The sequence below is a fragment of the Ailuropoda melanoleuca genome, chromosome 13 (assembly GCF_002007445.2).
Source record: "Ailuropoda melanoleuca isolate Jingjing chromosome 13, ASM200744v2, whole genome shotgun sequence".
In the NCBI taxonomy this organism is placed as follows: Eukaryota; Metazoa; Chordata; class Mammalia; order Carnivora; family Ursidae; genus Ailuropoda; species Ailuropoda melanoleuca.
The window spans coordinates 32,405,508-32,546,378 of NC_048230.1; the positions used below are offsets into that span (position 1 = coordinate 32,405,508).

At 51.8% G+C, this 140,871-nt stretch overlaps 3 protein-coding genes and 2 long non-coding RNA genes across 13 annotated transcripts in view; 3 read left to right on the forward strand and 2 right to left on the reverse strand.

Moving 5' to 3' along the window:
* HELZ (helicase with zinc finger) overlaps window positions 1-13,621 on the forward strand; it is a 155,961-nt gene extending 142,340 nt beyond the window's left edge. For all 9 annotated transcript variants that reach the window (XM_034641000.1, XM_034640999.1, XM_034640997.1 and 6 more), the window contains 2 exons: window positions 6,693-6,945; window positions 12,212-13,621. In XM_034641000.1, coding sequence (XP_034496891.1) covers window positions 6,693-6,945; window positions 12,212-12,546 — 588 coding nt within the window. In that variant the 3' untranslated portion in view covers window positions 12,547-13,621. The remainder of the gene's footprint in view (window positions 1-6,692; window positions 6,946-12,211) is intronic.
* A 9,037-nt stretch (window positions 13,622-22,658) lies between these two features.
* On the forward strand, window positions 22,659-29,508 carry LOC109490463. Its single transcript, XR_002143789.2, has 5 exons — window positions 22,659-22,835; window positions 25,780-26,210; window positions 28,424-28,688; window positions 28,803-28,942; window positions 29,295-29,508. It is a non-coding gene; the product is annotated as an uncharacterized LOC109490463 (long non-coding RNA).
* Window positions 29,509-30,537: 1,029 nt separating this feature from the next.
* Window positions 30,538-42,035, reverse strand: CACNG1 (calcium voltage-gated channel auxiliary subunit gamma 1). The gene is made up of 4 exons (XM_034641371.1): window positions 41,700-42,035; window positions 32,690-32,764; window positions 31,596-31,733; window positions 30,538-31,297 (listed from the first exon to the last, which is right to left on the reverse strand). The coding sequence occupies exons 1-4, from the start codon at window positions 41,932-41,934 to the stop codon at window positions 31,071-31,073; spliced, it is 675 nt and encodes a 224-aa protein (XP_034497262.1). The 5' UTR covers window positions 41,935-42,035; the 3' UTR covers window positions 30,538-31,070.
* Window positions 42,036-53,684: 11,649 nt separating this feature from the next.
* On the reverse strand, window positions 53,685-113,238 carry CACNG4 (calcium voltage-gated channel auxiliary subunit gamma 4). Its single transcript, XM_002924622.4, has 4 exons — window positions 113,054-113,238; window positions 66,253-66,336; window positions 60,833-60,973; window positions 53,685-56,679 (listed from the first exon to the last, which is right to left on the reverse strand). The coding sequence occupies exons 1-4, from the start codon at window positions 113,202-113,204 to the stop codon at window positions 56,141-56,143; spliced, it is 915 nt and encodes a 304-aa protein (XP_002924668.2). The 5' UTR covers window positions 113,205-113,238; the 3' UTR covers window positions 53,685-56,140.
* A 1,062-nt stretch (window positions 113,239-114,300) lies between these two features.
* On the forward strand, window positions 114,301-115,702 carry LOC117795684. Its single transcript, XR_004619791.1, has 3 exons — window positions 114,301-114,422; window positions 115,016-115,321; window positions 115,462-115,702. It is a non-coding gene; the product is annotated as an uncharacterized LOC117795684 (long non-coding RNA).
* Window positions 115,703-140,871: the final 25,169 nt, after the last annotated feature.

Consider the following 140,871-nt stretch of genomic DNA (forward strand, 5'->3'; position numbering starts at 1 on the left):
AGGAGGGAGAGGGACAAGCGGACTCTGCACTGAGTGCAGAGCCTGACATGGGGCTTGATCCCATGACCCTGAGATCACGACCTGAGCTGAAATCCAGAGTTGAATGCTTAACTGACTGAGCCACCCATGTGTCCCCATTTCTCAATGTTCTTTAAATATAAAACAAAAATTCTCTGGCATTGCCTTGTTTTTTAAAGCTGGGAAATTTATTTAATTATGATAATTATGATTCTTCAGAGAAAATGCAAATAGTTACGAGTTGAAGGCAAACTTCTGGGTAATACTTATTTCCTACCCTAACTGACATTTTCTCATGGTAAGAGGCGTTGTCGTCTATAATGGATAACTTGACTGTTTCATATTCAAGAAGAGTAAACAAGAGCCAGATAGATTCAAGGTAGCTCAAAATGTCACAACAGCGAATCTGACATTTCTCTCTCAGATGTAATATTGCATTCATTCTAATATCTCCTCCATTGCCTTGTGTTTGGATGTAGGAAAACAGTATTGCTCGGTGGGAAGATACTATTTACAAATTGTAAGCACCCTTGCCTGTGAGCTGCTTCAGATGGTATTTTTCTTTATTTAGGACTAAATTGATTTTAATGCACTTTGCTACTAAGTCACATTCATTTCAGTATACCTTTCTTTTAAGAAAAACAGTAACAAAACCCAGAGATAAATGTACCACAGTTTTAGAAATTAAGATAAATTTTGCTTCTGTTGTTATGATTGAATCTTATGAACCTAACGTTGACATTCAAGTTGTTTTTAAAGTTCTGCTAAGATAATGCATTTTATTTTTAAAATAATTCCTTTAAAATGGTATAAAAAATAGTGGAGAGTGTCATAGTTTTCTGGACAAGAGAACAATGGTGGCTTGGACTATGATGTAGCAGTGGAAATGGTGAGACGTAAATAAAGTCAAGATCTATTTGTAGTTAAAACCTACAGGAGTTCCTGATGGGTTAGATATTATTTAAGATGAAATGAAATAAAATAATCCGTTTCTTATTTCCACTAGCCACATTTCAATTGTTCAGTAGCCACATGTGGCTAGGGGTCACCTCATTGAACAGCGAAGCTACAGAACTTATCCATCACAGAAAGTTCTTTCAGACAGCATTGCTCTAGAGAAAGATTCATCCCCTTCAGCTCTTTGAAACTGTCTTACATTATTTTTTTGATAATGTTCTACCATCTCTTTTCTCTGTTTCTCTCTCTTTCTAAAGCTTTTGTTAGACCTCCTGGATTCTCCATATCTTTTTTTGGTCCTGTCATTTTGATATCTTTGTATTTTTTGCTACTTTCTGAAAGGTTTTTTAAAAATTTTATCTGCAAACACTTCTATTGCATTTTATATTCGAGCCCACAGATGTTTTAATTTCCAGGAGTTCTTTATTCTCAATTTTTTCCTTTTTCATAACATCTTACTTTTGTTTTGTAAATGTAATGCCTTTTTCGAGGAAACCAGTTGAGCGTTTGTTGTTGTCTTGTTTTAGAATTTTAGTAAGAACTAAAATAATATTTAAAAAACATTTTTAAAACATTGTCACTTTTTTTTCCTGGGCCTCCCTTTTCTTCTGTTTGTTTATCTTTGACCATCTTTTATGCTGGAAACTCCCCTTAAATGTCTAGTAACCTTCAATTGTTTATGTCACTAAAGAGCAAGTTGGGAGTTTCGTATATGTCTCAGGACTTATGCCTAGGAGGCTTTTTCCCTGGGGATCTTTTAATGATTGAATTCCTCTGGTTGTTGGGGAGAATGCAGAGTGAGACCAACTGTTCCCTGCAGAGACTTTCATTTAACCCCCCAGTTTTATCCCCTCACTTGTCATGGTAGATGGTGTTTCTGAGGCTTGAGCCTCTTGGAATTCTGCAGGGTGGATTGGTTCCCATCTTAGTTTGTGGCCCTAATGTCATCCTTCTTTCACAGGCACTATTCCTCCATTGAGTCTCCGTATATTCCAGAAACGTGGTCATAGGTTTTGATTGTTGTGGATCTTTTATGTTTATTTATTATTATTTTAGTGGAGTTCTTGGGCCAGTCTTCACCACTAATTGGGAATTATGCTTTTTTAAAAAAATACTGTTTTATAATTTATCAAGTACTTTTCAGTAGATTATATCACATGAACCCATAGACATTATTGTTGCAAACTGTAGTTTATCCATCACATTTGCCTAGCTTGCTAATATTGATTGTTTTTAATGTAACAGGGATACTCCTCTCTTCCCTCCTTTCTAGTTTCTTTCTCTCTCAGTTACTCTGTATCTCTCTACGAAATTACAGCACATTGCTTTAAACATAATACGATAACCTTATGAGCAGCTAAATTGAAATAAGTTAGTAGAGTCCAAGAATGCTTTATAGTCACAAATTTCTTTGTCAGATCTTGAGAAAATTAAATAGAAAATATTGTATCCAACCTTCAACATTTTAATTCTTTTGTTAAATATTCATTGACTGTCAAAGAAACTGAGTTTGTAGTTTAAAAACCTTCCCAAGAAGAAATCTTCAGGCCCGAGTAGTTCGCTACTGAATTCCTCCAAACATGTTAAAAAAGAAATACCACCAATTTACACAATCTCTTCCAGAAAATGGAAGAGAGGGGAACACTTTTCAGCTTATTGTATATGGCCAGCATTACTTTGATACCAAAACTAGACAAAGACAGTACAAAAAGGGGAAAACTGTAGGCTGATATTTATGACCATTAATGTAAATATCCTCAACAGAACTTTAGCAAATTGAATTCAGCAATATATAAAAAAGAATGATACACTATGACTACGTCAGGTCTTATTCCAGCTCTGGGCCAGTTGGCATGTGGCACCTACTGAACAGGCACACCAGTTGCCAGTGAGGGAGTGTGGAGGCCACAGAATGCAAAGCTGGTTTGGTATTTGAAAATAAAACACTGTAATCTACCATACTGTCTAAAGAGAAAAATCACAAGATTGTATCAAGAGATATACCCCCCAAAAAAACCCCACAAAGCCGCATACATCTGATATAATACAATATGTGTGACGTATAAAAGCTCCTAGCAAGCTAGAAATAAAAAGGAAATTCCTCAGCCTGTTAAAGAGCACCTATAAAAATCCCATAGCTACCATCATATTTAATGGCAGAGACTGAATGCTTTCTTTCTAAGACTAGGAACAAGGTAAAATATCCACTCTCAACACTCCTTTTCAACATTGTACTGGCAATCTTAGCCAAAGCAGTATGAAAAGAAAAAGAAATTGAAGGCGTAGGGATTGGAAAGGAAGACATAAAACTCTCCCTAATCGAAGATGACATGATTATCAATGTAGGAAAGCCCAAAGAATCTATCCAGAAAACAAACCAACAAAAACCCTATGACTAATAAGAATATAGCAAGGTTTCAGGATATAAGGTCAACACCTACAAATCAATCTCATTTCTTTTTTTTTTTTTTTAAGATTTTATTTATTTATTCGACAGAGATAGAGACAGCCAGAGAGAGGGAACACAAGCAGGGGGAGTGGGAGAGGAAGAAGCAGGCTCATAGCGGAAGAGCCTGATGTGGGGCTCGATCCCACCATGCTGGGACCACGCCCTGAGCTGAAGGCAGACGCCTAACTGCTGTGCCACCCAGGCGCCCCCCTCAATCTCATTTCTATATACCAGCAATGTATTATTGGAAACCAAAATGTACAAGTCAATACCATTTCCAATAGCTCGAAGAAAAATGAAATAGAGGTATAAATCGAGCAAAAACTGTACAGATCTGTATGCCGAAATAGAATTGCTATAGAATTGCTAATACTATAGAATTGCTAAAATGTACTTTGTTTGGTATATAAACCATTTTTTTCAGCTGTCATTAAGATTTCTCTGCCTTTACTTAAATTCCTTTGAGGACAGATTCCAAAGTAGCAAATCATACTTTCATGGATTACCTTCATCTATGTTGTATGAAATAGATTTACCAGTAGACTTTTTAAAAACAATTTCAAGTTTTGGTTCCTTTTCTGACATAAAGGATCAATCATATTTATGATGTGGTTTGAAATTGAATTTCATATTTCATCTGCACATTCATGTTTGTCAATAGCTGCTTAGGAACTATTGTAATAAATATGTTACACAGTACTTCCACAGTTCCTGCTATGCATGTCAACTGTGTGATTTTTTTGGATTTCAGATGAATGATGAAAATGATATTCATTTTCTAAAAAGCTTAATTGAATCTCGTGTCCTTTCATATCAGCTTTCCGTCACTTTCCGATTTTTAGTTTCCCTCATTTAAACTTTGTGGTTTAGATATCTCTTCATTGTAAAAAGGTATTTGTTTATACTACCAGCATACGTATGCTTAGTATTTAATGAAAAAAGGCTTACAAAGCTAACGCCTGAAATTTATGTGAGTATATATAGTGTTCTGTATCACCAGGGGATTTGCTTATCATAACCGTTCTTTCTGAAGCCTTAACAGATGTTAGTTTTGTATTTTCATATTCACATGTAAAGACTTTAGAATGTGATTCCCTCACAGATTGTGGCTGGGCTTATTACTAAATACTCAGGCATGATAATAAAAAGAAACACTTCATTTTGATTCTGGGAGCTGATGATCTTCATAACAAACCTTGATAAAAAAAGACACACTGCACAAGCTATGGTCATCAGTCATTCAGGGGTTGCCTAGCCCTAGAGAACATGAAGCAGTTTAGGAGGGGTGGTTATTCTACTGAACACCATAATTCAATGACCTTGACAAAGAATTTTCAAATGTGCTGATTAAATTCACAGTTGACAGTTATATTCTAGAAAACCAGAATCAAATTCAGAATGATTTTGATCATTGAAAACATTCTTTTAAAGCAGAGCAAAATTAAAGGTGAATTTCGATATTATACTTAGAGACAGAAGAGCAATAAAAATATATGACAAAAAGAACTAGCCTGATGGAAGCATTATCTCTTGCCTTCTTCATCCAGTAACTAAAGTTTGGAAATGAAGAAATGACTGGGACACTCATTATTTAATAGAAAATTGCTTGCCTCCTGTCCTTTCCTGCCTTTCTGAGCAAGGGCATGCAGTCCAGACCCATTCCCTCCCCTGCTTTACATCCTAGTGGTTCATCTGGGATGACTTTATCCTCACAGTGCTTATATCCACAGTTTCTTCTGTTCAGTTGGCCTGAGAATATCGGTTTGTGCTGTTTTATATTCCCAGCCAACATCCTGCTATTACTGTGCTAATTCATCTCTCTCTCTTCTTTGTAATCTGATCTCCAGTTCTTGATTTCCAATTATTGCTAACAGCGATGGTAAAAGAAAGCTTCCTCAGAATCCTAATGATCACAAACTGAAGAGTCAACGTATTACTATTGGGGAGGAGGGGAGGGGTGCCATAAAAAGTCCATCTCATTCCATCGTTCAAGATCTACATGGAATCTTATCTTTGTATTTTGTATTAAAACACTTGTATGACAACAAACCCTTCCTCTGTGCCAGGAAGAGTTCTGAAGGTTGTACATGCTGAACTCATTTAATTCTTGCCACAGTCCTAAGAGGCAGGTCCTGTGGGTGATGAAGCTGCATTTAGAGATGAAGCTTCCAGGAGGTTATTAGGTCAGTTGCCCAGGTGACACTGCTGGCTGGTAAAGACAGCCTGAAGTTTAACCCGGATAGTCTGGCTCTAGACTGAGGCTGCATACCCAACTGCTATGCGTACTGCGTTGCCACCAAAAGGGAGACTGAGTATTGGTCACAGCGGTCAGGCAGGAAGAAATGGAGAGTATGTGGGGAACAGTAGAAAATCTTGAAATAGCTGGTTGATGGCCCTTGTTGTGAGGGTTAAAGGGATCTGGGGTGTGTAGTTTAGGGAGGAGAAAATACAAGGAGTAAATTAGTTGGGTTTCAAATGTATAAAGGATGGTTTTTTTTGAGAGAGAGACAGAGAGAGCATAAGAGCACAAGTGGGGGACGAGAGAAAGAGATTCTCTCCCCCAGTGCGGGGCTCAATCTCACAGCCCTGAGATTATGACCTGAGCCGAAACCAAGAGTCAGATGTTTAATTGACTGAGCCACCCAGGCACCCTAAAGGATTTGTTTTTAAAGATTATATTTATTCATTTGAGAGAGAGAGAGAACACACATGAGCAGAGGAGAGGGGCAGAGGGAGAGGGAGAAGCAGACTCCCCACTGAGCAAGTCATGTCTTGCCATCAAGTCTAAGGAATAATAAATAAGGAGGCTGTGAAGATTCGGCACAAGAGAGAAGTCTAGAATGGGTTACTGTTCAAGGCGGCTGTGGTTCAATTGGCTGTGACTGTAATTTCCTCCATTTAATTTTGAGTGGATACGTTTCTTCATTCTTAATCTAATATTACCTAAGATGGCAATAGAGTGTTAGAACCAAAGACAGGTAGTTCAGCTCCATATCTTACAGACAAGAAAACAGAATCAGAAATTAGATGTGTGTTGTCATAGGACTGCCTGCTAAGGGCCAGAACTGAGTTTTGAACCCAGCTCTGCTGAACACTGTGTCCAGAGCTCAGGCTGCTTTTTGGGGCCAGGTGGTGGGGAGGGGTCATGGTTACAGAGGAGAGTATTTTGAGAATTGCTGTTTAATACAGTGAGATTGCTCTGTACCAAAGGGTGGGGGAGGGGATGTAAGTTTCATTGATTGATGAAATGTCCTTTTTCTTTGTGTAGTATGAACCCAGAGGACCTGGTCGGCCCTTGTACCAAAGAAGAATCTCATCTAGCTCAGTCCAGCCTTGTTCTGAAGAAGTAAGCACTCCTCAAGACAGTCTTGCTCAGTGTAAAGAGCTTCAGGACCATAATAACCAATCTTCTTTCAACTTTTCATCCCCGGAGTCCTGGGTAAACACCACCTCATCTACCCCTTATCAGAACATTCCGTGTAATGGATCCAGCAGGACAGCTCAGCCCAGAGAGTTGATAGGTAAGACAGAGTTGGTGGGTTGTTAAAATTGCAATTTTAACGACTCAGCTCCTGGATATTAAAGTTTTTCTTCTACTCCCCTGGCCCCCGTTTACATTATTGTCTTGGAATAATATTTAATGCTCATAGCTCGTAGGTGTGTCTCAGGCATACAGTGTTAATTTAGGACTATATTGAGTCCATATTTATGGTCTGGAAGGGAAGTAGATATGTCTGTCTCTGGGAGCTCATCAATTTGATCATTTTGACCTGTGAATGAATGAGAGAAGTAGGGGAATTTGAAGTGTATTTCTAATTAGAATCGCCTTTGCTTGGGAAAAGTGTTTTCTGGCTTTTGATTCCCCCCACCCCCCAGGATTAGGGGTGGGAGGACTTGGTTGGGTCAGCATCAGTTTTCAAGGATTTATTGTCAATAAAGTCGTTGACAGTTGGCTACACAATAGAGTTTGGCCGGGAGAGAAACTAATAATAAAGTCCAACATTTTGAGATTTAAAAATCCTGTATTTATTCCTTATATTCTAATGAACTCAGAAATCTAAGGCTAAAGAGGAAAAAAAAAAAAGGCACAGGAAGGCATTAGAATGGACAAGGCCCTATACTGTATTGTTAAAGGAAGTCTAAAATCTTTAGCATTCAACGCAAATAAATGCACCTTTATCTTGCCTCTGTTCCCTCTTTTTATATATATATATATATTAAATGTAAGGAAACAAATGATACTATTTGAGTTCTCCAACCTGTAGCTTTTTCTTTGTAGGCTGTAGACTTTGATCTTTGTCAACAAGCCTGTGATCTTTGTTGGATGAATTTCTGCCCTAGTGACATCAACCTTTGTATTTGGATTTAATTTTGTTCATCTTTAGAATGTGAATCTATTGTTTCTATAACTGGCCCATTTTTGAATATGTGCCAGGTAAGCGTATTTTTAGAACAATAGAGGTAGTAGGACAAAAGCATTAAAAATATTTTGCTTTTATTTCCTGGCAAGAGACATTGTCATTTTAATTTTTAAACATCCTTAATATCTACGGTGTGTAAGCTGCTGCATTTTTCCTGGGGTTGCTTTGTCATTTTAAAGGTCTGACATACATACACTTATATCGTCTTACCTGAATTTCTTGAGAAACATCTCAATTACAAATCAGTGATAAGGATTTGTTAATTTTTGGTTGTTTTGTTTATTATAATTTTATTTTTAATTACAATTCATCTTTTATTTTTTAATTTATTTTTATTTAAAAAATTTTAAATTTAAATTCAATTTAGTTAACATCTACTGTATTATTAGTTTCAGGGATAGAATTCAGTGATTCATCAGTGGCATAGAACACCCAGTGCTCATTACATCACATGCCCTCCCTAATGCCCATCACCCAGTTACCCCATCCTCCCCCCCAGCAACCCTCAGTTTGTTTCCTAGAGGTAAGAGTCTCTTATGGTTTACCTCCCTCTCTGTTTTTCTCTTATTTTATTTTTCCTTCCCTTCCCCTATGATCATCTGTTTTGTTTCTTAAATTCCATATATGAGTGAAATCATATGGTATTTGTCTTTCTCTGACTGACTTATTTCGCTTACCATAATACCCTCTAGTTCTATCCATGTCGTTGTAAATGGCAAGAATTCAATCTTTTTGATGGCTGAGTAATTATTATAATTTATTTTAAAGACAACATCCTTTCTCTCTTTTTTTTTCCCACCTTAAATTTTAGGATAACTTTTGGCCCAAATCAGTAAAAACCTGACTTGAGCTGATAAGGCAGAAAGTTTCTAAATAACTGTCCAAAGCACATGTCATTTTATGGTATCTTTTCCACAAATACACAGTTATTATTTTGTCATTACTAGCAGACAAATTGTAGTATTCTTTAGTTGAAAGTAACAGTTAAGTGTTAAAAAAATGAACTCAAGACCACGAGTATCCTGAAGCACAACTTCCTGTCCATTAGTATGTATGTATGTATGTATGTATGTAGTCAGTTATAGAGGAGTGCAGCCATTGCCAGTGGGAATCAGAAGGAAAATAGTCACCACATGGGAAACTTCTTTCTGAAGTTTGAGGCTTCTTGAGTTGAAGAAAACTGTTTGTATCATACTGGTTTGGAATTTAAAAGTGGTCATTGTGTCTGATGTGGTCCTATTTTCTCTACAATTGAAAGCCTGAGAGCAGAGAATTGTGTCTTTTTGAACTTTGAATTTCCTGTTTTGTCACTGATCACACTTTAAGCTCTTGGGGAATGACTGCTGAGTAAGAAGATAATGCAGATAGGTCCCGTGTGCTTGAGGGGGCGGGTGGGCAGTCCGGTCACACTGCTCAGCCTGGTGATGACCACTGGTGACGACATGTACTTTATCAGACATTCTCCTGTAAGGTACGGATGAAAATTTAAGATTAGATAGAGATACACACTTTGAAAAAGATCACTGGGTGTCAAATTAGTAATAGTTTTAAAGGATAGTTTCTCTTATCTGGAGAGTATGTGGTAAGTTACATTAATAGAGATTTCGAATTTGTGGTTCAGTAAGAATGTAGGCATTAGGTTAAACTGCCTCTGGAGTTGTTTGTAGTATTGATTGTTTAGTTGAAAATATTTTAAACTCTGATTATATTGTCATGAAAATGAAAGCATGGTTAAATAATAAATCTTAGTAAAGTAAATAAAAGCAGTAAGTTTTTGAACAACCAATAAAATGTTTATGTCTTATATTGGGTAGTACAGGCCACTGTAACATATTGAAATGTTTGGGGTTTTTTTTTTTTATATTTCAGGTTTTTATTTAAATTCATTAGTTAACATACAGTGTAATACTCGTTTCAGGAGTAGAATTTAGTGATTCGTCACGAAATGTTTGTTAAACTAATGCTCTTAAAAGTAATTGTTTTGCAAAATCAGTGACATCTAGATGGACAGTGAGAAATGTTCTAAAAATATGTTAGGTGGTTTATACTAATTTTTTAAAAGATGTTATTTATTTATTTGGTGGGGAGAGGGCGAGAGAAAGCATGAGCGGTGGAAGGAGAGGGAGAAGCCGATTTCCCTGCTGAGCAGGGAGCCTTATGTGGGGCTCAGTCCCAGGACCCTGAGATCATGACCTGGGCCGAAGGCAGACGCTTAACTGACTGAGCCACCCAGGTGCCACTAAACTAATTTTGAACAATTTAATGAATTTTTTATAAAAGCTTTTATTTATTTTTAAAGAGAGAGAGAGAGCAAGCAAGCTTGTGAGCAGGGGAGGGGCAGAGGGAAAGGGAGAGAGAGAATCTCAAGCAGACTCGAACTGAGCACAGAGCCCAATGTGGGGCTCGATCCCACGACTCTGAGATCATGACCTGAGCTGAAATCAAGAGTCAGATGCTTAACCAGTTGAGCCACCCAGGCACACCTGAACAATTTTATGAATTGTTAAGGTTTTAAAATAGTATTATGAAGTTAGCATATTGAATCAATGAAATGCAAAGACTAAAAAACGAAATATTTGCATTTTAACATCCCAATGCACAAATAGATAATAAACATGGGAAAAAAGTCCATAAACACCAGTAATCAAAGACATGCAAATTGGAGCTACAGGATATTTGTTTATAAAGTAGGCTAAGGCTGGGGAAAAAAAAAAAAACCAGTGTTGTGATTGGGTAGGGAAATGGGCAAGCGTTTTGGCAGAGTGTATGTAGGTAGTATCTGTCCGCAGGGAAGTTTGGCTGTAGTTATGGAAAGCTTTAATTGTGTATCTGCCTTAGGACTCAGGCATTATACTTCTAGGCGTTTATTGTAAGGAAATAGTCGTGCATATTTAAACATATTTGTCTATAATAACATTTATCATAGTATTTAAAGGTGAAAAATTGATTATAATCCAAATTTCAAAAAATGAGAGGTTACTTAAATAACTTACGAAGTATCCGTGTTATATAATTTCTTTAGGAAGAAGCACACCAACAAGTTAATGTTGATCTCTGGTATATGAGAATGTGAATGACTTATTTTCCTCTTGGACCTTTTCTGTAATTTCCAAATTATTCTCAATGAATATATATTATGATTATATTCCAATAGAATGTTGGTGAAGGGGAGCAGAATTTGCCACCCTCAAATAGGCTTTTTTGCATAAAGATTATTTTAGGCTGATTATTTTTAAGAAGCTATAGACACAGAAGCTCTGAAAACTGGGTGAAAGTTACCCTTTTGTAAGAGAGATTTACATTTACAAGGGAAATCTCTGTAAGAGTATCTCCCTCTCTGTACCAGCAAGAGAAGGATGATTCCAAATTTCTGGAAACCATCCATGGAGAAGACAACAATTTGTCCTTAAGTTAACGTAACCCTGCATGACAACCTTACTCTTGTTCACTGTGCTTTTCCTGGTAACCTTGCATAACTGCCCTCACCCCCAACATCTTCTTTTGCCTTTAGCTGGAGATGTTATTTTAGTTGCTGGCTTGGGCCATTTCGGGGAGTTATCCAGGTTTCCTGGATCTCCCTCATGTATACAGAAGGTATACATGTTTGTTAAACTTTTGTTTGTTTTTCTCCTGTTAATTTGTCTTACTATAGGGAGTGTCTCAGCCAAGAACCTACAAGAGGAGAAGGAGAATTATTTTTCCTCCCCCCACTTTAGTTAAACATTTAAAAGGTTGGAAAACAGTGTTTGAAAACAAGTCATGGTTTAGTGGACAATAAAATTAGGAAGAGTGGAGTCGAATCTTAAAGGATCTTAAGAATCAGGCAAATTACATATAGGAAATGTGAAGCAAAATTTACAGCCGTTTTTCCTCCATCATATTCTGTGTTTACTTATATGTTACAAGAAAGGGGAGCATTTTTAAGAAGGAATCCAATGTTACTATTACTTAGGTTAATCAAAAGAGCTGTCTGATCAGAAGTTCGCATATAAAGCTCCTTTCTATTTAAGAGAGGACATGTAGGTTCCCATTTTCAAAGTTGAGCAGTTAATATAATAAATACCACAGTGTATACATGTAAAATTAGCTTTTTGAAGCAAACCTTAGGCTTTGACCTCTAGTTTTTCTATGTTAGCTGTTCCAGATTACATAGTTAATTCTTTTGCAAGTGTTATTAATGAGATTGAGATGTTTGATTAGATGTGTTGTGATTTCAACATTCTGTGGCAGAAGTGGTCCGTCCTCATGGCTATCCTGTCCCTGAGATCCTGGAGATGAGAACCAGTTGTGACACCGTGAGCTGATGAGATGCATGGATATTGCTGGGTGTGCCCTTAAATCTGTATTACTGTTCTCTGCTTTTTAGTTCCACCCAAGACCGTCAAACCCCCTGAGGATCAACTGAAGTCTGAGAACCTCGAGGTGTCCAGTTCCTTCAACTATAATGTGCTGCAGCATCTCGGCCAGTTCCCCCCTCTCATGCCCAACAAGCAGATCGTGGAGTCGGCCAACAGCAGTAGCCAGCAGAGCTCTGGGGGCAGTAAGCCCGCCATGTCCTATGCCAGCGCTTTGCGGGCCCCTCCCAAGCCCAGGCCCCAGCCTGAGCAGGCCAAGAAGAGTAGCGACCCTTTGTCTCTGTTCCAGGAACTGAGCCTGGGGAGCTCATCAGGCAGCAATGGCTTTTACTCCTATTTTAAATAATCACTTTTTTTTCCCCCTCAAGGGAGAATGTTTTAATTTCTGTTTGTATCAGTAGAATTAAGATAGTCGGACTTCATCTATAGATGCACAGTTCCCTTTGTTTTAATATTAAATATGTTCTCACTTAATTGCTTTGCTGCTAGACTTGCAACTAATTTTTTAAAAGTATATTCCATTATTTTGCATTTTTGACGTGAGTCTTTTGACAGCTTTTATGTAGAATAAAAAATATTTTTAAATTTGTGTATTGTTACATATGTTTGCATCAAGCTAGCAGCTAAGAGGTTAATTGTGCAACTATAAAAAAAAGAGAAAAAAACTTTGTCTAAAATGTATTTAAAAAGAAAAAAATTGTAAGTAGCATTTACATTTATTCAATAATATTACCATATGCTGGGTTTCTGTACCAGAAATGGCCAGTTGATGTACAAATGTATGTTATTTTTGCTTAAATTCATTTAAAATTTTTTAAAATAAAGGGGCAGCATCTTCTAAATACTTTAAGTTTTATCAGCTTTTTTTTTTTTTTGTGACAAGATGCTGCATTCTAAAACTTTTATAGTTTTAGACCATGTAAGATGTGCTGTTGTAATCTCCATCCACTGTAGGATAGAGTTAAAGGCATTCTTTGCAGGTGTATTTTGTATGCCACTGTTTTTTGTAACATGAAAAAACATTGGCATATTTAGTTATTTTTTGGACAAGCTATACTTCAAGCTTGTTTTTAACGTTAATTTGATAGTGTGTGTGTGTTTTTTTTTAAACAAATCATGAAGCTGAAAAATTTTTAGGATTGTTGGTGCTTAGTAGACTTGATAACTATTTTAAAAATGCGTGAATTTAGTAAAATCCTTTTTTTCTCACTATGCATGTGTAAATGTTTGTAATCTGGCTTCCCCCCCCTCCAGTGGTATAAAGAATTGTGCCGCTTTAAGGTTTGTTTTTTTCCCCCCTCCAGTAAAAATTTTGGTACCTTATTTGATGTTTACATTAAAATGTGACATTATATATGGCAATTCAAATATTTTGCTAACTGTTTTGTTTGAGGAACATCATTAAAAATGTTTGTCCAAGATATATCAAAATTCATCAAAACCTGGGGCAAAAAACTACCCTTGTTTTTCATGTCTTTTGATTCTTACAAAATAACCCCACTGAACTTGTATAAAAATATAAAATTTAAATAGCTATCTTAAAATATTCTACAGTCTAAAAATTGTTTTGAATGAACTTTGGTAAAATCCAAAGGAAAACATTTACCCTCTTAAAACTTGTGGTCTTGTAACACATTTGAAACAATGCATGTCCTTCTTGTTTTCCTGATTTGGTAGTACTACTTTTATGCTTCAGAGATACCTTGAAGCTACAATATAACTTTTTTTTTTTTTTTTAATAAGATAAGGTTGGAAAACATGGCTGATGAAACAGTGGATCCTGATGATCCATTCAAAAATAGTTTTTCGGAGGACTGCTTTTGAATAGGCCATTGTGTACTCACAGTACGTTTTTACAGTGGGGTTGAAAAGTAGCAGGGCTAAAGAAAGCTCCTTACAGCTCTTCTGTGACCCGAGTTTAGTTGCTGTTGGCCAGCTACGACCCCCACCACCCCCCCCATCATCCTCAGACAACTTAGAAGAGAATGCCTTTAGTTCAAGGTTAGCGAGCCTGCAGGACAAAGAAAGAGCACCTCTATTCTTCCATTCTGTCCTGCTCAGAATGGGTGCCTGTTGTTTGCCTGTGGCTTTCCGTTAGGGGCCGCGTGTCTGCATGTGAGGCCGCAGATGGAGACCTGTCGACTGCAGACACGCTAATGGTTAGTATAAATCACAGGTGGAAAACAGAGCCAGCAAGTTCCAGCACCACGTTTTCTCTGTATGATGTCAACCGCCACATTTAACTAGGTCAGATTTTGCTCAGCATAACTTTAGTCACAAGAAAAGAAGAAAATTTTTTGCTACATAGCTATGTATTTCCGACTCTGTGACGAAACTCAAGACAGAGCCCAAATGCAAGTTAGAGCTCCCTGATGTGAGGGTGTCTGTGAAAAATAGTTCCCCACAACACAAATGTTCAAGAGCATTTGAGAACAGGAAGGCAGACCTGGCCTGTCAGGGCTTTCAGTTAATCCCTTGTCGTGGAGTGATTGCCTAATTTTCTGTTTTCCGCACTTGAACCTTTAAAAAAATAGCAGTTTGAAATTATTTGTATTTATATTTAAAGAGGTCAAGTGCGCACCCCACCACTTTTTATATGAATATAACCAATGCTGGAAGCTTTGGATAAGGAAGCTGCTAAGTTGTTGTGACAGCCGTGTTCTTAGCAGTTATTTCCAAATAACTAGAAAAAATAGCTACTTATCAGTCCCCTGCTCTGCTGTGCCCACGTGTCCCTCATTTCCTTACCGTTCCTGCAGCTGGTCAAGGATTCGGACACGGTTTTCATCTACTACCTTTTTAGATTCTGCTTTGAATGCGTGTTCTAACACACTTACTCTTCCTCAGCATTACTTAATGCCGTCTTTCCAACCATAAATAATGGCTCTGAGCGAGTCTTACAGCAGGAATGACTGTACGTTTCTCTTGAAATGGGACATGGCGTCGGAGGACGTTCGTGCTGTCTGGGTATTACTCGGGTAGTATTAGCAAGTACCCACAAAGCGGACTTAGCAAACAATTTACATGCTGGGTTCAACCTTAGAGTTGAGGCGGAACTTTTTTTTTTTGTCCTTTTTTTTTTTTTTTCAAAGAAACCTTGATGTTAGCTCTTGGATGATACCAAGTATTACCAGCTTCCTTTTCTTCCAGAAAAGATTTCTTTTAAGTGAAGTTAATTGTTCACACGATGTCTTTCTACTTCTTTGTTCTTCGTATCACTCTGAGGTTTTTCCTTTTTCTTGCCAGAACTGTTTGTTTGTTTTTTTTTTTTTTAATTCATCTCACTTTTTCATTTCAGCGCTACTTGAGATTTTCTTTTTTTACCTTAAATTCTTCTGGATGATAGCATTTGTAGAGTATCTATGCTAAGGTTTTTCTCCTGATCTAAAAATGAATTCTTGTTAAGATTTGAAGAACCTCATTAGTGTAACGTGGAATATTTTCTGGTGTGTTTTTAAAAGGGGTTTTGGCTGCCCTTTTGGCACACACTTTGCCAAATTGTCATAACAGAGCTTTGTTTTTTATTAATCAGTAGTTAATTATTGACCATTTAAACTAACATGACCTTAATTTTCCTTTCCTCAGACAGGTGGGCTCTCTATCCAGGTCGTCTTGTATATGTGAAATAACAAGCAGCTTTGTGTGGTTTTTTTTCATGAGAGATTCTAGAATAAGTTCGGGTTCAGTGTAAACATCAATTGGTCTTCTCAGTTCAAAGAATTGCAGAATAAGTAAAACAAGCAGAATTCCCACTGAATAAGCATTACCTAATTAAACATAGCAATCTCCAAGACCTATTTGCGAAAATAGTCTCCTTGTTTATGGAGGCATTGAAATTGCGGAGAAAGCTAACTGAATTTCCTCACTTTGAGATCATTCATATATAGTATTATCTTGCTCTGCTGTAGTCACCTGACATGTTTAATATTTTTCATGTGTATGCATCTCAAGAGCAAAACTCTACACACAGAGGAATGTATCTCTAGCTGCCTTGGCTAGAGAGAGCCACCCTTGCCTAAGAGCCAGGGGTGTGAAAAAACAATTTCAAGTGAAATTTTAGGTTTCAGTTATTGTTATTAAGAACAGTAGATTTACTGAAATAGTCATTTAAGAAGAGACACCTGTTAGATAGCATTCTTTCATATTGGAGTTGTCTCTAAAAAGGGAATCCCAGAAAAAGTATAAAAATACAAGATTAAAACTTTAAATATATTGAAAGATACAGATTGCTGCCTTAAAGTGTAATTTAGGCTACCATCCGTTTTTGTTTTCTTCTTCTAGCTCCACAAAGGTAGTAATTTGTCCTTTATGATTTACGAGACATTATTTCTTGCGAGCCGTCCCCCCAACATCCAAATCCCTTAATTTCCACCACCACCCTATGTGTCTTCCTAAATCTCGGAAGTAAATGTGTCAATCTGATTTTGCTTTCCCCTCTTTGCCATCTGATCCACGAACTAGCCAGCAGTTAGAAATAATGGATAATGTTCTATGATTTCTTGTTCAAAATATCACGTACCGATGTCCGTCATAAAGATGCCGTCACGAAAGAGCAAGTGGCATGCTGGTGTTCAGAGTTCTCATTATATTAGGCGTCTCGCGTTTCCCTTCTACTTGAAGTTGGATATTTATTTGCTGAGATTTTACTGTAAAGCTGCTAAATTCACACTTACTACTTTCATACATCTGTTTAATTAGCAATTGCAAGACCATTGTTAAAAGGAGTGAATCTTACTAAAGTTTAACCTTCTTATAAGACACATTCAGAAAATGTATTGTTACTACTTTAAACTAGAATATCAAACATTAAAAATAAGACATTTTTAATGTAACATTTGAAATTTTTGAAATGATGGAAAATATCTACTTTGGAATAAACTTTAAGGAAACAGTCACAGGAGTTTCTAAATTTTTTTGAAGGGAGGTACCTGATAGGAGAATCTAGACTTAGTAATGTGAGCTGTGGTTAAGTCCTAAACCCAGTTATACAGTTGTCTAAAGCTTCTAGAACTGGAGCATGAAGGAAACCCAGAGACATTCATACACGTATAGTTTCAGTAATCAGTATTAGACCAGACTTTATTTGCAATTTGTTCAACAGAGAGATTTTATTTTGATACAGATATTAAGCATAAAGCATAGTAAGTTTTATATAATTCTATGAGTTCATTAATATGAAACTTTCATTATGTTCTTGGGGTGTCTTTTTAGCTGTTTCTACACCTCATATAGGGGGCCTCTTCTGTATTTTATTTTGCATACTAGCATGTGACTGCCTGCCTTAGAACTATGTCTATGAGGGGAAATCAATCTCACTTTTAAAAATATTTGGTTTTTTCAAATAAATTTTTTCATTAATAACTTTTTTGGTGTTTGAGAAGGGGAAGGGAGGGGTAGCAACTTACATATCTTCAACACAGAAGTCACCCAGTAGTATCTGTTTTAAAATCTGCCCCATTTTAAGATTTTAGAAGTTTGAGCATCAGGTTAGAGCAGTGGTTCTCAAACTTTAGCCAGCATCGGAATTACCTGGTGCTCTTGTTGAAACACAGACCGCTGGACCCCCGCCCTAAAGTTTCTGATCCCAGGCTGAAGCTTGACCATTTGCATTTTGCAACAAGTTCTCGGGTGATGCTGATGCTGCTGGTCCAGGAACCACACTTTGAGAACTGCTGGTCTAGAGAAAGTCCAAAGGTCTTTCCAACAGTTACGGAACATTCATGGAGAAAGATCTCTACGGAGTGATGAGAGCCTCCGGATTGGCTGCCGCCCAGCCCCATTGCCCACCCTGGTTAAGGTCTGTGTTACTCTCCCACCCTAGGGTACAGGAGCTCATTCATTTCTAGGACGAGGTCAGTTTTGTGTACGCTGCAGTCTGGGCTTTGTTCTGGAAGCTGTGCATTTGTTCGGTGTGCTTAGAGTTGGTCTTGGTCCCTACATGTGGAGATGAGAATTGGGAAAGGAAGCCATCGAATGTCACGAGAATGCACTTCGCATTAAGTACAGGAGGCCCAGTCCTAAGATGGCAGTGACACGGAGCTTTGAAAACAATAGGGAATCCCCAAATAACGTGTTCGTGGTTTTTACAGCTTTTTTGGGGGGTGGGGTGGGCGGTGGGGATGAAGGCAGAGGATTTGCTTTTCAAATGGTGCGTTTTTCAGGTTAACAAAGTTACGTTGGATTCTCTGCCATGCCGGCAAGTGTTAGGGGAGCCTGAGGTGTTGTATATGGCAGAAAATGGGTAATTGTCTCTGATTACTTCCTACTTAACTCTGTATATGTTTGCAGAAACAGTCCAGGGGATCCACCACCTACGCAGCATGAGTTATTCATAGACCATAGGTGCACATGTGTGAGCAAGGTATTTTTGAGAAGCAAACTGAGAAAGTCTTTGGATATTTTAAAATTTATATATTGCTGTCATTGTTGGTAATGTTTTCCCCAGACTGCAGCTTGAGGGGTATTGGGGTCTGCCTCTGGTTTTTAGTTTGGCTTTGAATTTACTGAGATATTAGAAAGAGAAAAAAATATTTTGCAGGCAATAGATTCTAGAATGACTTAGGTGTGGAAGCACCCATGGTAAGCATCAGAGAATGCACAGCTTTGGGATTCTTCAAACACAGCACTTCCTCCTTGAAAGGCTTGATTACCCTTCTGTGGGGATTGTCTCCAAGTTCAGCACGGGTTCCTCTGTCCATTGCCAACCCACGGGGAGCTTCGGTTAATTAACATTTGGCTTTGCACAATGCCTTGTATACAGAGACCTCTTGCTGTCTTTCAGTGCGCCAGGGGGCTCTGTTGTCCAGGTTGATGTCCCAACGTGTGGATTCCACCTGAGAATGTTTCTCAGTCCCCCCTCCCGTCCAGAGGAAGGGTCTTGGATTTCCATAGATCCAGACCATGCCTGCCTCCCGTCAGTCCATGTGTATGACACTGTACTGTATCTGCTTTTTCTGTGCCCACCATCTGCCCTGATTGTTCGGAACCCATGAAGGTACTGGTTATATGTAGTAGGTGTGTCCTAGGTAAATACGGTGATGAAAATACCTCTCCTCTAAATTATAAAGGTAATGGGTTTTGCATTTTGGAATGGGTCCTGTTATTAGTGACAGGTTTTTGTGAGTGTGTGTGTGTGTGTGTGTGGTTTTTGGTTGTTGTTTTTTTTTTAATGCTTCAGAAATACAGTTCTTATCTAAACTTGTTCAGCTAACTTCATACAATCAGTTACTTAGCAAATCCATACGGGGTCTCATTTTGGCAAGTCTTCCAAAGGGAGGCTTTGTAAAACTGAGATGGTCTGTCTCCACCTCTTCTGGACCAGTTGTGCAGCCATCTAAGAATCTTAATTTCTGGCAAAATTGTAACAATTACTTGTTTCTTTGCGGTGAACGATACCTCATCTGAGAGGTTCTGATACCTAAGGAGTTTATCCTTCAGAATAAAAATGACTTTGTACCGTAAAATAACCCCAAAGCCACTCTCCAGGGTCTTTATTTTCTTCCTTCTTGGGGGGTCATTTTCTTTTTTTAATCAGGTTTCGGAATTACTGTAGCTGCTTTGGTTCCTACGAACAGCTCTTCCATTGGCGGGGGGCAGGGTCTACAGTTCTGACATTGTGATCATTGTCTCAGTGAAGTTCTTTTGTCTTAAGAGATTCATGGTAACACAAAATGTATTTTACTGCTACAACTAAAATGTATTTATAATAAAATGCCTTTTTAATAATTTGGAGATTGGTTTATTATGTGTGAACCACAATTCTCTGCTTCCTTTTACTTTTATGATCCAAGGTCTGACAGAAGTTAGGCACGCACCTCGACTTTTATTCATGATACCAGCCGTGAAACTACCCAGAGTAACAACTCAGTGTTCATTTGTAAAATTCTAACTAGTTTCTGGAGATTTGTGACTCGACTTAAATCTCTGAACCTCAGCGGTAGCAAAGGCCTTTCTTTATGAAGGCTTAAGGTGGGACCTTTAAGTGGGCAGCGAGAAAATGTACCCATCTCAGAGAAGTTGCCATTCCACACAGACCTGAGGAATTGGGGAGAGTCACCAAAGTCACTTAATACTGGGTTTGTGCAGCCCAGGATTAATTTCAGAACTCCCAAACCTAGTTCATGTCAATATACCGTATGGGGGTATTAATAATACACAACACAGTGGTGTGACAAGCATTAATTCAACTATCCCCCGAACCCCAAAATGCTGGCTGTGCAGAAAATTACCGAGTCAGGGTCTTCTTTTTGTTGGGGGAATAATTCTTCGGATCTGCCATGATGCGATTTTGAGAAGCATTAGCAGGTCACAGAACGCTCTGTGTGCCGTAGCTATTTTATTTTTAACATCCTATTAGCTTGGCACCATAAATCTAACTTGAATACACTGTGCTTGAAGTTTGTAAACGTAAGTGGATAGGACCCTCAGCCTTTTCTAAGGACAATTAATAATCCTTACTCATTGCAGCAAATCAGTTTTTAAGCTAGGTCTCTTGCTTTCTTTGAGTTGAACTGATGTGATATGACATTAATCATCTCTGGATTTGGGAAAGAGAAACCCTTCTTTACATATAAATCAAATGGATCTGGAGAACTCCCTGAGCGGCTGTCTGCCCAGATGAAGAAAGCCGGGCCCCATCTTCAGAGGGAAAATGCAAAGAAGACGCTCAGGTGTTAATCCCCGTGTCACTTCCGTGCTCTTTGGAGCATTTTTCTGAGAATGACATTAGTGTGAAAGTTAGCGGGAAAAGACAGTTTCATCGAAACGGCAAGGTGGGAGCGTGGCGTATGGAGAGCAGGTCAAGCACAAAGACGGAAGCGAGGTTGGGCAGGTGGAGGCTCGGCGCTGGAATGGAGAGTAGTTTGCACTTAACCTGGTTGAACTGCAGCATCCAAACCCCCGCGTGGGTGCTTTTAAGCAGCCGAGGGTCCCCCCAGTCCGAAATGGCCTTTGCTACTCGCCTCACACAGTGTTGTCCAAACAAACCAACTCCCTGGTGGGAGGAAGTCCTTTTCTTCCGGCTTGAAGAACCCCTTCCCGACCGCACGGCCCCAGTGCATCCTGCCAACCGCGGCCAGAGTTACTTTTCTGAAACAGATCTATCCGTGCCCCTCTTTTTCTGAGAAACCCCCGGCGGTTTCCCTTCACATCCTGAATTTCTTAACTGGACTTTGGAGGCACCCCCCCCCGCCCCCATCCCGTCCCCAAGGTTTTGTTCCCAAGCATCGCATACAGCAGACTAAATCAGACCACTTGCCATCTCCCCCCCACCCCCCCCATGAGCCCCTGACTTTCCTGCCTCTTTACCTTGGAGATGCCTTCACCCCTCCTACCTCCAACCCCTTTGGGGAGCTCTACTTGGTGTTCAAGGCTCTGTAAACACCAGCAGTTGGAATTAGCCCCTTTTTCTCTCTGCATGCAATTGAGCCTTCTACCTCTGCTCTCATAGTTTGTGTTTTACAGGCAGGGGTTTGTGAGTTTGTGGGGGGCAGAGATCGTGTCCTATAACCTCTCGGCCTATAGGCCCTATGCCTTTTACACGGCAGGCCCTCAAACGCTCGCTGAGCTGGCCGGCTCACAGACTTAGATTCAAGAACTTCAAGACCCTGTCCCCTCCCTGCTGATGTCCTTTGCCAATGCAGCACGACCAGGTGACCGCTGGGCCGGAGGGATGGCCTGGGGTGCAGACGAGTGAGCTTTCTTGGGCACTGACGGCCCCACCCACTCCAGCTCCCTGAGCGGTGCCAGAGCGTTAGCATTCACCAGTCTGTGGCGTCTTACCAGCTACCCTGTTGGAACCCTCGGTTTGACAGCTTCACCATGCTTATGTCGACTTTGATCGATGCTGCCCACTTTTGCATGTCCCCGTCTGCAGGCATATACCTGCCATGTGAGTTTGGGGAAAGCGATGACATGCCCTTTTGTTGGAAGCCAGCTCTGGTTGACTGTAAAGCCCCAGAGGGAGGTAATTAAATTGAAGCTAAGCTGCAGCTTGCAAAGTCCGTGGTGTTATCCCACTCTTAGCTCATTAAAACGGTGCTCTGCACATTGGTTTGGACCCCTGTTTCGGGAGCCCGAGCTGCTAATCCCTGAGAAGAACGTGGCTCTGGTGAGGCGCTCAGAGGAGCCAGCAAAGGACTCTGGAAGGTGGGAGTAGCTGGCGGGCCCTGTGCTCCCCCGCAAAGGAGACCGGAGGAGAAGGTGGTGCGACGCGGTGGGTCTGCTCACTCATTGAACAGAAATGTAAATCTGAGGCATCTGGTGACGAGCCCTCTAGAAAGGAGCGGAGTGCCTGGCAGTCTGGAGACCTTGCAAGGGGAACTCGGCAATGTTCTAATTAGTCTCGAGGGTTTTGCCCCTTTATGGACAAAAGACACAAGGGAGCCACGGGGGGAGGGGCTGACGTCTGCGAGTGGGTGGCTCTGTGCCTGCGCTTCTGACCCACCTGCTGGTCAGCGCTTTCATCCGTTTGGAATCCAGACGTGTCCGTGTTTTTACAAAGCTGCACAGAAGTGGGTGCTCTCGGCTGAGGCTCTTCTAAGAGAAAGTTTTGAGGATTCAATCCTTTCAGCTTCCTGCCCAGGCTGAAAGCCGGTTACGTAACCGGAGACAAAAGGAACAAGGAACCAGTGGAAGGTGGGTAAGCCAACGGGCTTGATCCGAGGAATCAGACCTCCTCCCCCGGTTGACCCTGGAGCCTCTGAGGACCCACATCATTCCTACTTCTGCCAATAGGGTGGAAGAGAAAACTATTTTGAAAATAATGTGTGATCCAGCCTAATTAAAAGTAGTTTTGAGCCTTTCAGCAAAGCGCTTCTGGAAGCCTGTCCGTTCTCCCGGGCTGTCGGCCGGTGCGCTCTCGCCCCGACATGCGCTCAGCCCTGCGCTGGGGTGCGGCGGGCCAGGCTGCCTGGGTCTCATTAACCCCACTGGGGTGGAGCGCGGGGCCAGGCCGCTCTGGCTGCGGACCCCACGGCCAGGGAACCAGAGCTCCTTCAAGCCCCTGTCTCACCTTGAGAGCCCTTCTTACTGCACTCCCTGATTCGTCGCTGCCCGTCCTCCTGCACGGGCTTCCAGCTCACACTCTTGTTCACCAGCATGGCCTGAGGGCACCATCTGCGGCGGGTTGCGTGGAGGGTTTGGAAGAAGGACTGGTGTGGGGAAGGTTCTAGCTGCTGGGATCATTCTGAAGAAAATACAGCCCTGCCCTTCCAAGAGTTTCTAACCCGGCAAGGCATGCAGACATGACGAATTGCTCAGAATGGTGTAAGTAGTGGGATGGTGAGCACAGCGTCAAGGGCACAAGAAGGAGGGAAGCATGAATTTTGCATGAGGGGTTGGAGAACATGTCACCTTGTGATGTCTGAGCTGGGCCCTGCGGAATAAGTAGGCCGTTGGCAGGTTCAGAAAAGGGGCAGGCCCCGTGCCCCTCTGTGCTGCTGAGACCCGCCCAAACCCCATGGCACTTCAGTTTTAAATCCTCCAGCACAGAACCATCCGCTCCTGAATGACAGGACCCTAACCGATCCCTCGTTATGTCCTGCTTTAACACAGTGCCTGGGATGCAGTGTTGATATTCAGTGGTGTAGACGGGATCGTGGTCTCCCAAAGATGTCCACATCCGAGTCGTCACAACCTGTGACCCATGCCCACCTCCTGATCCCTGGACCTGTGACTTTTTGTAGAAAAAGGGGACTTTACCGATATGATTAAGTTAAGGATCTTGAAATGGGGAGATTAGCTTGGATTATCTGAACGGGCCCAGGGCAATCACGAAGGTCCTACTAAGAGGCAGGCAGGGGGCCCAAGTCAGAGGAGCAGCTGTGATGGCAGAAGCAGGGGTCAGAATGACACGCAAACCAGGGAAGGTAGGCGGCCTCTAGGAGCTGGAAGTTCCCACCTGGAGCCACCGGAAGGAGGCATCCCTGCCAGCAGCTTGATTTTAGCCGTGTAAGAATCATTTCAAACTTAGGACCCCCAGATCTGTAAGAGAATAAATTCATGTTATTTTTAGCCATGGAGTTTGTGTGATTTGTTACAGCATCAAAAGGAAATACACATACTCAGTAAGCACAGTCATTTAAAGTGAAGGACATCCCTTGTATGAGAGATGGGGACGGGCTTGGTGTGTCTGGAAAACTCTGTCTTGGTGGCCAGTGCTCAGGACACAGGGTCGCAGAGCCTGGCCTCGGCGGTGCAGGGGAGCAAGGCAAGGGTGTGGATTTGGGAGTTACTCAGAAGGAGCATCTGCAAAGTGTGGCTTAGTGAGCAAGTCCAGGTGGCCGTCCAAGGAACGGCAGCAGTTTGCGGCTTGGGCGAATGGGTAGGGAAGGTACCATCCCTGGAGGAACAAAAAAAGAAGGGTAGGTTTGGGTAAGACGTCAGAGGTTGGGTCTGGACGTATGTGTCTGGGGTGGTCTGAAGCATCTGGGGTGCAAGTGGGGACAGGGGTGGTGACTCAGATTGGGGTGGGCTCCCAGGGAGTGGAGAGCCTGGGAAAGAGGGATATTTCTCAGCAACAGTGACATGGGATGAGGAGGCCGAGGATGGGAGACTTGGAAACAGCCAAGCTTAAGGGGCAGGTGGGAAAAACAGGAACCCTGTAAAGAGAAAGAGGACAAAGAGAAAATGCAGGCATTTGTAGAAGGAACAGAGGCCCGAAGTTCAAAATGCGACTGAAAGGTCTATTAGAATATGGTTGGCAATGGCAAGGCCATCAGTGGCCTCCAGGGGAGCGGTTCTGGTGGCAGAGAGGGTCGAAGACAGACTGCGTAGCTGCAGAAGGGGGTGCAAAGTAAGTCGGGGTGGCGAAGAGTTATTCTGGGACACGTGTAAGCTGTTAGGATGCAGAAGGTGGGGTGGTAGATCCAGAAGGAGGGGTGCTTACTGTCCTAACGCTTTCTGGCTGCTCTCCCCACCTGCTGTCTCTGCCCCCCCCCCCAAGCTGCACCTCTTTTTGCCTTCATCGTAGCACTTCCTTCCTCAAAATCCTTCCCTTGGCCATTCATAAGAAAAGCAATGCAAACTTTATTTTAAGGAGAGCTCTCTTTCTTCCTCGAACTTTTCCTCGTCCCGAATGCAGGATTTGCTTCACCAAGTGTAGCTAGAAGGAATCTTAAAGATCATCTAATGAAGGTTTCCAAACATTTTATTTAATTTTTTAAAAGATTTTATCTATTTATTTGCGAGAGAGCATGTGTGAGAGGAGGGGTGGAAGGAGAGGGAGAAGCAGACTCCCTGCTGAGCAAGGAGCCGGATGCGAGACTTGATCCCAGGACCCTGAGATCATGACGCGAACCGAAGGCAGACGCCTAACTGACTGAGCCACCCGGGAACCCCAGGTTTCCAAACATTTTAAGCAACAGAATCCTTTTCTGTAACAGTCTCTACTACCAGAATTGAAATATATAGGGCCTAGATATATAATGTGTAAAATAGGTATTTTACTTTTATAAATTCGTTTAGTGAATATAATTTATAATGGCTCCTTTATGACATTCTGAAAAACACAAGGATTTGACATTAGATCTTATGGAAGATACAGTCTGATATCTCAGTACAACCCTATTTTATTTTTCAGTTGGACCACAGGAGCAACCATTGTGATTTATGAAGATAGACAGTGGTCTATATGCTTGTACCATTTGATGTGAGCAGACTTGCACAGGCCTGAGTTATACGAAGATGGAAGCAGAACAAATCCTAATCCCTGAAATGCAGACAAGAATTGAAGTGTATGCAGGGAACTATCTGAAGAAACTCGGTTTTAAGGTCTCCCTAGGAGAAAGTTACAGCCTAATTTTAACTCTTTGGAGTTAAAATGATGCACATAACATTGCATGTTGGTTTCTGTTCCAGTTGGAAAAACTGGAGTCCAATATGTCTGCACAGCTCATGAGAAAACTTCGAGAACCACTGGTCTCTCCAGAAACCCACCACCCAGCAAGATTGAACCCACATGACATGGCCAGACGCCCTGGTCTCCAGGGATCCTCTGTCTCTCTGAAGAAGGTGAGCAGGAGGAGAAGCTTCTTTCAGCCAGACTTAATGCGCCCTCCCGCAGCGGTAAATGTCACTTCTGTGAACCCCACACAATGGTGGCTCTTTGGAGTTCCTGGAGCCATTTCTTGGCAGCTAAGAGTTTGCTGTCTGAACTTGGGGGGCTGGCAGATGAGCCTCTCAGCTTCTGTCACAGCCACCGCCTCTTGTGACAACTGCTGGCTGTTCCTCCTGTCTCGCCTTCGGCTTCATTTATCATGGTTCCCGGTGGCCCCTCACTGAGGCGGGGCTGGCCTTGGTGGTTGTGTTTCCCTTTGCTTGCTCATTTTCCTCCCCATTAGAGAGGAGTACACATCGCCACCTCCCTGCCTCCTGGACATTTCTAGGAAGACCGCATTCTTGTGTTCATTAGCCTCATTAGGGCTTTGAGACAGATGCTTGGTGGCCCGAAAGGCCCTGGGAAATGCAGCGTTTATCATCCTGGTAGAGTGGGCTGGGAAGGGCGTCCACAGCGTAAAGCAGTGACTTGGGAATTGGTGTCTGAGCTCCCTAAGCTCAGAGCCCAGAACTCTCAGGTAGTGGTTGCAAATCCCCCTCCTCCATTTCTTCATGGGATTACCAGGACCACTCTGTGGGTGATGAGAGAGGCAAGCCTAGACCCAGGACAATTTCCAACAGGTCAAGTCTTTCGTGTTCCAGCAAAAGGAGAGAGCATCACCCCTTAATGGCAATGACCTCAATTAACTTTCTTCACCGTGCAGGAGCCATGCCTTGTATGGGGGTGAATTTATGGCCTCAGTGGCTGCAAACCACTGACACCATGAAATGTGGGTGAGAGGGAGCTGTGGGCAGCTGCATCCCAATTTGAACAGCAGCCATTGGTGTAATAGATATGTTCCGCCTCATGGGTTCATTAGTCCCTGTCTCTACTTCAGATCTTTTCTGAAAGTGGGCAGGGTATAAATTAGAAATGACTTTGTAAATAAAATATTTGATCAAAATGGGACAGGCCACATTGGCAGGGGAAATATTGCTGTAGGATGTGATTAAAATCTATCCTTATTGGGCAGCCAGGAAACATAGAGGTACACACAGGTCCTTGAAAGTTTTAGTCTCAAGGATGGATTAGTAAGAACCAAACTGCTTGGTCAGTACTTTCTATGTGTTAGCCAAAGAGAGGGTGAGATGTCTCTTTGGCCCCCCACCCCCCCACCCCCCAGTTACTGGACAGAGGTCAGGTGAGGACTGACTGGTAAAGGGCCCTGGTTAGACAATGGAAAAGCAGCAGCCTTGCTTCAGTTTTCTTCTGTGTCCATGGGGACGGTTGTGGCTACTTTCCACAGCCAGGCCAAGCCACAGGAGCATAACAATAGGAAAAATCAATAATCTAGATCCTGACTTCACGTAAAATCTTGATACCGTGTTCGTCATGGATGTTTTGCAATTGTTTTGATTTAAAAAATGTCACACTTCATAGATATCCAAAAGAATTGCAAACAGAGTCACAAAGACATACTTGAACACCCATGTTCATAACAGCATTATTCACAAGAGCCAGAAGGTGGCAGCCACCCAAGTGTCCATTAAGGGATGAATCCGGTGGTAGAGTCAGTCATACAATGGAATATTACTCAGCCTCCAAGAGGAAGGAGATTTTGACACAGGCTACCACACGGATGAACCTTGAGGACATTATTTATGCTAAGTGAGATGAACCAGACAAGAAAAAGATAAATACTGTATGATTCCACTTCCATGAGGTCCCTAGAGACAGAAAGGAGAATGGTGGTTGCCAAGGGCTTGGGCAGGGGTGGGGGGAGTTGCTTAGGGGGGTCAGAGTTTCACTTTGGGATGAGGAAGAGTTCTGGAGGTGGGTTGCATGACAATGTGAATGTACTTAACATTATTGACCTGCACATTGAAAGATGGTTAAGACGGGGGGACACCAGGGTGGCTCAGTTGGTTGAGCGTCTGACTCTTGACTTCAGCTCAGGTCATGATCTCAGGGGTGTGAGATGGAGCCCTGTGTCAGGCTCCTCGCTCAGCATGGAGTCTGCTTGAGATTCTCTCCCTCCTTCTGAGCCTCCCCACTACTCTCTCTCTCAAATAAATAAAAGAATCTTTAAAAAAAATGGTTAAGATGGTACATTTTAGGCTATGTATATTTTGCCACATTTTAAAAAAATCTCACACTCAAATATTTATCTTGATAACTGAATTGCTAGTCCCGGCTCCTCATGGAATCCAGTGAATTCTGAAGAGCTGAGGGAGTGAAGGTGTGTGAGACCTTGATCTGATGGCCGTGAAATTCACACACACCTGAGCGAGGGGTTGGAAGCCGTGCGTGGTTGCTTTGCTTTGGGGCCCTCAGAGCGTGGCCTGGCTGAATCCTGCGCTGAGGTCCAGTGGACACCCTGCATCCTGACCCAGACCCAACCCGAGCAAGATGGACCAACGGCCCCTTCTGGACATCCTTCCCGGCAAGCACAGGTCAATGGGCTGGGGAGAAAAGCATCTTTTCCTTCCTTGGTTTGGGAGATCTGTTTCTTTTTTGGCATCAGGCTCTGTTTTGCTTTATTGTGGCATTTTTTTTTTCCATGGCAGAAGCTGGAGCAGATGTGAAAATGCGTCGCTCCCTGGCAGCTACCCTCGGACGCGTTAGTGTGCAAAGCAATTTTGGGCGCACCTGGGACTCTCTCGACAGAGTTCAAGTTCTGGGAAACCACACGTATTCTATTCAGCTGGTAAGCCACTCAGAAGGGGTCGTTGGTGCTGAAAACATGGGCACCCGTGTAGGAATATAAAATACACACTGGTCTAATTCTGGTAAATTAGTCATAATAATAAAAATGATAACAGTGGCTTCCAAAACGGAGATTGTGGGACGAAGTCATCTGTCTTTCTTCCTATTCCTATACCGTGGCCCCAGCACCCTGGCTGGCCCAGACATTCCTTGTCCCATTCTCTTACCTGGAGAACGTTTGCTCTCGGGTTCTGTGTCTGCCTCTTTGGGACAGTGGCCCACTGGTGGCTGTAGCACCCCGTGGGGCTGTGTAGCCTCCTCCAGGACTCACCTGCCCCCTCCTTTCCCTGCAGCTCCCGGCTTCGGCTTCCTGACATTTCTGTCACCCTGCTCTCTGGGACCCTCCTGCTTTCACAATCATATGCCAGCCATTTGCACTGCCCCTGCCTGGAAAGCAGGCTGGGCTGTGCTCGCTGTCCCCCACACCCCTCAGCTACCCCTGCAAGCCCAGGCCAAATGCCTGAGATCACATCCGGACAAGCCCCACCATGACCCCCACCCAAATGCCCCCAGACTCATGCTTCTTCCTTTTAAATTGTTCTGAACAGAACGAATGCGTCTCTTTTCTCTCCCGTCCCCAATGGGAACAGCGACAGGTGAATTAGCGGACTGAAGATTGTATGGTTTCTCCAGAACAGGGGTCAGCAAGCTTTTTCCATTAAGGGCCGGAGCAAGCCAGACGGCCTGTCACAGTTTATACTGGATTTTTCCCTATGGCAAGAGTATATTACTGCTTACAATCTGCCCTTATCCCAAGAGTGACTGTTTTTCATTGACAGTTCCAATAAAACTTTATTTACAGACACTGAAATGGACATACGTTTCAAATATCATAAAATATTCTTCTTTCAATTTTTAAAAACCATTTAAAATTGTAAAAGCCATTCTTAGCTTGTGGACTGTATCACAGCTGGTGGTGGGCCAGGTTGGGCCTACGGGCTGTAGTTTGCAACCCGGGCTGTAGAGGAATGGGTGTTACCCAGGACTGCTGGCCCGTGTTCAGGGCAAGGAGCACGGGGATCCCCTCTGTCACCTGTGTCTGACTTACCATTTCTGAGGGCTGGGTGAGTAGGATGGGGTTTCAGAAGGTAGAAGGTGTATCTCACGACCCTCCGGGTGGCCCTACGTGTTGGACTGCTAAGCCCTGCTTCCTGGGGTTCCTTGCAACAAAAATCCAGCATCTGGAATCAGACCCGTGTGGCGTTGCTGCTTGAGTGCTGTGTTAGCACTCGGAGGCCAGCATGCGGGGCTCTGGAAATAACCCCTCCTTATTCTAACACTCTTGCCAGGCAGATGGTCTCTGGTTTCTCCCAAAGAAAATCCCAGGGCCGGCGATCCAAGCTGGAATTCAGAACCTCTAAGTCTTATTGGTAAGCAAGACCCCGTTATCCCCTCAGCACCCTCCCCCCCCCAAAGTCCTCAACACAAGCCAGGAGGATATGGTTTTCTTTCTCCTTCAGGGTCATGGGGCCCCTGGGCAGGGCGAAGTCAGGAATCCGAGCAATTTGTACGCAAGGTGTAAGGGAAAAGTACGTTTTTCAAAGAACTTTTATTTCAAACACAGATTCTACCCAGTTAAAAAATGCTCCTCAGGTGTCTTGGAAACCAAGGAGGGAACGTTCAGTTCACTGGAAAGGGTGTATCTTGTCCCAGAGAAGGAGGGAGGGGTTGGCTATTTACACAGGCAACACCCAGAACTGGTAAACGAGCACAGGCCGTCCCTGTAGGGCTCACAGAGGACACCTGGACCCAGCTTATCAAAGACACCTGGCTCAGCGAGGACCACTTGGAGCTCCCGCGGAGGGTCGGTGCTCCCCAGACGCCTGCGCACCTGCTGGCCCTGCCGTCCCCCTCCCACCCTGGGCAGCTGTGGATCGTGTCCACTCGCTGGATTCCCAGGGAAGCCTGTCACAGCCCAGAAAAGGGCTCAGAGAGGGAAGCAGCGGCGGCTGTCATGGGGTAGGTGGGATCGGGGACAGGTGAAGCTCCCGCCTCCTCTCTAGAACGTTCTGGGCCAGGCTCGGCTTCCTGAGGGGAAAGCCCCAAGGGGGGCTGGGGCTCCGGGAGGTCTAGTGCTCGGGCTCGGCGTCCATGCAGGACTCCCAGGGGTTCTGGGGCATTCGAGGCAGGGAGAAGAGCAGGAGAGCCAGGCCGCCGAGGAAGAGGAGGACGAAGGCGGCGCAGGCGCAGGCGAAGGACCAGGAGTAGTTGTACTCGATCCACACGGTGTGCTCGCTGTCGATCATGCGCTTCACCGACTGCCGCGTCACCTCCACCGACACGAAGATGCACAGGCCTGCGGGCCGAGCGGGACCTTCAGGGCCTCTCCGAGAGCCCCGGCCCTGCCCGCCGCCCGCCCCGCGCGCTAGCCGCGTCTCATGCCTCCCTCTCGGTGGGAGCGACCAGCCTGCCTCCCTGCGCCCCCGGATCCCCGCGCGAAATGCACAGCCTGCCCGGCTCTGCCCCGCCTCGCGTCCCCGTGGGGGCTGCGGCCCTGACCCGGCCGGCCCCCCATCCCCAGGTCGCGGCAGAGCGGGGTGCCGCGGTACCCCCTCCCCCCAGCCCCGCCGCACGGGCAGGAGCCCCCGCGCCACCTGCGAAGGCGTAGAACATGGACGCGGGCCTCAGCAGGTAGTCCCGCTTCTTCGGGAAGGACAGAAGCGCGCAGGTGGTCCCCATGATGATGAAGCCGAGGCTGAAGATGGCGATGGCGGCGGCCGAGATGCTGTACTCTGCGGGACAGGAGGGCGCCCGCGGCTCAGCGGCGGCCCCAGGGCCAGTGCCGCGCGTCCTTGTGCCCATGGCCCTGGGGAGCGCACTGAGGGTCCGAGATGAAGCCCCTCACTCACAGTCACGCAGCGGGGGGCGGGGGGGAGGATGGCAACAATATCCCCTCCCCACTCCCGGGGGCAGAGGCCTGGCAGCAGCCGCGAGCCACAACGTGGCTGCCGACCTTTCTGGAACAGAAAGCTTCCTGCGAGCCAGGGGGCCAAGGGCGGGCTCGGGCGGAGAGTGGTCTGTCCTGGGACGCCGAGCAGCCGCTACAACCGTGGTTTGTTTCAGGGCCCCGCGCGTGATCGTGTGTGTGCGCGCGCCCACGCCCCATACACGTAGCGACTGCCAGAGTGAGCGTGCTCGTGTGTGCACGGGCACGTGAGGTGCTCTCCGAGCGAGTGTGTGCGCGTGCACGCCCACACCCTGTACAGGGTCCGCATCCCGGCCCAGGTGCTTCCCGGAAGGCTCACCGGGGTACAGGTGCTCTCAGACCTCTGGGCGGCTCCCCTGGTTCCCCCCGCCCCCGGGGGGGCTGGGGTGACTGATAGGCGACGGAGGGAATCAGCTCCCCGCCCACTCTGACCCAGCAGCCCTGGAAACCACACAGGGGTTTGAGGACGGTTCCGTTTCCCCATCACTCCGGCCTCCCTTAGGTTCGGGAAGAAGAGGATTCCCTCTGCAGTTGCAGGGCCTGCCAGGAAACGGCTCGTTACAGGCTCTCCCAAGCGCCGATGGACCCTCAGGATGGCTGGCCACCCAGGGCTGTGGCCTCAGAGTGCAGGGCATGACGCCGGAGCTGCTTTTCATCGCAAGCAGGCAAGCCAGGGCTTTTGTGCCAAGTGATTTTCCGGCTCAGCAGCCTGGCCAGGAGGCACTCTTCCTCACCCTCCCCTGCTTTCCCCCACCGGCTCACCTTTCTGAGTAGTGACATGGAAGATCTCCGAGGTCTCGCCTGGGTTAAAATGCCTGAAGTAGGAACAGTTTTTCTCTGCAAAGGAGGGAGACAGCCTATGAGTTGAGCCAGAGGGCCCGCAGCCCCGTCAGAGGCTCCACCAAGACAGGGTGGGTGTGACAGCCCCCTGGACTGGCCCTCCTCGCCCTAAACCCCGAATCTGGGCTGAAACAAACATCTTTCTCTGACCCTTAGACCAAAATTTCAGTAGGATGAGGGGGTTTCCTAAGAGGCTAGGAGATCTTCAGGAGGCAAAGGCTGACTCAGTCAAGAGGGCACAGAGTACTGAGGGTACTGAGCCCATTAGGCAAATGGGGTAACTGAGGCTCAGCAACTCCTTTGGCAGGGGGAGCAGGGAACAATGTCCACAAAGGGCCAGATGGTGGTTCTCACCTGGGGCTTGATGGACAAGGTCTGGAGACATGTTTGGTGTCACAACTGGCAGGGTAACTGACGTCTAGTGGATAGAGGCCAGGAATCCCGCTAACCATCTACAACTACAGGACAGCCCCACACAACATAGAATTATCCGGCCCCAGTAGAGCAATAGGGCTGAGGTTGAGAAAGCCCGGTCACACCAAAATCTAGGGCTGTGTTTCCTATCAGTATCCGGGCCCATCCTGATGCACTGGGTGTGACTGGGAAGTAAGTGATGTGTTTCAAAAGCTTTTCAGATGATTCACCCAGTTTGGGAAGTCCTGCTCCAGGTCCCTTAAAATGCCGCCACAGAGAGCTTTTCTGAGTGGGCCAAATGCATGGATTTGGGTGCAGGGTAGAGAACTTCCATTCAAAGGCCAAATGTGAGTGACCATCATGTCATCTCATCAGACCCTTGACACCTGTGGCTAGAAAAAACCTGCCCTGGCCAGCTGCTTGTTCTATCAGATTGGTGTCAAAAAAGCCACAGAAGGTCTGGGAACAGGAGGACCAAAAATCTGGATTTGATGGGGCACAGAGGAAGGACTAAGAATAAAGAAATTCATGCTGATTTTAAACACAATTTCAGGCGTAATTCCCCTTCCATTTTTCTCCTTTAATTTCTCTTGTAACTTGACATACTTTAAAATCGAGGATAGTCTTACTGCTTATTGACTACGGTTTAATATACTTTACTCCATTTTTAGGAAGTAGGAGAATGGTTTTTAAAGAATATATATTATTTTATGTTTCTTTAAAAAAAATTAAATTGGGTTGCTTTTTATGTGTGTGAGGCCCTCCATGGCTTTCTTCTTCCTGTGAGTCCATGACCCTCAGTAGAAAACACCCCCACCCCTAGTTTAGATGGCATCTAGGTTGTGCATTCATTTCTTCACTTGCAGGCTGTATTTACATTATCATGATCATTGATGCCTGGCTTCCTTTGGAAAGGCACCGGCAGTGTTTCCCAAGTCCTAGCTTTCACTGGGTTGCTGGCTTTCTTCCATCTGACCTAAATCCTCTTATTGCCACTTCAGCCTGTGGCCTCCCACTCTTTTCCCCTCCCCCCATGTCAGGGTTGCTGCTGCTGGCATGATGGAGAAAGAAATGACCCCTGGAGCCGAGCCTGGTTGAGCAGCAGTAAATGTTCTGCGAGGTAAACAGCCTTCTCTTTGAGCTTCTATATTTAAATCACTTTCCTTTTGAGCAGAGTTACCTGGGGTGTCTGACTGCCGGGCGGTGATGTCAGAATTAATGCTGCTCTTTTCTCTCTCCCAGCTTCCGGTGCTATTTAAAAGCATCATGCCACCCTCTTCTGTTTGTTAGATTATTAGCTATACATTCTCTTGAGTCACTGCTTCCGAATGGCTCGTGCTATGTTGTAAGTGTCTGTGTGTGTCTCCCTCTGGACAAAGGAACATTTCTGTTTCATTCTTTAAGGGCCAATTTTGGTTGTCATTGAAAACGCTCTGAAAAGAATTGACTGGATTCAAGTATATTTCACGGTCAGCTGCCTCCCTGACGTCTCGCAAGCCGTGAGTTCAAAGCCTTCGGGGCAGAGGGCCGTGAGATAAAGGCCCGCAGAGCCTGGCCAGAGCACAGCGATTCGGCAGCTGAGCGGCTCTCACACAGGTCGTGTTTGTGTTGTCAGCCGGACCAGATCAGTGGCGGGCTCCATCCCGACAGACCGCTGCTTGCATCAAAACCGTCTTAGCTCAGACCGTAGTGGGATGCTGCCTGTCTGGGGAAGCCAGCCTGTGGATTTTCTGGGGGAGATTTTCCCTTTCGGTGACCCAGGGACACTGTCCTACTCCCTCTCCTCCCCTATTAAATGATGTTACCTTCTGTGGGATGGGGGTCACCCAGTGGGTGAGCTTCCCACACAGGGCATCTGGAAGCCTCAGCTTCTCTCTGATGTGGCTAGACCTGGGCCCTGAGAATAGATGGGCCAACTCCGTCCCCTCTCTTGAACTTGGCACATGAGCAAGGCCAGCATCTTTTGCCCTGAACCTGGGGGGTAACATCTGCTCTAGGGCCCCATGGCTGCCCATGGAAGACCACAAGCCCCTTTGTGGTCCCTGACGACCCCAGCAGGGGTGGGGGCACGTCAGACCCAGGCGTCATTCCGGACGTGTCCAGCACCAACAAGATGCTTATTCAGGAAAAATCAAGCCGGACGTCTGCCTGTGTCACTCAAGATCACCCAGGGTCCTGTTGAGGCGGGCAGACCCTGCTTCTGCCCCTTTGTCTGGGGGGTTCTGGGCACACCGAACATCAAGAGAAACCTAAAAAGGAAGGACACCAGGGATGGGCCCGGCATGGGCCACGTCGTCGCAGGTGAGGGGCTTGGGGGAGAGAGGCCGTGACAACTCTGTGACAACTGTGTAGACTCTGAGCCTTCCTGCCTCTGCCTTTCTGATGCCCTTCCATGCCTTTCCCTGGCTTCTGTCACAGCTGCACAAAGCTCAGGGCTTAGAGCTTGGTCTTGATGGGTTATAGCCCCTTCACTGGGCAGAAGAAGCAGGTGCTTCGGATCAAGTCAGTGGAGATACCAACGTCAGGGTGCCAACCGGGGACCAATCATCAGGAAGTTGGAAGTTCCTCCAGCCTCCCTTGTCTCTGCAAATGGCTCATGGTGAGTCTAATATTTGTTTTTCTGTTTTTTTTTGTATTTCAAAAATGTCTGTCATAAGCAGTCATAAGACTCAGTGGTCTGAAAACTTAAGTGGGTTATTTCTTAAAAAATATGATGAACTCGGGGCGCCTGGGGGGCTCAGTCAGTTGAGCATCCAACTCTCGTTTCAGCTCAGGTCATGATCTCGGGGTCGTGAGACTGAGCCCCACGTCTGGCTCGGCACTCACTGTGGAGTCTGCTTAAGGCTCTCCCTCTCCCTCTGCCCCTCCCCTCTGCTCTCTCTAATAAACAAAAATAAATCTTTAAAAGTAATATGGGGAACTCAGCCATTGAGCTTGACTGGAGTTGGGGTATTCTGGTTAACCAAGTATTCTGGTTAAGGGAATGACTGCACAGAACTATATCTAATTGTGCCAGTTTCAAAGAACTACAGCAGAAGGCATGTTTAAGTCCAACCTGAACTTGAGTTAATGCAGGTTTTCTCTGATAGTTGCTGTTCTATGGGGCAGGTGGGGGGGAGTCTAGTTATGGTGTGGGTCTCTAGCATGGGCTCATGTGGATGGGAAAGGGAGCCCCTGAAATTCTTGGGGTTCATAACATGATGTTCTTTCATATGGCTCCAGTTCCTGCACCAGGTACTGGAAGAGAGGACGGGCCATACGGGAAGTGGGTTACTGGGGCAGTCTGTTGCCTTAGCCTAGAGAGACAGAGCCTGAGAGAAACAACATTCTGCCCAACCCAAGGGCAGGGGATGCCCCCTCTGGGGTGACTCACTTGGGCTTTCAGACAGACAGCCTTTCCTGACAATGGGGGAAGACCCTACTCTTATTTGGAGGGCATTAGAATTGACCTCAGATGTTGATCTTCCAAAACTCTTTGGGTCGGTGCGAAAAACGAAATTAGACAATTTATGTCGTTAGAGCCTCCAGCGTTCTATGGCTGAGTGGAACCTTGAAAAGTCTCCTCTATTGAACCAGCTCCTGGTCGAGCTTCTTCTAAAACCACGTCATGTCAAAAGTTGGCCTCTTACGATTCTGCCTGGATCAGCAGCTTTTAGGAGTTGTGTTTGTATGTACAGTGGGGGGTATTGTATGGGAGTGGGTGGGAGAAAAAAGGGGCTCTGGATTTGAGACTTGGGTGTTGAACTTGTGAGAAGGTTAGCTTTCGGAAGGCCACTCTGAGCCCCAGTTTTCCCACATGTAGAATGAGAACCACCTAAGGACCGAGAGCCTCCTTACCGGCTTGTCGTAAAGGAGTATAACATAGTGACAAAGAAGGTAAATTTTAGGGGTATGAAATCTAGCTGTTTTGCTGTGGTCAAGTTACTCAACCTCTCTGTGCCTCATTTTGTTTATCTGTGAGATGGGATGATGATAATATTGTGGACCTCATAGAGGATTTTATGAGGATTAGATGAGTGTATATATATTTCTATTTGTCATCCCACTGCCTTCTGGCCTCTGTGGTTTCTGGAAAAATATCAGCTGTAAATCTTATGTTAGTAAGATCCCCTGTATGTGGTGAGTCATCTCCTGCTGCTTCCAAGATTCTGCGTCTTTATCTTTCAACAGTTTTGATCATGATGCATCTAGGTGTGGATTTATCCTACTAGAGTTCCTCAAGCTCCATGGAGTTGTAGATTAATATTTGTCATCAAATTTGGAAACTTTTCAGCCATTATTTTTCTGCTCTTCTTCTTCCTGCTCCTTTCTCTCTCCTGTCCTTCTGGGACCACCATTCTGTGTATTTTGTACATTTGATACTATCCCACAGGTCTCTGAGGCTCTGTTCATTTTTCTTCTTTTTTTTTTCCTGTCTATTCCTCACACTAGCTAATCTCAATTGTTCTGTCTTCAAGTTAACTTATTCTTTTTTGCATCTGCTCAGATCTGCTATTGAACCCTTCTAGTGAATTTTCCATTTCAATTATTGTAGTCCTCAATTCCAGAATTTCTATTAGGTACTTTTGTTTATTCTCTTGTGTGTGTGTGTGTGTGTGTTTTCTTTTTAAAGATTTATTTATTTATTTGAGAGAGAGAGAGAGAGAGAGAATGAGTGGGAGGGGCAGAGAGAGATGGAGAGAGAATCTCCAGCAGACTCTGTGCTGAGTATGGAGCTGGACATGGGGCTTGATCTCATGACCCGAGATCATGACCTGTGCCAAAACCAAGAGTTGGACACTTAACCAACTGTGCCACCCAGGCACCCCAAAGTTGTTTTTTTTTTAAAGTGGCTCCATGCCCAGCGCAGAGCTCAACACGGGGCTTGAACGCATGCTATTAGGTCCTTTTATAATAATTTCTATCTCTTTGTTGATAATCTGTATTTCATGAGACATCGTTCTCATATTTAGTTGGTTAGACTTTTTTTAATTCTTTGTATCTAAAATAGCTGATTTAAAGTCTGTAAGTCCAATAGCTGGGCCTTCTTAAGGATCTGTTGGTTGGTTTTATCCCCCTTATGTGTGGGCCATACTGTTTTACTTCTTTGCACGTCTTGTGATTTTTTTAACTTAAAATTTAAATTTAAAGTTGGAATATTTAAACAATATAGTGAGCAACTCTGGAAATCAGAGTCTCATCCTTCTCTAGGGTTTTTTTTTTTTTTAATCTAGGGTTTGATCTTGTTGCTCAAGTGACTTAATGAATTTTGTAAAGTCTTGTTTCCTTTGTCATGTGGGACCACCAGTCTCTGCTCAGTTTGGTAATCAGATCACATTTTGTAAAATNACATCGTTCTCATATTTAGTTGGTTAGACTTTTTTTAATTCTTTGTATCTAAAATAGCTGATTTAAAGTCTGTAAGTCCAATAGCTGGGCCTTCTTAAGGATCTGTTGGTTGGTTTTATCCCCCTTATGTGTGGGCCATACTGTTTTACTTCTTTGCACGTCTTGTGATTTTTTTAACTTAAAATTTAAATTTAAAGTTGGAATATTTAAACAATATAGTGAGCAACTCTGGAAATCAGAGTCTCATCCTTCTCTAGGGTTTTTTTTTTTTTTAATCTAGGGTTTGATCTTGTTGCTCAAGTGACTTAATGAATTTTGTAAAGTCTTGTTTCCTTTGTCATGTGGGACCACCAGTCTCTGCTCAGTTTGGTAATCAGATCACATTTTGTAAAATACTTGGAAAGAATACGTCTCCCAGTCTTTACTGAGGGCTCTGTGCTAAGCAGAGAACTAAGCACTCCACCTAGCCGCCTACATTTCTGCCTTAGCCTTCACTTTCTGCTTGCCCACGGCCTCAAGATCAGCCTAAGGTGAGAGCTTAGGGCCTTTTCAGGGCTTTCCTGTGTACCATACAGCGCTCTGTGTGCACAAAGCCTTCTAAATTCTCCAGAATGTGTTGGAGCTTTCCAAAGCCACCTATGGACATCTCATTCTCTAGCTTTTTTGGTTAGCCTATGGTTTCCCCTAACTGTTGCCTACAGCCTCTGGAAGCTATGCTATTAAACAGTTGTTTCTAATTGTTTTTCACAAATGCCCCCTGGGAAAAAGACTGTTTCCACTGAGTGAGCTGAGCGTCAGGTCAAATAAAGACAGCCTTGCAAGGGGGGACTTCCAGGGAACCACCAGACCAATCAAATAATGACAATTCTCTGGGAATGAGGCTTTGAAAGAGATCCGGCCCCATCTGTCCCCTTTGGGGCATGCCAGTCTGCTAAATTTTCACTGTTGCAGGCTGTTGGTTTTCAAGGCTATGACAGAGTTGGGGAGTGGGAAACAGGAATAGACCAAGTTCAAGCACCACAAAACTCACCATTCTTGCTGAGATTCACCTATTTTTCTCGAATAAGCCCCCACTGGACTGCTGCAAGACTGGTTCATTTCCAGCGTCCTGAAAAAGTTTACTCTGACCATTGTTGTCAGAGTCCTCATTGTTTTTAAGGAGAGTCTTACTCTGCCATTTCTTCTGATGTCATTCGAAGTTAAAATATGGAAGGCACTGAAAACAATATTCGGCAGATGGTGCTAGATTCATGTTTGTGGTTATTACTGCCGTAAATAATACACGAGAGCGCATGTATGAACTCTCTTCCCCCCTCCTGCAAAGGGTAATCCCACAGAGCACAGGAAAGGTGGGTGGGGAAGGGAAAAGTGCCCATCTGCAGAGAAAGGAGAGGGGAAAAGGTAGGAACGCACTTCAGAAGCTTGTTGGGAGTAGGGCAGGGCTCACAAGTGTGGGAGGGAGGATTCACTCTGGACCAGCGCAAGAAGGCATAGAGCGAGACTCTGGTCAGGCTTAAGGCCAACCCATGCCGGCTGGTTGTCTGCAGCTAACGTTCTGCTCGTCTGTCTCTTCCTTGTATGGACTTGCCTCGCCTCCCTGTGCATCTGCTCTATAAACTCAGCAGGCTTTAAAAGGTAGGTGCTTCTGAGGACAGGTGGACGGGAGCATGAGAGTGCATTCCCTGCGTGGTCCGGAGGGAGTCCGCCTTACCCTGCCCCTGCCCTGCCCATGGGAACTGGCTGGATGATGCGTCTGTTTACGGGTGTGCTGGGCCGCGGCTGAGGTGCGCGGGCATGTGAGCTATGCGATACCCTTCCAAAGCACATGTCCACGTCTGTTAAAGCCCTCAGTCCCGGGACTCAGTGTTTCTAAGACAGCTGGGTATTTCCAAGTCTTCCGGGTATCTAGGGGGCAATGAGCAAGGCAGGGGTTTTCTAGAGCCAGCAGGAGGGAAAGGAGGAGGAAAAAGAAAAGTGGAGGCATGGGGTTTGGGCTCCCTTGTGCCACCCACAGACTGCAAGATCTCTGGGGACTTAGCACTGACTTCCTTGAAAGGCAGGGTTCAAGGAACACCCCGTCTGACCACAGAGGGAGTGATTCTGAAAATCAGGCGGGTGACTGTACTCACCCTGGTCCACTGACAACTTACAGTGACATTGGTGAGCACTGGAAGGGACTCGGTGTTGCCGAGCCCAAGCACTGTGTTTTACTGCAGGAAGCAGAGGCTGCAGTGGGTTTTGTGGACCCCAGAGTCATGGGGGGGGGTCGTGGGCAATGCATGACGGAGCCCAGACCTATGACTCTCCATGCTCTTTCCTCAGCATGGGCTCTGTCTGCTACGAATGTGGAAGGCTCCCCATCTGCAGAATAGACTGGTCACCCTCATACCGGGTGTTCTCGACAGGAGCTCACCTTTGATGTGTGGTTCTGTCCCACGGGACGGAATCGAGGCACACACTTAAATCTGAGCGGGAGGACATGCATCCCAGCTCTGAAGGGGTCTGAGCCAAGAGGCCATGGTTCGGGCGGGAGTGATGGTCTGACAAAAAGCAGGTGGCTTGACTACAACCAGGTCCTGCTTCCCAGGTGTGTGGCCTCTGCAGGCTGTCAAGGCCCCCCCGCACACAGAAGGGCCCCGTGCTTGGCTCTGGGCTTCCCTGTTGCGACCTTGAAACTCGTGTAAAAAATCACAAGGAGCCCTGCGTTTCCGTTTTGCACTAGGCCGTATGAATTTGGGGGCCTGTCCTGTCTCACGCCCAGCCGGGAGGCCGTGGAGGGAGCGTGCCCACCAAACGGGTCCCTGCAGCCTGAGCACTTGGGGCCGCCGAGCCCGTCCGTGCGGGGAGAGTGGAAGAGTGGCGCCCGCGGGGGCCAGAAGCCTCCCGTCTGGGAGAGCCTTGGATTCTTTCCCGAGCCTCTGGTCCCACCTGTGCGGCCCTGTGCTCGGGGTGAAAAGCCCGAAGCCTCAGCAGGACAGAAATAGTGAGAGACAAATGCCCTCAGTTTACTGGGCGGCTCCGGCCTCCGGTGTGACACCTGCAATTCGGATCCTCTTCCCCGGGCACAGAGGGCTGGGCGGCATTTCTGTTCTGAGGCAGGGACACCTGTCCTCTTTCCCACGGGCCTCTTTTCCAGGGGGAACGAGGACGGGCAGGAGGCGGGGACGGGATCAAGGAGTGGGTACGTTACCCCCGGGCAGGGTGATGGGTCCGCAGGTCTTGTCCTTGCTGTCAGTCATGACAATACGCTTGGTGCAAATCCGCCAGAGGCCAAAGTGGGCTGCCTCGCAGGTGGCGTTGTGGTGGTCCAGCTCGGGGCTCAGCACGGCCCAGTGGTCGGTCACCACGGCCACCAGGGCCAGCACGACGCCCACCAGGATGCAGAGGAGGGTCGCGCGGACCTTCGGCGCTTTGGTCTGGGACATGGTGGTGGCGGAGGAGTGGGTGCCCTGGGCACGGTCCTGTGGCAGTGTGTCCAGGGCAGGTGGCCGCCAGGCTGGGGAGGTGGCGGCGGTGATCGAGCTGGGGGTGGAAGCTAAGTTTAGTGTGTCCGGCTGAGCCAGAGGGGGCTGGCCTCGGGGCTGAGGGACACCAGACGGGGCTGAGCAGCTGCCCAGACGTGTCAGGGGCCTGAGGCAGGCTTCTATTAATGCACATCTCAGGCGTGTCACCAAGGATAGCTTCTCCTCAGGTTTCAGGGCTTTCTTTCCCTCTTGGGACCTGAAATACCTCAAGGAGGGGCCAGGACAGAAGGCTCTAGATGGTGGCTTGAGACCTCCATGACTGGCAGCTCGGTGGTTGGAGGCACCGAGGGGTAGGCCCCAGAGACACTAGGTGTGTGGGAATCTGCTTGCTCTGGGCTGCAGGAGAAAGGGGCACTGCTGGGTGGGGGCAGGGGACCCTGGAGGACACAGGTGCCATAGGCCAGTCACGAGTGGGGCAGGTGTGAGTGGTTCCTTGTCCTGGAGGTTTGGGGGACTCAGGATCCTGCCTAGGGATATCTTGGGGATTCCCCCTTCCAGAACCTCTGCAGCCCTAGCCTGTCCCCAAACTGCAGGAAGATTTCCGGTGGTTCCTGGGCCTGGCATTACCCAGCACTGTGCCTGATGTGGGAACGCTTTTTTCTTTTCCTCCTTCCTTCTTTTTTAATTTTATTTTATTTATTTATTTGAGAGAGCTCAAGGGGGGTTTGGAGAGGCAGAGGGAGAGGGAGAAGCAGACTTCCTGCTGAGCAGGGACCCCCCCCCCCAACGCCCCAGTCTCGATCCCAGGACCCTGAGATCATGACCCGAGCCGAAGGCAGACACTTAACCCACTGAGCCATCCAGGTGCCCCTGCTTTTTCCTTTTCAATTCTCCTCCCATCCCTCCAACAGGGTCTGGAAGGAAAGCTCAGTGTGGGGTTAGTAAGTCTTGGAAACGTTTCCAATGCTTGCAAATCAAAGAATAGCCTGGAGAGGACAAGGAATCCAGCTGGACCTGACTGTCATTCTGGTTTCATTTTACTGTTTCAGTTTTACTTCTATTCAAGATTTGCCAGTTATCTTTTCATTTACAAAATATATTTAAGTAAAAAAGAACGGAAGTGGGTTGATCTGCAGGGGACTATGAAGAGGGTGATGGTATGTGGACACAGCAGAGGAGAGAAGACCTTTGGGACAGACCCCAGAGAGTCCCGCCTGCCCGTGGGCCCCCGGGGCTTGAGCCCCTGCACCCCTCCTGCACTCTGCATCTCTTCCTTATCAGTTGACCAGTTGCCTTTTTGGGGGTCTGTCCAAGAGGCTGATGTGTCCCCAGGAATAGACCTCTGAGCTGGGCAGGGTTTTGAGCTTCAAGATCCTGGCCTCGGGTTGCCACAGCTTCCAGAAATACTCTTCCGGTGTGCGGAAGCACACTCAGGTGTCCAGCCTTGGAATCACAGACCGTTCATAATAGTGATAATCGTCTTGAGTGTTTCCTGTAATATATCATGTGCTGTACTAAGCCTTTCCACTTCATTGCCCTTAAACTTCACACCAACCCATGAGGTGAGTGCAACTATGACATCCATTTTACAGATAAGGATACAGAGGCTCAGAGACACCAAGCAACTTGTCCAAGGTCCCACAGCAGGGAAATGGTGAAGCCAGGTTTCAGAACCCAGAGCCCAAACTCTGAAGCAGTGGTTGGAGCTGGGAGGAGAGGTCAGGATCTATTGCATAGGGGGGCAAAACTATCCTTTTCCTCTACCCTTCTAAGTTCTCATCTCAGGTTCCCGTCACAAGAGAAGCACATACACATTTATTTGCTATAAGTTTTCCATGACATGAGAGCCTTGGCACGGGAAACGAAGACCCAAAGGAAAGGTTCAATCTGAGTGTTTTTATGCACTGGGATGCATAGTGGGATGAAGAGTGGAAAGTTGGTGAAAAATATTGGAAAACAAGAGGTGTGAACTAAGTGCATGAACTGGGGAAACAGTGAGGTCAGTTTAGATCCCTCTTGGGGTCCTGCAGATGCAGGAGCTCCTTTCCTCTGTTACAGGGAGGAACCTCCCACCCGAGGCTCTTGGGGCCTGCTTCAGGGCAGACGGGTGGGGCAGGGGGCCTGGCACCTGCCGTTCCTCAAACTCCTTCCACCGAAACGATTCAGTATGCCGAGGTGCCATAGTTTGGAGTAATGTGCCCTGCACCCTGTCATGACCAAGAAAAGGAGCTGCCGCCTAGAGAGAGGACGTGCTGAGCCAGGCCTGTGCAGGGACCAAGCGCCAGTGCTGAGCTGAGGCCTCTCGTCCACAGCTACAGTCCAGCTGAGGCCAGTTACCGCTCACCCTTCGTGTTGCAAACCAGCCTCCCCATCCAGGTGGTAAATCTGCCGAGAGCTCCTCCCTCAACCTTCCTGATCTCTGCTCTGCTTCTCTCCCTGCCCCCTGCCTCCGTTCCTGGGTAAACCTCCTGGCCTCAGTGGGGGGCAGGCTTGTGCAGCATGGGGGTTCCTGAGTTCTCCACCCCAGGGAGCCAAGCCTTAAAGATGGATGGCCTCTTCCTTTTGAAGTCGTCTTTGTATAAATCTGCCACATGTGGGCAACTCCAGGGGCTGCAGGTGAGTCGTCCCCCCCCAGCCCCGCCCAGCCCCGTTTCCTAAAACTCCTCCAAACAGACCTTTTCTGCTCATGGAGGCTCCTGCCAGGCCTCCTGCGTGGCTCTCCAGAACCTCGCGGGGCCGGGGAAGTGGCTCCGTGGATGCCAGCGTTTGCTGGGAGCCAGGGCTGGGAGATATGTGCACCTGCGGCCGGGGCCTCCCCTTTGCAGGGCAGGGGGAAGGAGGGCGTCCTGGGGAACCAGCCTGCTGGGAAGGAGCAGCCAGCCACGGAGCCTCTCTCAGCTGCTCTCCTGCATCTTAAATGAGGGCAGCGACGCTGGCTGGGCTGCCAGTGGGCGTCAGGGACAGTGCTCGTTACCTGCTTAGCCCGTGTAGGTGTTGTGGACAGAATTCTGTCCCCCTCAATTCAGACGTTGAAGCCCAGACCCCAATGTGATGGTATTTGGAGGTAGGGGTCTTTGGGAGGTGATTAGTTTAGCCGAGGTCATGAGAATGGGGCCCCGTGATGGGATTAGTGTCCTTACAGGAAGAGATACCAGACAGCTTGTTCTCTCTTTGTCTCTGCCACGTGAGGACTCAGTGAGGTGAAACCCAGGAAGAGGGCTCTTAGCGGAACCCAACCGCGCTGGCACCCTGATCTAAGACTTCCAGCCTCCAGGACCATGAGAAAGTACATTTCTGTTGTTTCAGTCCATGGTATTTTGTTATCTGAGCTAACAGAGTACGCAGTCATATCCAGGATGGCTAGTGATATTATTATTACTTACAGACCACAGATGGATCGGCTTTCTCTGATGGGTGGTAAGCTTCTGGAGGGTAGAGACAATGAGTCTGTATCACATACTCGTTCTGGGTGCCCTCTGAGAACACCCCCAGTTCTGTGCCCAGGGTGGGATCTCCATAGGTGTTTGCTGAATGACTGATGGATGGCTGGGTGGACAGATGGGTTAAAAAAGGGGACAGAAACTCGAATAATTCACCCCACCAGATGATCCTGAAGACCTTTCTTTTTTTTTTTTTTAAGATTTTATTTTATTTATGTGACAGAGAGACAGCCAGCGAGAGAGGGTACACAGTAGGGGAGTGGGAGAGGAAGAAGCAGGCTCCCAGCGGAGGAGCCCGATGTGGGACTCGATCCCGGAACACCGGGATCACACCCTGAGCCAAAGGCAGATGCCTAATGACTGCGCTNAAAGGCAGACGCCTAATGACTGCGCTACCCAGGCGCCCCCCTGAAGACATTTCTATGTGGTTTGAGGACATAGGGACATTAGAAATGGCAGCTGGGGCAGACCTGGGACAGCTTGGACCAATGGCTAATTTGCCTCAAGGTGCTGAGGGACACTCCAGGAGGGCATCATTGTTACCTTTGTGGTCAAGTTCAAAAGGAAGCAGCCTCCTGAGAGCCAACATTTCCTACAATCTTTAGATAGGCCACACTCGGCTAAGCAGGAATTGTATTTTACTCCTCCAGATGAACCAGTTTTCATTTGTCCCGAATGACTGCTCTTTTCCCAAGAAGGACCAGACATAACTAGGGGAAGGAAGGAAAACATCTCCCAGNCTGTATTTTACTCCTCCAGATGAACCAGTTTTCATCTGTCCCGAATGACTGCTCTTTTCCCAAGAAGGACCAGACATAACTAGGGGAAGGAAGGAAAACATCTCCCAGAGGTGGACCTCATTCGGAGCTGGGACCAGGGCATACCTGGGAGGGGGCCGAGGAAGACTTTCTTGTCGACCTGCTAATCTAATTTTGAGCTCAGCCTTAATCAGGCTCTGCCGTGGCCTTGGGCCTTGATCTTAAGATACTATAAAAAAACATGGGGCCGCCCAGTTGGTACAACCTCTTTACACCACTTCATCTGCCCCCTGCACTGTTCAACTCAGACCCTCTGCTGCATCGGGCTTGCTGCCCCCAATTCTGTCCTGTGAGCCCAGGGCATCAGGAACTCTTCCATCTTTGAGGCTCNGCGATCTGCTAATCTAATTTTGAGCTCAGCCTTAATCAGGCTGTGCCGTGGCCTTGGGCCTTGATCTTAAGATACTATAAAAAAACACGGGGCCGCCCAGTTGGTACAACCTCTTTACACCACTTCATCTGCCCCCTGCACTGTTCAACTCAGACCCTCTGTTGCATCGGGCTTGCTGCCCCCAATTCTGTCCTGTGAGCCCAGGGCATCAGGAACTCTTCCATCTTTGAGGCTCATGATGGTGCCACGCTGACCTCTGCTACTGTCATCATGTCTCCTCCTCTGACTCTGCTGCCTCCCTCTTTCCCTTAGATGGACGTTATGATGACACTGGGCCCACCCAGATAACCCAGGAACAGCTCCCCTTCTCAAGATCCTTACTTTATTTTTTTTTAATTTTTTAAAAAGATTTTATTTATTTATTCGACAGAGATAGAGACAGCCAGCGAGAGAGGGAACACAAGCAGGGGGAGAGGGAGAGGAAGAAGCAGGCTCATAGCAGAGGAGCCTGATGTGGGGCTGGGTCCCATAACGCCGGGATCACGCCCTGAGCCGAAGGCAGACGCTTAACCGCTGTGCCACTCAGGCGCCCCTCAAGATCCTTACTTTAATCACATCTGCAAAGTCCCTTTTGCCAAAAAACTGACATATTTGCAGGTTCCAGGGATTAGGACTTGGACATCCTTGGAGGCCTTGGAGGCCACTATCTGCCTACACACCTGCTGATTTACAATTTGCTTGATTTTTCTGGCATCACCTTGCAGCTCGGGTGCAGGAGAAGATGGAAGGTGAGATTAGGAGGGTTGGGGTCTTCCAGGAGGGAAAAGCTAGAAGGAAAAGGGCCAAGGGAATGGAGGGCACTGGCAAGGATGAGTTTAAATGATGACTCTTGATGGCCCTGCAAGGGAGGTTGGAGAACAGGCAGAGTGGTGGTAAGGGAGAGAAGGAGTGGGGCATTGGCAGCTGTGGTCAGAGAGGAGGACACTGTCCCAGAAGATTCCAGGGGGCAGGAGGGCAGTAAGGCGTGCTGCCAAGATCCAGGTTGGAGACAAAGGTCATTGGAGGTGAGAAAGAAGGAGAACTGTGAGACCAGGGAGTTGGGGTGGTTGGCCCCATGGATGTTGATGGTGGCAGGACATGGGGTGCAGAGGTGAAGCCTCTGATGAATGTGAAGGAGTGGCCAGGAAGGTGTTTGAGAGATGACAGTGATGAGAAGTGGCTCGGGCTGGTCTACCCCAGGCCTTCAGAGAAGGCCCCACACTCCCTCTCTTGCTATTACGAGTCCAAGGACGTGAGTTCATAGCCTTCTCTGACCACAGACTTCTGTTCCTGAGGTTGTACTGGCAGTTTTGTTGGAAGCTGCAAGTTTAAAAATATCTGTATCAGGTGTCTGAGCCCATCTTCCTCTGGATCCTGAGGTCCCTTGGATTCCCTTTCTCTGCCTTTGCAGCCCCACATCTCTCGGGACTGAGTATGGGGCTGAGCAGCCAGGAACGTCATGTTGGGAACCTGGGCAGGGAACCCCAGCAGAAGAAGGGACAGCTTTCACCAGGAGGATGGTGTGTGTTGGGAGAGTCATGTTCTTAGGAGAGAGGATGGTTTCATGTGTCCAGGGAGGTGGAGCTGCGGGGAGTTCCAGAATGCACAGTGGAGGCAGAAAATGGAAGGGAGGACTGGTGCATGGAGAAGAAGCCTAGAGCCAGCAGGGTACCGGAGAGACGGGCTAGGGGAGGGGAGATTGCATCTTCCAAAAATGACCACAGAAGTATATCTGAGCCCACATGTTCTTCCAGAACCTTGTCACTCCTCATCAAAAGTATAGACTATTTCCTCTCTCCTTCAACTCAAGCAGACTTTTGACTGTCTTCACCCTTAAAGTGCAGTGGAAGTGACTTCTGAGGCTCCTACCTTTCTCTCTTGCTCTGGGGACACCGGCCCTTGGACCCAGTCACTATGTTGTGAGGGACCTCCAGCCACAAAGAGAAGCCATTTGTAGACATTCAGGCTGAAAACAGCAGCTAAAGTCTTTGCCAATAGCCAGCATCAAGTGCCAGACACATGAGCCAATAAACTTCCAGATGTTTCCAGCCCCCAACCATCGAGTCTTCCAGCCAAGGCCTCGGCAGAGCAGAGATAAGCCATCCTGATACTCTCTGTCAAGCAGAGATAAGAATCCATGACCACGTTTAATGGCTGTTTAATGCCACTAAGTTCTGGTGAAATTTGTTACACGGTCCTACTAACTGATACACTCGGAAAGGGAGGAAGGAATTACAGCTGGCCTGGCCGAGGATGGCTGAATGTGAGGCCTGGAGGAATGAAGCAGCCCAGCCTTCCAAGAGAAACTTGGCATGAAGCTGCTTCCCAGCTACTGGGGAGGGCAGGCTGTTATCCCCCCAGCCCGGACACCCAGGTGTGTGTGTGTAGACAAGATCCTGAGTGTATTTTGGGGTGGACGAGGAGTCTGATCTTTTCATCAGCCTCTAGGACAAAGCTTAGCCAGAAGTTCATAGTGAGAAGTCACCGGATCTTAACCAAATGCCTCCTGAGAATCTCAGCACTTTGGCCCCATTCAGACACCATTTAAGATCTAGGGAGCAAATAAGCCATGTCCAACAATAGGACACGAGTCAGATAAATAGCAACATCTCTGTTTTGTGCAGCCATTAAAGATGGTGGTTTCAAGGACTATTTAAAGACATGGGAAGGGGCACCTGAGTGGCTCAGTGGGTTAAGCATCTGACTCTTGATTTCGGCTCAAGTCATGATCTCAGGGTTGTGAGATGGAGCCCCGTGTGGAGCCTCGGTCAGGTTCCTTGCTCAGTGGGGCGTCTGCTAGAGATTCTCTCTCTCCCTCTGCCCCTCCCCCCACTTGCACACATGCGTGCTCGCTCTCTCTAAAATAAACAAATCTTAAAAAAAAAAAAAAAGACCTGGGAAGATTCCCCCGATGAAAAACAGTGACCAGAGGCAGCGTATTAAGCCACACCCCAACATGCCCGGGGGGCACTGAAAGGTTATACCTGTGTTTATGTCTTGGGTAGTGGGATTTTGGCTGATAACTGTTTTCTTCATTTCTCTGTATTTTTCAGATTTTTAAAAGTAAAAGTGAGTAGTCTTAGGATTAGGAAAACATAGTATTTGTTTTAAAAAGGACCTAATTTTTTGCAATTTAATTTGTGGATCCTGAAGATCCCACAGGGTTTAATGTATCGCTGAGAAAACTTATCAGGGGACAAAGGTCAGGAAGCAGGTCCTTCCAAGGTCCCTGTCCTGCAGTTGTAAGCACAAGGAAAAGTACTTGTAACCACGGCAAGACTTCCACGGCAGACTTCTGTTCCTGGGGTTGTACCAGTGGTTTTGTTGGAAGCTGCAAGTTTAAAAATATCTGTATCAGGTGTATGGGCCCCATCTCCCTCTTTGGATTCTAAGGTCCCTGAGCGCCTCTCCTACCCTCAGTCCCTCACCCCACCCCTCCTGTCTAGGGCTGGGCAGCCAGGGGTACTATATTAGGAACCGGTGCAGGGAGCTGAAGTCACGTGCTAGCTCTGAGTCCCTGCAGGGAGGCCTCCCCTCCCCCGCTTTCCCCTCCCCCTCTCCCCAACCCAAGCCTCTCCTCTGTGCCAGCCGCACACTAGGGCCCCAGACCTTCTCATGCAGCCCGGCTCCCAGTGGTCAGGGCTGGGCTCTTGTAGCCTTCATGGCCTGGGAGGCCCCGGTAAGGTTTGGGGGCCTGCAGAACCTGCGAAGGAGGCAGGAGTCCTGCGGCAGCTGTGACCACTACCACTTGGTGGCCCAGAGAGCACTGGGGGGGAAATGAACGGGCTTCATCCAGAGAAGCAGCTGTGGCAGGAGCCGTGGGGGTCGCTGCCCCGTGTTGGATCGGCTGGCTGACAGGTGTCTCCCAAACCAAAGTGCAGTGGGCACAGCGCCCTACGGGCCTGGCTTTCAGAGTACCACCACCGAGGGCTGTTCTAGAGCAGTCCATCTGGAGAAACTCCTTGTGTGTTGTCAGTCAACAAACACCCCTGAAACCTCACTCTTAATGCTCGTTGCTGAGCTGGGGTATTTATGGGGTATGTTTCCTTGTTTCAGTTTTATTCATTCTCCCAATAACCCCGGGAGGGAAGGCCACCTCCAGGAGGAGGGAACGGGGTGGGGGGGGGCCCTGAGACGTTGAGCCCAGTGCTGCCTGCCGGTGAGTCGGTCTTTCTGGCTCCGGGCCCCGTCCCTGCAGCTGTCTGGTGGGTGTGGGCAGGGGAGGGCTCCGCAGCTGTTCCATCCCAGCCTCGAGCTGGGCTGGGTTTCTGGGCTTGTTCTCTGGTGGCCTCTGTGGTTGGATTCAGTCAGCCTTTTGCCCCCAAACCCAGGCACCCCCACTCCCACCCAGGACAGGTGGCCCTTTTCCCATTTCCTTCTGCTACAACCTATCTGTTACCCGAACGGCTGGCTCAGAAGCAAAGAGGAAAAAGGCAAAGATCAGAAAGTGTTGCAGGGAAAGGAAATCCTGGAAATAAATGAGTTTTCCTAGTATGTCCACAGCGTCCATGCAAATACCAAAGGCTCGCTTGCAATCCTGCGCCAGGGACCTCCCCCTCCCTCACCCGCAGTGCCTTAGTCTCCCTCGCTGTAGAACCAGGCCAGTGTGCGGTTTTGGCATTATGGACATTTTGGACCAGATCATTCCTGGCGGGTGGGGTGTAGGCGTAGTATGCTGAGTAACACCCCCAGCCTCCACGCACTAGATGCCAGGAACACCCCCCCTTCCTAGGTGTGACAGCCGAGAATGTCTCTAGGCACTGGCAGGTGTCCCTCGGAGAACAAAATCACCCCTGCTTGAGAACCACGGGGCTAGTGGCATCTCCCTTTCACGGTCATTGTGAACATCCTCAAAAAGGATTTCCTTCCTTCTTTTTATTCTTCCTTGATCCCTCCTCCCTCTTCGGGCTTCTTTCCTCTTCTCGGATGAATACATCAGATGAGATGATTCCTAAAGTCCCTACTTCTCCTGCCGGGCATGATGCCCAGTGACTCTGCGGTTCTTGTTTGGGTCAAGGCCCAAGAGCAAGCCTATTCCTCCAAGCCTCGGGAGGAGGGAGCCTGAGTCCATTTTACAGATGGGGCATCCGGGGCAGAGAAGAGGCCGGACATCCCACCTGGGCTGAAGGAGGGCCTAGGTCACATGGAGGTGGATGCAGTCCCAGAGAAAGTGTCAGTGTCGAGGGGGCATTCCCCCAAAGATTGGTGGTGGGGGAGGCAAAAGACGGAGGTACTGAAGGGCACAAACCAGGGAGCTGAGACTGGCCAGCTGTTCGCCTACCCGGCTTCCTTTCCCCCGGGGGCTGGACTACATCTCCCATCTTTCCTGGCCCTTAGAGATGTGACTTTGTTATTGAGTTCTGGCCAACGGCACCTGCGCAGGGGGGAAGTCACAGCTTCCTGGTATTCAACTTCCCCACAAGACTCCCCTGTTCCCAAGATCACCTGCCCACTGTCTTCTCCTTCAGCTGCTGGATGTTGATGCCAGGGCAACGTCGGAAGCCTCTGTCGAAGACGAAGGAGGCTTTCCCTCTGAATGACCGTGTGGAGCGCAGCACGCCCCACCCGCCCCGTTGGTTGGACTTGACCCGAGCGAGAAGGCAGCTTCTGCTGCGTGAAGCCATTCTTTGAGTGGGGGGTTTGGTTACACTCGTAGCTGGCTCTCAGTGCTGTAAGCGAAGGGAAGAATACGGGGCCACTTTTGTGGCTCTGACGCTGCAAACTAGGGTGGCAGAGTTTTTAGTTGGCAGGAACTTGTGACCACATGAGCCCCACATTGTTGGCCCTACCCTGCCACGGCGTTCAGAGACCGCCGTGGGATTCCACCAGAACGACTGCAAAGCTCGTGCTGAGCCAGAGTTTCCTGAGAGCTAAGAATAAGTAGGAGGCAGGGAAGTTTTGGCACATGGGGCTCGTGCTGGGCGACATTGGCTCAGGCTGGCAGAGCCATCGGCCTGGAGCTTGGCAGGGGCTCAGTTGGTGGGGGCGGGGGCCTGAACTCCCCTGGCCCCGGTACCTGGTGGCTCAGCCTGTCCGGGACCTCAGTTTCCCCACATACCCATCTCAGGCAGGAGGAAAGAGGGTCAAAAAGCCAGGGTTGAAAGTTCAGACGCGCTGGGAGTGGTTCCTGCAGCCACCAGAGCGGGGACGGGGCACCCTCGCACCCTTTGCTGGGACCAGGGTGAGAAAGGCCTTCTTGAGGCTCAGAGTTTAGTGCCTCTAGGTTCCAGGAGGAGCAGCAAAGCCTGGGGCTGTAGGAGGAAAGCCCGCAGCCTGGTTCCTGGAAGACAGGGGAACGTGTACTCTGATGTTTAAAGCCCCCTGGGCTGCCGCTCGGGCAGAACCAGGGGAGGACACCAATCATCCCCTGTCATGCCTCCCAGGTGGGTAGGGCTGACAGCCTGCCAGTGCCCGTCTGCAGGGGTGAAGGTGCTGGGTTACAGCGGGTGTTTGCTGTGACCAGCCGGGGCCTGTGACAGTATGTCCTCATCGCTCTGATCAGAGGGTCACGCTGTCCCTCTCTCTGACCCTGTCCTCACTGCTCCTTGGGGGCTGGGGGCAGTGGTGGCCAGCTGCTGTGCCTGAGATGAGGTGGCATGGTCCATCTGGCCTCTGGTTGGAGCCACATTCTCCTGTCCGGCTTTATCAGTCATTTTGGTACTTGGCCCTCTTTTATTTCTTAATCATTTCAGAATTAGGAGGGCAATGGAGGCTGGACGCTTTAGAAACCCAGGCAGCTTAGGGCCCCCAGGGCTATGGTTCCGTCTGTCTGGCCCCCCACCCTGCAGTTTCTAAAGTCAGGCCAGGCTTGCTGCCCTGACCGGATGCCCACACCACAGCCCGGGGCGGCCTGTCCTCCTTCCAGCCCATCTGTGCAAAGGCACCTGGACGGCACCACCCAGCGGTCTGAAACCAGATGAAAGCCAGAGAAACCCACCTTGACCAGCATGGGACCCACCCTGCCTCCCTCTTCTCCCAGAGGGCCCACCGTGTTCCCCAGACTCAGGGACACTGTTTGCCGGTGTGCCCACCAAGGCTTGAGGGGAGCTCTACCCTCTCCCTCCCCACGTCAAGAAGAGAACATTTTAAAAATGTTTTTATTTAATTAAAAAAAAGACAGAACTAACAACCCGAAACCAGTAGTAGGTACAGGAGTCACAGATGCTTAACTGGAGACACACACAGGGGCTGGCTGGAGAGGGCAGCGGGATGGGAGGGGCGGGTGCAGGCCACCGCGTCCCCCAATGGACGCAAGGTCTCGGACTGACAGGTGGCAGGGAGCCAGCTCTGCCCATGTCCCCGGGCAGCCCTGGCGGAGAGGCGGTGAGCAGGACGGGTGAACCGGGGTGGAGGGGCCAGGAGCCCGGGGCACGGCGGGGAGCAAAGCTATGAAGACCAGGGGCGTTGAGGTGGTTCTGTTCCCTGCTCTTCTGTCCTCCTTTGTGGCTTCTTTTCTACTCTTTCCTGGTCCCTAGAGTTGGGCCCCACGTTCTCTGCCTGGGACTGGGCAAGAGGTAGGATTCATTGGAACACAGCTTTCTCCGTCAAATGATAGAAACTTCCAGGGCAGCAGGTGTGGAAGTGGCTTACGTGGTAGAAACAGCACGGCTGCCTGGCTTTGGGAAGTGACAGAAGAGCCTGGGGACCTCGCTGGGGGATGGGTTCCCAGATTTTGCCCCCTGGTGCGAGGGTGTCCTCCATGGGGGAACGCCGAGGGCGGTCGGGGCGGGGGCAGGGCAGGGACGGGGCTGGCCCCCAGCAGGGCAGGCCACGGGCCCTGACCCTCCAGCATTCACTGCAGCACATGCTTGGAGAAACCACCACAGAAAGCCAACCTCAACGGGAGGAAGGGGTTTCCAGCAAGCACAAAGGGGCCCCAGCACACCGCGCCTCCGCTGGCCCGCGCTCCAGGGCGGTCAGGCGAGGGGTCCCCGTGGAGATCTCCTCTCTGGGGGGTGAAGAAGGATGGCAACGACCATGACCCAGGTCTGAACTAGGGCCTGAGTCCGCCCAGGGGGGTGGGGGTGGGGTCACTGAGCAGGTGGCTGAGGTAAGAATTTGCTTGTCTCTTCTAAGGATGACAGCTACTGGGACCACAGACAACCGCTCGAGATCGGATTACCAAGTCTCAAAAAGTAAGAAAGGATTGGTCTTTAGAAAGCACGTCTTTGATATAAAAGAGGGTGAGCTCCCTGTTCCAGAAAGTTTGGCTTCTGAACCCACACACGCTTCCACGTTCTCTGCTTGCTTCGGGAGGGGGAGGAATGGTTGTGGGTGGAAAGAACGTCAAACACGGAGCCGCCTCCCAGGCCCCCCCGGTGCTGGGATGTCCCCCTCGCGAGGAGGAAGGACAGCACGGTGCGGCCCTTACGTCCGAACGTTCTTGGCTGAGCCGTTCAGGTGGTGGCAGAATGAATCACAGTCCTGGGAGTCGGGGCGGGGCTGCTGCTGCCTTTTTAAGATGAAGAAATGAATGTCCTTTGCTCTCCTGGCCTTTATTGGCAATAAATCATGATTAATGACCGCTTAGGAAATGCACGTTTGATCTGATTTTTTGGTCGCTGTTCACCCTTGGGTCTCCCTTTCTTGCTCAGAAGTTCAGGCTCCTGTTGCCAAATACCAGTGGGGGCGGCGGGGCGGGGGGCGTCTGCCCCCTCCTCTCCCCGAGGAGGGACAGAGTGGCTCCTCAGGTCCCTGGGGAGCGACCCAGCAAGAGGCCACACGGCCACCCTTCCTCGGACCCGTGGAATCTTCCAGTACCCTCCGGTATCGTCCATGTGTTCTGCCCTTTCCGTGTGAGGCGGAACCGTCTAAAAGCGGATAGGAATGCCAGCAACAGACTCCGGCCTTTACTTCGCCCCCCTGGCCCGCGAAGGCTTCCCCCTCTGCGGATTCTTCCACAGGCCTTGGTCTCCTCAGGTCGAGGGAAGCCGGCCCCAGGACAGCGCAAAGGCCAAAGCACCAGTTGGCCGCAGGGCGTTCTCCTCAGGATTACTGTTATTTCAACAACCGGCCACTGCCAGAGAGAGAGGGGGAGAGAGAGAGAGAGGGCGGACAGAGAGGAAGGGGCAGCTTTCGGCTTCCTCGTTTCCGGCTCATGGACATGGAAACCTCAGATCAGAAAGCAGCGGACCAGTGTCCAAAGGTCCCTGTGTGCCCGGGGAAGCCCTCCCGGTGGCCCAGCACCCAGGCAGGGAGGGAGGACCCTGAAAGCCCATTCTTCTGGCAAGATGTGTTTCCAAGAGGAGATAATGGCTCAATTTTTGTCTTCCCCGGGTCTCTCAAGGCCGTGCAGCCTCGGGAGATTTCAGAACCCTGGGGTATCAAACACCCTCTCTGGGGACAAAGTCAGCCTTCTGCCTCCATTTCCCGTCTCCAGGGTGGCTTCGCGCTGAGCCAGCCCACGACACTTGCCGGAGACCAGGGAGGGTTGGGTTTGGCTTCAGTCCACTGTTGGGCCGTCTGAAGGGGCAGGTGCCCTCGTGTGGGATCCACACAGCTGTTCTGGGGCGAGGCCGGTGCGAAGAGGAAGGGGCAGCTCACACAGGGGTCGTCCGCCGGTTCAGCATGCTGACGTGCAAGCCTTCCTTCAGGTCCTGCTGGAAGAAGTCGTGCACCTGCAGGAAGCTGGCCTCCTGGTCGGGGCTGTAGCTGGCGGCGGTGGTCACCTTGAGGGGCTCCCTGGACAGCGTGTACATTGACAGCTCGCCCATGGGGATGGCCCCGGTGATCTTCAGGCCCACTGGAGACGCCGCCCTGGACGGAGAGGCCTCGGTGGACCTGGAGCTGGACCTCGAGCGCCGTCGTCGGTATCTGTAGCTCGGCATCCTGGCGTAGGGAGACGAGGAGGGAGCCTTGAGGAACTCCCGTTTGGTCTTAAATCTCAACTCTTTGTTTTTCTCAATGTAAATGTTTACAGCCAGGACACCCACGGTCTCGGCCACAATGAAGGACAGGGCTCCAAAGTAAAAAGACCAACCGTAGTTGTAATGGTTTTTTTTGTCTTCGTCACGCTTGTCACTTGGGTCGCCCGTGTTGCTGGAAATGTAGACAATGATGCCGATGATGTTGCTGAGGCCTGAAAGAGAAGCAGAAGGGGGGGGTGAGGCAGAGGTTAGACCCGCAGCTGGACAAGCAGAGGAGGGCCTGGCGGCCACACTCCCTTCGATAGGCGTTGCTTTATTCTGGTCGCGAACTTTTCTTTTAAGTAGTTTGTTTTGAATGGGTAGTAAAGTATAAGTTCAGATGAGGTGTGCAATAACATGCAGGCACTTAGCTGCCCAGTTGCCGTCCTGACGGTGGCTATTGTTCCTCTTTCTTTCTTTTTCTTTCTTTCTTTCTTTCTTCTTTCTTTCTTTCTTTCTTTCTTTCTTTCTTTCTTTCTTCTTTCTTTCTTCTTTCTTTCTTTCTTTCTTCTTTCTTTCTTCTTTCTCTTTCTTTCTTCTTTCTCTTTCTTTCTCTTCTTTCTTTCTTTCTTTTTTTAAGGATTTTGTTTATTTATTTGAGAGAGAGCATGCACAAACAGGGGGAGGGTCAGAGGGAGAGGGAGAAGCAGACTCCCCACTGAGCAAGGAGCCCGATGCGGGGCTCAATCCCAGGACCCTGAGATCATGAGCTGAGCTGAAGGCAGATGCTTAACGGACTGAGCCACCCAGGTGCCCCTGTTCTTCTTTCTTATATTATTGTTATATCCAGTCTCTCTCTCCCTCTCTCTTTCTCTCATTCTCTATTTCACTCACACACATACACATACACACACACCCACACCCACACACACATCTATTTTTTTCTTTGCACGATACTCTTTGTCCCCTTGCCTCTTCATGGAACAGTCCACCTGGTAGATGGTTCCAGGTCAGGACCGAGAGAGCCGTCTGTCTTTCTGAGTGCACATGGCAACCACTGCATGGACAGTAACCAGGCCTCTACTGTGGACGTTCAGAGAGCTTCCAGCCCTGTGCTGTGACAGAGTTGTCACGGACATCCTTGTGTCCACACCATGTCACACACGCATAAGTACAACTGCGGGATGAATTCCTTGATGTGAATCTGCTGCCTCAATGGGTATGTGCGTTTCAAAACATAAAAATAAACTTTGGGGATGTTCGATGTATTGGAAAGTTGTGAAGATAGTACGGAGAGCTCCTTTCTACCTCCTCACCTGGTGTCCCCCATGAACAGCTGACATTACCATGTACATCTGTCACAACCAGGAAGCCCCCCGTGTACATTGCTACTCAGTACCCTCCAGGCTTTACTTGGATTTCACTGGGGTTTCCACTGATGTTCTTTTTCTGTTCCAGGATCCGTCCAGGGTACCATGTTGTGTTTTGTGTTTTGAATTCAGAGTCACCGCCCCAGGGCCTTCCACAGGAGCACAAAGTGTCTCAACAGCCTATAGTTTGTTCTATCACACGGCTGGATCTTTGCCAGTCTGAGACGTGAGGTACCGTCACCTGTTGGCTGGCTCTGTTTGATTTCATCTCATTATAAGTGAAGTTCAGTAGAGCCAAGCTGCCTGGGTTTGAATCCCGGTTCTGCCAACTATCAGCTGTGGAACTTTGGGCAAGTTGCTCAGCTTCCTGTGTCTCCGTATTCTCACGTGCAAAACGGGAACCCCAGTGGTATGCGTGTCACAGGGCGGATGTGAGGATTAAATGAGCTAATATAGACAAAGCACTTATAATAGCACCTGGCACACAGTGAACATGCTTTTCCATTCTATTCTAATCCATTGTGTTTCACTGTGAAGTAATGTGTTGTATGGTCTATACACTGCCCATGTCCGTTGTCCATTCACCTCTTGCAGAGATCCCAGTGTGGATGGTGTGCTCCAGGCTCTCCCAGCCTCTGAACCGTACCTTTCCCAAGGCTTTGACCATTTCCCACCTGAAATGCTTTATGGGCCTAAATCACCTTATGGCTGGGGCTGGAGTGGCCTGGAACTCGGGGCCCTCTGCATGACCCCTGGCCTGCCACTGCCTTGGCCCATGATCAAAGTTTCCATACACCAGGGAATAAACAGGAACCAATGAACATGGCCTTGCTTGCCTGCCGTGATGGCTCCTTGTCACTGCTTCCTTTCCTCTCTGGACCCATGTTTTTAGCTGAGTGCCCCCGGACCCAGGATTCCACCATGCCTCCGGTGACCTGGAACATCTGGATATGGCTTTGTATGGTTCCTCCTGGGGAAATGGGCAGCTGCAGAGGGCACCTTACCTTGGAGGCTGACAGCATGGGGCAGCCTGTGTCTCTGCCACCATGTGACCTCAGGGAAGCCACCTGGGCCACCTGACGGCCTCCTCAGAATCTGGGATGCTATGGTTGTGCTCACTCAGCACCTGGTACCATGGCCCTAATATGTAGCTGGTGTTGGTGCAAGCCTTCTTTCCCTTCCTTGGGGAAAGGAAAGCGGACAGGACTCAAACCTCATGGCAGGGACTTCGTTAATGGTTCACACCTTCAGAAATCTGGGGGCTCAAAGGAGGAGAGAGAATGGGGTGTACCCCTATCTTCCCACCTCTACTCCTGGCAGGGACAAGAAGGAAAGGGAGGGGCACCCGGCCAAGAAGGAGACTCCACACTCAGGCTTTCCTTGCCAACACACACACATGCACATCCCCTGACACACATACAGCCCTCTCAGAGACACACACACACACACACACACATTATTTATTGCTGTGGAAGGACACAGAAGCAGAAGTGATGTGGAGGAAGGAGCATAAGAAGCCGGCTGAAAGATTTTGAGCCAGTTCCTTAACTGTTTTGGCCCTGAAGTCACCTTCCTTCTCTCAGAGAAATCGTGAGGAGAGGACAAGATGGGAACAGGCACTGTGAGGCCCTTCCAACCCCTCCTCCCCAAGATCGCCCCGCCCCCATCCGCAGCGAAGGAAGCTCGACCACCAAGGACCACTAGCGACCACCGCCATTACTGGGATTCTCACTGTCAACATCATGGGACTACTGGGCTGTTCTAGGATGCAGAGCCCAGGCCAGCTAGGGCTCCCTCACCAGACCGGGGGAAGAAGAAAGATGCTTTGACAGCAAGAACACTGGTAAGGCCTTGCAAGGACCTATGGTAACAATTTAGGGAAGAATCCCTGAACTCGGGGTGCCTGGGAGTCTCAGTTAAGCATCTGCCTTTGGCTCAGGTCATGATCCTGGGGTCCTGGGATCAAGCCCCATGCTCAGTGGGGAGACTGCTTCTCCCTCTCCCTCTGCCTCCCACCCCTGGTGTTCTCTCTCTTGCTCTCTCTCTCAGATAAGTAAATAAAATCTTTTAAAAAAAAAAGTATCACTGAACTTTGTAACACATCTCAAACTTACTTACTAGAAGGCCTAAGACATCAGGCAGGTCCTGTTTCTCCAGACAGGAACCCTTGTTGCAAGTTTATCTGAACCCCACAGGCACTGCCCAGAGCCTCCAGGACGCCACTGGCCACCTGGCAGGTGCCCCCGGTGACTCAGGCCAGAAAACCCGGAGTTTTGTCCTGGGCTGTTTATCTGCCCCCACCACCCACTGGCCAGCCATGAGACCTATTTCTGGCCTGGAGTTCTCCCACGTCTGCAGTGGCAAGGCACACATTGAAATGTCTCCATCGAGACTCAGAGGAGTGATAGTGTGAAGCTGTTTTGGACCAGGTAGGCGGGGCATGTGTTACCATCACTCACAGCTCTGTGGGTTTTCACTGGGTCACGGTGGGGGTGGCTCCGAGGTACACCCTTGCCAGTTCTGTACCCCTTCTACCCTGTCCTCACCTGGTCAGCTCCTTCAGGTCCTGGCTTCCGTTGAGTCCCTCTGGGTACCTACCTCCCTGGCCCCCCGACTCAGCCAGGCTTCCCCATCACAGGGTTGTGAGACAGCAGCACTGCCTCCTTGGGGCGCTCTGCACACTTGGACTTACTTATGTTTTTGGTCGAGGTGAAATTCACAGAGCACAAATTAACCCTTTAAAGTGCACAACTTTAAAGTGGCATCGACTACGTTGACAACGTAGGTCAACGGGTGGGTGCACCCACCACCGCTATCTAGGTTCAGGACATTTTTCATCACGCCAAGAGGGGACCCCGTGCCCCCGAGCCATTCTCCCCAGTCCCCGCTCCAGCCCCCCTCACACCTGGACGTCTGACATCAATTACGAACAATGACCTTACGTCTGCCCTCCCCCCGCCCCCATGCACGCACCAGGACGTGCACCCCGTGCAGGGGGACAGAGCGGGTGGCTCACCTGCAGCCACAAAGAGGATGCCCGCGCTGAGGACGATGTTGTTCTTGTGGCTGTAAAACCTTCCGGCGCCGATGCAAAGCCCGCCGAGCAGCAGCAGGATGGTGCTGAGGATGGGGAAGACACTGGAGGCGCGCACGATGCCTGGGTGGGGCGGGACACAGAGCAGAGGCCAGTGAGACGGGCTGCCATCCGGGGCCTGGCCACCAGCACTGGCCAGGAGCCCTGAAGCTCGGAGCCCGTGCCCTGACCTTGAGGCCGGGTGGGGGCAGCTGGACCAGACTCAAGTGATGGCCCGGGCCTTCCGGTTACTCCCTGCGGGACGCCGGGTGGCCTGGGGTCACGTCTGCCCCTAGCTCACTTAGGCTCTCTCTGGGTGCAGGTCACACTTCTGCCAGCCCGAAGGCAGGAGAGCCCCTCAATGGCATCAAGGAGCTACAATGACCGCCATGAAAACGCTGGTCTGCCTTCCATTCAGATGAGACCTCACAGCCCACTGAGCCTTTCACGGACACTGTCTAAGAAGCCTCTGGAAGCCTGGGCAGTGGTGTCCACAAGAGGCAGCTCGGATGGGTAGCTGAGAACACAGGCTTTGGCGTCAGGCGGGTCTGTGTCTGCTCTGCGACATGCCAGCTATGTGGCCGTGGTCAAATCAGGTCTCCTAAAACTCAGCCCCCCCATTTGTAGAAAGAGGTCACAGTAGTACTTCCATCCTACGGCTGCTTTTGGACGAATAAGGGGCTTAGCACAGGGCCTGGGCATAGCACACACTCCCTAAGTGACAGCTTTTCTCTCTGGCGTCTTCATCACTGTCATCACCCCCCGTGACAGACAAGGATGTGCAAGCCAGGACCTCCCGAGGTCACAGAGGAGGAGACGGCGGGACAGAGCGGGCCATGCATGGACCTCTCTGTCTGCCAGGGCTGGACCTGCGCATTTGCTCTGCCACTGACTGGGGGGGGGGGGGCCAGGGCAGCGGACTTCTGACAACGGGAACCTGTGAATGTGACTTTTATTTGGATAAAAGGTCTTTGCAGATGTGATTCAATGAAGGATCTCGAGATGGCACCGCCCTAGATGAGGGTGGGTCCCAGATCCAAGGACAAGAGCCCGCGTAAGAAGAGGGAGAGACACAGGCAGAAGACAAGGGGCCCAGGGGAGAAGCGTGTGAAGACAGAGGCAGAGAAAGGGGTGAAGTGGCCCCAAGTCGAGGAGAGCTGGAAGCCACAGACGCTGGGAGAGGCCAGGACACATTCTCCCCTGGGGCCTGTGGAGGGAGCTCAGCCTGCCCAACACCCCTTGAAGACTTCGGCCTCCACATTGTGCGAGAGCAAATCACAGTAAATTCCTGTTGTTTGAAGCCACCCAGCGTGGTACTTTAGCATGGTGGCCCTAGGAAAAGAATCTACTCCCTGCATTTCGGAAGGGCTATGGGGACGTGGGTCCCTCTCCCTAGCGTCTGCCTGGGAGGCAGGCCAGGAGGAGCCCCGAGCTTAGCCTGCCCGCGCCCGCTGGTCTCCCAGCCCAGCAGAAATCCTGGCTGCACGGACCCCTGGTGGCCCCAGCAGGGGACAGTGAGCCGGGGAGCCCTGGCAGGCGCCAGTTTCTGAGCCAGCTGACCCAGTTTGCGGCCTCTCAGCCTCTGAAGGCAGCATTTGTCTCCTTTCTTGTAAGCCCACCAGTGTGTGCCCTGCTTCACAGAGGGGGCTTTGTTGGGGGCATTAAATAAAACTCTTCTTTCCAGCATCTCCTCCTCCTTCCTCTGCCTTCTCGCAGCCACAGGCTCTGGGAGGTTTCCCATGGGCTCTGCAAACATGCCTCTGAGCCCTGCTGGCCCGAAAAATCCGGGATCGGCTCCCCCTAGATGTCCTCGTTCTGCAGACGGGTTGGAGGGGCTGGGGAGGAGGAAGCCCAGTGCCTCTAAGGTCCCCGAGGTCGGACTTGGCTCAGAGACATCCATCCTGCCAGGTAAGTCCTGTGTGCACCTGTCCTTTGCCACACGGGCTCATCCCAGAGCCCCGGGTATGCAGACGCCAGCGGGGGTCACTGTGGACAGTGGTGCGGGTTGGGTCTTGCACAGAGCTGAGGGACAAGCAGGGCTGAGGTCCAGCCCATGCCTCATGGCCAAATCAAGCCGTGGCAAGAACCTATGTCTGTCTAGAGGATGGGTACCTCCTTCTAACTCAGCCTCAGGCACATCACGGCCTCCCACCAGCCGTGGCACCAGCACTGCCAGGCTTAGCACAGAAATCAGCTACCTAATGAGAAGATGGGGAGCCTGGAAAGGGGGCACCAGGCACAGGGCAGGATGGACAGGAATCCCTGGGGCCAGCAGGGCCGGTGGAAAAGACATGGCAGGCACGGTGTGGGGTGGTGACCCCTCCAACCCCCCCACCTGCCTGTGGATCTACAAACCAGTGGGGGCACTGCCAGAGCCCCAAGGCCGGGAGGAAGCCCTCTGACGGTTATGTAACTCAGTGCACAAGCCTGGTTTCTCGGGAAGACTTCAGAATGCATGGCCCGAACGTTGACCTTGCCCTTGAATTGTCGAAGACAGGGTGTGCAGAGCACAGCCTCGGACCTATCCGGCCTGATACCCCATCCCCAGACAGTTAGGCTGCCCCCCAACAGGCTCTCCCACAGAGAAACAACATGGAACCTTCTGTGACCTTCTCTGACCCACCTGTTCTCCACTGGAATGTCAGCACCAGGATGGCAGACCTCTGTTTTGTTCACTGCAGTACCCCCACATGCCTAATACAGTGCCTGGCACGTAGGCCCATAATCACTTTTTGTTAAACGGGTGCTTAAATGAACTCTCGTGACCCTTGTCTCTCTCTCCTGTGCGTCTACACATTTTTGGGATCACAATAGTCTGGGGACCAGAGGACCGAATAACGGGAATCAGGGGGGATGGCCACGGTGACCGTGACCTTGGCCTGTCCAGGATGCTGCCCTTCCTGTGGCTGAAGCTCAGAGCTACGTGCCCTCTGAACCTCGTTTCAGGACCAGTTCCGTTTCCGCAGCCGCTGTTTCCAACAAGGAGGAAAAACACCTCCTTGATGGAGAGTTAGGTCAGCGCTCCACCCCGATTCCATCAGCCACTGGAGCTACCGGCCCAAAGCCATCACTTCTTCTCTTCCTTGGGCCTCTCCAGGCTTGTAAATGAACCAGCCGGTCCCCCTACCACAGACCGGAGGAACCCATTTCCTTCCCAAATGAGCGTTCATTGATGTCCCATCACCATCAATTTGGGAAAATCGCTGCTGGGCCCCTCCTAGCCCGCATGCCCCCCCAAACTCAGGTACCATGGGCAGAGCCTGAGGACAGCAGGAGCCTAGAGCTGGGTGGGAGAGTGTGCTGCACATTCCTGATCTGCCCCCCCCCCCATCCTTGTTCCCACTTTCTACATCCCGCCCTGGGCCTCCGGAAGGCACAAGCCCTGTGCCGAATCCTTGGGCTCCCTTGCCTCTGGCTTTGGGAGGAGCGCGCAGGGGAGTGCTATGCCCTTAGCTTCCTTCCTGCGGGCTGCGGTGAGGGGGCTGCCTTCCTTCCCAAAAGCCATAGCTCCTGCCAGGCAGCCCTGTCCTCACGGCTTCCTTCTTGCCAGCCCCCATACCTGCTTTCCTCATCTGTTCAGGTCCAGGAGGGGAACGGCTCCCCTAGCTGCTGGCTCTGGTGGACTCACCATCCCAGGCGGGGGAGTTCTCTTTAAGCCCGCCCACACCTTTGTAAATAGTCCCTCACCAGCTACCCTTCATTCTCCCCATCTGAGCAAACCAGCTGCTTCCTGCTGGGACCTCAAAAAGCTACATTGTCTGACCTCTGGGTCAATAGTCATGAGAACAATCCAGAAAGAGATTGTAGGGCTGTGGGGACAAAGAGGGGATGGGGCAGGGAAGTAAAAAGGAAGAGCCAGTGCCAACGTCCATAACCTCAGGTAAGCTCAAGCAGGAAATGGGGAGGGGATCGTTTGTTTTTCCACGCCTCGCTCCTCACATCCCCAGGGCTGGTCAGTGGGGCAAATCTGCTCTCAGAGCCTTAAGAACCCCCTGATTGCCCTGGGTAGGCCAGAGAATGGCAGGTTCTGAGTCAGGGTTGATTTCCAGTTGGGCCATCCCCGCCGGGCTGAGCACCAGGGGTCGCCCCGGATGGCTGTGCAGGCCACGCACTGTACAACTTGAAGGGTCTCATTTATGCCATAGTCCATGTAAGTGGCATTCCTTGAGCAGTGCGTAAGCTGCATGGCTATGGGCGGTGGCCCTGTGGAATATTATCTGCTTGCTTCAGTGTTGGCCCTCAGAAAGCAGAAAGAAAGGACACGTGGAAGGAAGAAGAGAAGGTGAGGGAGGAGGGTTGGAAGGCAGATCTAGCCCAATTTTTTCAGGTTCTGGGCCCGGCCGGAGCAGCCCAACACTTCCCAGGCTCCCTGGGAACCACATGCTGTACTGTTTCACCAGATGACTCAGAACCAGAATCCTTTCTCTTAGGAAAAAAAACCCGAACGATCCATAAGCAGGTGCACAGTGAAATGTGCTCCCTCTGAGGACGCTGGTATCGATTCTCCATAAATGAAGCCGGGCCCCGGCCCCCGAGGGGGATGCTGTGAGCAGCTCTGTGTGTGTCTTAGCTAATGGGAAAGGGAAAGTGGCTTCAAAATGGTGCTGTTCTTCCACGTCCAGGCCCCTTCCCTCGCTGTGGCTCCATCCTTCCTCCCACGGAGGTATTCCCAGGCCCAGGGATGAGATCCAGCTTTAGGGTGTGGGATGGGGTCTGTCCTCGTCCAGGATATGCTGCGAGTCAAAGCTGGGGGCCAACCCAGCCACAGGCCCGGGCACAGGTGGGGACTCCCCTAGCTGGTGCCGAGAGCACGTACAACCCCCCCCCCATCAGAGCCTGCGTCTGCCACCCCTCCTTGCCTTCTCCCCCAGGCAGCCTGCGGGTGCGGCTTCCTCTGATTTCTCCAGAATAGAATGCTGGGTGTGTGGGGTGGGCTGGGCAGGTCCAGAGCAGGTAGGGCAAAGTACTTGGGGTGTCACGGTGCCCCAGGAGGCTCGGCCTGGGTGAGCCTATGTCTTCAACCTCCTTGCCCCAGGCCCAGCAGCAGCAATCAGCAACTCTGAAACTAGCCATAACCAGCAGCCCTGGGGAGGGGGATGCCCACACCCTCATCTGCTCCAGCTCTGCCTCAGTCTCCCCAGACACGGGCCTACCCACCAAGGAAGTCCACTAGGATACCCAGCATGTCATGGCAGCATTGGACAAAAGTCCATCCTCTGGAATAACACCTCTGAATCAGAAAGGGAGCAAAAGAGCATCCAGAGAGCAGCACCCCCTTTACCCGCACGCGGCGCGTCTTTCCTCCAGCCGCAGCCCTCCCCCCTCCACGCACAGCAAGGAAGTGAAAAATTCTTGACGCTTACGAAGGAGATACTCCGAGCTGTCGTGGTCATAATCGTTGTCCTCTGGGAAGTGATTGATTCGGAAGCAGTGGCCTTTATAGATCCCTGGGGAGAGGAAGAGGGAAAGAACACCGTAAACACGCCATAGGTTCACGCGTCCACTCAGTCCAGCCTCAAGTTCGACGTGTGCGGCAGGCTCTGGGCAGGCCCTGGGCACGGAGAGAGGAGAAAGGCCCGCTCTGGCATCCCTGGTCTGTGCGAGGACAGACACACACACAGAAGGACCGCACAGAGGGAGCAGCGCCCCGGAGGTGACCATCTCACCGATGGTCCACATCTGGGCACCTGTAAGAGTGAAAGGCCCACCATCAATAATTGTGCAGGGACAGGAGGCATCGAGCTGAACTGCTCAGGGCAAGCAGGACATGCCATCCCCTGTCCAAGGGGACTGCAGATCCATCTTGAAAAATGACAAAGAATTTTCCCCTGGGAACAGGGGGAGGGGGGCCTTCTGGGCAGAGGAGGAAGCCGAGAAAAGGGAGGCCTGGGGTCAGAGCCTGCAGAGTGGTGGGAAGTTGGTGGCTGGACTCAGTAGGACTTGCGTAGGGGGAGGGGCTGGGGGCCCAAGTGGGGGGAAGGTCTGGGTCTGGGTCAGGTGAGTCGGGATGAAATCTGCCCCTGTGATCTCTGTCTTTCCTCTCTCGTAAACACTTGTAAATCCCTCCTAAAGCACATTCCAAATCTGCACTTGACAAACTGATTATGATCCCCTCACTCAGTGTGATGGAGGGAAGAGAACATGGAGACAGAGAAAATTCCAGAAAGGCTGAGACCACCTCCTGCCTTCTTTCCCTTTCCCGATCTCTGAGAAGTAGCCTCCACAGAGGGGGAGGCAGGACCCCCTGGGTCATTTTGTAACTGCAGGAGGAGAGGCCAGGCCTCCCTTCCAGAAGTTTCTGTCCTGCTCTCCCAGCCCCTGCTCCCCTGCAGTCTGGGAACGCCCAGCACAGAAGTGGACACAGGCAGAGAGGGGGGCACCGAGGGCGTCAGGCCCTGCCTTGCCAGCCAACCCCCTCATTCCTGGCTCGGCCTCCCTGCTTCTGCAAGGAGCTCATCTTGACAATGCTGCATGGCTGGGGCTGGGGCTGTTTCCAACTGTTCTGCCGCTGCTGCCAAGCCTCCCGCTGGCCTCCCACAGCCCAGCCTGACCTCTTGGTTGGAGGCACAGTGTCAGAAGCAGGGCCTGAGCCAGACTGGCGTCTGTCTCTCGGTGCTTCCAATTGAGAGAGGCCCCTGACGAGCTCGGGGCACGCTGCCCTTCCGCCCGTTTACCAATTAGCCGGCTCGCCAGCGGCCTCTCCAGGCTGTCCCCTCTGCGGGGGTCCTTAGCTGCTGCCTCCAGAAAGACGGGGTGCTGGGTGAAGACCCCCACTTCCTGAAGGCCCAGGGGCCTCGAAGGCCCACTGGTGGGTGGGCTAGGTTTGGTCAGGGAATGGTGGGAGGACAGACTGTGGGGTCTCAGAGGTGATGCCCCAAGTGGGACAGGCTTCAACAGTGTCCAGGGTGCCAAGCCAAGCAAGAACAACTCCATGTCCTCATCTGTAGAATGGGAACAACCCACGCTTTCTCTCCTGGGGAAGTTAGAAGAATCACAAGAGGCAACACTTGAAAGGCACTCAGATGAACTTTGGCCCTGTTGACGGCGCAGGGAAGGCTCGCTGCTAACCGACCCAGAAATGTCCCACCCTCTACTCTGTGGGTCCTTACTTTTCCGTGAGTGCCTGGGTTGGTGGAGAAGCACTAGAGATTGTGAGCGAGAGGAAAGAGCACGAGGGTGGGCTCGTGTCAGGCTGGCTGGGAAGCGGGCCACACGGACCAGCGTGGGCCAGCCACGCCCTTCCCTCACACCGGGCACCCACCCCCCAGATCCAGGGTGTTCATGAAAACGCAGAGCAAGTGTTTTCCAGGCGGGGGTGGGCTAGGCAGGAAGAGCCCTCTACCATTCTTCCTTCTCCCCACACACCTTTTTTGGGCCACTTCATGAGCCTAAACAAAATCACCAAGTCACACGTGCTTGTTGGAACAAGTCAAATAGTAAGAGGTTGGCAACGAAAAAGTAAATAATGTCTCTTTGGCCTCGTTTTCCAGAGGCCAACTGTGTATCTTCCCACGTCTCCCTCTGTGTGCCCACCTGCACTCATACACCTAGGGGAGGTTCCCCCCATTTTTTAAAATTGAACTTTTTGCTTGGAGATAATGGTGGATTTACGGGCAGTTGTAAGAAATAGTACAGGTAACCTCTACCCAGCTTCCCTCAACGGTAACATCTTGCCGAATTATAGTGTCACAACCAGGATGCTGACATGGTCACAGTCGAGATAGAAAATGTTTACACCACCTGGAGGATCCTTCAGGATGCCTCTTTGAGCCACAGCCACCTTCCTCCTGCCTTCCCAGCCCCTCCTTGACCCCTGACAACCAATGAGATGTTCTCCATTTGTACGGAATTGTCATTTCAAGAATGTACTTTCTATAAATGGACTCATACAGCACATAACCTTCGGAATTGGCTCTCTCCACCCAGCATTATTCTCTTAAGATTCACCCACGTTGCTATGTGTATAAACAGTTTGCTTCTTTTTATTGGCCGGCATTAAGCCACTGCATGGATGTACACGGTTTGCGACATCTGATTGCTAAAAGTGATTACGCCTGTGATATCCAGCTATTTCTAATAATGTTGCTGTGAACGTTCGAGGACAAGTTTTTGCGTGAACCTAAGTTTTCATTTCTCTGGGATAAATGCCCAGGAGTACAACTGCTGAGTCATATGATAGGTTAGTTTTATAAGGGACTGAAAAAAGTGATCTCAAGGATGCCTATTTTTTGAATGGAATTATACAATACGCTTCCATCCATAACCTGCATTTCTCCTTTAACAATATGGACAAACATCCTTCCAGGTCAGTACCTATAGATTGAACTTCTAGAAAAACTTGTGTCTATTTTTAATAAAAAATAATAAGTTGATATTAAGCCAACAGTTGCTGGAAGCCCTAGCGAGAAATAGCCTAGAGTCTAGGACAAGAAAGCTTGTTCCGTCACTGATAATGTGAAAGGAAAATATGCCCTTGGCAGAAATGAGGAAAGAAATATATTTATATATTCAATCTGAAAACAAAACTTGGGTTTGGAACTGTTGGCTTGCATACAGGCCCCTTTGCTCCCAATGCTCCTTCAATATGTTTTGCGAACCTCGATTCTGCATTTAGGAGAGAGATTTTGTATTTGATAGAAACTGTAAGTAGAACTCACACCGTCCAACATATCAACTGGGTTTTAAAAGCCATTCTTTTTAGTGGCTGCATAGCCATCCACAGTTACAGTTTATCAATTCAATGAGCCCACAGAATCTCTTTCTTGGGAGGGGCGCCTGGGTGGCACAGCGGTTGGGCGTCTGCCTTCGGCTCAGGGCGTGATCCCGGCGTTGTGGGATCGGGCCCCACATCAGGCTCCTCTGCTATGAGCCTGCTTCTTCCTCTCCCACTCCCCCTGCTTGTGTTCCCTTCTCTCGCTGGCTGTCTCTATCTCTGTCAAATAAATAAATAAAATCTTAAAAAAAAAAAAAGAATCTCTTTCTTGGGGCTGTGTGCGCACACCGTAGATCCCGCCACGTACAATTACGCTCAGAGATACATTGAATGCACACACGCGGCAGTCCATTGACCCCTCTCCCTTTCCTTTCTTCTCTCCTTCCCTCCTCCTGTGCTCTTATGCACAGACAGAAGGAATGGGCATTGTTGGGGGTTGAATTATGTCCCCCTGAAAGATGGATTGGTGTCCTAACCCCTGGTACCTGTGAATGTGACTTTATTTAGAAATAGGGTCTTAAAGATCTGAGCAAGTTAAGATGAGGTCTCACAGAATTCAGGTGGGCCCTGAATCCAGGGACCGGTGTCCTTATTAAAAAAAAAAAAAAAGGGAAATGTGGAAAGAGACACATACAAGGGAGAAGGTCATGTGAAGACAGAGACAGATACCGGAGTGATGTGTCTATGTGCCAGGGGATCTCAGGGATTACCCACCACCACCAAAAGCTAGGGAGAGGCAAGGAAAGATCCTGTCAACGTCTCAGAGGGAGCATGGACTTGCGACACCTTGCTTTCGGACTTCGGCCTGCACAACAGCGAGACAGAAGATTTGTTGCTCCCAGCCACCCGGTTTGCGACAATTTGTTACGGCGGCCCCGGGAAGCTTGTACACGTGTTGTGCTGTGTGGGAGGAAATGCGGCATGCCGCATTCACTCCCGGGAGGAGCCCAGACTTACAGGAAGGTGAAGGTGCCCTGCTCACGGTCCTGTTCTGTCTTCCTGCTCCTTAGTCAGCTGTGGGAGCCCACGGGCCGAGGTGGAGAAGTCAGGTTCTCTGGGCATCTCCTTGTGAAGTGTGCTGGAGCGAAACTCATGGTTTCTCAGGCTCAGGCTTCCAAAACAACGTGGCCAGTCGCCGGGTGTATGTCCCCATCGGGGCCCCGAATCTTCTCCTGATTCTCTCCCATTTTGGTCACCGCCAGCCTGGGCACCTCATTCCCTCCCCAAGGCGTTCCATGTTTAAACAGCTTTAACTTTGAAGCTCCTGAAAGCTCATGCTCCTCCATAGAACTCCAGCCACTGGTGCTACTTACAATCCCTAGGGATGGAAGAATCCCTCTAGCAGGTGTGGACCCTTCCAATCATTGGATGTGTCTGACAGCTGGACGCCAAAGCTACTTTCCAGCTGCCCAGGATTTGCAGGTGAGGCCCAAAGCGGAGGACAAGCAGTGGCCTACCAGCTGCCAACTGTTGAGATCTGACCCCTCCCCCAGCAGCCCTTATTAACAGGCAGGAAGCCTGACCCCCATTCCCATCCACCTTATCCCCAACCCTAGTCTAAAGAAGGGGGGCTGTGGAGAAGAAGGTGCCACTTGTCTTTGGTACATGGAGAGTGAAAGAGACTCCTCCCTTCCCCTAGAGTCAAGGATTTGGGTATTTCCTTAAATGAACGTCTTCTCTAGGTCAGACATCTTCAGTTCCTTCAGTCTTTTCTTTATTGATGGTTCCAAGAGACTTTTCCAGCCTAGCTCCCTTCTTTGGGTCAGCTTCCAACTCTCAGCTCCCCCACCGAACCCAATGTTTCAGAGCTGTCCCCTCCTCTCCTCTGGACTCCATGTTTCTGTTAATGGGACCCGGTGTTGACTCAGTCGCCCCGGAGTTTTTCTCAAGAACTGGCTCATGTCCCCCAACTCATTTCTGTTGAATGGCGTGTTTATTCCTAGGAACTTTGCACTTATCCCTGTCGAATTTAATTTTGTTAGTGTTGGCCCAAAGCATTCAATTGGGGAGAAAATGAATGGGTGATTTGAGAGGTAAGAGAGAAAGCCATTTCCAATCCACTTCACATGTGCTCTATCTCCGTGAACAGGCTATTTGCCATGTTATCCATTAAGTGATATTTAGGGTGCTTAATGATGAGATCCTGGCCAGGCCACATTGCAGGAATACTGAGGCACTCTTGGGGTCACTGGCCTGTGACCCACTCCTTCCTGAGCGTCAGGAAACCACTAGTGTAAAGAGACATATTTATCACATGGCCCCAGGTGAATTATTTCTTCATCTACAAAACTCAGGAATTGGGCCGGAGGGAGCCTCTCCTGCTCTAAGATTCTAGAACTATTTTCTGTGGAAAAGATATGATTGTGTGCATAGGTTAATATATCCATTTGTCTACAGACATCGTAGACCCCTTTTGTTAAAGGTATTTCTAAAGGCATAGGAAACATCTGGAAAGAAATATCCTTAAAATGAGCAGTGTTTTATTTCTGGGTGATAGGGTTATCAGCGAATTAAGGTTTTCTTCTTTATTTTTTTTTCCCCTGAATTTCCTACAATGTCTGAACATGAACCAGTAGGGCTTACTGAAAGAAAAGAAACGGGATCTTTGATTCTTAGTGGCTACGTGAGGGTCCTTCTGGAATGACCACAGATCCATTCAGATGCGGCGGCTGGTGAGTGGGGTGTGGACCGTGGGGGTGGGACCGTTGGGTGGGGTGTCCCCAGTGCGCCCCCCCCCCGTGCTGTGCTGCTCATTCTGGGTTATGCCCCTCCATGCAGCCAGGGGGAGCAGCCCCCACGACTTGGTGGGGTTGGTTACGGGGATGTAGGACTTTCAGTGCAAAGCGGAGTCGGTCACTGTCCGAGTCATTTCGGGGGGCACCCCCCTCTGACACAATCTCCATAAAGGGCCACTTCAGAGGTCTGTTGCCATGACGGGAGTGCTGGCGAGAAGACTGGTAGAGGGTGACCACGCTGAGGGCAATCCTCCGCAGACGCCTCTACTGCGTGCAAAGCATTTCCGGAAGTATGACTTCATTCGATCATCACGAACACTAACTGCAGCCACCAACACCTACTTCTCCGCCAGCGTCTTACTCCAGCCGTGCGTCCATGCGGAGCCGGCTCCACGCAGGGGACACCTACCCATACCTCGATTCGCCTACGCCCATCATTTCTGGCTTTTTGCCCAGGGCACTGGGCGTGTTCCCCGGGGGGAGCCGCACTGCACACCCATCCCCGCAAATGGAGGGATGATGGGTATCCCCCACCCCCCGTAACCGTTGTGCAGGAGGAGGGGAGCTGGTGGGTAAATCCTCCCTCCCGGGGGTCCAAACTGCCTGCTTCTGGGGGTGCGTTCCAAGGGACTGAACCAAATGATGGTCAACTCAGGGATGCCCCTGGCCCTGGCTTTCCCTCTGTCTGGGTTTCACTCACCCCAGCTTCCCCCCCTTCCCCCACCGTGCCCGCTCCCTAGGACCGCCCCCCAAGATGCACCCTCTGCATGCAAGCCCTGGGCTCAGGCTCCGGTGAAAAAGGTAACAAGCCGAGCACGTTCCATGCATCAGCCCATTTCATCTTTGCAATCACGCTCCTTTGAAGATGGAAGAAAGGAGCTGAGAGACGTTGGAAGGCCTGCTCCACGAGCTGCAGTGCAGAGGTCCAATTCAGAAAGCCCGGGCATTCTCCCTTCGCTGGAAAGTCTCCTTTGCTCCATTGTAGAGGCTCGGGGAACACCTGGAGTGCACGCGGCAGAGCGGCGGCACCTGGAATCCATCTTCTTGACGTCTCATCAAGTGATCTCCCCTGGTGCTACTTTCCAAGACCCCACAGCAAACATGGGGGGCTTCTGATGCAGCCTGGGCTGCTGGTCCTCCTCCCCAGGACAGGTGAAGACATGCAGCCACATAGCCGCCAAGAGCACTGGGTTTCCTGACGCTGCAGCTGAGACAAAGGCATCTCTGGGCCTTGGAAAAGGCCGCTGTGGATCCAGGGGGATGGTCGGAGGTGCGGAGAAGGCGGCCTGACACAGCGAGGCCCCTTTGGCTCAAGGACAGCATGAGTGTGAGGACATGGCCAAGGGCAAGTGGAAGGAGGTGCTGAGCGGGGCTTTTCCTGCGTCAGTCATCAGCCAACAGGATTTTCACTCTCTTGTGCCAAGCGTGGTCTGGGCACTGGAGCTACGGGTCTGAGCGAGGCTCCGTCCTTGCTGTCACAGAACGAGCTCTTGGCCGGGGGCACTGACAACACAAGCAGCTCAGAGGAATCGCTGTGAGTATCATTTCGGGGGGTGCTTGGGGTTGGAAGGCAGGGGACCGCATCAGAGGTGCTTTAGATTAGAGGCTCTTGTCCCGAAGTTCTGGCTGAGCTCAAAGCTGAGGTCGGGGGGCTCAAGGGTGGGGCCCACATCTGGGAACAGATGCCCGCAGAGGCTGCTCAGACCCATGACAGCAGAGCATCCCCATCCCCGCCCTCCCTGCCCTCCCGGGTCAATACGAGTGGAAAAGCCCAGAGGAGGCCCAGCGGCTGACGGAGGAGGTGAGGGTCAGGCCCACCCGTGGGCCAACACATTCCAGCAGTTTCATCTAAATCATCTTATGTGTTGGAAAATAGTCAAACAACACTTATTTTCCCAAACAGTTCTCAGTTGACTTTACAATAGTCTGCAGTGGCCGTCTCCTAGCGAGACCAAACTAAGGAGGTTTCGTTGGACTCTGCACTGCGAGCTGGGCCATCATATGCTGGTCCCAGCCCTGGTCCAAGGGCCAAGTGGACCAAGTCCTTACCTCGGGGTGAGGCACGTGGGAGAAGCTCAGAGGGAGCCTGTGCCTCTCAGTCCTGGCACCAATGACCCACCAGGACTGTTCCCCTCCAGTGTCTTCCCAGAGCAGCGTATCAGGCAGCTGGCCCCCAGCCCTAACCATAACTTCCTGTGGGAAGGGCGGGAGCAGTTTGGAAGACTGGTGGGCTGTATGTTTCCAGGAGGATACAGGCCTTTTTAGGAAGGACCCAGGACCTTGTGGAGGAAGTGGAGAACTGAGGGGTGGTCAGGCTTTGGCCAGGCTACGGGTGGGGGGGGGGTAGGGAAGAGTATTATCCTCATGGCAAGAATAGCAGCAAGGATTTACGCAGCAGCTGCTATGTGCCAGGCTCTATGGTAAGCACCCGTCACTTACTCACTTCACCTTCCTACTAAGCCTACGAGGTAGATAGGATGACTATTAATACCATTTGGTACTAAATGTCCTAGCCGGGATTCGAACCAGGCCACACGGCTTCAGCAGCCACGCCCTCACCTCCCTCGCTTTGGAGGCAGAAGGATGCAGCGCATTCTCAGAGCTACGAGGAGTTCTGATTGGTTGGGCATGATGCGGATGTATGGGTCCCCGACACTCTTTAGCGGCGGGAAAACTTGTTTTCCTGGACTCCTGGGCAAAGGGGCACTGGCTGATGGCCGATGGTTGAGGCTGGATTAGGCTTCCCTGGGAGGTGGAGTGCTCGAGCTGGAGGCAGGGTAGTGGTAGTCAGGACAGTGGTAGTAGGGGGTGGGTGAGCCCGAGGGCAGAGCTTGGCTAAGGCTGGGAATCTGGGGGGGCGCTGCTGTGTTCACAGGAGACGCTATGATGGACAGCGTGAGCGGAGGGTACAGGGGGGCAAAGGGGTGCAGGTAGGCCAGCTTGTGTTCTGGCAACTCGGATGGCGTGGCATGGGTGGAGAGCAGCATGGGGGATGCAGAGACGGAAGAGGCCGGGCCAGGTGTGGGGGTCTCACGTGGTAAGCGGGGAGATGGGGCTTTATACATGGTCTTCATGGAGGGTGACTTGAGGTTGGAAGCGGCCGTGGCCTCTCCTGAAGGGAGGTGCCTAGGGTGAGGGTCGTGAGGAGTGTAGAGAGAAGAAGGGCAGCACGGGGCTATGTGAGCAGAGCCCTTCATTTGCGGAGACCCTTGTCCTGTCCTTCGATGTGTTTGCAGATGAGGGACTGGAGGCCAGGCCGGAAGGGCCCTGGGCAAGCTGGTTCCAGCATGGAGAGGCGGCCTGTACTCGTTCCCGGGGCTGCTGTAACAACGTACCACAGACTGGGTGGCTTGACCAACAGAATTTCACTCTCTCGCTGCTGGAGGCCAGAAGGCCACGATAGGGGAGGGCAGGGCTGGTTCCTCCCAAGGGCTCTGAGGGGAGTCCATTCTGGGCCTCTCCCCTAGCCATGGCGATTTGCCCGCAGTCTTGGCCTCACTTGGTCTGCAGAGGCTTCGCCTTGATTTCCACCTTCGACCTCACACGGTGTTCTCCCTGTGTGCGTGTCTGTCCCCACATTTCCCCTTTGTGTGAGGACAGCAGTCTTCTGGTTCAGAGCCCACCCTAAGGACAGCATTTTAACTTGATTATCTCTATAAAGACCCCACCTCCAAATAAGGTCACATTCTGAGGTCCTGGGGTTAGGACTTCAACATAAGGGTTTGAGGAGGGCTCATAATGCAGGGTGAGGGGTACATGGCCGGCATCTAGGCCTGGGGCTGGAAGCCTCCATACTTCTCTCACCCCTCAAGCTCTTCGCTCTGCCCCACCTCCTGCTACTCTAATCCCCCCTCAGAGTTCGCCTCATGATTTCTCCACCTCCACGCTTATCTCCAGAGAACCCTCCCGGTAACTGTGATTTCCCACTTGGCACGCTCCGGTGTCCTCCTACGGGCTGGCCTCTCTCCAGCAGCAGCTGGAGGCAGGCTGTTGGGGAACCACTGTCTGGGCTCCCGTAGAGAAACTCCAGGCTTGAGGAGGCAGTGTGGGCTGGGCTGGATTTTCCTGGGGGTGCCCCAGTTCCCTGGCGCATGAGTGATTCTGGGAGACCCCATTAAGCCACGATGACCTTCAGTTCCTTCATCCAACTTACGTCGATGGAGCACCTGCTGTGCGCTGGATGTCGGGCCCTCGGATGGACAGAGCATTGCTCGCTAACAGCTTGAGTCCTTCCCTTACTCAATGCAGGGCCGCCCTGGGCTTCTCGGCTTCCTTTGCAGTTAATGCTGTGGTGTGACCGAGTTGATGAACAGAGTGTGAGCGGAGCTGATGTGCACCCTTTCTGGACAAAGCTCTGGAGAAGTGGGGGCGTCCCTCCATCTCTACGCCACCGGGAATGGCCGTGCCACGTGACAGAAAGGGCCTGAGTCCCTGGATCCGACTGTGGAGGAAAGCTGCCCGCTAAGAGGTCTATCCACTTGGAACTGTTCCTTGAGCAATAAATCCACTTCTATGGAAGTTTAAGACACTACACGTTTTAGTGTCTCTGTTCCAGCAATAACGATACAAGAAGAGAACAAGGCGGCCATGGCCTCCACCATCCCGGAGTTTCCCGTTACGGAGTCAATTATGACTGAGGGGAAGAGGTCTGAAGGAGGAGGCCGGAGTTTCAGAGAGCACTTCACGGAGGACCTGACCTGGGTTGCCGAGCGGAAGTCAGGAAAGCTTCTCCTCGTCTGGAAAATGGAGAAATATTTTTATGATCTTTCAGAGCCAAAGGGAGGCCCAAGGAGGCCCGTGTTGGTCAGAGCACTTTGAGAAGGATAAATCCTGAGGCTGTTGTGAGGGTGGATATATAGTTTCTCGGAGATGCCTTCAGACCAGACCAGAGTCCTCCACGTCCCTTCCACGGCCACGGGGATTCAGAGCCTGGGTGGCCTCCTCCGGTGTCGTCATACCCGCCCCCAGTGCCTGGGACATGTTTCATATGTGCTCTTCCCTTCTCTGGGTGGCCCTAGGTTAGAGTCATTGAGAGGCCTCCTCGGCCTAGAGGATCTGTTGGGGTCTTTCCTTTGATAGAGACATGGTTCATCCATTTGACCCTTTACCCATCTGTCTGTCCTTCCTTCAAGATTTATTTATTTGTTTTAGAGAAGTGGGGGGAAGCAGACGGAGAGGGAGAGAGAATCCCAAGCAGACTCCATGCCAAGCACAGAGCCTGATGCGGGGCTCGATCTCACAATCCTGAGATCATGACCTGAGCCGAAACCAAGAGTCGGACGCTTAACCGACTGAGCCCCCCAGTTGTCCCATGCCTGTCCTTTCTTTTACTTCAGTATTCATTGATTGATGCCAGGCCCCCTGGGAGCCTGAAGACATTGGTCCTATGGCAGGAACTTACAGCCCAGCTTAAAACAAGCGAGCCAGTGACACATGCTATGAGGGAAGTAGGGGGTTCATGGAGTTTCGAAGAATGAGGGGGAAGTGCTGGATGGGGTGTCTGGGACAGCTCCAGGGAATGAGTTTCCGGAAGAAAGCAGGCATGGTGAGGAGAAACGGAGGCTGAGAATGGTATGTGGGGCTGCTGTCATGGAGTGCCTGCATCACCCTGTAAGTGGACTGGATTGAATGCCATTGGCCTCGAGGTGCCATTGTGAGCTTTCCTGCAGCTGGAACAGTCTCCTCATGACTAGTGCAGGGAGCCCTAGTCCCTGGAGGCTCTGCGGGGCTGTGATTCTATTCCCAGCCCGGCTGGGTGTCTCTTGACCTGTTAGGTCTGTGGCCCTGCCCGGAGGCCCCTTGGGGGTCTTGTCTTCATCCCAGAGGAGCCCAGCTGCCTGGGAGATGGCAGGCTCTGCTCCCCCAGGATTAACAAGCTCCCCTTCATCGCTCCCCTCACATTGAAGCGCCTTGTGAGGAGGGACGCATTTAAACTCTGGCTCAGAGTTGCAGCTTCCTGCAGCTGCCAGAGGACCATGGCAGCCTCAGTGTGGCCGCTGCCAGAAGCGTGGGGCGGGGAGGCCAGCGGGGGACCCGGGACTCCGCCTGCCTCACCCACTGTCAGCCACAAGGAGGGAGCCATATTGAGGAGTGATGGATGCCAACGGAGAAGAACGGATTCCACAGCACCTTGGACCCCAGGCCTCCTCCCTCAGCTCTTGTCTGCATAACAGATGGTGGTGTGGGGCTCTATCTCCAAGAAGCCTCCTCCCTCTAGCAGTCTAGGTGAGCTACCTAGTCCAAAAGGATGTTTCTCTTAACTAGGAGAGCCCTAGTGGAGCATTTGTGAGAGGTCACTCTTGTCCTTAGCAACAGAAGGAAGACAGCGCCTGTTTCCAAGGGGGCTAGACTCTGGCTCAGTGTCTGCTAGGGTTCTGGTTCAAGCTCCTTCCCCCAGGTAGTGGGATTCGCAGAGAGAACTCTGTGTCTGCCCTCAAACTCTGTCTCTATAAACCCAGGACCTGGAGAGCAAAGTTACTCTGGTGAACTGAGACAGCTCTCCAGGACCCGGATTCTGAGGCTCTTGTGCCTGCCCAGAGGGGCGGAAGATGGGGAGAGAAAGGGTGGGCTGTGTGCTTGGCACTAAGCCCGTCCGAGGTTCTGAGGTACCTCTGGAGTGCACCCGTGGGGAGGCCCTTTCTCTGGGAATGGGTCCCTCACACAGAGTTCTCCCCGGTGGCCATTTTGGATGGTCCTGCCCCAGCCAGGAATCCTGGACAGACAGCTGGCCCAAGAGCTGGCCCAGTCAGAAGCTCTCTTGGGAGTTTGGATTTTGGATCAGAAGCAGAGGAGACCCAGGGGCCAAGGGACATTGGGGAGTTCACGAATGGGGTGTTCTCAGGGGTCCGCTGCTAAACTTCCTCAATCCCTTGGGCCCTCCCCATCCAATAAAGTCCTCTTTTGGGATCTAGCCAGAAGAAGTTGGTTTCTGTGCCTGCAACCAGGAGAAGCCCAACCCCCAACCAACCACACCTTCATCGGGGAAAGAGATTCCTACCCAGTCTTGATGGGCTCCGAAGCCCGGCTCCTACGTCATTTTCTCAAGACACGTGTGCAATGCTTTTAGAAGATACAAAGATAAGCTTGGCTCCTGGGAGACCAGAAAGCCCAGGGCACAGGAGGGATGTTGTGTCTGCAGAGACAGGAATGCTGAATGCCAGTCCCCACGTTGCCAGGTGGAAGCCATGTGTCCTGTGAACCTCACTCTGCAAGGTCTCAGTCCCCTGGGAAAACCCTCATCAGGCCAGTCTGTTCCTTATATACCATTATAATTATAAAATTATACACGTCTCTGTTTCCTCATAAAGTGGGGATACCCATGCACATCCTTATTCCATGAGGAATAAGGTAATGAGACCCCGTGAGGCCAGCATGGAGACGTTTCCCCATAAATGGTGGTTTCTCTTCCATCCCAATAAAAAAGACCTTCCTACCTGCTGGCAGCCAATAAACCAGGTCCTTGGACAAAGTCTCCTCCCCCATAAGCCTGCTGTGAGGACCTCAGAGATGGCTCTTGGCCCCCTGAGGCCCCATCCTCACGGCCCCGCTCCTGCCCACGCGTCCCAGCCCTTGGGCAGGAGATGGGAGCCTGGCCTCATGTGCCACCCCAAATCCCTCGTATCCCTCGGTGAGTTCTTCAAGAACTCACAGCGCCAGCCTCACGCCTCCTCCAACCCTTCGCTCCTGGTGGGCCGAGATTTTCCAGGCTTCCTGCCGAGATTCATAATTGAACAGAGCCAGGGAGACTTCCCCAACCAATAGCTCGTTTTCTCTCCTAACACAGGGAAATGGGGGTTCAGTGATTGTGATTTTTCTACTTGTATCTGCTTGGGAACTGCTGCTTGGATGAAATCTCAGTTTCGAGGTTCAGGTTTTTGTTCTTTGTTTCTTTCTTTCTTTTAATCAGGGGCAAATCCGGAGCTCCAAGGGGGTGAAACGGCTCTCTGCAGATTCTAGGCTTTTCCATTGGTTTGCCTCTGCAGATCTCTGGAAAGTTACACTCCAATAACCTGAGAGTTTTAATTGAAGGGCCTGGGCGAGGGAAAGAGAATCATAGTATGGAATCATAAACTTCTAGAAGGGACACTTGGGACCATCCCCTTCATCCCGTTCAGGTTATACATTAAGATCCTGAAGCCTGGGAAGGCGAAAGTCCGTTTCCATGGTGATGGGCTGGTTGGTGCCGTACAAGCCTAGAACTCAGGTCTCTTGACTCCGAGTTCAGTGCTCTTTCGCCCATCCCCCGCTGCCTGCTCCAGTGAAGGGTTCTCAGCCAGGGGCGATTTTGCTTACCAGGAGTCAATGTCTGGAGACTGTTTTAATTGTCAGAACTTGGGGGAGCTCAGTGCTACTGGCAACTAGTGGGTGGAGGCCGGGGAGGATGCTAAGCTCCATACGAGGCACAGAGCAGCCCCTACAACAAAGAATGAGCCTGCCAGGATGTCCACGATGCCAGGGCTCATGATGGATAAGTGGCCTGCACAGAGCTGAGTCCTCCCTTCTCAAGTCCATGGCAGACATTGCTTATCGATCCCAGTACTTTTCTCCCCTGATCACAGTCTAAATCCTTCTCGTCGCAGGACCCCATGCAGGGGCTATGAGTCAAGACGACACCTACTGGTCACCTCGTGGCCAGATATCACAGAGGTGGTAGGTTATGAAATTATCCTGCTCGGGTTTTAGTCCTGGCTCTGTCACACAGCTGTGTGATTTGGGGTCCCAATTAACCTCTCTGTGCCTCATTTTTACCATCTGTGAAATGGACCACAAATGAGAACCTCTTCAGAGGGCTGTTCGGGGGATTAAACAAGTTAATGCCATCTTCAAACGGCATGGTGCCTGGGATATTGTGAGTGTTTAAAACATGTGAGCTGTTGTTATTATAATCAGCTCTGTTCTAGTGACAGACAGACAGCTGGTCCTACTAGGAGAAGAAAGCAGGCCAGGTTTGTCTCCTATCAGGACTGACAAGGATTTGTCCTCGTCTTCACATATCTGTGATATTGCTGCTTTCGAATCGAACAAAATCTTCCTGACTCTTCTGACTTTGCTTTCCCTTAGCCCCCATTACCCATGGACGAATCAGGGCTGGCTTCAGTTGAGGGCAGACCCCCTGCAAAGCCCCGTGCTAAGCCTTTCCCATTTTCTCACAAAAGCCATGAAGTAACCTCGAAAGTAGAAAAGCTCCTAGAAACCCATTTGGATGAGGAAGCCAAGACTCTCAGAGGGCAAGTAACTGCTGGAGGTAATCGAGCCCCCAGGAGCCAAGCCAGGATTCTGTTCCTGTCTGACCCTAGCACCAGACTCTCACCACTGTGCGGCCCTGCCTCCTTCTTCTATTTGAGAACAGGGCAAAAGAGAGGAAAGATGGGAGGCAGAGAGAGCCGGCATCTTGGAGGGCGCACACCTGCCAGGTCACCAGCATTTTCTGATGGTGCAGATGGGCTGGTCTGTGGGGCACAGAGTCTCTCCCAGACTATCCTGGGTGCTGGGGGAACAGCTCCTCCTGGGCAGCCAGGAGCCAGAGGCAAACCCAATTTTTAAGATCCCTTTCACCGGGGCACCTGGGTGGCTCCGTTGGTCAGGCGTCTGACTCTTGATTTCGGCTCAGGTCATGCTCTCAGGGTCATGGGATCAAGCCCTGCATCGGGCTCCATACTGGGGGTGGAGTCTGCTTAAAATTTTCTCTCTCTACTTCTGCCCCTCCTCTGACTTGTGCGCATGCGTGCTCTCTCTCTCTCTCAATAAATATATAAATCTTAAAAAAAGATCCCTCTCACTACTCCCAGCACCTGCAGTCCAGAGCGCCAGGTTAAAGTTCTCGCTCACCTCCTGGAACCCCAGTGTTTCCAGGTGACTTGGTGAGGAACCACCAAATCGCGGGCTTAGACCGACTCAGAGTGCCTGGGCTGATCAGCCATCCCTGGTGGCCTGTCCCTTTTGTCCCCAACCCCCGATGATCCTGCCTGGCAGCTTTCCAGGAAGGGTTTCTCTACTTTTGGCCCCTGTACCTTCCATTTCTCTTTGGAGCCAGAGAGAGCATGTCAATTCTATCCTCCCTCCCAGGGCCCCACAGCTGAGTGTTCACAGCCACCCAGGCCTCCTTGATTTGGGTCATCGTCTGTGTCCCGAGAGCCTGCCGTGTGTCAGGCACTGGCCTAGGCACTGGGCTACGGCGGGCGGTCAGCCAGAATCTCTTAACTTTGAGTCGGCACCTAGGGGGCTGGGGAACCTGTAACAGTCAGGGAAGCTGCCCGTGGAACTGACACAGCCGCTGGCCCCCGAAGGAGGAAGACAGGGCAGACGCGCAGACAGAGGAAACTGCCCTGCCGAGGCCCAGAAGCAAGAGGTGGGGAGGCCCGTGCATGCGGCTGGAGGTAGAGGGCTCTGGGGAGGAGGTGGCAGGTGGCCGGCCTTGGAGCTCTAGGGTTAAACCAGCTCTTGGATGTGATCAGATTGCTTTATAAGGAGGTCTGTCCCTCTCCAGGGTGGGGGGCAGAGTGGAGGCAGGGAGGCCAACTGGAATTCAGGCTCTGGAACAGGAGCCTCCCACTCAAGGTCACCTGTTGAGTTGGGACAGAGAGGAGGGATCCCCCAAGGCTCATCCGTGCCCCCATCCTTATCACCCAACTCCTCTGGAAAACAGCCCTGGCTTAGAGAGACTAACACCCTCTCAAAGTGAACTTCCCAGACCTTCCCTTTCACAGACTTCCTCCTAGCTATGCCCAGACTCAGGGCCTTGGAGTCCTGGCCACTGGCCTTCACTTGTCCTGCCTAGCTGGTCCCAGAGGCCATGCTCACACCCTCCAGAGCAGGCACCCTGCAACCTTGGCCCTTCTGGCTCCAGGCCCTGTAATCCCAGGCACAGCTCAATTGACCTCAGCTTCCTCCAGGAGATTGGGAACTAAGGCCTGGGGCTTTTGCTTGCATGAAAAAATAAATAAATAAAAGCTAGCTTCCCTCCCTCCAAGGCACAGCAGGGCCCACGAGCAGGGTGTTGGTGGGCCAGAACGTGGCAGCTCCAAGCGGGCTGTGAGCTGGTGTCGCTCACTACGACGGAGAAACCCCCCAGGAAGAGAGAACAACTGTCATTGAGACTCAAGCAGACCGTTTACAGGGAGGATAAAAGTTAATGGGAAGCCATATCCCAGCTTCTCACCATTAAGCAAGAGAAATGCTAGCGAAAGACACAAAGGGAGAGAGGAGAGGCCCCGCATGCAACTGGGTTCTGCGCACAGGGAGCCGGGGGGATGCCGGGTGGGGGCCCGGCAGAAGCGAGGAGTGAGGAGCCACATTTGTCACTTCATTAGGAAGACAATCAGTGTTTGCACATCGCCGATTTCATATCATCTCCATGGGCTTCTAAAAATCTGTGACCCACCATCCCTTCCCAGGCCCACTGAAAGTCAGTTGGGGCGGAGGGGTCGACCCTCCCCTAATTCATCTAAACAAAGCCCGCTGTCTGGAGGCCCCCCAGCCCCGTGGCCTGAACTTGGAGCCTCCTCTATCCTGGTGTCCCTGGTTTCTTGCCAGTCTGCGGAGGCGGGCGAGGGACGCAGGACCAAAGTCTGCAGAGGGGAGCCCCTGGGGGGTGGAGCAGCTGCCCCCACGCTAACTACCACCATTGCCACACTAGGGACGGCCACCAGGGGCAGCGAACACGTACGGAGGCTCTCCCTGTCCTAAGCGCTTTGTGTTTTAACTCATTGAGTCCTCCTGTAACCCTCTCTTGTGGGTTCTGCTGGTTTCATCAACCCCATTTTCCTGCTGGAAAACTGAGGCCCTGAGGGGTAAATGACTTGCCCAGGGCTGCCCAAATCCTGAGTGCAGATTAGAAGCCAGGCGATTGTCCTTCAGAGCCCAAGTGCTTAAACACCTGGCTCTACCAGCAGCACAGCCTCTATATGATACGTCCGTGGATCCAGGCACTTGCTGGCAATGCAAGGGCTGAGGGAGTCCTCACCCAACTGCTGGAATGTTCCGTGAGCTTCCTGGAAGGTAGCACGTTCCCCAGGAGCACCTCCCTCTCACCACCTTCTTTATGACCCTGGCTGGGGGCCCAAGTGGACCAACCAAGAGGATGGCTGTGTCTCCCTGGAAATGTGCGGCAAAGGGGTCAGGTGGGAAGGCACAGCCTGGGTGAGGGAGAAGGATGTGCGGAGCGCCCGCAGATGAAATGGATTTGGAAATGGAGCCTGAGGCAGGGAGTGCCGCTGGGGGATTGGTCCCTGCTGCTGAAAGGAGCTGCCTGCCTGGGGGGACACTCCTCATTTCCCTCTGACTGTGCTTCTCCCTCTCTCCAGGGCCTCCTCCCATCTTCACCCACCAGCGCTGTCCACCTCCTGTCTGCACTCAGGTCCTGTCTGCACACCTCCAGGGACCTTGAACTCTCCAGTCCACAGCTTCTCCAACTCCGACCCTGTGACACCGCCTGGTGGACACCCCCACCTGGATGGCAAGGCTCACACTTCAACTCTCATCCCACCCTTGGTAACCCTGCGCCCCCTCCCACTGTGGTGTTGCCCCTCCCCTCTGGGGGGTCTTCGCTGGAAGGCACCCCGTCTCCTCCCTCTTCATCCTCCTGCCTATATACCACCTGCCAGCTGATCTTGCAACGTGACCCCCTCAGATGCCTCAGGCCCACGGCTCCCCTCCATCCCCATGACCCGCCCTCATCTGCGTTTGTGTGGCCTTTCTCTTAACTGGTATTCTTGTCACTGCCTCCCTCAGAATCACCTGCTGGGGTGATCTGGTGACACAGGACTGGCCACAGCACCACGTGACTTTCTACCTCCTGCAGGATAAAGTTCAGGCACGCCGGCCGTCGCGGGCTGGTTCCCACTGCCCGCCAGCCTCATGGCTGGCTCCATCCTCCAACAACAGCGAGCTGTGTGTGCCATTCCTCACGTGAGGTGTGCTTCTCTGAGCCGTCTTCTGTTCTGGCTTTCCCTCTTGTCTGGAGTTTCCCTCCTTGTGAACATCCCAAAGTCATCAGGGCAGGTGCCGCCCCTTCCAAGAAGCCTTCCTTGACCTGCCTCCACCTTCTGTTTTGAGTCCACATAATGCTCTGTGTGACCGAGCGCTGCAGCTTCCTGCCTTATATTTAAATCATGTCCCCTTCTGAGCCACACGGCCAGGCCTGAGACTTATCTTTGAATCTCGAGCTCCTATTCCAGTCTGCTCCATCCGTAGTGCTAGGATTGCACTGAACTTTCTCCAAAGGGAGTTTCTGTGGGATTAGGGACAAGGCGGGGGGGTCACTGCTCTCTCCTGGCTCCCTGGTTCCACGTCCACATGGGAAAGGTGAGGGGAACATCTGCTCTGCACTCCCACCTGTCTTGCCCACCAGTGGGTGAACATTCCCAGAAAAGGCACAGAATGCCCACTCGCAAAGCCAAAAGGCACTGGCAGGTCAACACCGCCTCTGTTCACGAAATGCCTCTGAAATGCGCTGCTTGTCATCAACCCTCCTAAGTCAACAAATCTTGGAAGCACAAGCCAATTGTAATATGATAAATACAACTGATCTGAGGCGAATCCTTGGGCTGCCCAGCCGGGGACCCAGGGTGACTGGCTGCCAGGCAAGCTGCATTTTCACCAACTCTCAACCCAGAGTAAAAGCTGCCACCTCGTAAATAGGGGGAAGCGACAGCAACAAAAGGGAAGAAGGAAAAATCCAGAGGCCTGTCTGGATCCCACGTTCAACACAGCGCACATTCCATAAACCACGTTGGCCCATCCAGAGAAGATGCTGGCAAATGCGAGGTGTGGGCTCCCAAGCCCCTGGTGGGGTCCACGCCTGTGAGAGCCTGGGCCAGCCATCCGCCTGCCCTTGCGACACCTGCCCACCCCCGCCCCCAGCCAGGGCTTAGAAGTCCGCACTCCCTCGGGCACCGCGAGAAGCCGCTGCCGTGTGATGATGGTAAGGCTTTCATTATTCAGTAAAGCCATTTTTCCTCCCGATTGAAATCCTGAAATCCGGATCCAGACGTAGGAACAGCACAGTCTTCGGTTCCCCAGCCAGACCTCTCCCTGCCTGCGGCCGGAATCTCAGGATGCCCATCTCCAGCCCTTCAAGTCACAGCTAGGGGAACGAGGCCCGTCGAGGCACCGTGACCCGGGGCAGTGGCGCGACCGTGGCCAGGAGCCAGCACTGTGTCCATGGAGGCCTGAATGTGTTACATCTAATGGCTCTGAGTTAGAGGCTTTATACCTTGAGATACCGGAATAAACCTGATTTGAAACGGCCCAGGGGAAATTTGTTAAAGAGAAATAAAGATGTTGGACGGAGTCTCTCACACGTTGCACGGTGGCTCTCTCCACCTACGTTCCTGAGGCCATGGATTTCTGGGTGATCCCAGCGGCAAATTGCTCCCGCCCCGCTCATGTCAAGGCTGTGGCGCCCCCAGTCCTCACCCCCACCCCCGTCCCGGAGATGTCACTCTCTCGCTCACGACCTGCCCACCAGTCAGCCTCTAGGAAGGAAGGGAGGAGCAGTGGAGAGTGACTTTGGGTGGGCACCCTGCCGCGCGGCCCTTAGATTTACCGCCTGTCCCCATTTTTCAGAGAAGGAAACTGACACTCCAAGAAGCAGCGGAGAGGCCAGGATTCGAACTCAGGTCTGTGGTTCCAAAGTGCACGCTTTTTACTTACACGATACTCAGCTTAGTGGTCACCAGGATGGGGCCACCTGGGGGTCAATTTGGCGGTCAGCTGAGTCCACTAGGGGCTGTTCCTATTTGGCGAGCAGTTTAACCCCTGTGCCTTGTTTTCCTGCTTCAAGCAGCCAGGATAACTGCAGGACCTGCCCCCAAGGGGAGGATTAGGTAAAGCATGGGGGTCCTTGGCCCTGTGCCTGACGTGCCTTCTTGTGCGTGTCTGTCCCCAGAGGAGAAGCACTCTATAAAGTTCAGCCCCAGTCTTGAGACACTGTTGTCCCTGAATGACAGAATGTGTCATCTGTCTGCAAGCAGCATGTGGGAGGAATGGCAATGGGGGAGAAGGTAGATGGACAGGTGTGCACCTGTCCCCGGGGGCCCAGACCAACCCCAGCAGCAGTGAGAAGCTGTCTTCTGCCCCCAAATGCATACATTTTACTTCGAGCAGACAAGCACGTGGGGGTGTAACCACAGGCAGGGGCAACACGGAGCCTGGCAGATGCCAGCCCCCTGGAAGCCAGCAGCCTTGCCTGCCAGCCTCTCAGAGCCCACAGCTCCCACCGAGCCCTAATGCATAGGGCCGCTGCCAATGTTCATTAATAAATGAAAGAGAACCTCTCAGCAAATGTCGAGCCCCGACATGGTGCTTGCAGCCCCCGCTGCGAGCCTCGGGCCCGCACAAACGCGAGCCAGCCGGCCTCCAGGTTAGTGAGGTGGGGAGGGTGGCCAGCAGAGCACCTCCTGGGCAGGCTTGAGGTCCCTTACAGCCAGTCAGAGCCCAGGTGGGTATGTCGGGGCGCCGGGGTGGGCGTTGTGTCTGGAATTTCCTTGGGGGAGCTCAGGGGCAGCCAGGTTTGGAAGGCCCTGTGTTTGCGGACACGGTTCAGGACCGCTGGCTGGAGGCCGAAAGGTCAGTCTGATGAGTGTGTTTTCCAACTGTCTGGGGAGCTAGAGAGTAGAGTAAGGAAAAGAAACATAATGCACGATCCTTACTGGGGGATCTGTACCTGGCCCGGGGAGAGTGAGGTTCTAGGAGGAGCAGGCTGGCTTTAGCCGGGAGGGACCCCCAGTTCCACCCCTGGAGACTGGCTCTGTTTCAGAGCCAGAAGCCCACTGTCTCTTCCCCATACAGCTTGATTTAGGGAGACCTGCTGGAGGAAAGTGGGCTACCCACAGAGGGATGCATTTACATTCGGGGACCCTGTACCTTCTTTCATAAAGAGTCACTCGGTGCCCCCACAGGCAGGGACCCCATCTTCCTGGGGAGTCCTGCTTGGGTGATGTTTATATCTACAGCCCTATCAGGAACAGATCTAGATTTTGTTGGGCCCTGAGTTTGTACAATTAGACAGGCCCTCCTAAAGAAAAAAACCACAAAATTAGGAAGTGCCCGTGCAAGGGAGGGACCTGATGCTTCTTAAGCAGCCCTTTAAGTCCATCCCTGGGCTAACCCAGGCCAGGGGGCCCAGGCACCAGGGCTGATCTTGCCCAGAGAGAGCAATGCGAATGTCACAGCCACCTCCCACTCTGTTACCTTTTCAAGAAGCCCCCCGCCAGACCGATGGTCTTGACGTCAGGCTCCAGGGAGTGCTAGGTTGGACAGATGGATGGATGGTTGGAAGGACGGATGGATGGATGAGGTTAAGGTTTCACGGGGAAGACCACCTCTGAGATAACTCTTGAAGGATGGACGGAGTTGGCTGGGCAGTGGCTCCCCCCGGGGACTGTCCCATGCCATCCCAGCCCGTGTGGTGGGAGGTGGGGCTGGAAATGCAGAGCGGACAATGGAATTCCAACCCAGAATTCTCTGAAGTGGCAAGGAAGCTCAGCCCGCAGATCTGTGCCTCCCTATCTCTGATATCTGCATGCTTCAACGTCCGGGCCAAATTACGCCCTACACATACAAGGTTTCTGGTTGTCAGTTGGCAAGACCCTTTCCTGATTCTTCACCCTCCCAAGAACCATCAGTGTGAGCCAGTACGTGGGGGCTGGGTAGGGCGGGGCCTTCCCTGAGAACACCTGGTCCGCATGAGATTCTTACGAGGGCATGACAGCATGTGCTGAAGGTGCCAGACGGACCAACAAGTGATCTCACAGGAGGAAAGACACCTGCCCCCAACCTGCACAGCACCACCCCCGCTGCTCAGCTCATCACCAGGAGGGGCCGGGACCCTTCCTGTGGGATCCGGCCTCTGGGCACAGGGAACTACGCCTCACGCTATATGAGGAGGAAGACCTTGACCTTTAGGTAGCATTTTATTTGTTTGTTTGGGGATCTTATTTCATCGCCACCGCCTTTCACCAGGCAAAGCCGTAGTGACGCTTACCATTCAGGAGATGGGGAAGGGGCAGCAGAAACCGTGGGACACCTGAGCCCTGCCTGAGATGGGCTGGAGCTCAGCCACACCTTCCCGCACCAGGGCCAGGAGCCTCCCACGGGCACCACCCAGCCCGTGTTCCCTCTGTGAGGGAACCACGCTTGCAAAGGGAGGGGAGGGAGCTGCCACTTCCTGAGCTCCTAGCAACTGCCGAGCTTGATGGCTTAACCAATTTAATCCTGCACACAGCCCTGTGTGTCTGGTGTGATCGCCCAGCCTTGATCAATCAGGAGCCTCCCATTTAAAGGGCGTGCAAGGAAATTCTCCAAGGTCACACCCTCAAGTCAGGGACGCCGCCAGGACTCCAAGTCAAGTTCCTCTGCACCTGGGAGGCAGAACCCTAACATAGTTTCTGAACCCCCCCCCACTCCCACCGCCCTGGAGTGTGGGAGGAACCTGTGAATTTGACGAGGAGATTACATTATATAAGACCCCACTGTGGCAGGCTGGAGGGGGCGAAGTCAGAGACACATTCCTGCCGGCCTGGAAGAAAGCACAGTGACAGGTCATGAACCGCCAACGGGGCCGTGTGGCAGGGAGCTGTGGGGAGCCCTCAGGACTCAGAGGCCCCGGGCTGATGGCTCACAAGAGAGCGGGGCCTCGTCATGCACGGAAACCAATTCTGCCCGCAACCGGTGAGCTCAGAAGAGAACCCCAGGCTCTGGAAAGGAATGCAGCCCGGCTGACACCTTAAGTGCAGCCCGGGGAGACCTGACAGGCAGAGGATCCGGCCAGGCTGGCCCCGACTCCCGATCCACGGACACTGTGAGGTCCTAAATCCACGTTGGGGCAAGCCACTAAGCTTGTGGCACTTTGTTACGAAGAGCCTCTCAAACTAATAGGTTTCTCATCTAAACAAGTCCACGTGGCCTTCGGTAGCTCAGTCCGGTCTTGAAAATAGCCATTGACCCAGAAAGAAATAAAAATATTCACGTTGCCTTGGAAAAATGATTTCGGCTCTCTGCGAATCGGTTTGCTCAATTGTGAACAAGGACAATAACAGTCCCGACGTCAGAGGGCTGGTGGGAGGGTTCGACGAGGGGATGCAGACTTGTTCGTAGCCTACAAAGTGCGCTCTCCACACACGGGGGCTGACAAAGTCACGTTTCTTTTATTTCAGCCTCCCCATGCTTGGAGCGTGACGCGAGAAGCACTTCAGGAGGCTGGCTCTTTCGGTGGTTATTGGCAAGGCCGAATTAACTTCCCTGGGTTCGCTTCCCAGACCCTCTGTCACAGCACAGCAAACCAGGACTTCAACCAAAACGGATTGAGTCTCTCCTAGTTCTGGAGGCCAGAAGTCCAAAATCAAAAGTGTCAACTGGGCTCTGCATTCTCCGAAAGACCGAGGGAAGGAATCTGTTCCAGGCTTTTCTCGTGGCTTCTGGTGTCTTCCTGCGATCCTCGGAGTGCCTTGGCTTGTAGCTAAGACACTTCAGCGTCTATCTCCACCTACTCAGGACCTTCTCCCCGTGTGTGTCTCATCTTCTTCCAAGGACCCAGTCTATGGCGTGCGACCTCATCTTGACTTGACTACATCTGAAAAGACCCCATGTCTATAAAAGGTCCCGTTTACAGATACCAGGTTGAGGACTTTGGCATATCTTGGGGGCACCATGCAACTCACACCACACCCCGGTGCTGAAGAACCTCGCCCTCCTCTCCTCCTACCCAACTCTGCAGCTGTTTCAGCGTCTTGCATAGGATGCAACCAGACATGGAAGCCTCTGCCATCGGATTTCTGCCATGTTCCGGCGTGAGGGAGGCTCCCCTCCCGCCCCCAACAAGGTCCTGTATCCTCGGGGCTCTCTGGAGGGCAGCGGAGACCATGCGCCCTCAGGTGCCATCTGAGTGGCAAGGTGCAAGAGCCAAGGGCATGATGGTGGTGACGGGAGGCATGGGGGCAGGTGCAGGAGGCCGGCCGGGCAGGAGGCCAGACTTCATGTGGAGTCAATAGGCAGATGCCACAACATCCTGAATGATGGAGCTGGATTTCTCAGGAAAACAGCAAAAGCTGCTTCCTTACTTCAAAGAAAGGCTAATGCTGCAGATTCTGGGGCCTTCTCTCTTGCCAGCTCCTCGATCCTCTCTCTCACTGAGGGCAGTGGAGGAGGAAGATGCCTCTGCCCAGTGGCTCAGCCGACCAGACCGGCCGGGCCACTCTGAGCCCCGATGCTGGCGATCCGACGTGAATCCTCCACCGCGGCCACGGGAAGGGATGGGCTGCAGGCAGCTCCAGCTCCGGAGGCTTCCAGGCGCGGGCGCATGGGGACTCACACAGTCCGCTGTGTCCTCTCGGGCTGGAGACCCTGTGGCTGTGCCGTGTGGGGTTGCATGCATGTGCACACAAAGGGCTATGTAGCCACAAGGCGCACACAGCCACGGGCTGCAACTCTGCTCTCTCCCTCGGTGCAGACCTGGGAGCACGTCTGATCACAGCAGGCAGGTGTCATACGTGAACCAGCACACACAGACCAACAGTAAACACGCCGCACTGCCCACACAGGCAGCTGAGGGCACCCCTGTATCCCAGGGAACTACACTTCCCAGGCTCCCTTGCCCATGGCTTCTGGGCAGTTTTGGCCAACAGGAGGCTCTGATGGAACCTGAGAAGGTACAAGGAAGGGAGAAGTCAGGGTATTTCTCCCTCTCTTCCTTGGACGGTGTTGGTGGTGCTAGTGCAACCCCTCAGGGGGTCCAGTTCTTTCTGGAAAGTCCCGGCTTCCTCCACAATCCAAGCACGGGCTGGATGGGCCGGCCTCTGGCAAAACTACATCCTCTTCCTCCCATTTCACTGCAGGGGTGGAAGGGGCTTCCTCTTGTCACTCACATCTGGGTGCCTCATGATTCCCCTGTTCAGCTTCTCAGCTCTTCTTTCACCTGGAAAATCAACTTCCTTTATTAAATTTCTTCAGTCTGAACGACATAGAGTGGCTTTTGTTTCCCGGGGATGGACCCAGACTGATAGAGTAACGACCACCGCCATTCATCAAGCACGTAGAAGTGATTCTTTCATGCGTGATGTCTTCGGATTCTCACGTGGGTAGAGAAGGAGATCTATCGATTCCATTTGGTAGACAAAGTGTTTGAGACTCAGAGAACTTAGCCAACTTGCCCAAAGAGAAACCCCTCCATTTCAACCCAGTTGTAACAGAAAGAACACAAGCTTTGGCGCAAATCTCATTTCAACCCCTTAGGAGCTCTCTGGGCTCAGGCAAGTTACCTAGTCTTCCTAAACCTGTTTCCTAGTTCTGGAATGTTTCATCACCCTAACTGGAAACCCCGTACCCATTAAGCAGTCGCTCCTATTCTCTCCCCTGAGCCCCTGGCAATCATTAATCTGCTTCCTGTTTCCAGGAGTATGTTGGACACTTCGTATAAATGGAATAATGCAGTGTGAGGCTGTGAAGAGTTGCACTGTGCCCCCCTTCCCCAAATTCATATGTTCTACCCCCCCCACCAGGACCTCAGAATGTGACCCTGTTTGGAAAGAGCCACTGCAGATAGAGGTAAGGAGGCCATTAGGGTGGGCGCCGATTTGATATGACTGATGTCTTTATAGGAAGGGAAGATTTGGACACAGACACACCGCATGGGGAGAATGCCATGAGAAGATGAAGACAGATGGACGAGCCAAGGAACACCGCAGACCGCCAGCGGCAGCCGGGGGAGAAGCATAGAACAGATTCTCCCTCGCATGGGCAGAAGGAACTAATCCTGCCCCCACCTTGATCTTGGACTCCCGCCTCCAGAACCGTGAGACAATGAATTTCTGGTGTTCAAGCCTCCCAGTGCGTGGCACTTCCTTACGGCGGCCCTAGCTTTTGTGGCTGGCTTCTCTCTCTTTGCATGTTTCCGAGGCTCACCCATACAGCAGTAGCATGACTCGCCTCTGTGCTGGGTCTGCCAGGGCTGAGCTCGTGTTGATAGCGAGGGGTCTCTAGACAGTAAGCGGGCAGCAGTGTTCTCTCTGCTGCAGGGATGGAGACATGACTAGGGCTGGCACGGGGGGGGGTGTTGCAGCTGCCACAGGCAAGCTTTCTAGGGAACAGAGCTGGGGTCACACTTATAGGATCTTGGGGTGCAGAGCTACCCACGTCTTGCTGAGAAACAGGTACCAGCCTGTGTGGCTCTTCTCACCACCCCGGAGATGTTCCCGGCTCTCCCCAACCCAGGGGTTGGGGACCTCCCTAGGGGTGCCTCTCAGCGTGGAGGTCAAGAGCGTGGGACCCAGAGCCAGACTGCCCCTGTGCGAATCCCTGGGCCGGCTCTGCCTCGTACATGCCCTGCCACTTGGGACACTCGCTGCCATTCGCTATGACTTGGTCTCCCCATCTGCAAAATGGGGAGAGTTAAATAGTGGAAAAAATGAGCTAAGACACCAGAGCTTTTAGAGTCTAGCCCAGCCTGTGAAGTCCCCGCTGTTCCCTGCATGCATCTGGGCTCTGGCCTGGAGCTGTCCTCGGCAGCCCCACTCACAAAACCTGCTGCTCCTCCCAGGTGTCCTGTCTTGCTTGGTGACGCACCATCCGCTCCCCGCCACCCCCCCCCACCGGTGATGGGTTTCCCTCTGCATCCCCACATCCAAGCAATGCATCTGTCTCCAAGGTGGATCTCATATCCACTTTTTCTCTCTGCTCCATCTCACTGTCCTAACCTAAGGCCCATTGCCCCGGTCAGATGTTTTCCAGTATTTTCCTAGCAGGGCTCTGTGCCTCCAACCTTGCTTCATCCTCTGTAGGAGAGCCACAGTGAGCTCTCGAGACACAAGTCAGAACCTGGATGCCACCCCCGGTGGAACCATCACTAGTAACTCTTGCCAGGAGGGCCAAATGCAGCTCCTGAACATGGCGTGAAGGGCTCTAACTTCCGGCCCTGCCTTTCTCTCCAGCCCCAGCTCCTGGGCCTTTTGTTTCAGTGGTCCCAAATTTCTTCAGCATTCCAGAAGACACCTGTGTTCTGTGCATCCCCAGTGGCTCACTCGGGACCTGGGATGAGGTCGGCACTCAGTAAGTGCGGAATGTCTGAGTGCCTGGATGCCTGCTTTGTACCTTTGTCTGGCTGCTATTCTGCCTAGAACCCTCTTCTTTTCATTTGCTTAATGAACTCAAGTTCATCTCTCAAAACGGGCTCAGATGACCTATTGCCTAGAAAGACTCCTATGCCCACACTATGCCTCAGAGGGCCTCCCTCTCCTGCCCTGTGTGACGACAGCTCCTGGGAGATGCATTTATCATCACGCTTCCACCTGGAATTGCAATGCGTTTGTCTGTCTCTCTGTCTATCCTCTCCCTATTGGGCGCTCATTTCCTCTAGGAATAGGGCGGGACTCTATTTTTCACCCAGGTGGCTCCATAAAATGTCTGTTGAGCAGCAAATGAATGGGTGAATGAATGAAGGCCTGTGCCTCTGTATGGTCAATTCCCCCTGACTGCAGACTCCTACACATTCTGCAAGACTCAGCCAATGTCACCACCTCTGGGCAGCCTTCCCTGACTTCCTCAGGCTGATAGAGGTCAGGCCTCTCTGGAACTGATAGACCATGAAAAGGGTCCCAGCAGAGCCCCACCCACTTAGGAGCAAGCCAAGGGCAGTCCCCACATTATGCAACATGGTAGCCAGAGGTATCTTGTTAGAACCCGGGTGAGAGCCTATCAGGCCTCTGCTCCAAGCTCTGCACTCTGCAGTGCTTTTTCCCTCCCAGTGCAAGGCCAAGTCCTTACTGTGGCCATAGTCCCTCTCTGACCAACATCTCCTGCTCCCTGCTCTAGGCACTCAGGCCTCAGACAAGCTCGAACAGGGCTGTGATGTTTGCTGTCCCCTCTGCCCCACAGGACTGTTCCCAAGACCTCCACAAAGCTCACCTCCTCACCTTCTCCAGGCCTACTCAAACACCTTCTCCCAGGGGGGCCCTCCCGAGCCACTCTCCTGACTTTTCTTGCTTATTGTCCTCTGAGACCATAAAATCATTTGTCTGTTTTCCTCGCCGCGGTGAAGGAAACTCCCCCCACCACCTAGAGCACTGCTTGCTGAAGTACCAGGCACTCAGTGAACGTCTGCTGAATGAATGAATGAATAACCCGAGTGCCCAGGACTCAGTCTGGGGTCTGGTTTTTAAATTCCCAGTAAGTATTTGATGGATTTGAACAGGGACTCAGAAATGCTGGTGGGGCGTTGGGGGCACATGGGGCAGGATGAGGGCTGGAGGCACTGGCTCCCCCAGGCAGGGTAACGAGAGCTCTCTCAGAATCACAGTTGCCTGGCTGAGTGTGAGAATGGCTTCAGAGAAGCAAGGTCATTCGTGGCCCTCGGGCCAGACCGTCCTCACCCAAAACATGCCAAGCTTCTGCTACCCTTAGGACGGGTTCCTACTCAGCAGGCGTGCTGCGCTCAGGCGAGCATCTCCATAAGGACGAGGCCCATGTGGGGCGAGACAGGCCCTCAGCTCGTTGCCTGCACAGACCCCGGCCCAATAACCAGAGCAGCCTGGGGTGGGCTCAGACTCTCCTCAGAGGAGGTGAGGAGACCATCGTGACCAGAATAGTGCACAATGCAAGTTCAAGTCAAACTCTGCCTCCCCCGGTCTACCGTCTGAGGCCGACAGAACCCACGTCCCCGTGGAGTGGAGAGAGTTCCATGAGAGACTACAGCTCAGGAGGCATGCACAAGTGGGAGGTCTCGTCAGCTCCCAATCACACCACCCGCTGATACAGGACTGTCTTTTTCCCCTAGCCAGCCAAGCAGCGTTCCCGAAAGGCCGGATGCAAAAATCGTTGCTGAACGCAAGAATGAATGAACCGAATCACTGAGTCCTCAGAACTTAGCACAGGCTAGGTGCCCACATTCCCAATGAGTATTTGTGGGATTGACGAGAACTGAAGAAAACGCGGGCCAGGAGGTGGGGATTGATGGCGGCAGGTGAGGGCTGGTGACAGGCCACCTGGGGGTCTTTGTCACCCCAGACCTGTATTTGTCTGTTTTTAAGTTTTTTTTAAAAGATTTATTTATTTTAGAGAGAGAGGGAGTACACGAACAGGAGTGGGGGGAGGCGCAAGAGGAGAGGGAGAGAGAGAATCTCAAGCAGACTCAGTGCTGAGCACAGAGCCCGACTTAGGGCTCGATCCCATGACCCTGAGATCACGACCTGAGCCTAAGCCAAGGGTCGGACGCTCAACTGACTGAGCCACCCAGGTGCCCCTGTCTGTTTTTCATGTTTATTGAGTATAATACACAGAGAGCAATCCTGTGTGCAGCTCAATGAACGTATGTCTATATGGGTGCAACTACCGTCCAGATCAGAATATAGAAGGTGGTCATACACATGCCTGGGGGTCCCTCTTGCCCCCTTCCAGTCAGTTCTCCCCAATGGGGAGCCATGCTGCTGACTTCCTTCACCCTGGAGTAGTCTTGCCTGCATTTGAACTTGATATGAATGGAAGCATGCAGTATGATCAGACTCTGTTCTCCTATCTGCATTTTGTGAGCTGGGAGCGAGTACATGAATGCCAGCAACTGGAATCTGGGTGTGAAAGTGTGCTGGCAGGTGGCATCCCCTGCAAAACGTGGGTTCTGGGGGTTTGAAGTGTATGGTTCATGCCTCCTTCAAGGAGCTGTCTCGAGCAGAATGCTTTTCACCTTCTCTGCCGAGAGCACCCGATCTGAAGAGCCGCCTTCGGTCTGACAGCAGAATCTTTCCTCTCCGGGCTGCATGAGTCAGACTCAGAGCCCAGCATCGTGCACTGTTCTGTTCACGATGCTGTGCCCACCTCTTCCGAGAAGCCTGCCATGCCAGCCTGGCTCACAGCCAGCAGCTGTCAACCACGGAACTGCACCTGAAGGATACATGACAGCCAACCCTCCTCCCCACCGGCAGCACAGCCGCCTGCATTTTGACCCCCAGGTGCCTAGGGTCATTAGGGACAGTTTGGGATATTTGCAGGACACAGAGCCACCCGATAGCCTCTGCTCGGAGAGACTAAGGCTGGTTCTCTTTCTCGACGTGCAGCAGGCATGGGACAGTTGTTCTCATGGGGCTGTCGAAAGAGCTGGAAATGAGTTTTGGAGGCAGACGCCTGGGTGTACATGTTGGCCTGTGTCCAGGCGGGCGAGCCTCCCTTAGCATCTCCGCCTCCCGCAAGGGAAGTGTTACTCGTGTGGTGCTGTCAGGAGGCGATGAACGACGCCAAGCGCCTGCACATTAGCAATTTTCAGAAGTTGCAGCTGCCGCTGTCGCCGCTCGGCGATGAAGAGGAGGCGATGTGGAGCTAGACTGCCTGAGTTTGAATTCTGTCGTCACCGCTTGTCGGCTCTGGGTTCTTGGGCAAGTTACTTAATTTCTCCATCCCTCAGTTTCCCCGTCTCTACAGAAGTGATGACAGTACCCACCTCACAGGGCAGCTGAGGATTAACTAAATCGATATATAAAGTGCTTGCGACAGTTCCTGGCACGTAGTAAATGCCATGCAAGTGTTAGCTCTCTCTTCCTCTCCCTCTCCTTCTGTAATATACCCGATTAACCAATAGTTCATTAAATAACTACTTAAATAGTATGAAATCATAGCTGTTACGATGATGAAATACCATATGGAAAGTTCTGGAAATAATACATTTAGTGCCTGGTACACAGTGAGTGCTCACTAGATATTCACTCTTATTTTTAAAAAAAGATATTCGTAATTTGGATCCTACGCAAAGAAGTGGGCAGGGATGAATAAGCAGGTGAGCGTAGAGGGGAGCAAGGGCACCATCAAGCAGGGTGGGGCTGGCCTGGGCTCCTACCTGCTTGTGGGCAACTCGACAACCCACCTCTGAGAAGTGGGGAGGGTCTCCTGCAGGTCTCTGCCCGCCTCCCGCCCCCCTCAGCCCAGGGCGCTTTGCACCAGCAGGCACCCTACAAAGGCTTGTTGACTGAAAGCCAGACATGGTCTAGAGAAAACAACCAGCTTTAAAAACAAACAAAACAAACAAGCAAAAAACCACAGGTGAATTTCCTTCCTGATCCTTCAGAGATGGGAGAACTAAACACCACTTCTGAGAACATGAAGGGCTTTTAAGGGCGAAGATGAGTGCTTTGTTTTCGGCTCAGGAAGGACGGAACAAGAAGGAACAAACATTACGATCAGAGGCCCAGTGATTTTGATGGGAATCAAGGAAGAACCCTCCAGTCTAAGGCTGGGCATCCCAGCCACAGCGGCTGGGCTGGGACCTCTGCACGGCGGCTTGCACGGCGGCTTGAATGGCTGTCTTCGCTAAGACCGCCACTACCCGCTGAGAGCAGCTCTAACGAGCATCTGGCTACAAGAACCCCTGGGCGTTGACAGCGCAGTGTCACCTGGCATTTGAAGGGTCAACTGGCTCACTGCCCCGCAGAGCAAAGTGGTGCTGGTACAGGTCACAGTGAGAACTGCCTTTTCTCCGGTATTTGCCACGCAAAGACTTTCTTTTTATTTAAAGAATTTACACGAACGGAATTGGCCATGGAAAAAATCTGAGACCAAAGGACCCATTATTTCAAAGCGTTTGAGGATTTTGTTTTGGTGCCACGAAGCATGCGTAAACTTGCCACAGGGAGATTTTTCGGAAAAGAAAAGGAAAAAAAAGGAAAGAAAATTCTGCTCAAACTTCACTGGATTCCTATTTCAAGAAACGTGGGCTAGTCTGGCTCAGGCAGAAAAATTCCCCCAAAGGAACATTTCATGACGCAGCTTTTCTATGAAGTACTTAGTTTTACATATGGGAGAAAAGTGTGTAGGAGCATCTATCTGGGTTTTATTTTCTTTTCATTTACTTTTGTGGTCAGTTTGGGTACTTTGATGGTATGTGATGGATTTCTAGGAATGCAAACCCAGTGTGGAAATCGTGCTTACGAGTATCAAAAATTCGCCTGTGGATAGCTCACGGAAGCTTTCATCCAGGAATCAATTTGGTTATAAGTCAGGGGTGGCCTGTAATAAAACATTGACAAAAGGTGACCGGGCGTGATGCTGGGGAGTGCGCTCCTGGAGGTATTTAAGAATAAAGAGAACAAACACCATCAACACTGAATGAACCTATACACCCATTCCTCTGTCTGGGGACTGGAGACGGGTCCTGTTGCTTTTATTTATTTTATTTTATTTTTTTAAAGATCTTATTTATTTACTTGAGAGAGAGAGGGATCACAAAGGGAGAGGCAGAGGGAGAAGCCTACTGCCCGCTGAGCGGAGAGCCCAATGCGGGACTCGATCCTCGGACCCTGAGATCATGACCTGAACCAAAGGCAGACGCTTCACCGACTGAGCCACCCAGGCGCTGCCCTGGTGCTTTTAAAATTTAAATATCAGGTTTCTATCTTCCACCCCCCAACATAACAGAAAATCTGAAAAAGGCAGAAGGAGAGAAAAGAAATCACGCATAGTTCCCACAACCACCATTTTAACATTCTGGTGAATTTCCTTCCGATATTTTTTCTTTTTTTCTGGCCTCATAGAATAATCATAGCCACATTCACATCTATTTTGTACCAGATGACCTTTAGAGGTTCCACTTCCATGGGTTTTTGACTCACTCTATTTGCTACTTAATAGAATTCTCCCCATGTTTAATAAACCTTCTAATAATCACAGACTTAAGATAATACAACTTTATCTAGTAAGTGCTTCAAGAAGTTTCAAAAGTCTGCATTGAACAGGAAGCAGGAGAGGGCCTGTGTGATTTGAATATGGCACACTGCAAAGGGAAAGGGGAAGAAATAGGAATATAAGGCAGAAAGCAAGAGAGGGAGGGAAGTGGGGGGAAAGGGAATAAGGGAGGAAGGTGGGGGGTAGGAAGAACAAAACAGGTTGGTTTCACAGGACGTTCATGGAAAGAGATGTAAGGGTCGGCCAGGTGGGTGTGGTGATGGTAGGACAGTGGAAGTTGGCTACAGCCCCAACAAGGACCCTTGGGACACAGCCACCCAGTGGGGAGAGGAACTGACCAGTGCAAAGGCAGGGGACAGGCCAGGGGCCAGCAGGCAAATCCTGCAGAGACTGAACCTCAGGGGACATGGGTCACCAAGGGCCACCAAGGTGGAAGAAGGGAGACCCTGCACACAGCTAAGCAAATGGGACTCTTCACCCACCAGGCATCTGGCCTTGACTCGCACGCAGGAATCCGTGGGCAGAAAGACAACAAAAGCTATTTTTCATGCGAGAGGAGTTGGACATCAAGAAAAATCAGAGCCCCTTTGTATGACATGCCAAATTGCTGAAGCGAGAAAATGTCTCGGGCGAGGGCTCAGATGCGAGCCGGGAAGAGCACACTCGCCCAGGGGAACCCGGCGTCAATGTGCGCTTGTTATCGGGGCTTTTCAGAGCGAGGGCCGGAAGCGAGCGCGGGGCGTCCTCCCCCCACCGCATGGCAGAGATGAGCTGGTGACACGGCCTTGGCCGGACCGTCCGGCCCCTGGAAGGGAGCCTGGGTGTCCTGAAATGTCCCCGCGGAGTCTTCAGGGATCCGGGTGCTTTCCCTTGCTTGTGGTTTGGGCTGGGGGCTCTCCAAAGACTCCCTTCCTCTGAGACCCATCCTCACAGGTGGGACCCCTTCCCGCTGCCCCACATGCAGGGCATTCTCTGGGTTAGTGAAGGACAGTCGCTAGCAGGCACTGGCCCCTTTATTCCTGGCTCGAGCTAAGCAGGACGTATCTCATCTCGGCTCCTGCGAGCAAATCTGCACTGTAGGGTTGCTAACACCCCATTTTGCAGAGAAAGCAAGTGAGGCTCACAGGCACCATGACATGATTGGCCGGCGGACCCACAGCTAGCAGGGGGCAGAGCCTGGGCTCAGACCCCACTCACCAGCGGATGTGAGCCCTCGTCCCCCCACCTCCCCCATCCCGTCCTACTTCCTCTCCAAGAGGCCGCTCATACAGACGCCATGGGTTTCGGGTCTACTGCGAAGCATTTAGTGTGGAAGCCTGTGTGTGTCTTCCTCTTGATTCTACTGCTGACCCTATGACAGGTCTTGTTAGCGCCCCCCAGGAGGGGGCCCCCCGACGGCCAGGTGCGCCCTGGAGCGCTCCAGGCCCTGCACTGTCGTATGTGGCCGTCTTGTCTCCTATGGGTTCCCTGGAACTGGAGGGTAATTTCCCCGAGAGCTTTCTGTGCCTACTGAGCCCAGCACGAAGCCAGGCACTCAGCAGGCACCCCCTAAATGCTTCAAAGTGACAGAGCAGCCCCTGACCTTGTATAGAGCTGGTGGCGGCCCTTGGACAAAAAAGAGAGGTGAGGTCTGCTTCCAACTCCCACCTCTGCTCGCCACCCCAGCCGCTAATTTCTGTGCAACCTCAGGGCCCTCCAGCACCAGCTTCCAGGACCCGTTTTTCGCGGGGCAGAAGGACTCTCAGACAGGCTATGTCATTTATGGGGTCCAGTGCAAAATGGACATGCAGAGCCTCTTGTTCAAAAATGGTTAAGAATTTAAAGATGGTGACAGCAGAGCACTGAACACAAGACGGGGTCCCAAGTGCACAAGTCCCCGGCCCCTGAACCCAGCCCTGGTGACAATAGTCACTTTGCAGCCTTTGCACATGACCTGCTACTGGGGTCTGGATTTTTCTAGGACGGTCTTGATTTTAAATTGTCTGGCTCTCTCCCCTGCCCCGCCCCCCCTCCAACAAACTAGGATCCCAATAACACCTCCTGTATTACCTCTTATACCTACGACAACAACAGAAAACCTGTTGTCTGCTTCTTACTAGTTTTGGTTCAGAAAATACAAATGCCACAGTGCCATTGGACCCGTGGGGGAACCGAAGGCACTGGGGTTTCCTCATTCACGGCCTGATATGTCATCACAAGGGGGAACTGTGTTCATCCATCCAGCAGATGATTCCCACACCTGTGTCTCCGGGCCTGCCCTGCCTCATCCCTGTAGAGAGAGGTGGTCCCCCACGCTGTGCACTCAGCCCATCCGAGGTCCAGCTCTCCTGTGTCCAGTCCCCCTAGACCACTCCTCTTTGGTTCTGTGTCTTGGGGAATGGCTCCACTGCCTGGGGTGTCTATCATTGTATCCCATTTTATAGATGAGAAAACTGAGCCTCGGAGCAGCTGGGGGAATTTGCCCAAGGTCGCAGGGAATGCAGGGTAGAGAAAGATTCAAATGCACGTCTCTTTGACCAGCCCCCATCCTATTAACCATCACATGGACTTGGTTCAGAGACCACCTTCCCTGACTCTTTTTCTGGAAAGTGAAGCTTCTGGTGGGAGATGTCAGAGAGGTGTGTGGATTTCGTAGATCAGGGAACGGGCCTGACTTTATCACAAATGGGTTGTGGTCCCATTGGAAGGTGTCAAGCTGGGAAAAAATGTCATCTGATTATATTTTTATAAGATCTTTCTGGCTGTGAGCGAGGGGCTGGCATGGAGTGGGGGGCAGGAGAGAGAGCAGGGACACCGGTCAGGACCCTGCTGGGGGCATCGGGGCAAGAGATGACAGAGACTGGGAGCCAGGTGGGGAGAAGTGTCAAGGAAGCAGCAGGTGTGTTCTGGGGGTGAAGCTGGCAGGGCTAGGGAGGGCTAATGCAGGAAAGTGGCTTTTATCTGGTCTCTGTGGTGGCCGGCACTGTGCTGGGCACAAAGCAGGCTCGCAGTGTTTGCTGGAGGCTGAGCTAAACACTGAGTGGGTGGGAGAAGAGTCATGCTTGATTTTCTTGAGGGGAGACCACACGGGCCAGCAGCAGCACAGCTCACATGGGAGGCCACTGCCCACATGTGCTTCCTTGCCAAGGTGTTAGGGTGACAAGCGGCCAAGCCAATGGTGTTTCCAAGAAAAGCAGCCTGAAGTCCTGTCCCCTCTGCAGTGCCTCTGTGGGAGCGGCCACTGTGCCTCACCAGCACCTTCCAAGTACTTTCTCACGGCATATTCCCATAACCCTGGGGTGAGGGGTGGACAGAGGGAGGATGCAGGGAAGAGGGAAGGAGGAGAAAGAAGGAAGGGAAGAGGAGGAAGGAAGGAGAGATAGAGGGAGAGGGAAAGGGAGGGGGCGAAAGGAGGAATGAAAGAGGGAAGGAGCGAGGAGGGAGAGAGGAGGATGGAGGAAGAGAGGAGGGATGGAGGAAGAGGGAGAGAGGAGCGTGGAGGGAGAGGGAGAGAAGAGGGATGGAGGGAGGAGAGATGGAGCGAGGAGGGAGGGATAAAGAGATGAAGGATGGAAGAAGGATGGGGGATGGAGGGAAGGATGGAGGGAAGGACAGGTATCATTTGCCAATTTGCCAAACAAGCAAACCGAGGCTCTGGGAGGTTGAGGGGTAAGCAGAAGACGGTTCAGATGGTCAGTGGCAGGGTTGGGATCAGGCCACAGATCTCCTGACCCCGTTCCGATGTTTCTACACCCCAGCAGCCCGTCCTCCTCTATCACAGCCCAGATCCCGCCACACCAGAGCTCAGAGCGGTAGCTCAGTGCCTGCCAGGAAATGGGGTGGGGTGACCGTCTGCCTGGGTGGCTGCTGTCACCGCCCTGGGCGCTGCGTTGGTGCTAGACCCGATTTCAACTCCTAATTGAGAGCCCTCGAGTTCCGATATTATGGTTCACAGAAGCCACTCTGAGCAGTTCTGCCTCCGAGAGGTGATGACACAGCACCGTGTTCTGCATTGGCCCAAACACCCCTGGAGAGGCTCCGTGTCTTCCTTTCCCAGACCCTGGGGACCAGGGAGCTGACCTGGGGCCCCGCTCACACTGGCTGCAAAGGTGGAGCAACTTTATTCTTCTGCGAAAATTTCCAAGGTTCTGGAAACATGGAACCAGGGAGAAGGCAATGACGCCTTGAATATCTGCAAGATGCCAGGCAGCTCGAAGGTTATTTTGCACACTACCCTTTGCATATAATCATGAGGTTTTCTCACAAACCCTTCGCAGTGATCCCAGCGGCTGATCTGCCGACGCCCCATCTCACCAGGAAGGGACTGGCGTTTAGAGAGGTTGAGTACTTTGACGAGTGGCACAGTCTGGACTCAAACCCAGGTCCATGTGACTTCAGTGCTGGGTGTCCGATGCTTCCGTGTGGGCTAGTGGGGGCTGGGAGAGTGATCTGGGGTGGGCATCCCATCCTGTCTCTCTCCCCGGGGGCCAGGGGTGACAGAGAGAGTGAGGCCAGGTGAGCCAGGAGGCGGACCAGCTTTAGCTCACGGCTTTTCTTCCAAGCTCTGGAGCTGGGCTTGAGTCATGAAATTCTCCGTCACCTTTCCACACTCTCAGGGACAGGACAATGGCCAGGGAGGAGGAGGGACACCTAAATAGCCCTTGGGGGTACCTCTGCCTCCATGGGCTTGGTGTGGTGGGAGGCACAGAAGGGTGGATGTCACGACAGGAGGGACCTGGCTTCAGGGCTGCAATCCTCGGAGGTTGGGGAGGGGAGGGATAGGCAGGGGAGGTGGAGTGAGGTGATAGACCCTGATGTTTAGGGGAGCAAAAATAGAGGACCCTTCTGACCCAGCAACCCACCAGGGCAGCTCCAAGTTTCCTTCCTGGCTCCAAAAAGTGGGAGGGCAGGAGGAGCCAGGGCCAGGCATGGCTGAGTAAGGCGTCACAGTCCGCCATCTTTAAGCCAGCAGAGTCTGACTTCCGGGAAGGCAGTGGAACTTCCAAAAACCCTCGAGCTTCCCTCGGAGGGTCTCCTGGCCCCCAGCCCTGTCCTGACACTGCAGAGAAATCACAGAGCCCTTGAAATACAAAGGGGCAAGGCCTATACCAGGGAACCTGCTGGAATACAGAGGCCAGGGGCAGTCCTGAGTCCCCCCAGTGTTGTCCTAACAAGCATTCCGTTTGGGGAGCACCTACTCTGTACGTGTGTGCTGGGCACTTTCACATTTGTTGCTTTATCATCTTATTTTCCAGATACATGAACAACAACTCAGAGAGGTTAAGTAGCCTGCCCCAAGCTGCACAGCTACCTGGGAAAGCTGGGATTTGAACTGAAAACCTGGCCTCCTGCCTCCACACCATGCTGTCTTTTCAACAGACTCTATTTTAATGTGATAGAAGGAGACAGGGAATACATTTCTCCCATATCTCAGTATCAGGCTTCTCTTGAGCAGTGATCTCCTTTGCCATGTGCATACTGGCCACCTCACATTTAGTCATGCTCTCCTCTCTGTCCTAGCCCCGGGAACCTCAGAGACAAGCAGTGGCCCATCTCCCACAACAGGGCCAGCCTTTGTAGCATGTGTTTTGTGTGCTAATTGGACTCGACCATCATCTTATTTTCCTGCTCTTATTTCTATTTCTGACCCAATGCCTCTCCTCTACTTTTTTTTCTTTTTTCTTTTTCTTTTTTTTTAAATCTCATCCCTTTCTTCCTTTCTCTCTTTTTTGGTTGCAGGAAGAGGAACTAAATAGAGTAAAATCATGTGATGTTATTTTCACAGTTTGAAAAGGTTTTCATATAACGAAATTGTTATGTTAGGAAAGGAATGCCCCTCGTCTGGTACCACGTCCTGACTCGCAGTTCAGAAGAGATGGTCTCATCAGCATCTCCCAGAGCGCCATGGGGGTGAAGAGCAAGAATTGGGGGGAGGGGGGCTTGGGTGTGGCTCTGAGGTTAGAACCAGTGTTTTCTCTTACTGAAGCCAATCCCAGGGACCTGGCCCATGCACACGTGTCCTTTTTGGAGGCCTCTCTGAGTGTGTGGCTGTGGGTTAACCGTGATGGAGCTGGTGAGCTGTGGCAGAGAAAGGCCCAGAGGGAGTGAGTTCCCTTCATCTTCCTGCGTTTCTTGCTGCTCGTCTGTCATGCTATGGTGGCTGCTTATTGCCCAGCGTCAGCCCCGGTGCCCACCTGAGGGGAGGCTGTGCCCAGGAAGCCCTAACCAGGCAGCCCCCACACCCCCTTCTGCTCCCGGGTCTGTTACCAACGAGCCATGTGACCTTGGATGAGTCACTTTGCCTCCCCGGCCTTGAGTCTCCTTTGCTCAGGCCCCATCTGTCGTTCTCATCCCCAGTGTGGACACACGCTGGGGTGTCACAGGCAGGGGTGAGCGGGGTCACCTGTGAGTCATTACTCTTAAGAAGGAAATGGAAGTGGCCACTTATGCCGCCAGTCACCTGAAGCAGATGCCAGGTCACCCTACCCGTAGAGCTGCTCCCCTGCATGTGTTTTCTTGAAGGCACGAGAAAAGAGCGGAGCTCCCACAGCTGCCAGGAATCGGGTCCGCCCCTGCCCCCCTCAAACACTGCTTCCCTTAGAGCAGAGGTTCTCGACAGGGGGTTGATTCTGCTTCCCCGCTCCACCCCCACCCCACCAAGCCCAGGGGACATCTGGCAATGTCTGCAAGTATTTTTGGTTGTCACAGCTTAGCAGCAGGGAGATGCTCCTGGCTTCTAGTAGGGAGAGGCTGGAGATGCCGCTAAACGGCCTACCACACACACCAGGACAGCCCCTGCCACCAAGAAGGACCCAGGCCCAAATGTCGGTGTCCTGACGTTGAGAAACCCTGTCCTGTCGTGACGGGCTGTTGATGATGAATCCGAAAGCTCGGGGCCATGATGACTTAGTGTGGTCTTCCTCAGTTTCCCTCCTCGGTACTGCTCAGCATGACTTCTGGGTGGTCGCGCCAAACTTTGGAACCCCCATGGGTACAGCTGCTGCAGCCCCAGATCCAGGCGGTCAGCCTTGACTCCTCACCTCCTCCTGCCCGTCCCTCTCTCCACTTCTCCCCATCTGTGCTGCCACCAGTTAGCCCCAAGCCTCCAGTCTGGTCCCCCGCAATGAAGACCAGACTGGTCTCCTGGTCTCCCCTGCCTTCTGGAGTCTCCACTCTCCTTGTGCAGCCAGAGACTCTTCTAAAATAATAAATCGGATCACTTTACTCCCCTGCCCCAAACCCCTCAAAGCCTTGATCCTGACCTCCAAGCCTCTCTGGGACCCCCATGTGGTGGTGGAGCCCTGCCCAGCCTTTTCTGCCTCAGAGCTTCAGCTTGCCTTTTCCTGGAAGGTCCTCCTCCAGTACCTCCAACAGCTCTTTCCTGTCCCCTTGACCGATGGCAACTCTCCCCAGCCTCTCCCAGCACACCCCTGCTCTGTGTCCTTCCTAACCCTCATCAGTACCTGGAAGTGGCAGCTACCCCATGAGAATGTTGCCTCCGGGAGAGCAGGACTGAGTCTGTCCCGCCCACTGCTCTAAGATTCTCACCCGTCTGACCCAGAGCAAGTGCTCAGCGCGCATGTGTGGAATGATGAATAAATGAGTGGATGAATGAATGAATGAATGCATAGAAGCAGGCCTGGCAGACAGGTGACTTAGAGCCCTTCTATGTGTGTCTTAGCAGAAAGAAGGTTGAGAGCCACTGAACGAAGTAATCTCAGAGGTTCTTCCTGCTGGAGGATTCCCCACCGCCCTGCTGGCCCATGTCATGGCCACATGAACCTGATTCAACTTGGAGGCTGGGGGCAGGGGGCTCTCTGGGGCTCATATAGCAGAAAGTCAGAAATGGGAAGAATGTTCCAGATCAGCTAGGCCCCTCTGCTCAGGCCCACCAGGCTCTCTTCCACAGCTCTAGTTTGGCTCTGCCTTTCTTTGCTTCCCTCACCTCTGAGACCCTGGATCTGAGGACCCAAGGTCTCTTTCTCCACTGCACTTCGGTGACTATAGCCCGAGAATCTCGAGTCTCCCCATCTGAGGAGACTGACCCAGGAGATTTATTTTAAAGAGCTGCTGCTTTCCTACTGAGCCTTTCTGAAGCCCCTCACATGGGGGTCCTCCAAAGCTGGCTCTGTGGTGAGGTCCTTAAATCAGACCACTGAGATCCCCAGCTTCTCCTCACTAAGTCAGCCGGGTCCGGTTAAAAGGACCTGGTATTTTCTTACAAGAAGAGAGAAAGCAGTGAAGAACAAAGCAGGGCATTGAGGGAAGGTAGACACAAGAGGAGATTGTCAGGGCCCCTTCCTGAATGACTAGTGAGTGAGCACTGGTTAGGGAGCAGGGACAGAAAGGGAGAACAGCCCTCTAACAGACTGAGTGCTGATGTCATATATGAATGTCACATATGACCTTCATATATGTTGACGTTCTAACCCCTCAGTGGTATTTGGAGGTGGGGCTTTGGGGCGGTGACTAGGTTAAGATGAGGTGGGGGGGGGTCCTCACGATGGGATTAGTGCCCTTATAAGGAGAGACCAGAGAGCTGGCACTCTGCCCTGTGAGGACACAGCGAGGAGGGGGCCACCTTCCAGCCAGGAGCCAGATCGGCTGGCCCTTGATCTTGACTTCCAGCCTCCAGAACTCTAAGAAATAAATGCTGCTTAAGCCACTGGGTCTATCATATTTTGCTATGGCAGCCCAAACTGAATAAGACAACCCCCTTACTTGCCCCTTCTCAAATCTGTGTGGTTCAAATAAAGGCCATCCTCTGGCTGGTGGAAAGCCAGGTCCATCTGTCCAGACTGAAGACGATCTGTAATACTCAAGAGCTGTGACCATCTTAAGGTTTCTCTTCTACACCTAGGAAGGCACATAATTAATATTTACCTTGAAGTGTTGTTGACAATGACATGAACTAATGTAGTCCTGCACGGAGCGCTTCACTAAGTGATGGCTGTTATTAACAACACCAGAGGGCAAAGGAGAGCTGGCAGTGAGGTGATTAGCCCCCGGGGGGAGGGGCGGGCTGCTCTGGCTGCTGTCACCCACCTGGGCTTGACAGGACAGGCTGGACTGTGAGTTTTTCCAAGAGAGAATGAAAGCAAACACAGACAGGAAAAGTTCCCAGCCCAGTGCCTGGAGTGGAGCGGGTGTGGGAAGGCCGTTATTTGAATCAAAACGTCTCCGAATGGTCCTATGTTGGGAGCACGGTAAGGCAGAGCTTCCCAGCACCTGTCCCAAAAGCGGTCCGGGTCCTGGAGGAGTAAGCCCCGCCCCCGGCCTCGGGGCAACTGGGCGGGGCCTGGGCGGACTGGAGCCCCTGGGTAGTTCCTGGTGGCTGTCTTCTCTCTCCCTTACCTCCAGGGTGCAGTACTAATAGTTTCTTTTTCTCTGCGTACCATGGAGCGAATGAAGACTGGGTATACTGGTGTGAGAGATGTTGCCCAGGAGAGGGAGGTGGGTCCCTCATGGACCTGGCCTCCCGTGGCCCCAGCGAACACTCCAGAGCTGAGAGTGGGCTTAGGGGCTTTGGCACGCCGACATAAGCTGCCGCTCTCTGAGCCCACAGTCTCCTCCCCTCCTATTTACACGAGGTCTTCTGTTCCCAGTACACAGACATGCTCCATAATGCTTCCTTACATTCTATACCCTGCCTAACTGCAAAACACGTTAGAGATTGAACAAATGCCGGTTGGTGATACCTATGATAGAAAAGTCCTACAAAGACTTATGGCTTCTTTCCTATGTCCCCAGCCTTGGGCTTAGTGTCACCAATGACACAAAGAAAGAATGAGGTGGGGTCTTGGGAAGGGAGGGAGCAGGAGGCTAATAGTGATGGGGAAGGGCTAGTCCAGAATGTGTTAGAAGAAGAGAGACAGAGGCAGAAATGAGAAGAGAAGAGAAGAGAAGAGAAGAGAAGAGAAGAGAAGAGAAGAGAAGAGAAGAGAAGAGAAGAGAAGAAGAGAGGGGAGAGGGGAGGAGAAGGGAGGGGAGGGGAGAGAGAGTATGTTATGCAATTTGGGCATCGTTTGTACATTCTCACTTCTGAGTGCCTTCATGCTGCTGTCGGCCCAACCTCAGAACTAGGCTCCACTCGGTAGTCAAGTACTTGGTTCTATTTTTAATGGCAACCCAGAAGCTGTTTGGGAAAGGGCAGGATGACATGATGGGAAGAGCTTTGTAGTGAGACAAAGGCTCAAATCTGGCCCAGCAGCCTCCTACCTGGGTGCCTCTGGGCAAGTGCCTTACCCTCTCTGAGCCTCTGTACCATCGGCTGCAGATGGGGGGTGCAGACAGCATCCTCTCGGGGCTGTCGTGAACATGCCATGTGCTAACATGTACAGGCTCTGAGTGCTTGTCTGATAGAGGGGCTCTGGGGGGCAGAAAGAGGCTGGGGTGATGGCAGCCCTGCCCAGGCTGGGGGTGGGCCCGTCTGACCGCAGGGATGCCTTCAGTACACAGACGGCTGGGCTCTTCCAGCCTGGCAGCATCATTGACAGGAGACAACCAGAACTGGAATCACCGTGAGTTGCCAGCAAACCCTTCGGAGTCCCACCATCACAAGCAGTGCTTTGTTAATGGGCTACAGTATTTCTCCAGGTTCAGCCCGGAGGCTTGATCTTTTCTTTTTTCTTTTTTCCTCATGTAAAGCTTTGGGGTACTTTGCTAGAGAACAGGTGGAAATGCATTTTACACACAAAGCCAACCCTGGGATGACCAGACCCCCCAGGGAGGGGCTTGGGATGGCTGTGCTGTCTGGGTCCCAGCCTGGACCCTCGCTGGCAGGTGGAAGCATCACAGATGTCAGGCGATTGTGCTTCTCCGAGGTACGCTGGCCGTTTCCACCCAGGTCCAGGGATGGACGATGCGAGCCACAACAAGGAATCCTGAACCAGCTCTCCCAGCCCTGGGTTGGTCTGAGGATGTTCCAGCCTTCGGATGTGGCCTGGTTTGGCCCTCAGAACCCCTGAGTTCGGGTCGGCGGGTGGGTGGAATGACAGAGGCAGCTTAGTTCTTGCGGTGAAGTCCCCCAGATGGCAATTCCCCACCCTCCCTCTGCCGGCGGAGCCAGCTGCCCAGATCAGCTTGGGGCTCTCTTGATGAACACCGAGTGCAAACGGCTCGAGGCAGCTGGCAAGATGCTAAGTGCAGCATCAATCCTAATTAGGATGAGGAATTAATAAAGGAGGCATTCGGGCCACTCTGCAGGGGCCAGGCTCGCCGCTGTGGAGGACTTAGTTCCAATTTCCACTGGGAAACTGGGAGGCCTGGGGTCCACGTGTGCCTTTGCGTGGCGACAGTGGCATGACTTACTGTGCCACGCAGAGCCTATGAGGCAGAACATGGGGGCTCGGCAGCCCCTGTTCTGAGTCTAATTCAGGTTCTGTGGCAGGTAGTGACGTGGGTACATTCTCCAGATAAGAGTAGGTGTTCGTGATCTGAGCAATTGCACACCAAAAATGATGTTTTTCAAAAGAAAAGAGGAGGGTGTGATCGTGGGCCCACTGATCCTTTGTGTGGCTGTGTTTTCCAAACTATTGACTGCACATACCCGCTCCTCCAAGACTCCGCTTATCTCTGGCATTAAACTCCAAATGGCAAAGGGCAAGGCAGCCTCGTTTGGGAGAGGGTGTGCGGGGCAGAGGTGGGCAGGATTCCCGCGAGAGCAGGTCTAGGAGGAGGGGAAGGGAGCAAGTGCAACCTCGCAGAGCCCGACCCAGCTTTACAAAAAGCCTCTTTTTAGATGACTCCAAATGCGGCCAGAAAAAGGGCCATCTCTTTAAGAGCTCCCTACCAACCTTCACCAAGCTCCAACCCCACTGAACTATTTGCAGGGGCTGTAACTGCAGTAAGGAAGGCTGGGTGTGTTGGACAACTCCCCGAATAACGGAGGGGCGGAGTTAACACACGGGAAAAGGTTACAGAAAAAGAAAGCGGAAACTCTGTCCAAGGATCTCGGAAAGGAATGCTCCGCCAACTTCCCCCCATCCCTCCTCCAATCTGAAAGCCAAGACCAAGCGGCAGTCCCCGTCCACAACCTGGCTGGGACCAGACCGCCCCTCCACAGCCACCTGTTAGTTCCAGTTCCCGCATCAGGGCGGGCGGGAGGCGCTGAAGTCGGGCGCATTTTGCCATTGGAGGCGTCCGGGCCCCTCCCGCGGAGGGAGCGGTCCCCACGGTCCCGGGACACCCATTCCCGGCCCCCAGAGGCATTCCAACCTTAGGACAACCACTGAACGGTCTCCTCGCGCATCTGGGGGGCGCAGTGCCCCGCCCCTTTTGCCCAGACGGGACGACCACGCCCCTCCCAGGCAGTAGTCGGTCCGCGGGTCGCCCTTACGCACTCAGGTGTCCTGCCGAGGTCTCCCGCGGCCTCCCTGCCGAGGGACCACGACGAAGGGCTTGCTAGTCGGGGTCGGGGGAGCCTCGGTGACGCACCCCTCCCTCCCCACCGAGCAGGGAGCAGAAGGCCGGGGCCCCGTGGAAGAGTAGGCGGCGGAGCAGGGTCTGGGCAGTGTCAGGCTCCGGCGACCCCGCTCGCCCGGAGCCGCTCGGAGCCCAGCCCCCACCCCCACCCCTCGGCCCGGGCCTGGAGCTAGCGAGGAGCGGCCCCGGCGCTCCCCGCCCCCGGCCGGCCCCGCCCCAGGATGGCCTTCCCATAGCAATCGCACAGACACCGGTTGCCAAGCAACCCCTCCCCCTCCTCCCTCCCCTCCTCTCCGGTCCGCTCCCCCCAACCCCAGCCGCCTTCCGCCCCCACGCCATCCTCCACCTCCCCCGGGGGCTCCGGCGCGGCCCCTCGGGATCGCTCCGGTCTCGGGCTGCACGCGCGCCCGTGTGAGTTTCGGTGTGTTTCATTGTGTCTGTGTGCGAGGGGGTGTGCGTGTGCGTGGAGTTTGTGGGATCGGTTTGAGGGACCCCGAGCTGGTGCACAGCTGGCTGCGAGGGGACCCGCCCGCTCGCTCCGGCTCCTTTGTGTGTCGCGCGGAGCCAGTGCCGCGCCCACCCCCTTCCCGGCCGGCACCCCGGGCAGGGTGTGCGTGTGCGTGTGTGTGTCGGGGGGTGGGTGGGTGCCGGAGCCGGCCGTACCTTCGATGCAGCCCCCCCGCCACAGCCCGGAGTGGGTGAGGTCGCCGCGGGCGCGGCGGGGCGCGGGCCCGTCGTCCATGGTCAGGTTGGTGCCGTTGCAGATGTGCGCGCTGGAGTAGAGCCAGTAGTCGGTGCCGATGGCGATTGCCATGAGCGAGAAGGCGGCGAAGGCTCCGGCCGTGGTCAGCAGCNCCGCGCCCTCCGCGCCTCCGCCCGCCGCCGCCGCGCTCAGGGCCCGCGCCCCGCTCCTCTCGGCACCGCCCCTCGCGCCTCGGCCCCCGCCCGGCTTTGCGCTCCCCTCTCTGCCCCTCTCCCCCGGCCCGGATTTTCTCTTCCCCCGCTCCTCTCCCCTCTCCGCGCTCGCACGCGCTCTCGCCGCCTCTCCCAGGGTTCATTCACATTATTGGAGCGAAGGAAGCCGAGGCTCGGGCTCCCAGGAGGACGGAAGGGAAACCGCGTTGCCAGCCACCTCGCTTACTCAACCCAGGACACCCAGCTTTCCCGTAGATGGCCCTGGGGACTCTTTCGTTTGTGGAGTGTGTGTGCGTGCGGGTGGTGGCCCTCCTTTCCCCGTGTACAAATTTGTGCCTTTACCTGGCGATGAATGGTGTGGGCGCAATCTGGCAGTGGGAGTGTTCGGGTCCGATTTCCAGAAGCCCCAGGTGTGGGTCACAGCTGAGAGCTATTACAGGCCAAGCCAGGCCCTGGCCCCTTCCCTCCCCCACCCAACTGCTCCTGCCCCCACCAGCTCTTCCGGGGGACCCAGACTTTGAGGTTGAGGAGAAGAGAGGTGTCAGCCAGAGGTCATTTGGGAAGAACATAGAATCCCTGTTTGGCAGAGGGGTGATGAGGTTGTGATTGAAGAGGGGGCTCCCCTCCGTTATTACATTTCTGGTGGGCTATTCCTGTGAGTCCAGGAACACCCCAGTTGTATGCGATTCAAACGCTGCAGCCCTCAGCTGTTCCCTCTTTCTTCTAGCTCCCTCTTGAATACCTTTCTTTCTTTTTGCCTTTCCCTCTACTCGAGCTTAACTGGCTTTCCCTCACCTCTGTCCCTTTATTGCCAGTCTCTGCCTCAAGCCTTGCTGGCTTCACTTAATTGCCTTTGCTGCTGGCATGATCCCAACCCGGACACACTCCCTTCTCCTCGGAGCCAAGGCAGCCAGCCTCCTTTTCCTTCAAAACCCAGCTCCAAACTCTTCCTTCCTGAAGGTCCTCGGAGACCAGCACTGGGATGTCCCACGTGGCTTTACTTCTCCCTCCCCAAAGTGCTAGTTGTTGTCATCCTTGATGGCTGTCCTGGGGCTGCTGCACGGGACCCCCAGGAAACTGAAAGAAGTATGCCAAGAGCTGCTATTCTTCCTGCAAGGTGCAGCTTCAGTTTCACCTCCTTTCTAGCACCTTCCCTGGTCCCCATGACCCAAAGAAAATTAATGACCTCGTGTTGAAATTACTGGTCTCTCTTCCTTGAATTTGTGAGCCTTTCTCATGTCTGATGTATATGGTAAGTGCTGAAGAAATGCTTGTGGAGTGAAAGGTGTTCCTTGTCCCCTGGAAAATTATAGTCTGATTGGGGGGAAATAGAGCATATAAATAAAATCCAAGATAAGGTTGCCCAAGGACCAGACGGGCTGCATTAATTCATATTTGTGGCTCCTTCTCCTGCCTTTGGGGCATCTTGTTCATGCTTCCCCAAAGTCTCAGAGTTCAAGAGCTGTCACCTGTATTTTACTTTCACCCACCTGCCACCTGATCTGGGGTTTTGCACACAGCAGGTGCCCAATGTATGCCTGAAGGTGCACACCTGGGGTGAGATGGCTTACTCTAGCTCAGAACAGAGCTGCCTTCCTATGTCCCTGATATCCACAAGGATAAATTCTGGGTTCTGTTCTCAGAAGCACCCAAAAAGGTAGATCTCAAGCTTTCATCATCGTCTTCTTCTTCTTTTTTTTTTTTTTTTAGGAGCAAATCTTTGCCTTAAATTAAATCTTAAACAGAAGCCCAACATAAATAAACCAGGTCTCCTACAAGTTCACCGTGTAGGTAAGAGCCGGCATTGCTCTGGTTAAATAGGGGACCCAGAGTACCTGCGCCTTCCCACCTGCAGCAGCCCCTGCAGCCCCCGAAGCACCCCCATGGACCTAGGGTTCCACAAAATATGGTGCAAAAACCAACCAGCCAGCTTCTGTGTCCCTCGAGAACATCCCTTCCACCCTGTCCTGCTTGCAGTCTTTCTCAGGAACTTTGAGAGAAATAAATGGAAGCAAGGTAAATGGATCTTATTTATTTGTGGGATGGGGCAGGGGTGAGCATCTTCCCTCAATGTGCTCTTAGGTCTGGGAAGTGACACATGGGTGGTGGGGCCCTCCTCCAAGCCAGTTATCCTCGTGTTAATCCCATGGAAACAGAACAGAAATCTTCATTCATCAGACCCGACTGGACCAGCTCCCGCCAGCATTCTGAGGAGCATGTGGGAGAGTGGGGACAGCACGGGACCAGGAGCCAAGATGTCAGCGTCTCAGGCTTGCTCCACCACTAGCGAGCAGGTGATCTTGGATGAGCCAGAGCCACCTGAGAGGACACCTCTCCTGTACCCCCTTCAGAGTGCCTTTGAGGGCCAAATAAAGTAGCCTTGCACATTGCATACCCTTAGCCACTTAGCGACCATTTGTGGAATCAGTAGTAAATGCTCTCTTTTCTACCTTTTTTTTTTGAGACATTGAACCTCTTTTTTGGAGACAGTGGAGACGCTGTCTAGCGGATATACGTTATTACATCATCTCTTACTCTCACTGTTATCCCCCTTAAAATACCTGGGGAATCCGAGGCACAGAGATGTTGTAACTTGCTCAGGGTCTTGCACCTGGAAGGTCTCAGCTCAGATCCCAGTGACCAGAATATTTCAAGGGCACCAAACGGCCTCTTTGTTCTTGTCAAGGGCTGCTTGACTCTGTTATATATTACCTGTTGATGTGGGGGGAGGGGACACCGATGGGGGTTGGCAATTTGCCTTTCTATCCGTGGGCGCCCAACTGGCAACCATGCTTAGTCCTGAGATTGCGAGGGTGTAGACTGTGGAGTCAAATAAGGACTTGACCGCCAACGAAGGGAGCTGGAGCAAACTCAAGACTGTCTGAGACCGTTCATCATGCCTGGGCGAGCACAATTTAAATCTGGAAATTTCTGCTCCGCCGGATTAGAGAACTCTAAGTGGCAGTATTTAACCGCTGCCTGAGGTCCCTGGAGTGTCTCCCATGTGACATTTCCAGATCCAAGGGAGGGATGTGCCTTTCGCTAGCTCAGAAGAGGCTCTGGGTTGGTCTTCTTCTGGAGAGACTGGACACTTGGCATCTTCCCTTCCCTCGGGATGCTGCTCAATGTAGATCTACCGTTGGGGGGAGGGGACACGCCATCGCACATATTACTACCTCTGTGCACAGCTGGGTGGGTGGAGATTTTTAGACTGGTCTTTCAAAGCCATCTTCTGCAACACAAACTGGTTTCTTTCCCTCTCACTGGATCGTTTGGGTAATTACCACAATTCTTCACTTCACTTTGGCTGGGAAGACAAAGCTTTAAAATGAGCTCAGAACCCTCTGACAATCCCGGCTCCGGCGTGAGGCAGCGGGGCGCTGGCTGTGGGAGAGGAATACGCGTTAGCCTGTTCACGCCGTGTAACGTACATGTCAGAGCTGCCTGGCATCTGCAGTCAGGCCGAGAACGAGGGAGAGGCCCTCCGCCAGCCAGGGGAATGCGGTTCCGAAAGCCTTTATTAAAAGCTTTGCTTTCCCCCTTTGTCCTCCAGAAATAATGACCTTTGTGTGGCAACTTTTTGTGATATCTCATTTCCATGCCCAAAGCAGATGGTTCTGCTGATTTCAGAAGACTTAATGGGGGGGGAGGGGGATATTTGGAGAGCCAGGGAGATATTTCCGGTGAATAGACATAAAGAGTGATTTTGATTTTCTATAGCAAAGGGTTGGGGATGAGTCTTAGAAGGTTCCGGGGCTTGGCTCAGTGTGGAGGCTTATCTGCAGCCCATCCAAGCTGCTCAGAAGCCAAAAAGAATGCCTCCAGATCCTGGTACTGACAGCCTCCCCTCCATCAGATTATGCACACCGAGAGAATGCCTTTTTTTTTTTCTTTTTCTTCGTATTTCAGTAGGTTCCTTTGAGGAAGAGCGCAGATCAGAAAATGCTTCTTGGCTTTATGTACTCAAGTTTATTCCATTTCATTTGCTTATCACTTCTATCCCATTCAAGGTGCTTGGAGCTGGATACACAGCCTTCTTTCTCAGCTCCGCCACAATAGAGCGCTGGTGTGCTCGCCGTCTCCATGCCAGGCCACAGGCCAGCCCCGAAGTGCAGAGGGAAGGGAAGCAGCATTTCGTGAGTGCCCTCTGTGTGCCGCTGCCTGTGTGTGCACCTTTCCATCTCTTCACGGCAACAGCCGTAGAAGGTGAATGCCTTTACCCCCGTTCTGTCCTGTCGGAGACGCACCTGCAGCTAAACAGAGGCAGTGACCGAGCTGGGATTTGAACCCAGTTCTGCCCGAGCACCGCCAGGGTCTGACAGCTCCCAGCTGCCAGTGTCGAGGTTTGGGGTCTTCAAAGCCCCTCTGCCCACGTCTGCTTCCTCCTCTGCTCCTCTTTCATGTATTTACCCAGGTGAAATCAGGTTTGGGTGACTATCAAAGTCACAGGAGGGTTGACAGGTTTAGGAAGGGCTGCCCCTGGCACCCCCAGGGGTAGGGCGGTGAGGGCCGGGGATGGAGCACATTCCCCATTTCTTAGGCAGGTAGGGTAGGCGGGGCTGATGTCAGGTGCTGGAAGCCACCTCTAGGAGCCCACCCTCCTCCTCCTTCCTGGTTCCCACTCCCAGTGCCCATCCTGGTGCTGTCCAGAGCGGAGGGCAGAAGGCCACCCCTGATCCGGGGTCCTCTGGCCGCCACCCTGTCCCGGGTTTTCTGTTTACTGTCAGTGTAAGGGGAAGGCAATGGCCTGCTGTCAGTGTTGCACAGTGAACAAAGCAGCCAACTGTGAGTGAAGTCCATGTGGGCTTATTGAAGACCTGTGTGTTTTCAAACCAGGTCCCACTCGGGGCTACACTCAGTCGCCGGTGGGGCGGTCTCCCCCGCTAGAAATTGTTCCAGAACCAGCCCCGCTGATGAGCATATTGATATTAAAGGCCTGACTTGGCCAAAGCTTCCGGCACAGCACGCTCGATAGTTAGCTGGTTATTCTGAGAAAATTCTTTTCAAAACACTCGACAGGACAAACAGGCCGAGAGGTTCTTTTGTCCACAGCCAGCCTCTGAAACTGAGCTTACTCTCAAAGGATTGAGAAGAACACTCCAAGGAAGAAATCAGTGGCACAGGGGGGCGGAAGCATTTGAAACCGGGGGCTGGGTCGGGGAGGTGGTCAGCGACAGCCCACCCTGCAACTAACGTGTGTCATTTGTGCCTTTGCCGAAGTGGAGCTTTTAATTCCTAAAATATAACAGCCCTGTGCAGGAGCTGAAAGAACAGGGAGCGGTTCATGCAGATGTTGGCTGCAAAGTGCCCAGCGGTGGAATGCAAGGTCTGGTTCAGGGTCCATCCGGCTACTTTCAGCTCCTGAGTGACACGTTCCTTTGCATCTCCTGCCTCCCCTGCTCTCTCAGTGGCCAGCGGGGGTGGGGGGTGGTGGGCCCAACTACTCTTGGCCCTCGTGGAGCTGTGCTTGCTACCGAGTGTGTGTGTGTTGGTGGGGGGGCGTGCGGTGTTTGCTTTCTCCTGCAGATGTCTTTCTGAATCACGGGTATCAATGGAATATTTGCACTCTGCCTTCTCTGTTGGCTATGCCCGCTCATTTTGTTATTGAAGGGCTGCTGGGTCTTTGCTGCTTTTCTCTCCATGGCCTTTTCTTGCGAACAGGAAAGGGAAGGTCACTGGCTTCTGAATGACGTGGGTTTCTAGTCGTGCTCTGCCATTTGCAGCTGTGTGGCCTTGGACTGGTCACTCGCTTCCGAGTGACCAAACACCTGCCTCCTGGGGTTGTTTGGAGATTAAAGAAGCCTGGGCAAGGCACTGATGCAGCCGTGCTAAGAGCTGATGTGTCCTGAACATTTCACAAGCACCGGGCTCCATTCTAAGTGTTTTACCACATTGTACGAAACTCACTTGGTTTCCCCCCAAACTCTCTGAGATGGCATATTATTGATCTCCTCCTGCCCGAGAGGTAAGCAAGGCACAGAGCAGGTAAATCCCTCGCCAAGGGATGTACCCAGTGGTGAACCTCAGCAGTCAGGCTCCAGATCCCACGCTTATAATTTTGATTTAAGACGTACTTAATAAATGATAGCTTTCATTATCTTACTCATTAATACCCCCTAACAGTGAAGTTTAAGTTACTCGGTATCCTCCTCTACGAATAATCACTGACTTTATGAGACTCAAGTTTCCTTTGTAAGATAGACCAGCCCCATTATCTTCTCCAGTCCAGAAATACTGGGTTTTTCTCAGTGGGCCCCTCTCTGTTGGTTCATTTTGTCCTCTGGGAACCTATGAATGTGGATCTTCTGGGTGACAAAGGCATTATTTTATCAATGTTATTATTACTTTGAGAGAGAGAGAGAGAGAGCAGGGGAGGGGCAGAGGGAGCAAGAGAGAGAATCTTAAGCAGGCTCCACGCTGGACAACGCAGGGTTCGATCTCATGATCCTGAGATCATGACCTGAGCCGAAATCAAGAGTCAGATGCTTAACCGACTGGGCCACCCAGGCATCCCAACAAACACATTAAAATAATTGCTGTCTGTTGTCAAAACTCTCTTGGAAATCTTGCAGCCAGATGACAGCGGGGCCTGAGGTACCCAGTGTGTAGGATTCAGAGCTGAGGCAAGATCTTCAGTCCTCCCCAGCTAGCACTTGGCCCAGCAGCACCCACCCTGGGAGAGCCGCTGACGCGCTGACGATGGGTGAGGTATGTGGCCCCAGCTGACCCAGTCAAGGTGGCTTGACATCAGCAGGTGTCCCTGGTAGAGTCACATCATATGAAATAAGAAACCATATTTATTATCTGGATGATCGATGCACCCAGGACGTTAGGGGCCTCTTCAAGGGGTCTGCAGAATCACTGGGGTCTTCTCTGGTGTGTCTACCAGGAAGCACCTGCCCCCTGGCATGGCCTTGGGGCCTTCTCCATCCCCCCCAGACCACGGCAGCACTGGGCAGAGCGAATGCTCAGACACTCACATCTGGCTCCACACTCGGCTGGATCTGATAACAGACCATTTCCAGATAAATAGGGGATGGAAAATGAATTGACTTCCTAGAGGAAAGATGTTAAGCGCTTTAGATCTTCTTAAATTCAGGGAGAAATCTTCCTTGGCTGGTGCTGTGTCTGTTGAGGGCATTGTCACCTGGAGGATGGCACCTGTCCTCTTGCAGCCCCTACCCAGAGGGCAGGCCCCGAGGCAGCCCTGCAGGAATGGTTCTGAGCATCTGGGAACCAGGCACCTCGTCTCCCGCTTCCCTGAACCCCTGCCCGTTGGCCTGCCCTGCACAGCCAAGTCCAACAATCTCTTGTCTCACCTGATGGGTTTGTGATGCAGCAGAATTAACAACAGCTCTCATTTATTGGAACGTTACGTGTGCGGTAGCATTTTATAACAACTAAAATGTTATCCCCATTTTACAGGTAATGAAACGGAGGTTTTCAGAGGGCAAGTAACTTGTTCACGGTCAAGGCTAGTACACGGAAGAGCTAGGATTCCGGACTAGGACTGGCTGTTTCTAGGGGACACATTCTTGCCATAGCTCAATAGTTTTCAACCCCAGATACCCTTGACAATGGCCTAGGGGTACTTTGGGGATATACACCCCATTCCCAGAGATTCTGGCCGCTCTAGAATGGGGCTTGAACATCAATATTTCTTAAAGCTCCCGAGTGATTCCTAATGTATAGTCTAGGAAAGAATCAGGGCACAAAGCCATGATACCTTTGGACCCAAGTTCTCCTGAAAAGCATTTGGTTTTTAACTAAGTTCATTGCCAGCAAACACAGCCTGGCTCAGTCTCTGCGGGAACTGACAGGGAATGGTGGGTGGGGGGCTCCTGGCATCGGCTGGGCTGGCTGTGCCCAGGGTGAGTGGGGAAGGCAGCTATTATGCTGGTTAACATCTGGAAGATTCTACAAGGCTCTCATTGCCACTTCTAGTCCTGCAAGCAAGGTAACTTGCCCTGTCCCCAGCATGGGTCATGCTGTCCTGCCATTTGTCTGCCTTCCCACCCAGCAGGCGGGAAATGCCCAGCAGGGAGAACAGGGGAGGGCTCTGGCTCTGCCTACAGAAGGCCTCCTGGGATGGGAGAGCTTGGGGACACAGGGAGCAAGCCAGCACCTTCTTCTCCAGCATCTTATCCCATTAATAATTGGAATCTGCTGTGGGGAGCTGGTCACCGCCCCCCCACCCGTGGGTTAACCGGGAAAGTCCGGGAGCTTTGGCATCAGACCAGAGGGCGTGAAGGATGAGACGTGGACAGTGGTGATCATGGGGGTCCCGTGCCTGGCTCATACAGGGGTTTGGGGCTGCGGGATGCCAAGTGGCAGGCATCCCTGGGTCTCTCGGGATGCCCCAGGCCCATCCATGCCTCGCTCTGTCTCGGCCCCAGGCTCCTCCTCCCTCTGCCTCGGCCAATTCCCAGCAAGCCGCCCGCTGCACTTGCCAATGGAGCCAGATGCTGCTTTAGGGAAAATACCTTCTGGAGTTTGTTGTCTGAGCCCTCCCAGCTGACACCCACGGTGGAGAAGATGTGTCAGGATAAATGGAAAATCTCTTCATAAATATTCGAAAAAGGCAAAAAGGAAAAGAAAAAAAAAAGAACCCCAAACTCCCAGCATTTGGGAGTATCTTCGTGATTGCTGCTAACAGACGGGGTGCGGGTCCCTAACATCCGTCAGTTTGTAGTACGATCCTGGGGAAAGTGGCCAGGAGCCCTGGGCTTAGTTCAGGGGCTGCGGGCACCGCGGGAGTCCCCCCCTCCTTGCCCCGTGGCTCAGGGGAGAGGACAGACCTGTCCAGCCCGCTTATGGAAGCCACAGAGCACACGCAGATGCCAAGCTGCCCTTTATCCATAATGCATAATTATGTCTTTAAACTCAGCGGCCTTGGGACTTTATTACGAGTGGAGCACCGGCTAAAGTGGCTTACGGGGGGGCATCTGGGAGAAGAGTAAAGAGGCCCTGGGGGCTGAAGAGCTAATGGGGGCAGTGCTGGTGCCCACAAACGAAGAGAATGGCGCACTCTGGGCCGAAGGGTCCACGGGTTGGGGCCCCTCCCACCCTACACCCCCTCGGGAGGGTTCGGCTCAGGTGAGATAGGGTGTTTTGAGGCCGGGACTCCCCAGGAAAAGGAGGCCCTTCTCAGGTGTGGTTATCAAAGAAACTCACCACCCAGGGACAGCATCTTGGCCTCAGCCCTGAGGTTCCAGGTCTGGCCACACCACCCCCGTGAGCCCCCGGGAATAGAAACTGGGGCTCCAGCTCCACGGGCACCCTCCCTGTGGGCTCTGCACACGCCTTCCTGCCTGCTCGTGTAAGCTAACTTGCCTGCCTCAGGGGCCCGGTTCCTGCCCATCTTGGATCCCAGCAGATGGACTCTTCCTCCCGGGGCGGGGGGGGGCGGCTGGTCCGTAGGAGCGGGAACTGGGCTGGGGCAGGGTCTCTAGCGGACAAAACCCTGGGGTGGACAATAAGCATGGGCGCCTGTGGTGAACTTGGAAAAGCAGATGCGTTGGAGACCCTTGAAGGCCCCGTGTGCCCTGCAGAAGGTCCCCTGTGCGCCAGAGCCTCTCTTTCCTGACAGGGGGGTGCACAGAGAGCCCTCCCACTTTTTAGCAGAGGACACCCTTCAGTTTCCATAGCAGGGTCCTCACAATAGCAGGGGACCTCCGGCACGGGCTGGAGTGTGAGGAGGAGGCCATCTGTGAACTGGGTGGGTGTGGTGAGGTGTGCTTGTCCCCAGGCATGGGATGCGAGGTCACAGCGACCTTGACCAAGACATTCGGAACAACATATCTCATTGACGTGTGCTTTAGTATTCTCCAGAGAAACAGATATGTAAGAGGAGATTTACTATGGGAATCTGCTCACAAAATTATGGAGGCTACGGAGTCCCACAATGTGCTATCTGCAGGCTGGAGAAGTGGGGAGGCCACTGGTATAATTCAGTCGAAGCCCAAAAGCATGAGAAGCAGGAGCTCTAATCTCCAAGGGCAGAAAAAGCTGGATGTCCCAGCTCCAGAATTGAGAGAGAGAGAGAGAGAGAGGGAGAGAATTCTCCCTTCCTCTGTCTTTCTGTTGTGGTTAGGCCTTCAGTGGATTGGAGAATGTTCCCCCTGCACGGAGAGGACCATCTCTACTCAGGCTACCGACTCAAATACTAATCTCTTCCAGAAACACCCTCACACATGCACTCAGAAATCACCTATCACCAGCCTCTGGGCATCCCTCAGCCCAAGCAAGTTAGCACACAGAGTGAGCCGTCATAACTCACCTCCTTCTCACGCACAGATGTTGGAATATTCACTGCTTTCGGAAGGAGGTCGGGAGCAGGAGAGCACGGAGGCTGGGCCATGCCACGTGGACTCTAATTCTCGTGGTATACGGACTTTGAGTCAATTCTCCCTGAAATGCTGTGCTCTGGCCACGGTTCTACCCAACCTCAGAGAAACTGGTGGTAAATACAAGCACCCCCGAGAAGTAAGCTGGCTGCAAAGCAGGGGGTTTGCTTCTCATAGAGCCCCTGAATCACACGCGGCTCTCCAGTCCACGGCGGTGCCCACTGGGTTCTTGCTAGTGCCTGGCCTCGGGTTGTTCCAATTCTCTTTGATGAGGGATTATGAAAGGGGAAGGAGATCGCTCATTCATTTACTCAGTTGGCAGTTGAATTGTGACCCCCAAAAGAGGATGTCCATGTCCTAATACCCGGAACCTCTGAATATGACCTTATTTGGAAAAAATGTCTTTGCAGATGTGATCAAGTTGGGGTTCTTGAGATCATCCTGAACTAGAGTGGGCCCTAAGTCCAGGGACAAGTGTCCTTACAAGAGGATGGGAGAAGATACACACAAGCGGAGAATGGACTGACGCACATAGAAAGTCAAGGAATGTCAAGGATTTCCGGCAGCCACCGGAAGTGAGGAGAGAGGCCTGAAATAGATTCTTCCTCAGAACTTCCAGAAGGAACCAACCCTGTCAACACCTTGATGTCAGACTTTTATCCTCTAGTACGTGAAAAAATAAGCATGTACTGTTTTACCTGCCCTGCTTGTGGTCGTTTGTGATGGCAGCCTTAGGACACGAATGCAACGAACACGTGAGGGGCAAGGCAACGGATTCCTCACTCAATGTAGCGACGCACAGAGAAGGGGTCTCGACTGAAACGTCACATTCACAGGAAGGCTTTTCCAGATGGCTCCGTCTGCCTTGAGCACCTCTTCCTTCTTTCTCGGTACCTTTCTTCTTAGCTCTTCCGTAGTGATTTGAGGGCTGATATGTTTAATGTCTGACTTTTCCACACAAGGCAAACCCCATGAGGGCAGAGGCCATCTCGGTTTTATTCAATTCTGACCCTCTACCCTCTAACACAGGGCCCAGCATGGAGAAATGCCCTATATATATATATATTTGTTGAGTGAAAAGATGAATAAATAGCTTCCCTGAGCCATCTGGGGAGGGGCATAGCAAAGAAGGAACCACACTGGGGGCACCTGGGTGGTTCAGTCGATTAAGCATCTGACTCTTGATTTCGGCTCAGGTCATGATCTCAGGGTCATGGGATCGAGCCCTGCATCGGGCTCTGCGCTCAGTGTGGAGTCGGCCTGTCCCTCTCACTCTGGTCTTCCTCTCTCTCTCTTTAAAATAAATAAATAAATAAATAAAATCTTTTTAAAAATCTTTTAAAAAATTAAAAAGAAAACAAAAACATGCTTTTTTTTTTTTTTAAAAAAAAAGAACCCACACTTGTGTAGCGAACTTCTCCTGAGACCCTACAAGTTTATTATCTCATGACAGCAGGCTTGGAAATGTAATTACTTTGTTTTTCTCTCTCCTCCAAAAGCCTTGTTTTTAAAGTTTGGAGTCCCCCCCCCCACCGAGTAAATATGTGCATTAACCCCTAGGGCAGAAGAAAGGGTAGGGTGGGCTCAGGAAAGAGCCTGCTTGTGCTTGTGAAAAGTCAGACCCCCAGAAGGCAAACTTCCTGTCAAACGGAACATCTGATGAAAGTTAAAATGCTCTTGCAGAAATAAATTGGTTGCTCTAGCAACCAGTCCTGGTTCTCCCCCAGAAGAAAAACAGAGAAAGAGAAGGGGAGGGGGGGATGTCAGCTAACTCTGGTCTAAGCTTGAGAGGAGCTGTCCAAATAGACCTGTGGGACGCTATTGTGACATGTCTCACATTACTGGCTAAAAGGCTGTTGGCGTGCTTGCCTAGGTCTGGGCTGCGGAGTCCCATCCCCAGCCCGAGTCATGGGCATTGCCTTCCTGGCTGGCTCCCGTGGGCGGCAGAGTGTTTGACCCCACCCCCCAGACAATGCCTCTTGCCCCTCTCAAAGTTGTACACCAGCCCCTGTATTAAAATGCTCTGGGATACTTGCTTTTTAAAGAGACCCTGTTCTGGATCCTTCGATAATGAGTAATCAACTTCCAAAAGACTCTCATTGTAAATTCAGATTTTTATCTATATCTGGTTTTCGAGAGTGGAATCCTCCCACTTGTGCCAGGAAAGTTCACCAAAGGTATCAGAGCAGGGAGTGAACACTCCGAGGTGACTCCTGATGATACATTTGGGGTTCATGGGGAATGACAACCCACTTATGGGGGAGAGGAGCAGCAACAGGGCTCTCACTGCAGAGTTGGGGGAGACTGGGTGCAGGCACTTTTTAAATGAAATGTGGTGGTCCCGGTGAGCGAGCAGCCCAGCCTTGGCTGGTTTTCTCTGAGCAGATCGTCTGTGGAGCACGTGAGTCTGGAGAAGCACTTATAAGGGGTTTGACTGTGGCAAAAAGGCACAAAGAATGTTCACGTCGAAGGCTGTTGGCGGGAGGTGGGGGGCCGGCTATGAAGTTTGTAAGTCATTCCACTCACTTGACTTTGCTCAGTCTTCAGATCCTGTCTTTGGGAGGCAGGATAATGGCTCCCCAAAGAAGCCCGGGTCCTGATCCTGGGAACCTGTGGATATGTTACGGTATGGGATAAAGCCGAATTAAGCTTGCTAATCAGCGGACTTTAGGATGGGGGCTTATCCTGGCTTATCTGGGTGGGCCCAACAGAATCACGAAGATCCTTAAGAGTGGAAGAGGAGGGCACAAGAGAAGCTCAGAGTGATACAACATGACAGAACCATTTCTGGCTTTGATGATAGAGGAAGGGGCCCGAGCCACAGAAGGTGGGTGGCTTCTAGAAGCTGGCCAAGTGATGGATTTCCCCATAGAGCCTCCGGAAAAGAATACTGCTCTGCCGACACTTAACTTTAATCCTGGAGATCCATTTAGGACTTTTGAATGACACGAAGATAAGATAATACATTTATGTTGTTCTAGGCCTCTGAGCACGTGGTAATTTGGTACCAATCTGCCTCGAAGGGCCAGGTTCTGGGGGATGGAGTCCACTGAGCCTGCCTGCTACCCTTAGGAGGTTTATAGTCCAGAGAAGGGGGCAGCCAGGAAAATCAACAGTTGAGGCCCAGTAATGTAGGGGGTAGAGTGCTGTGGGGGGGCAGGGGGCTGTACTCAGGGAAAGTGTCCCAGAAATAACTTTGGCAAATGGACTCGAAGGATTGGCTAGTGGAAGACAGGCTGGGGGACGATGTCCAAGATGGAGGGAGGAGATGACCAGCAGGGGTGCAGGGGCTCAGAATGCACTGCTGAGAGAAGCAGCATGGTGAACTAAGCTAGGCACTACAGAGCTAAGCAAGGCAGTGTAAACTATGCTAAGTGCTGTAGAACTAAACTAAGTACTATAGAACCAAGCCAAGTACTATAGAACTAAGCTAAGTACTATAGAACAAAGCCAAACACTGTAGAACTAAGCTAAGCACTGTAGAGCTAAGCTAGGTACTAGGAGCTAAGTACTGTAGAACTAGGTTAAGTACCGTGAACTAAGCTCAGCACTGTGAACTAAGCTAAGCACTGTGAACTAAGCCAAGCATTATAGAGCAAAACTAAGCAGCTTGGCTTTTATGTGGAGAGCTACAGGGAGACTCTGAAGGGTTCTGAGAGGGGGCTGACAAGATTTTGATCAACCTGACCAGACACTGCAAAGCATGTCAAGAACAGAGCCAGGTTAATCAAAATCAAATCCTATCTGGTCAGTGGGCTGAGAAGGGTCCCCCTCCTGGGTAGAGAGCGAGGCCTTTCTGCTGGGGCCCTGCTTTCCCCTCCACTCAACCTCCTTCGTTCCCATCCCAGCTGAGTCTGGATCCTCGGTATTTCTTGACCCTCTTCCAAGAACTGGTCAGAACTCTGCAGACCACTCTGCTTCCCTAACCTCCAAACACTTTCCTCTTCCCAACTGGCAAGGGCCCCAAGGGAAAAAGGCAAATGGAAAACAAAGCTGTGGTCACAGGTGGAGCCCTGAGCCTGCCATCCTCTCCTAAATTAAATGTAAACTGTAGAAATGGATTATTTAAGGCATAATTGCCATTATTTTCTGATATAAGAAAGCAGGAATGAGCACGATGATGGATTGTGAGGCAGAATGGAAAGAGGCATTGAATTAATTTCCCGAGGCTGCTGAAAGTCTACCGCTGCAGAGCAGGGGGCCTCCGCGGGCCCCTCCAGGCTGCAGCTGGCTCCTCCAGGCAGATGCCACCAGCCTGGGGTGTGCTCTGGAGCCCTTCCCATGGTGGGGGGATGCTGAGGCCCAGGCAGGGTGGGAGAGGGAAGGAGCAGCGGATCTGCTGCCTGGGGGCATGGGCTGGGCTCTCAGAATGGCTCTGGCTTCCTGTCTACACCTGTGTTGCAGCTGGTTGGGCCGCGGGAGGTCAGTGGAGGACGGAGTCTGGCTCTGGGAGGTGAAGGCCAAGTGCAGATACCCAGCTAAGCTTCCTGCGCTCAGCCCAGGCCACAGTATCTGCATGTGGCCTCTGAGGGAGGAGCCCGAGGTCATGCCTGCCGTGGCTGAGCTCAGGGACCCCGACTTCGGCTCCAGTCATTATAAGCAAGTCCCCACTGTCCTCTCTAGCTCTACTCGCTGGATCTCGTCTTGTCATCTGGGTTCCTGGTCATCATGATGGCAATGCCATTTGATTTAAAAGCCATCACCACCGCCCCAGGTCCTGTGGTCCACGCTGGACAACCCAGCAAGGTGGGTGCTGTTCCCATTTTATAGGAGAAGCTTGAGCACCAAAGGGTTAAGCAGTTTCGCAGGAGCATGGAGTTAGTGGCAGGGTCCCAGTTCACACTAGGTCTCTGACCTGTCAAACCGATCTCTCCCCTCAGTGCCACTGGCCACTGTCCCAACCTCTAGACCCTGAGGGTCCCCGTGGATGAGCCTGAGGGAGACTGATCTAACCAAGAGGGGACATAGCTGGGGTTTCCCAAATGCCTTCGGAGCTGGGCTGTCCCCTGACCAGACCCTCTTTCTCCGTGGTTGCCAAACCGAGAAGCAACATGCAAATGAAGACACCAGCCCCGGGTCCGATGCTGGGTCCCTCCCTTTCCCTGTCTCTCTCCCACCTCCCCCTGGCCCATGCCTCTCTCACCTGCACCCTCTAGCACCGGGCCCAGAAGACACAGGTTTTCTTTGACAGAAGCGCCATTCCTTCATTCCTCAGGGCCACAAACACTGATAAGCCTTTGCCATACTTACTGGGCGCTGAGCTAAAGACAGAGTCAAAGGCCCGGGTCTGCCTTTGGGAAGCTCCCAGACTAAGAGGGGAGACAGACAAGGAGACAGGTGAGGACAAAGTCTCTGTGACAAGACCTGTGATGGGGCAAGGCAGGCGCTGAGGGAGTCCCCACTCCGGTGGAGATGTGGGGAGGCAGGGGACACTTCCCCGTGGAGGGGACATTTGCACCGACCCCCAAAATGAAGGGAAGAGCAGAGAAGAATCTTCTGGGTGAGAAGCAAAGCCCAGGAGCATAGGTCTGCAGGGAGAGGGAGGGTGGACCCTGGGGGGATTGCTGCAGGGGGTGAGGGAGGTGAGGCTGGAGTGAACCAAGAACTGGGCTTGCATCTTTTCTTGAAGGCAGTGGGACGTCACTGAGGGAATTTAAAAGCAAGGGACTAGCGATATGGCAACGCTCCTTGCAGAGAGGTAATGCTGGCGTGAGCCCAGGGCAGAGGGCCAGGGAAGGGAGGGCTGGGGTGTCCGAAGTGGGAGAGTGTTGGCTTGAGCCAGGCGGGGGTGGTGGGGGCAGTGGGGATGGTGGGGTGGGGAAAGATTTGGGGTTTTTCAGAGGCAGTGATTGGAGTTTCTCTGCGACAGAGATTTCCACAGACCTCCACTAAGAAGGAAACAGAAGAGGGAAAGCAGCTGCTCCTGTTCCAGACCCTTCCTCGCTCCCTTCTGGTCCCCAGGACACGCTAGCCAGGGTTTGTTTGTTCTTTATTTCCCTTCCATGCCCTGTCTTGAGCTTTCGGGATGCGTCACTTGAAATTGACTGAGCAACACCATCCTGACACTTGTGTGATTCACGGCCCCCGCGACCGGCGCTCCGGGGAGGCTGGCATGGCCTCTGCGGCCACCGGCGTCTAATTGATTTAATACATCAGCTAAGGAACTGCTGTTTCCTGAACGAAACCTAAAATTGCATTGACGCCACAGCTGCGGCTGAGAAGCACTTACTCCAGCCGTCCAAATGCACGCACGGAGGTGGCGGGGGCATGGCAGCGACTGTCGCCCGAGTTAATAACTGCGCCTTTGCTCTCTTGTCCTCTGTATCCTCCCCCTGGGGAGGGGGGCTAGGCCGTGGGAGAAAGCAGTGGGCTGCGTGGGAGGCTCTTCAGTGGGTGACAATGGCCACTTGTAAGAAAGCAGGTCTCCCCTCTGCACCCCCCCGCCCCGACACACACACAGCAGGGCTAAGATAATGAATGTTCTATGAGCAGCTCTCATCTGAAGGGAGCTAATTGATTCCAATATTCATTTTACTGGGTCCCATAATTCTTGATTATGCCTTCTTCTATGCCTTGGGAGACTTGGCGCTGAGTCTCCCTGTAACAGGAGGCCTGTGTAATCTGCGTGATGATCATTTATTCACCAGCAGGACAAATGGGGCTCTGTGTCGCCTTGAGGACGCCCGGGCGCTCACCCTGTCACTCTTCTTCTCCCATCCTAGATGGCCGTGTCAATCCCAGAGCCACGTAAGCCGTCTCCCCCTCTGGGAAGAAGGAAGGGGACCTTTCCTGAGGCCTGCCGCCCCTCCTCCCCCGACAAATGGTAACACGTTGGGGGAAAATCACGCTTCAAGCTGCTTCGCCAGTGGCAGGTGGCTGGAGACAGAATTTACTCCGGAAGAGAGGACTCGGCTCCATCTACACGTGGGCAGGGTGCACTCCTCCCCAGCACCGGCCCCGGGCAAAATTCCAGAAAGCCAGGTTATTCGGCAGGTTTCAAAGACTGAGGTCATTGCTGCACCGTCCTCCCTGCAGCTGACTTCACAGGTTCCCAAATGCACGGCCTCATTCACTCACTCTCTCATTCACTCTCTCTCCACACACATTTATCAAGCCCCTGCCGTGTGTCAGGCACTGGGGATATAGAGATGAAGAACGCACGCAGCCCTGTTGTCAAGCGATGGCTTTCTGGTAAGGGAGGAAGAGAGAGCAATGGAGCAGGGGGACAGACATCGGAGACAGAGGAGAGCCTGATGAACCCTGGGGTGTGGGCGGCCCCCGCATTGCAGTGGGGACGGGGAGGATGCAAAGGCTCGTGGTGTGACACCAGACATGACTGTGGACAGCTCCTAGCAGAAGCTCAAGGAGGGGAGCAGCAGACAACCAAGTCACGAGGGCCATGCCTGCCTGGCTGAGCAGTTCAGGTTTCCTTCTGCAGGCAACCGGGAGGCAGTACGAGTCTTGAAGCCACACGGTGTGGGTAGCCACACTACTCAATGTGCGGCGTCTGCATTTTAGAAGGCTCCCTCTGGCTGCAGTGGGCTGAGGCTTTGGAGAGGGAGATGGGGAGCCGGAGAATCTGACCTACCATATGGCAGGGGCACAGGCAAGGAAAAGACGGGATGATGCCAAGGAGAGAAACTGCCCAGGACTCGGTGACGTCTGAGACATGAAGGGTGAGGAAGCAGGGAGTGAATTTTACTCCTAGGATCCTGTTGAGAAGCTGGATGGTGATGTGTTGCCCCTATCTATCTGTTTGAGGAATGCTTTCATCGGGCGAGGGATAGAAGCCTAACAGTGACTGACTCAATAAAGGCATTAACGGTTGCAGGCCCTGAGAAGTCTGGAGGTGAGCCCTCTCAGCCTCGTTTAACATCTCAAAAGTGTCATTAAAATCTAGGATCTTTCTTTCTGTTCCCCCATCCTCCTTGAGGTGACTTTTGCTCTCATGCCAAAAAATGGCTGCTTCAGCTCCAGACGTTTTCATGGCATTCAAGACAAGAAGAAGCGGAAAGAGGTGGCCACAACCACGTCTCTGTTCCCTTTAATTAAAAAAAGAAAAAAAAAAAAAGCCTTTCTCAGAAGCATCTACCTATAAGTCAATGGCCATCCGTAGCTGTGAGGAGGCTGGGAAAGTGAGTTTTCAAGTTTTCTAGCACCAATAGTGGAGGCAAGTAAGGAAGAGAAGGATTGGGTATTGAGTCAATAGTGTTGCCAACCGAGAGGGACAAGTGAAAGGGAAAGGGGCAGCATAGCCCCTACGACCTGGGGAGAGTGATACGTGGGAGTAAAAGCAGCCTCTGGCCCAGGGAGTTACAGAGAAGTGGGTGTCATAAGGAGGGAGCCTGTTTGCCTTACACCCACTCCTTGCCCTTCCCCTGCCCTGTATGGCTGTGTTTCCCTAGCCCCCCCCCCCACTCTGCCAATGGGAGGCACTGGGGGAGATGGGAGGCTAGAAGGAGGGAGAAGTCAGGGGGTCACTCCCCCACCTCCTGCTCTGTCTCCAGGGGCTGCTTCTCTTTGCAGGCCTGGCTCCCACCTGCCATGGCTCCAGTTTCCCCTGGTGGACCCTCAGCCCTCCTCACTGTCCCTCCAGCCCCACTGGGATGAGAGGGTGGAGGGGATCCACTACTGGAGATGGCGATGGGCTAGGGGAGGGGGGATACCAGGCCGTGCTGGGGGACTGCAGGCACTTGATATCCTGAAGCCAGTGCTGAGGGAACCAGAGCCACTTTTGGGGCAAGTGTCGTCCCCTGACAGAGGGAGGCAACAAGGCAGAGTTTCTATCTTTGCATTCTCTGCTTGATGACCTACGTTTTCGCGTCCTTGGGTCTGCTAGGACATAGCTACGGAGATTAGACTACAGATGTCTCTGACGAGGCTCAGTGGGGGAGTTTGGTTTTACCCAACAGTCCGGGTTCCGCTCTGCTGCAGGCACAAGCCACCCTCCGATCCCAGTGGCTTCAAGCCACAGAAGTTTGTTTCCCATTCACACTACATGCCCACTTGCCATGCCCTCATGGAGGGCACTGGGAAAGTCCACATGGGGGCTCTGCTTCCTTCAGTCCTCCAGGACCCTCTCTGGTCACATGTGTCCACGAGTGCCATGGCTGTGGGGAGGAAACAGGGAAAACTGTGCACTAGCTTTTAACACTTCCACCCAGGGTACCTGTCCCTTCTGCCCCTGTTGCCTGGGCCGAAGCAAATCCCATGTGCCCAGAAGAGGAGAAATGGAATCTTTGTGAACAGACCTAACGAGTGCATCCCTAGAGCTGCCCGCCAAGCATGCTGCTGCTGCTGGAGGTGCTGCTGGAGGAGGTGACAGTCATTCACACTTTAGTAATAATTAGAGCACCGGCATTGTGGTGGTAGCTCTGTGTGTGTTCACCAGAATAGAAGGTCCATGAAGGCAGGTATCTGTCTACGTTGATCGCTGCTGTATCTCAAACATCCAGAATAGTGACCAACACCTATTAGGTGCTCAGCAAATATTTGCGGAGTGAATTGTTAACTCATCAAGCCTCACAACAGCCCTGAGGAAGCTGGTGTCATAACTGCCTCCATTTTACAGTTGAAGAAGCTGCGGGTCACGAGAGTTAGCGAATTGCAGAGCTGCTCACCCGGGCTCAGGAATCAGCAGTGGCGACCCTGAAGGTCTGGAGAGTTCAGCACTCCCCCTTGCGCATGCGTCTCTGCTTTGTGGCAGGGTGCAGTGGCCTCCCTTTACCAGTCTGGAAATTTTATGTGTGGGGGAAGGACTTGACCATCCCCGGCCGATTGGCTCCCATCAAAGAGCATCTGTGTGCTAACTGCCTGGGTGCCGGCCTCTGCCTCGGCCCTCGGGGAACTCCCAAGCAAGTGGGAGCCTCCCAGACAGACTTTCTGGAGACGAGGGAAAACCCACGCCCAGATCGTGACAGCTGGGAAAGGCAGCACCTCAAAGCTCTCAGTAGCAGCGCGCCTGGTTTCTCTAGGTGTGTTCATCGCCTTCTGGGCGGAGGGGAGCAGTCAGTGCTTCTGGTCCTGTCACAGCGCCCAGGCTGGGGGTGGGGGTGTCAGCTGGTTTCACCCCAGTGGCCTTTCCTCCCCTTCCTGTGGGCTGTAGCACCCCGTCTCCCCCTGAGGACGTCGTCTCCCCAGGGTGCAGCCAGGCGGGCCTGCCGATCCGGGGCCCTGCCCCCTGCAGGTCCAGGGGTGGGGGTCTCCAGAGGTTGATGCTGGCACATGCTCCTGGTGCTGGTTTTCTGGTGTGCACTGCCCGCACTGGTTCCAGTCCCTATCGTCAGTTCTGGGAGCACCCCACCCCCTCTCCATCCCCTAATCCCTTCCTGCAGAGCTCAGCCAGAGCGGCAAGTCTGCTGCCTGCAACCAAAATAACTAATTCCAGAGCCGGAGGGCAGCTCAGAGACCATTTGATCCAACGCTTTTATCCAATAGCTGAACAAATTGAGGCCCAAGAGTCAATCAGACGCAATGGTGGGCGGCATTGAACGCCTTCTGTGAGTTAGCTGTTTATCTCAGCATCCCTGGCAACCCAACAACTCACTTCAAGGGCTAGTGTCCCCCCTTTAGAGACAGGAGGCCACAGCCCAGGAGCACCGAGCAATTTTCCCCAAGTCACACAGCTTCCCCAGGGCCGGACCTGGGTCTGAAGCCAGCCTTTCGGTCCTGCAGGGTGCTTGGCTTCCTCCCGTGGCTTGCCCAGGGTGCTACACAGGGTCCCACCGAGGTTCCTGTGGAATCTGTGCCCCGCAGCTGTTTCTTCCTCCCTCCTTCCCTTCTGTGCTTCTCTGGGTCTGGCGGGGCCCCCACTTTTCTATTTTGAAGGCTGTTCCTTGAAAGCCTGTTGAGCCATCAGGGAATTCAGACGTGTACTGCTGACCACACGAGTCTTCTCTGCCACCATGGTCTGGAGACGGGGCCACAGCCTGGGAGTCCACAGGGCCACAGCTCTCGGAGTCCCCCCAAGATGACTAGGGAGCAGCCCTGACCTTCCCCTCTGCAGGCCCTGCATGATGCCTGACGACAGGCTGTGCCATGGGGTGGGTCCCCCAGAGCAGTGCCCCGGACCAAGCTCAGCAGCAAAGACCCACTGACCTCGGGGTACTGACCACATTCTGCACAAGAGGAAGGACTCACCCCCGCCCCCCACAGAGGCCTTTTCGAGGCTCCTTTCTTCCTAGGGAGCCCCCATTTTCCAGCCTCCAGCTCAGCCTCCCTGCCCGCCTTGCTCCCTTCCTGAAAACTCCAGCTGGGCAGGCCTCGCCCACATGCCGAGAAGGGTGCTCCTCTTCTCCTCTTTGCTGTTCCCCAAAGGCAGGGAGGAGCTCCCAGTCCAGCCGAGAGAGAGCCAAGCCTTCTTCCTATTCTATCCAAGAAGCAAGCCCTTCAGCAGCCAGCTGAGTCTGGGGGCCCCCAGGGCAGCCTCTCATGGGGAGGGGCTGTCCCTCTATTAGCGGGGCTTGGTGGTGCCCTTGGTGCAGGATGAACTCCACGACGTTGCATCCGGGCACATTGCGTTGTTTTCCAAATGTTATTTATTGTGGATCAGCACGTGCTTTCCGAGACAGGGGAGCAGAGCCAAGGGGCTGTGCTCTATTCTCTGGAGGATGGGGATCTTTCCGGTTATCTCCCCGCACCAGCACCCACTCCACAGATATGCAGGGAGAGATGACAGGCTGCGTGCTAATGCAGAAGGCGGACTCACCTCTGTTAGCACCGAGCGGGGCAGACGGGTGTTACATGCGCAGTGACAGGCAGCTGCCCTGAGCATCATGGTGCAACACAGTGGGCAGCCGGAATGGGCGGCCGGGAGGGCCCGGGGGCCTCCTTGGGAGGGGACATTTAAGCTGACATCTAGGGAGAATGGGCGTGGCTTAGCCGGACAGGATTGGTGGCTGGAGAGAGAACAGCCGAGGCAGAGCGTGGGTCTCCTGATGAACTGGGCAAAGATCAGAACAGCCAGAGCTGGAGATCAAGAGGGAGAGGGGCGAGGACATTTCATTGGATACGTAGGAGCTCTAGGTGCTGGGCGAGAAGGTTCTGGAAGGCTGGCCAGATTGTGCGGGTACTTGTATCTTGGGTTGAGGGTTTCGAGTATTATGCTGAGAACAATGGGAGCCATTTATGTCTTTTAAGTCAATGAGTAGCAGGTACATGCGGGGTAATGCATGGACTTGGGAAGGGCAGGGGTGAGGGTGGAGTCAGGGAGGCTCTAGGGGAGATGCAGGGGGCTTGGGCTAAGGTGGTGGCCAGAGAATGGAGATGAACAGGTGGATTCCTGGGCTGCTTAGGAAGTAGGGTCAGTAAGTGGCAAAGAGGAGAGAGAGAAGATTTAATAAAACATCGCCTTCTGCTCGGCCCGCCCTTTCTTGGTTTCCCCTGGCTAGTTGGGTGATGCCAGAATGAGTGTCCTTTCCTAATGCAGGGCAGTAGTGGCTAAATACTGCTGGGGATCAGCAGCCAAAGCGGCAGCACCCCCCCTCCCCCACTAGTTCCCACGGTCCAGGAGAGGTGGCCCCTCCTCCCCTAAGAACACAAACCCTCTCCACCCCTCCTCCCCACCAGAGTCCTCCTCTGTCCCTGTAGATTGGTGTGTCACCCTCAGTGGTGTCCTCACATCAGCCCCTCCCGTCGAGCCTCACAAGGACCTCAGTGGCCGAGCCTTTCAGGAACGTCCTTGGTTCTGTGCTTTCCCTGGGTCAACTCAACGATGCACCAGGAATAGGCTTTGTCTGTGCAAAACTGAAGAAGTCACAGTGAAATACCCCCTCGCATCCACTAGGATGGCTGCTAGGTTGGCAAAGGTGTGGGGAAACCTGGAAACCTGGGGCACAGCTGGCGGGAAGGTAAAATAGTGCAGCGGCTGCGGAAAACAGAATGGCCCTTCCTCCACATCTTAAACGTGATCTGCCAATTCCTCATTGGGAGATACACCCAAAAGGACCAGAAACAAGGACTCAAAGAGTATTTGTACGTCCACGTTCATAGCAGCATGAGTCACAAAAGTCCAAAGGTGGAAGCCAACCAAGTGTCCATCAGTGGACAGACGGACAAAGTGTGTACGAAGGAATATGACTCAGCTTTGAAAAGGATGAGGAGTCTGACACAGGCTACAACCGCGACAACACTTGAGGACATTATGCTCCGTGAGACAAAGCAGTCGCAAAAGCACGAAGTGAATGATCCCACGTATATGTCGAATTCATAGAGAGAAAGTCGAACAGTGGTTTCAGACAGTGATGGAATGGGGAGCTCGTGTTTCACGGGGGCAGAGTTTCATTTTTCAAAAAAAGATTTTATTTACATATTTATTTTAGGGAGAGAGAAAGAAAGAGAGAGAGAGCATGAGCAGGGGGAGGGGGAGGGAGATGGAGAGAGAATCTCAAGCAGACTCTGTGCTGAGCACAGAGCCCGATGAGGGGCTCGATCTCACGACCCTGAGATCAGGACTTGAGCCGAGATCAAGAAACAGACACTCAACCGACTGTGCTGCCCATATGCTCCCAGAGTTTCAGTTTCAAGAGACAGAGCTCTGGGGAGGAGTGGCGGTGCTAGGTGCATAGCAGCGTGACTGTGCGGAATGCCGCTGAACTGTATTCCTAACAATGGTTAAGACGGTAAGCTTTACGTTACGTGTATTTTACCACAATTTTAAAAAATCAAGAGACCGTCAGAGGAAAGAGAAGTGCCGTCCGTTGCTCCGGATACTGCCCGGACTGGACGAACGGTGTTATCATTTGGGGAAGTGCCTGCAGGTGCGCGGGCCGTCCTGGCGCTGCCTTTGCAACTTCTTGTGAGTCTGTAATGATTCCAAAATAAGGATCTAAGGAAAAAGGGAGAAAGCTACAGAATGGTGAAAAAGGAACATTTCCCTCTGCGTTCCCACCTTCCCTACAGACTTAGTCCTGTTCCTTGGCCACCCCAGGAAACCCCTTGAGTTTCTCGCTCACCCTTCTGGAGTTTGCTCTGGCTTGTACNCCCCCCCCCCCACTCTGCCAATGGGAGGCACTGGGGGAGATGGGAGGCTAGAAGGAGGGAGAAGTCAGGGGGTCACTCCCCCACCTCCTGCTCTGTCTCCAGGGGCTGCTTCTCTTTGCAGGCCTGGCTCCCACCTGCCATGGCTCCAGTTTCCCCTGGTGGACCCTCAGCCCTCCTCACTGTCCCTCCAGCCCCACTGGGATGAGAGGGTGGAGGGGATCCACTACTGGAGATGGCGATGGGCTAGGGGAGGGGGGATACCAGGCCGTGCTGGGGGACTGCAGGCACTTGATATCCTGAAGCCAGTGCTGAGGGAACCAGAGCCACTTTTGGGGCAAGTGTCGTCCCCTGACAGAGGGAGGCAACAAGGCAGAGTTTCTATCTTTGCATTCTCTGCTTGATGACCTACGTTTTCGCGTCCTTGGGTCTGCTAGGACATAGCTACGGAGATTAGACTACAGATGTCTCTGACGAGGCTCAGTGGGGGAGTTTGGTTTTACCCAACAGTCCGGGTTCCGCTCTGCTGCAGGCACAAGCCACCCTCCGATCCCAGTGGCTTCAAGCCACAGAAGTTTGTTTCCCATTCACACTACATGCCCACTTGCCATGCCCTCATGGAGGGCACTGGGAAAGTCCACATGGGGGCTCTGCTTCCTTCAGTCCTCCAGGACCCTCTCTGGTCACATGTGTCCACGAGTGCCATGGCTGTGGGGAGGAAACAGGGAAAACTGTGCACTAGCTTTTAACACTTCCACCCAGGGTACCTGTCCCTTCTGCCCCTGTTGCCTGGGCTGAAGCAAATCCCATGTGCCCAGAAGAGGAGAAATGGAATCTTTGTGAACAGACCTAACGAGTGCATCCCTAGAGCTGCCCGCCAAGCATGCTGCTGCTGCTGGAGGTGCTGCTGGAGGAGGTGACAGTCATTCACACTTTAGTAATAATTAGAGCACCGGCATTGTGGTGGTAGCTCTGTGTGTGTTCACCAGAATAGAAGGTCCATGAAGGCAGGTATCTGTCTACGTTGATCGCTGCTGTATCTCAAACATCCAGAATAGTGACCAACACCTATTAGGTGCTCAGCAAATATTTGCGGAGTGAATTGTTAACTCATCAAGCCTCACAACAGCCCTGAGGAAGCTGGTGTCATAACTGCCTCCATTTTACAGTTGAAGAAGCTGCGGGTCACGAGAGTTAGCGAATTGCAGAGCTGCTCACCCGGGCTCAGGAATCAGCAGTGGCGACCCTGAAGGTCTGGAGAGTTCAGCACTCCCCCTTGCGCATGCGTCTCTGCTTTGTGGCAGGGTGCAGTGGCCTCCCTTTACCAGTCTGGAAATTTTATGTGTGGGGGAAGGACTTGACCATCCCCGGCCGATTGGCTCCCATCAAAGAGCATCTGTGTGCTAACTGCCTGGGTGCCGGCCTCTGCCTCGGCCCTCGGGGAACTCCCAAGCAAGTGGGAGCCTCCCAGACAGACTTTCTGGAGACGAGGGAAAACCCACGCCCAGATCGTGACAGCTGGGAAAGGCAGCACCTCAAAGCTCTCAGTAGCAGCGCGCCTGGTTTCTCTAGGTGTGTTCATCGCCTTCTGGGCGGAGGGGAGCAGTCAGTGCTTCTGGTCCTGTCACAGCGCCCAGGCTGGGGGTGGGGGTGTCAGCTGGTTTCACCCCAGTGGCCTTTCCTCCCCTTCCTGTGGGCTGTAGCACCCCGTCTCCCCCTGAGGACGTCGTCTCCCCAGGGTGCAGCCAGGCGGGCCTGCCGATCCGGGGCCCTGCCCCCTGCAGGTCAAGGGGTGGGGGTCTCCAGAGGTTGATGCTGGCACATGCCCCTGGTGCTGGTTTTCTGGTGTGCACTGCCTGCACTGGTTCCAGTCCCTATCGTCAGTTCTGGGAGCACCCCACCCCCTCTCCATCCCCTAATCCCTTCCTGCAGAGCTCAGCCAGAGCGGCAAGTCTGCTGCCTGCAACCAAAATAACTAATTCCAGAGCCGGAGGGCAGCTCAGAGACCATTTGATCCAACGCTTTTATCCAATAGCTGAACAAATTGAGGCCCAAGAGTCAATCAGACGCAATGGTGGGCGGCATTGAACGCCTTCTGTGAGTTAGCTGTTTATCTCAGCATCCCTGGCAACCCAACAACTCACTTCAAGGGCTAGTGTCCCCCCTTTAGAGACAGGAGGCCACAGCCCAGGAGCACCGAGCAATTTTCCCCAAGTCACACAGCTTCCCCAGGGCCGGACCTGGGTCTGAAGCCAGCCTTTCGGTCCTGCAGGGTGCTTGGCTTCCTCCCGTGGCTTGCCCAGGGTGCTACACAGGGTCCCACCGAGGTTCCTGTGGAATCTGTGCCCCGCAGCTGTTTCTTCCTCCCTCCTTCCCTTCTGTGCTTCTCTGGGTCTGGCGGGGCCCCCACTTTTCTATTTTGAAGGCTGTTCCTTGAAAGCCTGTTGAGCCATCAGGGAATTCAGACGTGTACTGCTGACCACACGAGTCTTCTCTGCCACCATGGTCTGGAGACGGGGCCACAGCCTGGGAGTCCACAGGGCCACAGCTCTCGGAGTCCCCCCAAGATGACTAGGGAGCAGCCCTGACCTTCCCCTCTGCAGGCCCTGCATGATGCCTGACGACAGGCTGTGCCATGGGGTGGGTCCCCCAGAGCAGTGCCCCGGACCAAGCTCAGCAGCAAAGACCCACTGACCTCGGGGCACTGACCACGTTCTGCACAAGAGGGACTCACCCCCGCCCCCCACAGAGGCCTTTTCGAGGCTCCTTTCTTCCTAGGGAGCCCCCATTTTCCAGCCTCCAGCTCAGCCTCCCTGCCCACCTTGCTCCCTTCCTGCAAACTCCAGCTGGGCAGGCCTCGCCCACATGCCGAGAAGGGTGCTCCTCTTCTCCTCTTTGCTGTTCCCCAAGGGCAGGGAGGAGCTCCCAGTCCAGCCGAGAGAGAGCCAAGCCTCCTTCCTATTCTATCCAAGAAGCAAGCCCCTCAGCAGCCAGCTGAGTCTGGGGGCCCCCAGGGCAGCCTCACATGGGGAGGGGCTGTCCCTCTATCAGCGGGGCTTGGTGGTACCCTTGGTGTAGGATGAACTCCACGACGTTGCATCCGGGCACATTGCGTTGTTTTCCAAATGTTATTTATTGTGGATCGGCACGTGCTTTCCGAGACAGGGGAGCAGAGCCAAGGGGCTGTGCTCTATTCTCTGGAGGATGGGGATCTTTCCGGTTATCTCCCCGCACCAGCACCCA

Coding starts and splice junctions, on each gene's coding strand:
- CACNG1 (XM_034641371.1), bottom strand. CDS start 41,934: ATGTCCCAGACCAAAGCGCCGAAGGTCCGCGCGACCCTCCTCTGCATC. Junction 31,734..32,689: donor CCATGTCACTACTCAGAAAG/GTGAGCCGGTGG, acceptor CCTGTCCCGCAG/AGTACAGCATCTCGGCCGCC. Junction 31,298..31,595: donor CATGTTCTACGCCTTCGCAG/GTGGCGCGGGGG, acceptor CTCGGCCCGCAG/GCCTGTGCATCTTCGTGTCG.
- CACNG4 (XM_002924622.4), bottom strand. CDS start 113,204: ATGGCAATCGCCATCGGCACCGACTACTGGCTCTACTCCAGCGCGCAC. Junction 60,974..66,252: donor CAGCTCGGAGTATCTCCTTC/GTAAGCGTCAAG, acceptor CGCCCCACCCAG/GCATCGTGCGCGCCTCCAGT. Junction 56,680..60,832: donor CATCCTCTTTGTGGCTGCAG/GTGAGCCACCCG, acceptor CTTCTCTTTCAG/GCCTCAGCAACATCATCGGC.